This window comes from Rattus norvegicus, chromosome 1, assembly GCF_021556685.1.
Source record: "Rattus norvegicus strain SHRSP/BbbUtx chromosome 1, alternate assembly SHRSP_T2T, whole genome shotgun sequence".
In the NCBI taxonomy this organism is placed as follows: domain Eukaryota; kingdom Metazoa; phylum Chordata; class Mammalia; order Rodentia; family Muridae; genus Rattus; species Rattus norvegicus.
Window position 1 is genome coordinate 180,524,924 of NC_141534.1, and position 144,179 is coordinate 180,669,102.

General features: G+C 40.1%; 1 protein-coding gene and 2 pseudogenes across 9 annotated transcripts; 1 reads left to right on the plus strand and 2 right to left on the minus strand.

Moving 5' to 3' along the window:
- Nucleotides 1-16,259: 16,259 nt before the first annotated feature.
- Eno1-ps9 (enolase 1, pseudogene 9) lies at nt 16,260-17,786 on the minus strand (annotated as a pseudogene).
- Nucleotides 17,787-49,318: 31,532 nt separating this feature from the next.
- Far1 (fatty acyl CoA reductase 1) lies at nt 49,319-110,694 on the plus strand. 9 transcript variants are annotated; one of them, XR_015685649.1, is made up of 13 exons: nt 49,319-49,415; nt 61,794-61,839; nt 76,472-76,665; nt 78,926-79,101; nt 86,474-86,653; nt 87,789-87,966; nt 88,871-88,915; nt 89,032-89,150; nt 89,717-89,784; nt 91,171-92,168; nt 99,505-99,634; nt 105,030-105,157; nt 107,248-107,526. XR_015685649.1 is itself a non-coding variant. In NM_001439736.1 (13 exon segments), coding segments are annotated over 11 exon segments (1,548 nt in total). In that variant the 5' UTR covers nt 49,346-49,506; nt 61,794-61,839; nt 76,472-76,476; the 3' UTR covers nt 107,411-110,694.
- Nucleotides 65,200-65,516, minus strand: LOC120099910 (cytochrome c, somatic-like; annotated as a pseudogene).
- Nucleotides 110,695-144,179: the final 33,485 nt, after the last annotated feature.

The following is a 144,179-nucleotide window of genomic DNA, read 5'->3' on the forward strand; positions in this document are numbered from 1 at the left end:
GAGAGCATCTTATCCCCAGAAAATGCTTTTCCTTATAATGTGAAAATTAGGTTCTCATTATTTCAAACACCCAGAGCCTTGGGTTGAGACCATTAGGAAAGACAGAGTGGGGGAAAAAAACAACAGCAACAACAAACAAAACAAAACAAAACAAAACAACAACAACAACCTAGGGCTCCAGTTACACTACATCTAGTCATAATCTGAAAGACTGTTTCCTACTATAGAGATATTTGCTTATCTGTGAGTATTGCTAATCAATTCACAATAGCTAAAAACTGGGATGAGCCCAGATGTCTATAAACTGATGAATAGGTAAGAATGTGGTACATTCAAAATGGAATTTCATTTATCTGTAAAGAAAAATGATTATGGGGCTGGAGAGATGGCTCAGAGTTTAAGAGTACTATCTACTCTTCCAGAGGTCCTGAGTTCAATTCCCAGCAACCACATGATGGCTCACAACCATCTGTAATGAGATCTGGTGCCTCTTCTGGCCTGTAGGTATATATGCAGGTGGAACACTGTATACAAAATAAATAAATCTTAAAAAAGAAATAAAGAAAAATGATTATGAAACTCCCAGGGAAATATGTGGAACTGGGCTGGTGATACAACTTTTGCAGCCAAGACTGATGACCTAAATTTCGCCTATGGAACCAAAATAGTAAGAGAATTAGCACCTGAAAGTTGACCTCTGACTTACTCACACCAAATAAATAAATAAATAAAATGGAGGGAAAATAACAGAATGGTTAGAACTGAAAAATGCTGTATTAAATGAGGCAACCCAGATTCATAATCAAATGTACATGCTCTCCTCTTATATGTGGATTTTAGCTTTTAGTTATTATATTTGTAGAGACCAGGAAGCTAGAAAGAGACCATGGGATAGGAGAAGGGAAGAGGACTAAAGGAGGAAAGGGAATAGTAGAACATGTGACATAGTAGTAGAAATATGTCAGAAGACAGTGGAGAGCAGAGGGTGGAGGTGTTAACCATAACTAAGGACGTATGCCAAGCCTTCTGGAAACCCACTACTTTGTAAGCTAATTAATTAATGAGGAATTCATGCCTGGTTGACTCTCATGGCTGGGAGGTCTTAGCGCCTAGGCTGAATAGTTGCTTTACTAAAGGAGCACGTTGTTGAACTGCCGTCTAAGTATTTATGTTTATACTCATAGATTAGCACTGCTCTCAGTCTTAGTCAGGGAGTTTTCTTTTTGCCGTGGACAGCAGTCAGTGCAGAGACTCGTATCAGGTCAATGTGCTGAGAATGAGAGACTGAGGACTCACCCTACGTGGGACATTTCTATATCCCTCCCCAGTTCCCAAGACTTAGAGGGCATCATGGGAGCTGAGGTGGGAAGACTGTGAGAGCTGGAGGATGGGCAGGGATGCTCTCACACTGTGTTCTAGGCTTGACATGGTGGCTGTACCTGTGAGCTCTCAGCCATTGGCGCTGTCCACATAAGGCCTGCACACGACTGAGCTGTCAAAATTCCAGCCCCCAGCTGAGGAACTATTGGCAATTAATGAGTACTGTGAGAAAAGAGTCTTTTTTCTTTAAGAGTATGGTCACTATTAGGTTGTTCATGATCCAGTAAATAACATCATGTCCTCACACATGCTAGCAACCATGATTAAATTCAATGAGTTATAGTAAAAAGAAAAAGAGAGAGAGAGAGAGAGAGAGAGAGAGAGAGAGAGAGAGAGAGAGAGAATGAAAGTAAAGCAAGAGTGGGGAGTGATGGGAAGAAGGAAGCCCAAGGATTGGGAAAGGCTAAGAGGAAACTGAGTAGTGGTAGATATGACCAATGTCATCATGTGCGTGTATGGCCTTGCCAAATGATGAACACATTTTTTTTTTTAAACCAAGGTTGAAATATCGGAGCAGTAAAAATCCAAATCACGTGGGATTTTGATTGGGGAAAAGTGAAGTAAAGCCATGGGAAAGTGGAGAGATAGTGGTTTACATGATAGAAATGATTGGAGAGAAAATGATGCAACGCAGTGGCTGCCTAGGGGTTACATGCAGAGCAGACTCCTGAGGGTTGTGATTTGGGTATCTAAGGCAAAGGTCGCCATGACTGATGGACACAGCCAAGTTCTCTATAATGAAGATATGTGGTTCTGTGGCCATTCATGAGCTGGAGGTCTGGAGCTTGTCCCTGTGGCAGATGCAATTTATCTGGGAGCCAATAAGCTCCAGATAAAGAAAGATAAGGAACTGGGAAGAGTGACCGATAACAGACTTATCACTGACCTTAGCGCACTATTCAATTTGACACAGGAAAAATTAAATAAGAATGTTTCATTACTGGTACCTGATAATCGAAAACTGCATTGTCAATGCACTTGAGAGGACCTGGACAGTTAAACTTTTCACTAGAACAGCATGGATTGCACATATGCAAAAGTTAATTTAATTAACCAAGAAGGAGAGGTTGCTTTCTGTCCCTTAAGATTCCCACAGAACAGTGTCTGAAACAAGATCTTGGAGGCAGAAGATTATCCTCGGAAACAGTAGAGGTTGGAGGGAAACTAGCTGGTAATGAATATACTGTTAAGCTAGATGGTCGAATATAGGTAATCTCTCTTGAGACACTCTAAAGAACTATGTGAAGTGAGCCTGGTCCTGAGGACAGGACGGTGAGACATTTCCCCGGTGTTTCTGACTGCTTGTGAGATTTTCCCTAGATACTTCCAGGCTACTCTGTACAAGATGAGTTAGAGTGGGGGGAATTTTAACATGGGAGCTGTTAGACTGGGTGGCAGCATGTGCCCAGAGCACAGACAGCACAGAGAGCATAGGCTGCAGAAACTGCTCCCAGGAAGTAAAATGATTTAGAAAAGATTCACCACCACCCATGACCATGACTCCAGGGACAATTCAGGTCACACTGGAACTGTTAGGTATTATGTTTCCAGTCACCTTTGCTCCTGCGTTTAGACATGACATCAGTTCCCCCTTCTTAGCAGCAAACCTCAGCCTTGCTCTCAGTCCCATCAGTCAGTTCTGGGCTCTCTAGCTTGTTGGGTTCAATAGAAAGGTGTCCCAGGCTCCTTGATGACAGAGGAGGCCACTGGAAATCATTCTAGACTGTGGATTTCTTTGTTTTGACCAGTCATCGATTTTTGATCACTTTATATATTCTGTTATTTTACTGACATCTTTCATATTCTTAAGAAGAAATGATTATTTAGCTCCTTTGCCTGTATTTTAATGAGTTATTTGTCCTTTTAAGATTGAATGGAAAGAATCCTTCATTCATTACAAAGTCTAGTCTCTTATCCAACATAAGTGGCAATTTCAAATTCCTGAGGTTTTTTTGTTTTTGTTTTTGTTTTTTGTTTTTTTTGTTTGTTTGTTTTTTTGCACATGGCATCACAGCACCACTTGTTGAAAAGACTACTTTTTTTTTCAACCAATTTGACTTGGTAAAAATATATCGAGAGTTAGAGATGGCTCAGCAGTTAAGCGCTGAGGACAAAGATTTGGTTTCCACATCGGTAACCTCAGTTCCTGAGGATCTAATGCTATCTACTCAACTCTGAGGGCAACAGGCACTTGTGTAGTGCACATACATATATACAGGGAAAATACACATATGAAACAAGTAAGTCCAAAAATACTTCTAAGAAAATATATTGACTGTAAAATATGGGGGTTTACTTTTGAACTCAGATCTACTGTCCCGACCCATGCCTTCATATATTGCCCCTTTATGCCACTATCATAAAATCTTTCTCACCACAGTGTTTTTAAAACAAGGGTGGGGGTGTGCTATAGCTTAGTGATAAAGAGCTTCTCTAGCGTGTTCAAGGCCCCGGGTTCAATACCCAGCACTCAAAAGTTGGCAAGCTTGAGTTCTAAAGATCTATTCTCCTTTCAGTGGTGATTTTGGATTGGCTGTTTTGGATCCCCTGAATTCCCATAGTTGAATTTGGAGTTTAACTTTTCTTCATAGTGGATTACTTGTAACATTCTCCAGGAAGTCATGGAGCACATCATCTGGACATGAATGTTCAGATCATACACTTGGGTTTTTTGTTTTGTTTGTACTATTCTATAAGACAGGGTTTAACTGTGTAGCATTGGCTGTCCTGGAACTCACATTATCAACCAGACTGGCCTGGAACTCGGAGATTAGCCTTGCCTCTGTCTCCTGAGTGATGGGACTAAATACGTGTGGCAACACACACAGTCCATACACTTGTTTATAGGTACTCGTAATGTGTGTTGTTGCAACACTATGACATTGATACTCAGAGTGTGACACATGAAAGCCTCAAGGAAAATTTCTATTTTCTGAAACTTACATATTTCAGATAATATTCAATAAAATATGTTCTTTAAAAAAAAAAAAAACCTGTGGTCCAGGGGTGGTGGCGCCATAGCTTGTGTGTGGAGATAAGAGGACAGTCTGTGGGCGTCAGTCCCTGCCTTTTCACCTTGTTTAAGACTGAGTCTTCACAGCTCTGAAGATCACCCTTTTCTACTTCCATTTCCTGTAGGTGGCCCTGGATTATAGATGTTTAAGATACTGTATCTGACATTTGCGTGGGTTCTGAGAACTCAAATTCAAGTCATCAGGCTTGAGTGGGAAGTACTCTTATCTACTGGGCCATCTCACCAGTCAGAATTGACGGCCTTTCTCAACTCCTGTGATAGTGAAGTCCCAATGAGGAGCTCTCACTCCTCCCCACCCCCATAAGAATGCCCATGTGTCCATCTAATATACCTCTTTCAAAGTATAAAACAGATTCTGGGCTCTCCTTGTCCATTCAGCTCTTCTTCATTGTGCAAGGTTTTAAGTATCCGTACTAATCACTTTAATCTAACCCAGATAAAGTATTTCTTCACTGTTGAAAGGTAAGCTCCCTTGCACACTACTCACCTTGTTTTTGCCAGGGACATTTGAGTTACCACATCCAGTGATCCATTTTTCCTTTGCCACATTTTAACTCTGTGCTTCCTCAGGCAGAGCAGTCTACTGCCTACACTGAGAACTCCTCAGTCTTTGGAGCTTCTCTGGGATTCTGTGATCTGCACCTGGCTTGGGATGTGTTTAGTACTGGCCTCTCTCCTCCACTCTCCCATTGCATGCTCTGGGATATCTTAATCCTTGCTTCTGGGTTTCACAACCTATAAATACCTTCTCCAGGTCTTTTATCTTAATTGTCCTATTGTGACCTATATTAACTTTAATCCAATTAATCAGAACTGTTGCCATACTCCAAACTAGTAAAAATATGCCCTCCTGTAAACTTTTTAGAGTTACTTGGTACATGTAGACAGAGCATCAGGCCACTTGGAATTTATTTTATGTGCAATTAGAGATCAAAATACATACACGTATTATATATTGACATTTAATTGACCACCGTAAAATCTTTTCATACCTGCATCTTCGTCCTATTCCTTTATCCTATTTTGTCTAGTTCAAAATGGTATGAATTACTGTAGCTTCATAAGACGCTATGCTACCCTTCAGAATAAGAGTATTTTATATGTATAATGTGTGATTTCATACTTTTAGTATAAATTTAAATCATCTAGTCAGTTCCTTCAAGGACACATATATATGCTGGCATATTAATTACAACTGAATTAATGGTATTTAGGAGAAAAATGGTATTTTAAATGCTTTGTATGGCAATCTGCACATAATTAGGGGTTTTATTTGTTTTTGAGGTATTGGAGATTCGACCTAGGATCTTGTACATGCAGGACAAACGCTCTGCCACTGAGCTGCATCCCCAGCCCTGAATAATTGACCTTAATTAACCGCTCTCAGTGTTCTGTGGTTTGTGACAGAGTGCGGTGGTGCCTCTTTTGCTAAATTTAAATATAGCATGGCTCTAATTTTAAAAAAACATGATATAAAAATTTCATTTTCTGCTTGTTTATTACTGGTTTATACAAATGTCTCTAGATTGGGTTTTCTAATAGTCTGCTTTAGAGGATTGCCCACATGGTGACGGCGGACAGCAACCTGCAATAGTCTTCCATGGAAAGTCGTTGCTGTTAAGACACACTTAGATTTACAGGTGACTTGAGACATTCTCCCTCTTTCCATATTATGTAAATATTTGTGCAGGATTAGTATAATTTCTTCCTTAAATACTTAAAAAACTTCACTACTGAATTCACTTAGGAAGGTTTTTAATTATAGGTTCAATTTCTTTAATAGATACACCACTTTTCAGATTTCTAGACCTGTTAAATGTTTTTTCTATGAACTTGTCATGCTTACCTTAATATAAAAAGTATTGGCAAATCTGGTACTCTCAAGCTTTAGGAGGCTAAATGATGAAGAGCTTGAGCTTGGGTCTACAAAAGCAAGCGCTTTCGTCTTGAGGATTCTCTGCACTATAATTTGTTTTGTTCTTTGCGTGTTTATTTTATTAATTTCTCTTCTTTCTGACTGAATTTAACTCATTTTTTATGTGAGTGTGATGGCTGCTTAGTTCAGAATATACAACTTTTCTCTTTCTTGCAAAAGTTGTGTCCAAGACCACCCATTATCCCTCTAACATAACATTTTCACTATTTATTAACTAAAATTATTTCAAAATATTCAAATATGCATGAAGAAATTAAGACTAGCCATGGAGATATTGTTCAATGATTATTTTCTTAGTGTGATCGAAGTCGCAATTTTGAAACATCTCTATAGTTACAGTATAAAGACAAAAGTAACTGTGTTTCATTTTGAGTAAGGGTCCTACTGTGGAGACCTCCATCTCAGAACTATGGAGTTGCCTTGGACTTCTGAGTATTAGGATTAAAGGCATGTGCCTCCACTCAGCCCAACAAAAGCAATTATGCCATCAGAGGACATATGGGTACAACAATTAACAAGACTGTGAGGCTGAAGAACGGAGCCAGAGCTTGGAGGAAGGGGCATTTGGGATTGGTGTTACATCCAACATTCCTCAGGGAAGCTTCTCACTGCAGTGGGCAGGCATGAGCACAGGAACGTGACTGGCCACCGTGATGAGAGGAAGTGATACTGGAGTGTTTGGCCCTAACTGGGACAACCTTATAACCTCCTCCAAGGCTTGGAGAAATCATGGGAAAGAAAGCAGAGAGAATGTATGTGCCAGAGGTTAGGGAAGTGTACACACAGCAAAAAGATGTCTTCTGGACATGATGATAGACTTTCTGTGCCATAAAAGCACTAGCCAGCTTTCTGTCACTGTGACAAACCGCCCAACAGGAACAACATAAACAAGAATGGCTTTATTCTGGCATGATTTCAGAGGCTTGTGTCCATAGGTATTTGCTTTGGTGGCTTGTCAGCCTATGGTGAGACGGCATGTCACAGCAGATGTGTGTGGAGGGCAAGCCAGGAAGCAAAGAGAGGGGCATGCCCTACTCGCTCCACCCAGACCCTGCCTCCTCAAGTTGCTAATACCTCCAAACAGCTCATTAACTTACTAACCCATCACTAGATTAATCCACATTGTCCATCTTTCAAGGGCCTTGCCTTAGAACAGGACTGCATGAGGGATAAAGCCTCATGAGCCTCCTAGGGACATTTAAAATCAAAACCATAGCCCAGACATGGAAGATAAATAAAGCAGTTTTAAAGAGTCACTCTAAGGGCTGGAGAGATGTCTCAGTGGTTGAGAGCACTGACTGCTCTTTCAGGGGTCTTGAGTTCAAATCCCCGTCAACCACATGATGTCTCACAAGCATCTGTAGTGAGATCTGATGCTCTCTTCTGGTGTGTCTGGAGACAGCTACAGTGTACTTAAATAAATAAGTCTTTAAAGTAATAAATAAGAGTCACTATAAATAACACTACCATGGGCAATAACAGAATGTAACAGGTGACGTGATCTGCTATGGAAATATAAGCTTCAATAACAAGATTTCCACTCTTACTATTTGAACCAAGGTCTCCTGAGATATAGTCTTATATTGTCAATGAGAACTAAAGGAGTTATAGAAGTTACCAGAGACATAATAATCCATGAATGTATAAAGTCAAAGTGATTAAAAACAAAACAAAAAAAAAACAAAAGAGCAACTGTGAAGGAGCCAAGGTGAGAAGGTACACCAAGGACATATAATGGTAGTCTCAGCAACTATTACAGTGTCTGCGGAACTGCTGACATAGTCCCCTCAAAACAAACAACAAAACAAAAGAAACCAGAAACCAAACAGAACAAACAAACAAACAAACAAACAAACAAAAAAGCAACCGTTCTCTTAGAGAATATAGAGAAAGCAGTCACGTCAGGATCATCTACCCCCAGCCTCTCACATGCCCCATCCTCAGATGCCAGTTATGTTATGTGACGCCATTCCTGGGGCAGGAAAGTAACAGCAGACCAAAGTATAGATACCACAGAACCCAACTTGGAGAACCAACATATTAGGATTACTACAGGAATATGGTCTCTTACAGGAGCAGAAATAACTCTCCTTGTATGAGAGTATCTGTCAGCAGTCCTTGCTGCTTCAGGAGACATGGACCTAGTAAGTATGGTCAGTTTGGGGGACTTCATAAAGCCTTTGTGTCGTTAACTTCTATGCCTAGGGAGCTTCCCTGCAGGATGAACTGTGTCATCTCTCCCTAGAGTATTTATATCCCTTCAGAACACCCTATGCCTTAAGCCACTTCCCTCCAAGAGAGATGGTTCTGTCTTAGAGGAAACTGTGACCGGCATCATCCCCTCCCTTTGAATACCACACTATTGAAACAATGAATGCTCAAGAAATTTGAATTTCTCCAGGAATCTCACACTGTGGGAATGGAAAGGTCCAGTGTCAACCAGCAGGGCAAACACCTCTGCAAGGAAAAAAAAAAAAAAGGTCACACACAGTTCTGACAATTACCAGATCAACTTTCAAGGGAGACTGGAACCAAGAAAATGATGATGGGTAGGGGGCTCACTTTGACAGGCACTGCTTAGAAATCCATGCCTTTCCCCTTCTATGTTAAGCCTCATGCCAGGACCCCAGTGATGACTTGGGGGTGACATCACTCTCTGTTTCTCCTCCCAATGTTTCACCTTGAAGAAAATCTGCATTTGCTGATTTCCACTTTTAACTTGTTTGTTTAATTGGCCTATTGGGTGACAGAGAGAACTTTATTGGGGTGCCAGAATCCACTGTCTGGCCACGGTTACCTGGTTCCACCAGGGTCTTAAAAGTAGTGGGTCCAGCAATTGTACACGAGAATCTAAACCCATGAGGCAAAATATGCCCCCCCTTACATCTTAATTACCTTTAATGCTTCATTAGGTGATTGAAAGCTTACAGATTTACTATGCCACAGGAGAATGTATTAGACTCAACTCTAATAGATAATGCTGGATCCTTTTCCAAAATAGTTATACCAAGTATGTTCTGCCCCCAAGCAATGGCATACTGTAGCTGAAGGATTTTAATTTGATATTTTCGATGATCATGCTTGTTATTTGATTTCTAAACTATGTAACTTTCCTAGGAAAGAAGCTTAAGTTGTTTGGAGACAGTGTGGGGTTAAGAATGCAGATGCTACGATTTAATAGCAGTGTGTGAGTCTTGCCTAAATTATTCAACTTCTCCTTAGCTCAGTTTCCTTACAGAATTATTTTATGATTACGTGAGCTCACATAAAAAGCACTGTAATTACCCTGGTATATGGGTAATGCTTTGCCTAATCGTATCTAGTAAAGCACGGCTGTGGTCAAGGCCATGATCATCATTTTATGAGACTGTGTAATGGTAGGTGAGGGTGCTGAGACTAGTGCAGGATTGCTGCTGACATGGATATTATGCTTAACTTACCTTGGAGGAGCTCAGGAAAACCTGAGCTTACAGATGCTGAGAATTCTGACTGCCTGTAGGTGGAGTGAGGAAGCCGGATGCTTTCTTTTCTTTTGTTGTGTGTGTGTGTGTGTGTGTGTGTGTGTGTGTGTGTGTGTGTGTGTGTGTGTTGTACTGTGTAGCTTTCTGGCCCCTCCCTGCCCCATGTGAGGGGTATGTATATGTCTGTCTGTGTCTGTGTTTGTCTGTCTGTGTCTCTCTCTCTCTGTCTCTCTGTATGTCTTTGTTTCTCTCTCTCTCTCTATCTGTGTGTGTGTGCCTGTGTGTGTGTGTGTATGTGTGGTGTGTGTGTGGTGTGTCTGTGTAGCTTTCTGCCTCCACCCTGTGTGAGGGGTATGTGTATGACTGTCTGTGTCTGTCTGTCTCTGTCTCTGTCTCTCCCCCTGTGTGTGTGTGTGTGTGTGTGTGTGTGTGTGTGTGTGTGTGTGTGTTTTGGTACACATGTATGTCATGCACACATATTCAGAGGCTATAGGTTAACCTCAGACGCCATTCCTCAGGAAACTGCTCACTTTGTTTTGAGACAGGGTGTCTCATTGGTCTGGAACTCCCTGACTTGGTGAGGTCACCTGGCTAACAAGCTTCAGGGATCCTTATGTTCTGTATCCTGGGTTTGCAACCATGAGGCACAAGACATGGCTTTTATTACCTGGGTTCTGGGAACTGAACTCAGGTTCTCATGCTTGTGCAGCTGTCACTATATGGACTAAGCTATCTTCCCCCACTCTTTAAATGAAGTGAAAGTCTAAATGGTGTGCTTATCCATTTAGAGAGCTGAGAAATAAATTTCTTTAATCAAGATGCAGAAAGGATCCACTTGGCCTCTAGTCGACCCAAGAAGATAAAGAGACTAGCAGATTAATAAAGAGCTAACAGTTTTTGATTGATTGGTGTATGCTAAATGGTATCTTAAAATTTTAACATTTGTTTTTTTTTCTTCAGTTCTGCATATGAAGGGCATTCTCAGTCCCTTCTACTGAAATGTGAACAAATTCTCCCAAGTTCCTTACCCATTTTGGCATGAAGTTTCAACCAAGTCCAACTCATTTGGAATCTTTATCTTAATTATTCCTTGATAGTATCTCTCTTGCTCCCTTCCCATACAAACCACCGCCAATACTCATTGCTGGTCTTCCAGAGTGTTTGCTCTACTTTGTACACATGTATACTGGCAAACACACACTTGCTTGCAGGGCCGGGGAGATAGGGATTTTGGATCCCTGGGAGCTGGAATTCAGGTGGTTGTGAGCTGCCTAATATGGGTGCTGGGAACTTTACTGAGGTCCTGAGGAAGAGTAGTACATGCTCTTAACCACTGAGCAGCCCCTCCTGTCCCCATTCTTGGTATTCTTAAGCTCTTTCACATCTGCAAATCTGAGTTAAGTTGTCACTTTGCTAACGTGACTTGTCCTTTTCTGATCAGTTCGGAGGTTTGGTCTCCTTTCACATCTGTGTGGGCTATTTATAGGACTTGTCTGAGTTATTTGTTTACACCATTCTTGTTAATGGCCTTTTTGGCTGTAAATGGGTTTTATATACTGATGAAATCAGTTTATAAATTGTCGTGCATGTGTTTAAATGATCTCACAGTGTGGCTCCAGCTGGCCTCGTGCTTCCATTGCTCTGTGGTGTGTGTGTGTGTGTGTGTGTGTGTGTGTGTGTGTGTGTGTGTGTGTGTGTTTAAATGATCTCACAGTGTGGCTCCAGCTGGCCTCGTGCTTCCATTGCTCTGTGGTGTGTGTGTGTGTGTGTGTGTGTGTGTGTGTGTGTGTGTGTGTGTGTGTTTAAACGATCTCACAGTGTGGCTCCGGCTGGCCTCGTGCTTCCATTGCTCTGTGGTGTGTGTGTGTGTGTCAGTGTGTGGCTCCGGCTGGCCTCGTGCTTCCATTGCTCTGTGGTGTGTGTGTGTGTGTGTGTGTGTGTGTGTGTTTAAATGATCTCACAGTGTGGCTCCAGCTGGCCTCGTGCTTCCATTGCTCTGTGGTGTGTGTGTGTGTGTGTGTGTGTGTGTGTGTGTGTGTGTTTAAATGATCTCACAGTGTGGCTCCGGCTGGCCTCGTGCTTTCTGTCTCCTGCTCAGCTTCCTGAGCACGGGGTGGCAGGCACCTCATACCCTCCAGATTTCATCTTATTTTTTTCCCTTAGGTAAAATGCATATTGCACAACAAGTCACTGTTAACTATTTTAAAGTGTACAATTCACAGATTTTAGTAATTTCATAGTGAAACAATTAGTTTACTCCGGAACATCTTCACCACCCAAATATGGAACCCTGTATTCATTAGGCATCCTTTCCCCGCCCTCCCAGCCATCCCAGTCCCAGGTCACCACTGAGCTGTTGATGTATCTATGCATTTGCCTGCGCAAGGAATTTCAGACAAGCCGTTGGCTCTGCTTCTTTGAGTTTTTTTTTTTAAAGCTCATGCATGTATATTTAAAGGTATTAATGAAATGTGTATACTTTTTCCTATTAGTTTGTTTTTATGTCTGTTTAATTTTCAGCACCTAAGAACATTCAGGAATGTTTTCTCTCTGTGAGTGTGTTAAAGTCACTGGTAGTCTGATGTTCAGAAACTGTGAACTGAAAAAGGCCAAAATTGAGGAAGTAAACTAATAATAGAAAAAGAGACATGGAAATGATTCTTGAGTTTCAGCTACTTCTTGATATATATATATGTGTGTGTGTGTGTGTGTGTGTATGATCAATTGTGCGTCTGATCATATGTGTGCACATGTGTGCACCTCTATGTATGGCTATGTGCATCTATGAGTCCAAAGGATGGAATCAGATGTCCTGGAGATAGAGTTGCAGGCTTTGTGAACAGGCTCGTGTGGCTACTAGGAATGGTATTTGACTCTTCTACAAGAGCAATATGTACTCCTTAAAAAAATTTCAATGAATTTTATGTGTATAGGTGCTGTGCCTGCATGTTTATGCTCATATGTGCCTGGTTCCCAAGGAGACCAGAAGAGTTCATCAGATCCCCTGAGACTGGAGTTATGGCCAGTCGTGAGTTGGGAATAGAACCAATGTCCATTGGAAAAGCAGCTAACACTCCTAACCACTGAGCCATCTTTCCTGGCCCTCAGTACTCACTCTTAACTGCTGAGACATCTCTTTGGCCTCTAGAGCTGCTTCTGATTCTGCATGAGCTGGGTACTAAGACGTGGGAGACGTTCGATATCAGTAGGCTAAACTACTACGGACATATTGTGGCTTTGGGTCCTTTTCTGAGTTTTCACAGGCATTCCCATATAAATGAGATTCTTCTATTTGGTTTCTGTAAGTATCTGTATTCCAGTTATTCCCTGTTACTTGGATGACTTGGGTTTTGCACCATCCCCCTCCCCCAGCAACCCCTGCCACCACCACCACCACCCCAAAAAAAAGAAGAAGAAGAAAGAAAAAGCTGAATAAAATTGCCAAGGAGAAAAGCACTGTTTGTTTACTTACTTTGATGTGTTTTAAAGTAACCATTAACAAGTACCCCCCTTAAATATGTTTCTTGAATGGTATTTGGTTTTACTGTATGATTTTTAATTTTATTTTTTGGTTCTTTTTTTCAGAGCTGGGGACCGAACCCAGGGCCTTGCGCTTCCTAGGCAAGCACTCTACCACTGAGCTAAATCCCCAACCCCATGATTTTTAATTTTAAAACCAAGACAGCATTGCTACATAATCTTGTCTAGTCTGGTCTTGAATGCACCAGACGGGCCTTGAACTCCTGCTGCCTCAGCCTTCCAACGCTGTAGCACAGTCATGCACCACCACACTTGGATTTATTGGCTATTGACTTTTCTGTCAGCTTTCTCTTGGGGCACTCTCCCTGAGAGAAGGGAGAGCTCATAATACACCTATTTACTTTCTCAGTTAATGTTTTAGCTTGGTGTGGCTCAGAGGAACAGTTCAACCAAGGGCAATATATGGGCCCTCAGATGTAATTCACATACTATAAAGTTTACCTTTTAAAGAGGTGGCCATGACTACATTTAGAAGTGTACAACCACCGATTGTTGTGAAGCATTGTGCTCCGAGCAGACAAGATTGAAGACAACCTTCCTCTGAGAGGTTGTGATTTGCAAGAGACCCCCAAGTTCAGGAAGAATGCTAACATTCTCTCATAGAAGGAGAGGGTAGAGAGGGTCACTGGACTCTTACCTCAGACTCCAGCCACTCCTTCCTGCAGATCCCGGTCGTTTGTATGTAATTCTGCCCTAATTTCCCTTGGTGTAGCCTCACAGCCTGTGCCCTGGTGATCTTGGGAGGTGCCTGGGCACACAGACTGTGAACAGTTAGTGAAAGGTGGAACTCCACCTCTGAATCCATGGGCAAGTCATCCATGCTACGATGACACTTTGCAGCCGTGCAGGCCGCTTTAGGGCCACCCAGGCTTCTGTAAGTAACCTCTCATCTGTGCCATGAAAGTAAATCCCATACTTTCATTGTTCCTCCAAGTTGGACTTTGATGGAACTATACCAACATGCTCATGGTGGCTCACAGTTGGCTATAATGCCAATTCTAGGGGATCTAAAGCTTCCCTGGGCACCAGGCATGTACATTGTGCACAGATGTGTATGCAGTAAAACAGTCATACATATAAAATAATTTAAAAATGTATTTGCTTCAACAGAATTTTATTCTTTTCACATTTGTTTTTGGTCTCCTTCAGCTCATGCTATTTCATGTGCATTTGGTTACTGCCTTCCAGTTTCTGCAGAAGAGCAGCTGGTATTCTGATGGGAAGTGCAGTCAGCACATTGGAGATGCAGGCCAATTTGAGGAGTGACGCCCGCCATCTTAGGACCATTCCGTCTCGCAGTCTGTAAACAATCTTATTTGTCTCCATCTTTACTTTCCATCGGAGTTTTGCTTTTTTTCAAGACAGGGTCTTCCTATGTAGCTCTGGCTGTCCTGGAACTCACTAGGTGGCCAGGCTCACCTCAAACTCACAGAGACTCCTCGCCTCTGCCTCCCAAGTGCTAGAAGTAAAGGTGTGTGCCACTGTGGCTGGATCCATTAAACTTTTTCTTCAGTTATATGTGATTCCTTGAACATAAATTACACACTGGTAACATCTGACACCACACTACCTCAGCTGTAACCCATGATACCGAAAGGAGGCATTAGATCCATGTTTAGCTAATGTTTTGGTAGGGCCCTGATAGCACATGAGTTCTTCACTGTGCTTGCTTCTTTATGAGTCTGGGGGGAGACTATTTAAAATAAATTGATACTTGAATTAAGATCTATGGAGTCAAAAAAGGAACGAGATTAAAATACACACATGCACACAATGGATAGAACTGGAGGATATAATACTGCCTAAATAAGCCACTCGGGTAAGTGCACGCACATGCTATGACATCCCTTGTATGTGGACGATGAAGAATCAGTAACATGGAACATACAAGTAGAGCAGTAGTTCTCAGATGCTGAGGAGGAAATAACGTTCTGCAAAGGCTTGTAACTGGGTACAGTATGAATGGCTGAGAGAAGAAACGTGCCAGTCACTCCGATTGATCATTATACAAGGTACTCATGTGTACAAAGTTCATATCAAGCCCCATAAATATGTATAATCATATAAGAATGAAGAACTTCTAAAAGTCATCTTTTATTCAATCCTCTCTTTCAAAGAGAAGTCATTCAATCAAAAGAAAATGGAATTAAGATATTTGGGGGGGAACCTCCTGTTACAAATCTTAGACTATAAAATTTCATTCAGCGATGACAAAGAGGCGTGTGTGTGTGTGTGTGTGTGTGTGTGTGTGTGTGTGTGTGATGTAATAAAAATATGCTGTACTTTAACATCGGTAATGGATGTAAAATTCTTTACCAAAAGTGTCTTGGAAATGATGCATTTAAAGGCCAAATTTGACATGAATTATACCTCAATAAGGCTGTTTAAAAAATGAAAGAAAAAGTATATGAAAGAATTCTTAGGAAAATCATTGCCAGTAAATCTTCCTTGAAATAAGTTTTGACAGTATATATTCATGCAGTGGAAAAGCGATCTAGACAAGAAATGTGGTACCACCTAAGGAAACGAGCTATGTACAAGTGGACAAATGTGGGTTACTTTTTCTAATTTATGTAAAATACTCGAATAAGGCAGCAGTGATTACAGTCTATTGTTTGTAGCCTGTTCATACTTTTTCTGGGGGGTGGGGCTTCTAGGGCTTTTAGTTTTGCTTGTAAACCGCTTGGGGGGGCTCTTAACGGTGGGCACCCTAGAGATCACACTGGAATTCTGAGGGCTCCAGACACTGGCTGGGAAGTCAGGTGACAGAAACAATGATTCAGACAAATCACGTGATTACAAAGCTGGGGTCTCTAGCAAGGGTCCATGTGGTCAGGGGGGGACATCTAAGGAAGCAGTGACATGGGAGGGACAAGCACTGGGCTGGCCTTGAGCTGCCTGGATGATATCAGAGACAGAGGATCTGGTAGCTCCAGGGATCTCCAATCCATGCCTTACTTGGCAAAGGTTTGCTGAAGAACCTGCCAGCAAACTTGGCTTTGCTGCCCAGCTCTTTCTCGACTCTAAGGATCTGATTGTACTTGGCCAGGCACTCAGATCGGCAGGGGGCACCAGTCTTGATCAGCCCAGTGCAAAGCCACACCACCAGGTCAGTCATGAAAGCGTCCTTAGTCTCCCCAGATCAATGGGACACCATGACACCCTAGCCATTGGACTAGGCCAGCTTACACCCCTGCAAAGACTCGGTCACAGGGCCAATCTGGTTCACTTTGACAGGAGCAGTTGCAGGACTTCTCACCTGCAGCCTTGGCAATCCGTTTATAGTTGATTGTTGTGAGGTCATCCCCCACCACCTGGATGCCTGCACTAGCTGTGAACTTCTGCCAAGCATCCCAGTCATCCTGGTCAAAGGGGTCTTCAATGGACACCACTGGGTAGTCCTTGATGAAGGACTTGTACAGGTCAGCCAGCTGGTCTGGTGAGATGTACCAGCTGGAGTCATCCGGAGACTTGAAGTCCAGGTCATCCTTGCCAGCTCTGTAGAACTCGGAGGCAGCCACATCCATGCCGATGACAACCTGATCAGTGTAGCCAGCCTTTGCAATTGCAGTATTGAGCAGCTCCAGGGCTTCTTTGTTCTCCAGGATGTTAGGTGCTAATCCACCCTCACCACCCACATTGGTGGCGTCTTTCCTATACTTCTCCTTGATGACATTCTTCAGGTTGTGGTAAGCCTCTGTTCCAATGCACATGACTTACCGGAAACAGGATGTCCCCACAGGCAGGATCATGAACTCTTGCATGGCTAGCTTGTTGCCAGCATGTGGACTGCCATTGATCACATTGAAAGCTGAGACCAGCAGGATGACTTCAGGATTGAAGGCCAAGTCAGCAATGTAAAGGTACAGGGGCACCACCCCCTTTTCCATGGCACCAGCTTTACAGACAGCCAGGGACACTACCAGGATGGCATTTGCACCAAATTTAGATTTATTCTCGGTGCCATCCATCTCGATCATCAGCTAGTCAATTTTCTCTTGCTTCACAGCATTCAGTTTCTTGCTAACCAGAGCAGGTGCAATAGTGTTATTGATGTGCTTAACAGCCTTTGAGACATCCTTACCCAAGAAGCAGGTCTTATCATTGTCTCAGAGTTCTAGGGCTTCGTAGATGCAAGTGGAGGCATTGCTGGGCACCACAGCTCGAAAGAGACCTTTTGCGGTGTAGAGATCTACTGACAGTGGGATTCCCACGGGGGTCAAAGATCTCTCTGGCATAGATCCTGAGAATAGAGATGGTGAACTTCTCACAGTCGGATCGCTGCGAAAGAAGGAAAGAGGGTTCTGTAGACACCTAAGAGAGCATTAAGGACGGGCGTGAGCGTGACTCTGTACCGGAGCACCGCCTGTTGGCACTTGAAATAAGTGTCAAGAGCATCCAATAGGATGGGAGCGATTAGAAATGCTATCTTCATTAAATGGTAGTATCACACAAAGGAGGATGGTGCCACTTGGTGGATGTAGAATCTCTGAGAATATTTTGTAAAGATGTCAAAGAAAACAATAGATGGCTATAAGGAATGAAATAAAAACAACTTATAAAAATAGATTACTGAACTGAGAACGGGACTCCCATTGAAGGAATCAGAGAAAGAACTTGAAGAGCTTGAAGGAGCCCGAGACCCCTTATGAACAACAATGCCAAGCAACCAGAGCTTCCAGGGACTAAGCCACTACCTAAAGACTATACATGGACTGACCCTGGACTCTGACCTCATAGGTAGCAATGAATATCCTAGTAAGAGCACCAGTGGAAGGGGAAGCTCTGGGTCCTGCTAAGACTGAACCCCCAGTGAACTAGATTGTTGGGGGGAGGGCGGCAATGGGGGGAGGATGGGGAAGGGAACACCCATGAAGAAGGGGAGGAGGAGGGATTATGGGGATGTTTGCCCGGAAACCGGGAAAGGGAATAACACTCGAAATGTAAATAAGAAATACTCAAGTTAATAAAAAAAAAAAAGAAAAAGAAATCATAATTTCACACAAAAAAAATAGATTACGGGGAAGTCAGGTCACAAGGATGCTTGGCAAGTAGATGTCTGTTTTTCAGTTTTTCTCTCCTCCTCCTCCTCCTCTTCCTCCTCCTTCTCCTCTTCCTCCTCCTTCTCCTCCTCTTCTTCTTCCTCTTCTTCCTCCTCCTTCTTTTATATGTAAAACTTACAGTTTATTCTTAAGGGGGAAAGCTGCTCATTCAGTTTCTTTTTTTTCCAACGTAATATTTTTATTAATTCTTTGGAGATTTCACACCATTCCCCACCCTTTGACTTCCCCTCAAACAGAAGAAAGTTCAGTTTGTGTTATCTATGTACTCATTGGAACATGGACCAACTCTCAGTGTCCTGCTCCTTAAATAGAGCTGAGTCCTTTCCCTCTCTCACTCCTGCTGGAAGCCATCACTGTGGAGAGCAACCCTTCAGCACCCTATCACAGTTTTTAAGAGTTCTCTTCCATTGTTTCCTGCTTAGGCTGTTGCTGTTTTGAGGAAGGGGGAGGTTGGGGTGGAGGTAAGGGTTGTCACACAAGGCTTCCATGGCTCTTTATTAGCTGTGTATCTGTAGTCATCAATATCACTGACAAAGTAGCTTATTTGGCCTTCAGGGCCCATGGCACGTGGGTCATGGTCTTCCACATGGTTTCTGGTCTCTGCGCAGACCAGGAACACTTCCTGGTTGTAGTAGGGCCATAGGACCAAATAAGGCCCTCTCTGCAGCTAGGATCACTGACTTCATGGCTTCAGGCTGCCACACAGATCTCCAACATCCACTCAGCTTTTGGTGGCAACAGGGACAATGGACATCATCACAGACTGGCACAGCAAGACCACTAACCCAGACATGACCCTCTGCTGTAGCATGGACCCAGACATCACCAGGGCCTTAGGTGGCAGCAGGCTACTCAGATGCATTTAGAATTGTTCAATCCTGTACAGACCTCAGTGTCAGGTTGTCAGGAGTTCCCAACCCCCAGCCAGCTGCCTAGAAGAAAATTTAGAACAATCTTCTTACAACCCTCGATAGGCAGCCCTCAGTGCTTCAATTCAGTCCCTTGTGTAATCAGAGGAGAATTGGACAGAGGCCCTGGGCCAGCCTCAGCCCTGGTCTCACCATTCTCACAGGTGCCTCTGGGACATAGCTGATATTACCTCCGAAGGACTCAGCTGTGGCCTGCGGTACAGGGGACCAACCGAGCAGAAGGTGCCCAGGTGCCTCCTCACTCAGCACGGTACTGTTGAGGATGCCAGCTACAGGAGTCTGGCCGTCTGGGTGCTGGATGCGTGTCATGGAGGTTTGAGGTGTGATGTATAATGACAGATCATTACAGTTTTGTTTGTTTTTGTTGTTTGTTTTATTTTGTTTTTAACTCATCAACTGAGAAGGTTACAAGGATTTCTGGTTTCTGTTTCTTTTCTTTTCTTTTTTTTTTTTTTTAATGGGACTAATGGTGTCTCAAAGAATTGCTTTTGTAGTTACAGAGTGTACTAAGAAAGACCGCATTTGTATGTTTTGTTTGTTGGGTTTCTGTTTTACTTTGTAACTTTATAAAAGTGTACAGGCCATAGGTCAGTAGAACATCAAAACTCTGACCACAAAAATCATAGTCATGCTGGACTGCATTGTTTAAAGGGTCATGCGCCTTTTGTTTTCTTGTTAGATTGTTAACATAGTAGGGAAGAAAATGAAATTCCATGTAGATGTTTTCTGAAGGTCAGTATTTGTTGTCCAGATTTTAGATTCTTGAATAAATGTTGCTTTTCTCTTGTACTTCCTATCACGATACTCTTAGTTTTGTCCAGAGTTCCTTGACACCACTGGTTGCACCTGCAGAATTAGGGCTTCCACACTGCTTCTGAGATGCTCAACTTGCTTACCAGGTTCCACTCTTCTATTTTGCTGATGTTTCCTAACCTTTCTTGTTACTTTACACAGGTGTCCCGTTGTCTTTAGATTGTTGAAAATCGTCTTCGAGGCATCCCTGGACAGCCTCTGGAGCCCAAGGAAGGGAGCAGATGTCCTCTGAGCAGGAAGGTTCCACCACTCACTGGCACCCTCCTTTCACTGCATCCTGCCTTTGCCAGGTAAGCTGCATCTATGATGGGGATGACCTGAGTCTCCTGAACTCCGGAAGGGGGGAGGACACAGCACCATGAAGCTGGGAAATCCTCTCCATTGACCTTTAAAAAATAAAGTCTTTCTAAATATTTTTAATCTGGGCATTATTACAAACACAGTTCTCATTGTTTCATTTTTCAGACCATCCGTTACTGGTATATAGAAATATAATTGATACTTGTGTACTTAGCTAGTATCTAACAACCTCGGCAAATTAATTCATCCATTTTAGTGTTTTGTTTTTTTTTTAAAGAGTTGCTTGGGGTGTTCCACAAAAAAAGATTATATTTTTAACAGAGCTAGTTATATTTGTTCTTGTTAATCCACATCTCACTTATATGTGTGTTTCTTGCTTATTTGTCGGGACTATACTTCCAGGATAATGTTGTGTGTAAGCTGCAGAAACCAGGTATTTATCTTTGTTTGGCATTTAAAGGGACGTCTAAAGTCTTTCAGTAAGTATGATATTCACTGTAGTTTTTCTTATAGGTGCCCTTTATTAAACTCAGAGAATTTCCTTAAATTCCTAGTTATTGAGTGTTTTTTTTATCAGAAACGCCAAAATGATCATAATTTCCTAACTTTCCTACCTTGATAATTTATTGCATTGCTTCATCTTAGTATGTGAGATCAACCTTGTGTTTATGTAACAAATCCCACCTGTTCATGGAGTTTACTTCTCGTCTGAACTGCTGTATTAAATGTTCAATGACATCCAGTTAAGATTCAGTTGAGAATGTCTGTGGCTCTGCTTATGCTGAGTGTTGGTTTGGTGCTTTCACTCTTGTGATCCCCTCATCTAGTTTTGATATCAGGTTAGAGTCAGCTTCCTAGAACAAGTTAAGAAGTCTTTCTTCTCCTTGTATCTTTTCAAACATTTGGAAAGAACTTTAGAATTAATTACTAAAGCTGTGAAGATAGGAGATTCAACTTTTTGTTGATAGTTCCAATTGTCTAGAAATCACAAGTGTGTATATGAAAGTGTTGTAAGCTATGGTGTCCAAGCCTAATCTTAGTATTCAGGAGGCTGGGGCACAGCACTTTAAGTTCAAAGTTTGCTTAGGCCACATTTGTCTCAAAAAACATATATAAAGGTAAAAAAAATTATATCCAAAGTTCTTATGGGAAAAGACACTACATACTTAAGAGACACAAATCAAGTGAAGAGGCCAGGGAGATAGTTTTTTGAGGGTAAAAGTGCCCGGTATGTAAGTGTAAGAACCTGAGTTTAGATGCCCAGCACGCATAGAAGAAGTGGAGAATACCTGTGCATATCTGTGACCCCAGACAGTAGAAATGTTGGAGCTCGCTAACTGTCTTAGTTAGGGTTTTATTGCTGTGAACAGACATCACGACCAAGGCAACTTTTATAAAGGACAACATTTAATTAGGGCTGGCTTACAGATTCAGAGGTTCAATCCATTAAGGTGGGAGCATGGCAGCATCCAGGCAGGCATGGTATAGGAGGAGCTGAGAGTTCTACATCTTGTTTTGAAGGCAACCAGAAGACTGGCTTCCAGGGAGCTAGGATGAGGATCTTAAAACCCATGCTCACATCCTGCAACAAGGCCACATCTACTCCAATGAGGACACAACTTCTAATAGTGTCACTCTCTGGGCCAAGCGTATTCAAACCATCACACAAACCTAGTTGAAAACAGTGAGCTTCATGTTCAGTGAGAGATGGATCTTGCCTCAAAGAGACAATAAGAGCAATAGAGGAAGATACCTGACATCTTTCTCTGGCCATTCTACCCCCCACCTCTCTCTCTCTCTCTCTCTCTCTCTCTCTCTCTCTCTCTCTCTCACACACACACACACACACACACACACACACACACACACACACAATACACTCATATACATATGTACATGAGAATGTAACTTTTATTCACCTGATACAGTTGTCATCTCAGAGATTTACTGTTGAATAAGCTCACCCTTTCTAGTTCTTTCTGAACTCTGACTGGCTGGTTTAACTCAACTGTTCAATTCAATTCTGGCTCAAACTCCTATCTGATTGATTTTATCTGGCTTCTCTCAGCTTCTCACTGAATTTTTCTGCTTGGCCTTAAACTGACTCTGGTAATCTGCTCTAATCTTCTGGCTCCTTCTTATTCTCTGGCTTCAACCGCTTCAACTTCACTTTACTCACTGTCGTGACTCCCACTGACTCACTCTTTCCCTGTGGTGGTCTTAAATAGCTTCTCTTTCCTGTGCTGCTTATGTGAGCATTGAGCGTATCCTGTCTCTGACTCATTCTGTCAAATCTTTCTCTGATTCATTCCTTTGTCACTTTCAAACATAGTTTCTTTCTTCTACAAACCCACTTTACCTATATTGTTTGGATTAAAGGTATGTGCTAAGGGTGTAACTGTATTCCAAACAGAAGGAGTAAAGCCGTGTCTATATTCTAGCTGGATCACACAGAGATAAAAGGTCTCTGGATGTGATTGCTTGCCAGACAGCCACGAAGAATATTTTTCCATCCTCTAAATTTACTGTAATTTGGTCTCATCTCCATTCAATCAAGTTTTTTTTTTCTGGATTAAGACTGACCCTTTACGGCCCAGATCTGTGTGACCTTAAATGGCCACAGGTAGCTATGAAAATCCTATAAGGAATGGATTATTACAGGACAATTTGTCTTATCTAGGTGGGCAGTTTATATTATTATGAATTGGTTGTGAGTTTATTGTGCAGACATTTTATGGAGTTTGAATTTACTGATATAAATCTGATTGTTAAATTACAAAAAAAAATACTGATATCACTTTTCTGATTCAAATAAAATGTACTATTGAAAAATGCTAAATATGAAATATTAAATCAAAATAAAAAGATTGGCCTTTAATCTTTAGATCTAACTCCTTTTAATGCATTTCTTCTCCTTTATTTTTTTAAGTTTGTTCTTTTGAAATAATAGCTGATCTTGTGTTGCATGTTTGTCCTAGCTTCTAATGGTTTTAACTCTATTCTTTTCTGGTCTCTATACTGTTGCAAATCTCATTTCAAAGCTGGGATAACTCAGTCAGCAACTCTAGTGCTTACCTAGAATGCACGATACCCTGTGAGTTAGTTACTTTTTTCTATTGCTATAATGAACACCATGAAGAAGGCAACTTATAGAAGGAAGGGCTTATTTGGGCTTATGATTCCAGAATCGTAAGAGTCAATCATGGCAGGAAGTGGCAAACATGGCAGCAGGCATTATGGCTGGAGTAGCAAGCTGAGAGCTGACATCCTGAACATCAAGCAAGAAGCAGAGAGACAACTGGGAATGTGTCAGTCTTGAAACTCTCAAAGGCCATCTTCCCTCACTAAGGCCACACTTTTAATGACACTGCATTGTCATCCCTCCCCCCCCCCCCCAGAGTATAATTCTTGTATGAACATTACCACCTGGGGACCAAGTATTCAAATGCCCCATACAAAGGGGACATTCTCATTCAAATCACCACACCCTGGGTTCTGTTCCATCACGGACCATGCTTGTAAGTAACCTCCTACATTCAGAAGGCTGAGATGAGCAAAGGATAACCACAAACCACATGTTTAAGGTCAGTCTGGGCTATGTAGCGAGTTCTAGGCTAGCCTCTGCTACAGTGTGAGACCCTTTCTTAAATAATCAACCCACCCACCCCCCCCAAACAAAAGGAAAGAAGGAAGGAAGGGAAAAGATAGATGGAACAAGGAAGGAAGAAGGGAAAGAAGAGAGGAAGGGAGGGGGAAGGAAACTCAGTTGTGCTGTCCTAGTCTTGTTTCACAGTATTTATTAGAAAATAGTTGGCAGTATTTTGGTCCTCCAATTGCTTTTCTTAACTCTGCATTCTCTTTCCCCCTATCTACTGATATTGTTTTACCCAATATCTGAGACCTTGCTTTGTTAAATTACTACAACTCAATTTTCCTTATGTAAAAAGCGTCTATGTGTATTTTCTTCAGTTCTTTAATATTGACTGTGCATAGTATTTTATAGACTCAACTGGGTTTATTTTAAATGCACCAAAATTCCCTAAACTTGTATCACTGGGGCATAGCATGGGGAGAAAAAAAAACGTTTAATACATTTTAAAATAAACATAAGTAAAATAAAAGTTTTCTTGTTTAAATCGTGAGGACAGTCTCAGAAGATTAGTTATCAGATATAGTTAGTTTCAAGGCTGACTGAGCAGCTTACCTCCATCGTCCAGAACCCATCTCTTCTCACAGTCCTCCTCTTTCATACTTTAGATTGAAGAAGAATCAAGAACCAGAGCAACTGAGCCAAGATGCTGTAGTGTCTGCTGGCTCTGCATCAGTCTAACTAGAGGACCACATGCCCTGCTTCATGCAGGTACTTTAAGAAGATTCCAAAGAAACACAGTTTTGAGGGTAATGGTATTCCAGTACATTTAAAGGACAATACCCTCTGTCTCCCAGCTCCAGTGTGCTTCCTATGTTGGTACAGCAGCTAGCTAGAGTTCTGTTGCCCCAAGAAGCAACACTGACTTCATTCAACTCAGTGATTATTTCCTCCCATTTCACTGGGATCCCAATGAACCAGTAATCTGATAAATAACTGAACTCTTCCTTGGGGATCAATAGCATTGACTTGTCCTAGCTGCTGCCAATAAAGCTGGCTTCACCATTGATAAAGGAAGTCAAGTTCGTACTGCAGCACCCATGACAGCAAGGAAGCGACCAGGAGAACCTTGTCCCTTTTCAGCCTTCAATTTTGAAGAAGGAAATATCTTCAGAATATTTCTTCTTACAGCTGCGTACTCCAGTGTTTATACATCAACTTTAGTGCGGTCAGAGCTGGATTTTAAATCACTGACAAAGAAAATCTAAGCTGGCATGATTCTTTGATGATGGGAATTTCATTTGAGAGCAACTTCGCCTCACAAGGGGAATTCTATAGCATCTGGCAATGCCTTCGGTTATTAAACTTGTGAGCAGCTAAGGCATTTACTGGCATCTATTGGGATCATTTCCTAGTGCTCCAAAGGCAATGTGGCCCTACTGATGCCATTGTAGAGCTGACCTCTAGAACCATTAAAACGTGTGTATTGTTTTAGGTCACTAAGCTGTTAACCTGTGACAGCAGAAACAGAACATCCAGGCATGCACGAACACAGAGTCCGAGGCGTCAGAAGAGAACAAGTCACCGAAGGATGCTTACCCAACTTGAATAATGCAAGGATGTGTGGAACGGGAACCAGATTCAGAGGTCAGACCTAGCCAGACATCACTATGACCCAAACACCTGCTTCAGTTCCATTGATACTGACTCTCTGGTGCAACAGCATTAAATGGTGACACTGTCAGGAAATGTTGGGGCCATGGAGCTGCACCACCAATGTACACGTGGGGACCAAAGCTTCAGAAAGGACCGGTTGGGTAAGTCAGTCCTTTTAGTCTTCCTTCCAGGTGTCCTATGTGAGGTCATAGTAACAAGGTGCCAAATGTGTCAAACAAATACAGTACCATCTCCATCTCATGCTTCCTAGCTCACAGAGCAGGGGGAAATAAAGTTACATTATTATAAATCCTCCCATCTCAGATACATTATTATAAATCCTCCCATCTCAGATACATTATTATAAATCCTCCCATCTCAGATACTTTGTTGTAGAAGTATGACGAGGCTAAGATCAGCTCAGAGAAATAGGAGATAATACCAATTTTCATACTAAGATAGGAACCAGACTTTTAAAAATAGATGTACTTATTTTATGCATTTTGATTTTTTGTCTGCATGTAGGTCTGTGCATGACTGGAGTCCAGTCTGTGCCCGTGGAGGCCAGATTTGGTACTGGATCCCTGAAACTAGAGTTATAAACATTTGTGAGCTGTCATATGGGTGCCAAGAATTGAACCCCCACCCTCTGCAAGAGTAGCCAGTGCTCTTACTGCTCAGCCATCTCTCCAGCCCCAGGAACCTATGCACGTTTGTCATGCATGTGTTACATTTGGATACGCACATTAGTCAGGGTTCATTGAAGGAAACACAATGGACAGACTGTGTGTGCAGGCTAACAGGCTGGAAATGTGGGCAAGCTTTCTAAGGTGTATTGGTAACGCTAATTAATTCCGAAACTCCAATCTTCTCTTCAAGTCTGCAGGTGAACAGAAAAGATCCTTCACCATTCTGAAGGGCAACTTGCCTCACTAAAAGTTACTGAGGTAAATAATGGTCACAAATGGGCGCTGCTGCTCATTTAAGTTGTCACACCGTTATGGCGAACACTTAGCTCATTATAATAGCTGAATTGATTATGAACAAACTTTAGGATATATTTATCAACCCATCTTGCTGGTGTTTAGGGCTTACAGTCTGTTGAGTCCTGAAGGGAACAGAACTGCTTTCTTCTCTCCAGGCGAGGTTGGAGGAGCCATCAGATATTTTCCAATTACACACTTTAGGTGGAAGTTTTGTGTGTATTTGTTTTCTAAGGAGGAGCCTGGTTTTCACGACATTCTCAGGAGAGTCCAGAAGGGTTTGAGATAGACCTGAAAAGGTCAAGGAGCTACTGTAGATCTGAGATGCTCAAGCTTCCTTGTGCTGCCACCCTTTAATACAGTTCCTGGATGTTGAGGTGACCGCCAACCAGGAGGTATTTTTAATTGTTACTTCATAACTCTAACTTTGCCACTGCTATGAATTGCAATATAAATATCTGTGTTTTCTGATGGTTTAATGTGACTCCTGTGAGAAGGTCATTTGACCCCCCAAAGGGGTCCTTGACCCACACAGGCCAAGACCCATCAGTTCTCAAACTGATGCTACAGATGAACCCATAAATGGAGGCAGCCCTATTTGATATTGAAGATCAGGTTACCACGTCCTCCAATAAGAGCACTTTTATGCTCTACTTCAAGAGCTATTCAACACACACACACACACACACATACACACACTCGCGCGCGTGCACATGCGCGCGCAGGCACAGTTCTCACCAATTGTAAATAATATTCTCAACAGATTTTATTTTATATCTTAACCTAATATTGATTAATGGAATTTAGTCAATAAAACTGCGCTGTGGTGTATTTTACAATGAGATTTTTCCCCCCAGAGGCAACTAGTTGAGACTGAGCAAGTGTCATGGTTTTAACTTCTGAGTTAATTGGAATAGAGTGAGTTTAAGAAAAAGAACCAACATTTCAGTCCCTGTACTTTGTGTGTTTGTGTGCATGTGGTGGGGGGAGGGGTGGGTATTCAGTTGATTCATGGCAGTGACCAGCATTGAGATGCTTTCCAGCTTTCTAGAAATTAGAAAACAAACCACACAGAGCACATGAGTGGCCAGGTAAGTGTGTCTTAGGATAAAGAGCTGTGCAGTTTTAATTTTTTAATGTGTGTGTGTGTACTCACATGGCATTGCCCATGTGTGGGTCAGAGGGCAGTTTGTGGGAGTCACTTCTCTCTTCCCACTATGTGGATCCTGGTGATCAGATTCATGTCACCATCAGCCTAACAGCAAGTGCCTTTACCCTCTGAGTCATCGAAGTCACAACAGCTGTGCTGTTCCAGTGACTGGATTAATTAAAGGCCCATAGGAAACGATATTAAAAACAATTCAGACTCTAAGGGGAATTCAGACGGGAATTTCTAGGACAATGGAACTATTCTGCATGGTAGAACTATGCTACTAAAGACATGTGACTTAGATATTTGTCAAAATTCAGATGTGTACACTATCAGAAATGGTGAACGTTTCTGCATGCAGGTTTTAAGGAAACAAGCTAGAATGCCCAGGGATCCCAGGATGCACCTCAGATAGCAACACATGAATCCATTCATCATGGATTTATGAAATCCCCTCCAAAGAGAAGCTGGGATGGGGAAGGAGACATCTCAGTAACTGTGGAGAGACATTTTAATTGATCCTTTTGGAAGACACTAAAAATGAACACCATTATGGAAACCATTCTTCACATGGGGTGGCAAATCTGAACTTGGGGCCATGTTTCTGTCAGAGTGAGACGTTCTAGACGCATTGCTGGGGAATGCTAGAGTAACCCCGTGGGGAACATTGGAGCCATGCATACACATGCACGCATGTATTTGCTACCTCTTTGCACTGACTGAACAGGTCCATCAAAGTGTGTTCAGCACTCAAACCTCACTTACTGAATACATTTCTGCAATGAGAAGCCACAGGAACTGGCTCAGAAGTTCTCTCAATGACCAACTTTAGAATACCTCTAGTGCCAGAATATTTAAGGATAATATTGCTTTAAATAAAGTAATAAATATACATTGTATAAAATGTTGGTTACACAAAGGATAAAATGAATATATAGGTATTGCTTTTGTTTGTTTGTTTGTTTTTCCTCTCAGTACTTTAATGCTGTGAACAGCAGACTGTGGCAGAGGCAACTACAAGAAGTACATCCATGGTTCCTGCACGGCACCCTGTATTACAGCAAGCCCAGCTTATATTCCACTGTCAAGCATGGCTCGCCCATCAGTTCACTCTGTGATGGATCATTAAGAATATCCTCAAAGGCAAATGCCAGCAGCAAACCACTGGACTGAGAACGGGACCCCCATTGAAGGAATCAGAGAAAGGAGTGGAAGAGCTTGAAGGGGCTCGAGACCCCATATGAACAACAATGCCAACCAACCAGAGCTTCCAGGGACTAAGCCACTACCCAAAGACTATACATGGACTGACCATGGGCTCCAACCTCATAGGTAGCAATGAATAGCCTAGAAAGAGCACCAGTGGAAGGGGAAGCCCTTGGTCCTGCTAAGACTGAACCCCCAGTGAACGTGATTGCTGGGGGCAGGGCGGTAATGGGGGGGGAGGATGGGGAGGGGAACACCCATAAAGAAGAGGGAGGGGGGTTAGGGGGAATGTTGGCTCGGAAACCGGGAAAGGGAATAACATTCAAAATGTAAATAAGAAATACTCAAGTTAATAAAAAAAATAAAGAAAAAGAAAAAAAGAATATCCTCAAAATCAATGGTCTCATCATTGCCCCTCAAAATATCCAGTGAGAGGTTTGAGCTTAGAAGAAACGGAAGACGCTGAAGCTGCCGCACTGCCTTGAACTCCATCTGTAACTTCAGGGGAGCAAACACACCCTGGATGTTCCTCAGGGTGGAAAAGTTCATCTTGTCCTGGTTGAGCTGGAATTTTTTTTTCTGATAATTCAAGAGGGTGACTGGGCAAAAGTTCATTTTTCACACAAGAAAACCCTTTCTGGAGAAGAGCAAGACTCTCGAAAGACCCATTGGCTGAGAGCTCTGTAACTGTAATACTGTCCTTCAACTGCCACCCAAGGCCTCTGGCTTTCATCTTGGAAACAGCTCTGCGAAATCCTCTGAACTCACTATGGTCTGGCAGCCAAGCCTAAATAGATATGTTAAGGCCTACGTAATTGTAACCCATGTAGCCTGCTATTTTGTGTTGTTACTAATGTTACAAGGGAATTTTCTCATATATTATTGCTGCTGATGCTAAGAAAGTTTTTCATGCCCAAGTTGACTGCATATTCTGTTACATTCTCTGCTCATGGAAACCAATCACAGCAGAAGTCAGTTAGAAATGCTTTCTATAGTTAGCCAAAATAAGCTTGGACCCGAACTGACCACCCAGCTTGCCGTTCTGTGTCTGAGCTTTTATGCTATTTGCCTTTATAAGCTGCCCCTGGGATGGACCCCAAAAGTTATGGAAGGAAATGGACCAGGAATTCCTTACAGAACATATAAAGTCATATTTGTAGATAATCCCTGCTCTAGGAAATAGAGCTTACTTTCTTTCCTCTCTGAGCCTGGGCTGGCCTTAGCAACTTGCTTGCAAATAACAGAATATGAGGAAGAAAAAATGATGTCAATGTCACAGTGGAAAAGCCAGGCAAGCACCACCTTAACCAGGAGGTAAGGTCAACACCATCATGGCCAAGTCATATGGACAGTGTGTGTGCTCTAACAGCTGCAATGGACAAAAATGCACTCAGCCTTCGTGATTGCCCAAAAAGCTCATAGCAATTGTATAATTATGAGAAAAATACTGGAAAGAGACAAACTGAGATGTAGTCTACCTATGACTAAGACAGCCCAGACTATCAAAATCATAAAAGCAAGCTTAGAAACTGTCAAAGTTGGGAGAAGATTATGAAAACATAGTGATTTAAACACACATGGGATCCTACACTAGCTTCTTGGTCAGAGAAAGGCTGTTAGTGGGAAAACAGACTAAATCTAGATAATGCTCGCAATTAGTTGCATTGAACTAATACTATTTTCTTATTATTTGTGCATTCACAACACATGTAGAGGCTGGAGTATGACCTCAGATGTCATCCTAGGTGCAGTGACCTAGAGCTTGCTAAGTAGGCTAGGCTGGCTAGGTTGTAACCCCAGAGATAAGCTGTTCCACCCCACCAGCCCCGGGATTACAAGCTTGTGACATCTGGCACTTTTTATGTGGGTTCCTGTGATCAAATCTAAGTCCTCAGCTGAGTTACTTTCCCATCCCTAATTTCTTTGTTTTGACAACTGTCAGTTGTCACAATGGTAATTGTGTAACATGTTAATTTATAGGATAGTGGGTAAAAAGTATAGAACAAGTTACTACATTTGCAACTTTACTGTTGGTCTAAACTTATTACAAAAGTAATTTTAAAAACTTAAACATGTTCAGAAATGCAATTTCAGGCAGTGTCGCGTAAGAAAAATATTTTTCTATGGGTCATGGGTACCTCCATAAGCCTCCCTATCAAGTAACTGAAAAATGCCTGTAGTCTAATTTTCCCCCTCAGAAGTAATTCCTAGTTTACCCAGCAACCTTTGGAATTCAGCTTTGAAGGTATGGTTTTGGGATTAGGAAGTCCTTGAAGGGGTCTCATGAGTTACTCTCTAAGTGTAAATCAAATCAGCTGGTATTTGGACCAATTGTAGCAATCTCAAGTTTAGAGATTTAACATCTTTCAGTGAGAACTGGGTTATCCTAGGACCCAAAGTCAACCCTCTAGGCCAAGGCCCAAATGAAATCTGCATCTCCTAGCCGCATTCCTTTACCTGTCTTCTCCACTGTTGCTCTAGTCCATTGGTCTTCTCGGCCTCCGGCAACACCATGCTCACTGGAGACAGTGAAGCCGACTTCTGATATCTTGGCACCATATTACGTTTTAAAAATAATTTTTACCTATTTTCACCCTTTTAAAAGGACACTCCCTTTGATGTTTTCATTAAGTAAAAGCCATGGCACATTCTCAAGATCATAAGCACAGCACTGACTCCAGAAGCTCAGCTTGACCAGTTCGTCAACACATTGACAGAAGTCTCTATCCCATATGACTAATTGCTCTTCAAGCTCCATTTGTTTGCCTGACCTTTCCCTTATCAGTTGGTAGTTTAAAGCCCAGTGGAACCCGAATTGCTACTTTTCATATGTGAAACAAGAAGTATCTATTGTGTTTGTATTTCAACTCTTGGGTACTTCCGTTATCTAACTTTATTTTTATTTTGACTTTCTGTTGAGCTTCAATTTCCTTTGGCCAACATGACTCTAACCTGGTGGTCGATTTCTTTCAGTAACTAACAATTGTCATTGGGAAGTTTACCACACAAAAGTACAAGTCCTCTGCTGACAGTTACAGTGTACAGTCAGAATCAAGGTTAAGGCTGATAAATGTATTCTTTCTTCCCTTCAAAGCCTTTTGGTGGTTACTGTAGTAACTATATATAGCAACCATAGCAACTTTCACTTTAAAGAGATGGACTGCCAAAGAAATAGGATGTTTATTCACAAAGACAAGCTTACACTAATGGATATCTGATCTTTTTCTATTTCTCTTCTGGGACTAGGTAGAGAATGGAGAGTTCCTTCCTTTTACACTGTACCTCTCCTCAGAATGCTCTCTGGAAGCTGCTATCTCTGTCGGGGCCTCAGTTCAGTTTCCCAAACCATTTTGGTCGTTTTCTGGTTTTGCTCAAGATAAGAGAGGTGAAGGAGAAACTAAGCCAGAGAGGCTGGAGATATGATATGGCTCAGCCATTAAGAACATTGATGCTTTTGCCAAAGAGTTGGGTGCGGTTTCCAGTATCTCCACAGCAGCCCCCACACATCTCTAACTGTTGTTCCCGGTCATCTGATCCTTCTTCTGGCTTCTGCAGGCACTAGGCATGCACATGCTGCGTGCGTGCGTGCATGTGTGTGTGTGTGTGTGCATGTGTGTGTGTAAGTAAACACTCAAGTGCATTCAAGAATTTTTTTTTAAATTAAAGAAAGCCCAATGGGAAAGCAAAGGACCATACTGCTGATGTCGCAGCACAGTGCCCTTTACTACACCCACTTTGTGCCTCTTAACCTCTGCATTAAAGCTATGGTCCAAAAGGATGGCTGAAGCTAGGGATTAGCTCGGTTGGTACAGTGCTTTCCTGTCTTGTTTGAGACCCTAGTTGTATCCTCAGCAACTCCGGAAACTAGGTGTTATGTTGTATACCTATAATCCTAGCACTTGGGAGAGATTACCAAAGGACAAAGATCGAGTTCATGGTCATCCACATCTACATAGTGAGGTTGAGGTCAAACTATGACACATGAAAGGTAACAATAATAAAAGAGAAAAATAAATAAAAGGAAGGGAGGGGAGAGAAGAAAAGGGGGAAAATCAGATACAGGCATTTTTCAGTTACCCCATAATGAGGCTCAGGGAAGTACCCATGATGCACCTTTCCTTTCAGTTGAGATTATAAGAAAGAAAAAAAAAAAAGACAAGGGAAGAAAATTCACTCTAAGATTTCTGACCTAAATCCAGCAATTCCAGGCTATCACCTTTTCTCTGTGGCCCTTTCTGCTATGTTCTTTGTCTCACTCACTTCATGTCTTGTGGTTCAGCCTCTGGCCATACTCCATTGCTCCATGCCCATCCTGTTTTCTCTTGCACTAATGCTGTGGCTTGATTCTGGCTGAGTCACACTGTCATTAGGAAAGAAACAAAATGGTACTTGCAAGAGAATGGCAATAAGGAGAGACATGTTTTAATCCCTCAAGCTATAATTCTGTCATTTATCTTGATAACACTGAGATAGGCATGCACTGCTTTCTCTTGACGCATCTTTTCTGTTTTTGTTTTCTTAGACAGGGTCTCACTGTATAGACCAGGATGGCCTTGAATTCACAGAGATCTGTGTGCCTCTGCCTCCCCAAGTACTGGGACTGATGGCATGAGATACCATGCTTGAATTTGATTTATGTTTTATTTGTAAATTATCTACAAGCTTCTTAATCATTTTATCTCTTTAACTTATTCCAGAAAGAAGATGCTTAATAGGCAAATTTCAAGGAGAAGATAAACCTAAATATTTAAATTTTGGAGTTGGCAGAATTTATTTGAGATATGTATTGAATGGCATTGCCAGTGCTATAATTTAATTCTTGTCTCTTTCTTTTCTCTATGCTCACTTCCCACACTTGTACTGCGTATTGAACCCAGGGACTTCTGTTTGCTAGGCAAACATTCTATCACTGAACTACAGCCCCATCATTCCTATATTTTGAATACTGAACACCTGTCAAAGGTCTATGTGTTAAGAGACTTGATCCAGGGCAAGCAGACTAGCTCTGTGGATAAAATTATGTGACTGTGAAATACTGAAATACTGACAACTTTAATTTGATCCTTGGAACCCACAGTAGAATAGATCCAACTCCTAAAAGTTGTCCTTTGACTTACACATGTGCCTATAGCATGCATGAGTTCAAACACACACACACACACACACACACACACACACACACACACACACACGCACGCACACTTATTCTCTAGCCTGTAGTGATTCTGGGAGGTGGGATACCTTGTAAGAGTTGAGGCTTAGTAGAAGGAAGGACACTGGGGACATCGACTTGAAAGGGGATATTGGGACAATGGATCCTCCGCTTGCCTTTTGTTTTCCTGTCATCACGATGTGAAACGCATGGCCTCCTCTTCCATCTATCCAAACCATTATGTACCGCCTCACCACAACGTGATCATGAACTGAAACTTCCACAGTCATTAGCTAAAATAAGCCCTTTCTCACTTAAATAACTTTTATGTGTGATACTGGGGAACAAACTCAGGGCCTCACATACGCTGAGCAAGTGTTGTACACTGAGCTATAGCCCGGCTACCTTTTTTAAAAGTTAACATTTTAGGTATTTTGTATAACTGCTGTCAATTAAAGCTCAATTTCATTTCTACTTAAAGATAATTTTTTTAATAAAAATCGAAAAATCAGAAACTTCCACAGCTTTCTTGCCATCCATGGAGGACCTGCAGTAATAGAATCTTTCTGTAGCAGAGCTTGGAGATACAGAAGTTCAATGGCTGAACTCTGTCAGTGCATGTCTTCAGTTTTGCAGCAGCCTGCCAAGTTGCACTGCAGAGTAGCATTGAGTGCCTTTGCAAAAAGCAGCATGCTACCGTGCAGACAGTTTATGAAAGAGTTCCTGTTTCGTCACCCTTCCTGAACCATTGTGTTACTTGAATTTGCTGGGGACTTCTCCCCTCAGAGCCAGGTCCTTACTTTAACTGGTAGATGAGAAACCCTAACACGCCTCACAGTACAGAGCTTTGATCCCTTTCACCAATTGACCAATAATTAGGTATGTGTTTAACTGCTTTTATTTTCTGAACCCTAGTTGATGGGTTAACCACACAAAGCTCTCTGTCACTGAGACCCTATTTAGCTCTGATCTACTAGTACAGAACCTTAGATATAATAGAAGGAAACCTGAAGTAAATATTTGCTGGGTGATCAGAAGGAAGCTGGCAATGTGTGGTTATACCACCCAGCAGAAATACAACCTAGTGTGCCTCTTAGTTCCTTCTCCCTCTCCCTCTCCCTCTCTGTCCCTCTGCCCTCTCCTCCCCTCCCTGTCCCTCTGCCCTCTCCTCCTCCTCCCTGTCTCTCTCCTCTTTCTTCCACATTTAACCAGATCTCATTAGTTCTCACTGTTTTATCTTTAACACTCCTGGCCTCCTGGCATTCCCATTACCACCGTTACCAAGTCAATCATGGGACCATCTAAATCTCTGCCTTGGTCTCCCACCTCCTACTCCACGTCTTTTCTTTCAGCCCAACATCCACGAGGCCACTAAAGTTATCTTTCTGGAGCTTAAGTAAGTCCTTTCTACTTAAAACATAGCAATAGTGTGTGACCCACACACGTGGTTTTTCAGCTGATTTTTTCCAAATCTACCTCTTAATCTCACCAACATTCCTGTCCTGCCTCACCCTGAGGGGACCAGCTATTCATCAACTTAAACGTTCTGACTACTCCTTCCATTTTATGCCACAGTCTCCTGCCTAGAAAACACTCTTCTGACCACAGTATCCCTCCCCAGCCCTGAGAGTCAGGTCAAATGCTAGTCCTTTCCTGAAACCTTCCTTGAACCCCTTACACTGCTCCTCCTCCATGCTCCCACTGGGTTTCCTATGGACTCTTCCTATGGATAGTTTACTGTATTTGTCTCCTGCCACTGACCAAGCTGTTCAATGGAGATACAAAGCAAGCCATTTGCAATTTCAAATTTTCTAATGGCTACGTTAAAAAAAAAAAGGACGAAAATAATTTAACATTTAATTAACTCAATACTGTGAATTGAATATAAAGCTAATATAACTTTTAATGTGATAAGTTTTTTGTAAGACTTCCCCCCCCCCCCCCCCCGTCTATATTTAAAGAAATACAGAATTATCTGAACCAGCCTTAGGGGAAGTGCTTAGTAACACTCATATGTGAGCGCTAGTGTGAGCTTCAGGAGAAATCAATCATATCTTGATTACATTAGTATTTCCCAGGTGCTGGCATTGCAACACATCTGAGTTCTGGTTAAATGACTGTATAAACAATGATTTTTTAAAAAAAAAAAAAGCCCAGTTAGCTAGCATTGATTGATGACTACTATGGGAAAAGCACTGTGATGAGAGGAATAGAAGTGTTTACTCCTTTCCCTCTCGGCATGTGATTGGCTGATATTCAATGGTTACTAAATAGCTGTTAGGGAATGGTGCAAAGCAAGTCACTTAGATTCCCATAGTACCAATTTGTTTATTTGTGAAATGAGGCAGTGGATGGGCAAAGTAACTTTAAGACCAGTTTGGAGACAGTATGGCTGTAAGTAAATGTAGTTCCCTTAAAGCAGCCACCAGGACACAGGTGAAGAAGGAGCCTCGGAAGCGGGTGCCATGTGGTCTTGGGGAATTTGGTTAAAATGCTCTATATTCTGGGTCCTTGTCAGTAAATGGAATTAGTAAAACCTACCTCATTGTAAGGCTTAAAAAATAGCACCTACTAACTACCTGACACGCAAAAAGGACAGCAGACATTATCATTGGAGTTTAGGAGGTGTTTTAACCCCATTATTTCCTCTATAACAATACACAGACACCTTAGACTGCCAGGTGCCAGAAATTACTCGTCAGCGATGTAAGATTCTACATTCCACAGTACCCCTATGAGGAGGAGCCATTAAAGCCTTCTTCGTTTTAGTTTCAAGAAGCAGAGGCAGTGGGTAAACAACTTTTTTGCTCCAGATCACACAGGCAGTAGGAAGGAGAGACACTATTGTATACAGGAGTCAAATATTCACACCAGGACCCATTCTCAGTATGCCTCATTTCCTCATGCCGGCCACTGCCAATTCCATTATCCTCTGGAACCGATCTGCACACTGAACGCAGATTACAAGCGCGTCAAATGCGTTTTATTTCCTCAAACACCAGCCATACCTTTGTCTGGCTTTGTACACTATTTTTTTTTTTTATCCACAGAGGTGTGGTTGACATCTTGAAGTTTTTCCTGCTTGGGGCCTTTATTTGCAAATATGCCCAAGAGAGAACCTTTCCTCACAGGCTCAAAGGTGCGCCTGTGAAGTCTTAGCCACTCAGGTCTGTTCTCAGAAGGAACCAATGCTTAAAGAACAGGAAACAGGCAGGTCAGAACTTGTGGTTTATCCCTTGGAAGCACTGTGGTTTTAGAGTAAAAATGACAAATTGGTGACTCTCATCTTCAGGCATCCCAGGCAGCTCCACTCTAATGCAGACACAAAGGGAGCAAGTCCCTAAGAAAGAAGGAAAAGAAAAAGAAAAAAAGGAAAAGAAAAAGAGATAAATTCCCAGGCCTCAGGATTTTACTGTTCTATTGCTGCTGGGCCAATAAGAGATCCACAAACCATCACAAACACACACACACACACACACACACACACACACACACACACGAACACACATACACACACGTACACACACACACATAAGGCTCGGGTGACCAGATGTGCAAAGAAACTGGCCAACAGGATGACTTCTTCATTTTATAATGATGATTGGAAAATTGGGAACAGATAGCATCTAAAGAAATATTACAAGCCCTGTGCTTAGCCAGGTGTGGCAACAGATGCCCATTGATCTCAGCACTTGAGAGGCTGAAGCAGAGGGATTGTAAGTCTAACCTGGGCTATGCTACATAGTGAGACCCAGTCTAAAAATACCAACCTAGAAACAAAACAACACCCCCCCCTGTTGTGTGTTTTGTTTTTTTGTTTCTCTTTCCGAGGCTTGTGAACTAGATAACACCAGCACACTTTATCCAGTGAGGTTTAATACAGGGATTCTCAAACGCGTGGCTGTTTTTCACCAAAGGTAATTTTTATATGGCCCTGGGAACACAGGTTTATAAAATGGGCATATAAATTAAGCATATGTTGATAATAAGTCATGCACTTATTTTGAAACAATTCTTTGGTATTGAGATGTAATTTACCAGTTGTTACACACAAAAGCAAACTTACATTCTAATGATACTAACGAGATGGACACATTGGTTTATTTTTACATAAAGAATTAAAGCTTAAGGCAGGCAGTGGTGGCACATGCCTTTAATCCCAGCATTGGGGAGGCAGAGGCAGATGAATCTCTGAGTTTGAGGCCAGCCTGGTTTACAGAGCAAGTTCCAGGACAGCTTGGACTACACAGAGAAACTTTGCCTCCAAAACCCAAAATGAATGAATGAAAGAAAGAAAGAATGAATCAGAGCTTGGATCTTCGATACTGCAGCACGAAGAGCCTCTTTAGCACTGGTCAGCAGGGATTGGTATCCCTATAACTGTCAATGCTGCGAATACCACTATACATAAATGTGTTGTACAGAACAGTAGGTATCTGCTTAGGGCTATGCCTGGAGTTCTTGGAAATCCTTTCTTAATCCCAAGCCAACATTCATTTTATGATTCTTCATGAAATTCAAACAACCTAAACAAAAATTTTAAAATCAAACATTTTAACAGAAACCAAAGATATAACAATTTAATACATGGCAAAGAATAATGGTATGAAAATATCAAACCTTTATCAGTTAAACTAGTAGGTTGCTATAAGAGCAGAAGTTCTGTGTGTATTTAGTAAAAAGGGCAATTTCTAACAATCGTCTTGAATGGGAACTGGTATTTCAGGCAAGGTTCACTGTCCTTGTGGGTTGTGATGGCATATGCAGTGCAAAGTGTGTGTGTGCGCGTGTGTGTGCCCATGCGTGCGTGCGTACGTGCATGGGTGTGTTTAAACCAGGGCTTCAGTGAAGCTGTGAGAAATAACACGAGTGAGCAGAGTGGTTTCATGACAGGGTTGATTTTGAAGCACTTTCTGGTTGTTTCACATTCAGAAATGTTCTACTTTTGTCCACATTTCAGCCTCCCCACCCACTCACAAAAAGCCCACCTCTGGGTCAGAACTAACATCCAGTGGCTAATAGATAAAAAAAAAATTGGAGCTTATAAACATTTGAGGTTTCTACGAACCTCAAAGCTAAGAATGTCACCTTGGACCTGCTGAGCTTTCCCCCATCTTGCTGTACCTACCTCTCTGATGGACTCGCCACTGTGTTTTAAACTTGCTTTGATAGATGATTTTCTTCTGTAAAACTATAAAACTTCATGAAACTGCTTCCATGTTGGAACATGAAATCTGGGGTAATGTAAATCTGAGTTTCTGGGCCATGGCCACTCAAAATGCCTCCAAGATAAATTATCTCTTGTTCCCTCTAAGATGACAGTTGTGTTATTTTTATGTACTATAATGACTCTCAGTTTAAGGACCTGGGAGCTAGAGGAGACAGCTGAGAACCAGAGTCAATGGTCAGAACACAAAGAAGGTTTTCAAAAGCCAGGAACACAGCAGCTCCACGTTTGCTCCACCTAGGTTAAGCCTGCAGATGAAAACCAAAGTTCTTTTACAAGCTGCAGAAACACCCAAGGCAGATAATAGGAAAAGAGGAAATGAGACCAAGGAGACTTGTGTATACTTGCTTTAACTGGCAATTGGTAGACCAGTGGAAACCTTAGAAAACTGTCAGCATGTCTTTGTTGTTTAGTGTTTTCACTAATTACCTTTACTATCATTTTTAAAGAAAAGGGCGGGGATGTAGTTGAGTGGTTGAGTATTTGCCTAGCATGTTGAAAAGCCCTGGGTTTGATCCTCAGCAACACACACACACACACACACACACACACACACACACACTCACACACACACACACACATACTCACACACACTCACACTAAAGTAGTCCAATACTGGTTGTCATGATTGGATACTGGACAAGTAAGGACGTATTAAATGAACTGCAGAGAATAACTGCTATAAATAGAATTTAGTTCACCTTAGTAAAGTTGTCTGAAACTGCAAGCGAAGAGCTTTGGTGTGTTTTAGACAGCTGTAATGGCACATTACTGTAACATCAGTTTTGTCAAATGGACTGTTTTTTTTTTTTCTTCTCCACGATGAATAACAGCTGCTTTTGAGTTGGCATGGAAACTGCCGCTAAAGCATGATACAAATAATTATGAATCGTAAGACTTTTATGAGGGATATGCATAAGAATGTAATGAACACACACACACACACACACACAAGCACACACACACTGGTTTAATCTATCTTTCTTGGTAAAGGCACATGGAGCATAGTAACACAATTATGCTAGTTACCATAAATAAGTTTGAACGTCAATCTCACTTCTGCCACCTAACAGCTGTGCAACTTTGGGCATGCTTTTTGTTTCATGGAGTTTAAGAAATTCAAATGAAAGTTTTCATAGAGCTGCTGGGAAGGACTGAGTAAAGATCTCATTTGAACTATGTGTTGTGAGACATTGAAAAAAATAGAATGAGCTAGAAAGTGATACATGCCACATTGGATCAGGGATAGTGTCTGACAAAACTGGTTTTCCTCTCTCTCTTCCTCCTTCCCTTCCTCCCTCCCTCTCTCTCTCTCTCTCCCTCTCTCCCTTCCCCCTGCCTCTCCCTCTTCCTCTTCCTACCCCTCCTCTTCCTCAGTGTTTGGAATACGAGGTCTCTTTTTTGTGAGCACACATTGGTGTCTCTGTGTGTGTCAGGAGTGGTGGTGCGTAAGTGGACATCAGGTGTCTTCCTTGATTACACTCCATTTTATTTAGTGAGGGAAATTGTCTTTGCTGAAGCTGAAGTTTTCAGATTCTGGCTAGTGCATCTTTCTAGCTTGCTCTAGGAATCCCTTGCTTCTCCCTCACCAGTGCCTGCAGATTCAGCTCTACCCAGTCAAGGTGCTGGGTCCACTCTCCCGAGTGCTGCACCTGCACCTTTAAGGGAACAGGCCAGCCCTGTCACTCTCTTACCCTAGGGCTGCTCACCTGTGCCTCTGCCTTCAGGGCCAGCTCCACTGTGTTGCTCAAGCAAGGTGCATGGCCTACTCTCCTGAATACTACAGGGCTAGCTCTCTTGACTACTGAAGATGATGAGAAGGGAGGGGGAATGGCATCGCCTCCACACCCATGTGACCTCACTGCAGATGAGTGGTAATGACAGTTCTTCCATGCTTTGGCCCTTGGGACTGTCTCACCTGTGCAGCTCCTATAGGGCCAGCTCTACTTTGCTGTCTGGACAAGGTGCAGGGCCCATCCTCCAGCCGCTCACTAGGGATAGGGCCGATCCCCCAACTGCCACAGGTGGTAAGGGGCTGGGGTGGAGGAGGACATCACCTCCATACCTATGCCATGGCAAGGAAGATGAGTGTTTTTGTTGTTCTTGTGGTTTTGGTCTTTTTTTTTAAACAAGGGTTCCAGGGAATCAAACTCCAAATTTCACACTTTATCTAGATTTCACTTTATCCACTGAGATATAGAGCCCCCCTTTTTTTCTAAAGAAGTTATGGAATTCTCAAGGATTCATAAGAAGCAGCAACTATATTTATTTATATGTAGAGTGTTTTTTCTCTGTGTATTTTCTTAGTAAATGTGTTGAACCTGTATGTAGGATATAAAATGTAATATCACATTTTTGGCTTGGTGTAATTTACCTTCATTTACATGCTGGTTCTGTGTACAGCCGTTTCACATTTGAATGTCGCAGTGCAGCTGAGTCCCAAGTAGCACCATTATTTTCAGGGATATTATTTAGTATAGATGAACAAGGATGTTGTTCCCTGCCACCTCTTATATTTGTATGTCTGTGCTATAGATGAATGTGTAGGGGTGCACACTGGGGTGCAGGTAAGCACATTCATGTGCATATTGCTGTGCATATGTGTGTGGAGGCCCAAGGCAGATGCTGTTCCATTCAACCCCAGAGCTCACTGATAGGGATGGTCAAGCTAGCTAGCTTGCTCTGTGGATCCCTTTTTCCACTGTCTGGGGTCACAATTACAAGTCAACTGACAAAAATACCCAGTATCTATGTGACTTCCCAAAGTCTAGTTACCTTACCTGCTAAGTGTCCCCAGCACTTAATGTTGTTTTTGTTTGTTTGTTTGTTTGTGGTATGTATGTGTGTCTTGGTGTGTGAGTGTGAAGGTACACGTGTGTGCATGCAGTATAGAGGCCAGAGGTCAATGCCATTGTCTCCCTCAGTTGCTCCTCTACTTGACTTCTTGACCTAGAACTCATGGGGTAGCCTAGGCTTTGCAAGGCGGTGAGCTCTCTGGATCCACCTGTCCCCACAGTCCCTCCTTAAGGGCTGCAGATGCTCCCCACTGTGCCTGGCTTCTTATGTGAGTGCTGGGGCTCTGAGAGCAGGTCCTCATAATTGTGCAGCAGGCACTTTGCCAATTCAGTCATCTCCCAGCCCAATTATATACATATTCCTGGTGTTTGTTGTTAACAAGATTTCCATTACAGCAACAAACACCAGAGATAACCAGCTTAAAGTGAAGGAACGTTTGTTTTGGCACAGTGGTTTGGAGGTTTCAGGCCACAGACACATTCTTTTTGGATACATTTCTTCTGCCTGTGCCAAGACAGCATACCGTGGCAGGGAGCATATGGTGAAGCAAGGTTCTGATCTCATGATGGATAGGAAGCAGAGGTAAAGACAGCAGCGCCACAATCCCCTCTGAAAGCACACACACACACACACACACACACACACACACACACACACACACACACACAGGTTCCACCTCTTAAAGGTTGTGCCATTTTCAAAGGCACCAAGCTGAGGGCCAAATCTTTCAAACACAAACCCTTTGAGGGACAACCCAGAATCAAACTACTACAGTTTTCTTTCCTTTTCTAGGGCAAACATTTCCACTGTCTTCTGTGAAAGTTATTAATTACTCTTGCGTTTTTGTTTTGTTTTGTTTTGGAACAGGGTTTCTCTATGTAGCTCTGGCTATCCTAGAACTCACTCTGTAGACCAGGCTGACTTCCAATTCAGACACCTGCCTCTGCCTCTCAAGTGCTGGGGTTCAAGGCATGTGCCGCCACCTCCTGGGGATCGGTCAGTTTTAGAATTAGCAGATTTCACTTGAGGTTAGAGTGATGCTGCATTATGAGGGGTTCCAGTCATACAACATATTCCAGCTATGGCCACACGCTATCCTTGGATTTGAATCTTTTAAATGTTACTCCAGAAACCTCTTTGCTCATTGACCGGCAAGTCTCTTCTGTATCACACATGTTAGATACGTGTGTGTATGTGTGTGTGTGTGGGGGGGGGGGTTGGGGATTTAGCTCAGTGGTAGAGCGCTTGCCTAGGAAGCGCAAGGCCCTGGGTTCAGTCCCCAGCTCCGAAAAAAAGAAAGATTTATTTTTATCTTTTATATCTATGAGAGTTTTCTTGGTAGTATGTGCATGCAGCACATATGTGCCTGGTGTCTGAGGAACACAGGAGAGTATGTTGGAATCCCTGGATATGGAGTTACAGATGTCTGTGTGCAACTGTTGGGTGTTGCCAATGGAATCCAGGTCCTCTGCAAAGAATAGTTGGTGCTCCTAACCACTCTCATTCTAGCCCCAAAAGATATTGTTAAACCATGATGTAATCATAAAGGAACTATCTAAGTAATTCCATTGTTTTCCTCGGAACTAAGTATGGACTTTTGTAATTATGTACAGATATTCCTTAAAGATATTTTTGTCTTAAATCTTTTTGTGAACAATGTGTTTTCTGGAAATAGTGTCTGGATGTATGCATATAGTACACTGCCAAGCCTGAGTGGTGGTTAGCTTGGTTCCATGTCCTTTGAGAAGATACTTCCAAATGCCCTATGCTGGGTTTTATAAACTGTGTATTCCTTCAGTCTGTGGAATATTGGAATTATCTCTTACTTCCATGTTCTGTGGGAAAGACTGCCACATTGACTTTATGTGTCCTGTTGAGTGCTAAGCGCTTTAAACAAAGGCAATTAAATACATTACTAAATGAATAAACATCAATGTTATCAGTAGAGAGGGTTCTCTCTCTCTCTCTCTCTCTCTCTCTCTCTCTGTGTGTGTGTGTGTGTGTGTGTGTAGACAGGTTTTTGCTATGTTGCTCTCTCTGGCTGCCCTCTAACTGAATTCCTAAGCTCAGGTGCTCCTCCTCCCTTGGCCTGTTCAGTAACTGGGACTGCTGGCAATGCGACTGAGGGCCAGAACACTTGCCTACCATGTCCCAGACCTGCTTCTAACACTCGTATACATCAAACCTGAAGGTAAGCTGCTATTAGCCTAATGACTAATGAGTTCAGGAATGACTGTCTGTGCGTGGGACTGGACTGTGGACCCCTCCAGGGCAAATGCCATGGTATTCAAGTTCTTTTTCCTGATTAGGGACTTAGGTCTGCCATATAGCAGGCGGCTCATTAAGACCTTGGAGTTTCTGACTGGGTACTGCACTGTGAGTGCTTTTATGCTACCAACCAGGCTGGGCACTAAAACAAGCCCCGGACCCCCTGAAAAAAATTTTCCCGACAACATCCAGCTGTGGCTAGTAGGTGCTTACTGAGCTTGGGACTTTCCTCAAAATTACAGAAATCCCTTTTTCTTAGGTATCATTTTCTTCAATGGCATAGCTACTAATGTTGTTATTAAATTTGGGTTCATAGCCCATGCCCCAAGCCAGGTTGGGCTATCTTCATTAATTAGCAATTAAATAGTCAAATAAATGGTAGTAAGCAGGATAAGCTGATTTATTCGATATGGTTACATTGGTAAGAGGGACAAAGGGATCCAGTGAGTCCTGAAGTCTGTCTTTGGTGTCTTGAATTGAGATTAAACAGAAGTTTAAACACAGGGCCAAGGATGTGCACATTTAAGGAAATCACCAAGGCGGCATCTAACGTCGATTTTTTTTTTAAAGGAGCAACTAATACAAATAATATCATCCTTCCATGTTGTAGGAGACCTTGCTGACATCTTTTCTTGAGTCCCCTAGCTACTGACTCCTAAAACCAAATGACATCTGTATGAAGTGAATAATGATGGGCCTTGGGAATCCTCCCACTCTCTGTTAAAAGTATGGTCTAATGCTGACCTCTAAGTGTCTTACAGACTTAAAGTGGCATTTGAAAAATCGTTCTCTAGACAGTAGGGCTAATTGAAACCTGCATGTATATTTGTTTACTCTGATAAAATAAGAATATTTTGCTATTGTATATATGAGATATAATTGTATATAATCTGTTTGTAATAACTAGCACTGCTTACTAATTTTGTAAGAGATTTAAACATTTGATTGTCAAGGCCTATAGACTTACTCTACTAAACTAGAGATTTTTAAATTTTGCTTTAGAAATAGATTCTACAGGATGTGGAGAACGAGGAACACTCCTCCATTGTTGGTGGGACTGCAGACTGGTACAACCATTCTGGAAATCGGTATGGATGTTTCTCAGAAAATTGGACATTGCACTACCTGAGGACCCAGCTATACCTCTCTTGGGCATATACCCAAAAGATTCCCCAACATATAACAAAGACACATGCTCCACTATGTTCATAGCAGCCTTATTTATAATAGCCAGAAGCTGGAAAGAACCCAGATGCCCTTCAACAGAGGAATGGATACAGAAAATGTGGTACATCTACACAATGGAATATTACTCAGCTATCAAAAACAATGACTCTATGAAATTCATAGGCAAATGGATGGAACTGGAAAATATCATCCTGAGTGAGGTAACCCAATCACAGAAAAACACACATGGTATGCACTCATTGATAAGTAGATATTAGCCCAAATGCTCGAATTATTCTAGATGCACAGAACACATGAAACTCAAGAAGGATGACCAAAATGTGAATGCTTCATTCCTTCTTTAAAAGGGGAACAAGAATACCCTTGGGAGGGAAAAGGGAGGCAAAGTATAGAACAATGCTGAAGGAACGCCCATTCAGAGCCTGCCCCACATGTGGCCCATACATATACAGCCACCCAATTAGATAAGATGGATGAAGCAAAGAAGTGCAGGCTGACAGGAACCGGATGTAGATCTCTCCTGAGAGACACAGCCAGAATATGGCAAATACATAGGTGAAAGCCAGCAGCAGACCACTGAACTGAGAACGGGACCCCCGTTGAAGGAATCAGAGAAAGGACTGAAAGAGTTTGAGGGGCTTGAGACCCCATATGAACAACAATGCCTACCAACCAGAGCTTCCAGGGACTAAGCCACTACTCAAAGACTATACATGGACTGACCCTGGTTTCCAACTGTATAGGTAGCAATGAATATCCTAGTAAGAGCACCAGTGGAAGGGGATGCCCTTGGTCCTGCCAAGACTGAATCCCCAGTGAACGGGATTGTTGGGGGGAGGGCTGTAATTGGGGGAGGATGGGAGGGGAACACCCATATAGAAGGGGAGGGGGAGGGGTGGTGGGGATGTTGGCCTGGAAACCCGGAAAGGGAATAACAATTGAAATGTAAATAAGAAATACCCAGTTTAATAAAGATGGAGAAAAAAAAAGTAGATTCTACATGTTTCTGTTCTGTGGTTACTTGTTCCTGGTTTCATGTGATACTTCTTAAGTTATGCAAGCCCTTTAAAGATTGACAGGTATTAGAGGTATTAGATACTTATAAATCTATATGCAATTACTTCATTTTCTAAACAGATTTACTCTTGTGTTTTTACAAACTCTTAGAACTGTTTTCTGTTGTGGCAATTTTGTTTTTGTAAAGCCTTACAACTAAGCAGTCTGTTAGAGTTCTACAGAGGTACAGCTTCTGACAGAGGACTGTGAACAAGATTTGTAGGATGAAGTACAGTATTGTGAGTGCTTTTATACCACCAACAGGGATGGACAAGAAAACAAGGCCCCAGCCCCACCCCCACCCCAACCAGGGAAATCACCTGGCACTTCGAAGTCTACCCTGAAGCTATTCTAAAGAGATACTTGTGCTTCTCTGTCAGACTACAGAAACAATGGACCTTGAAGAAAAGGGACTTTCCACAGAAATCTCATGCTGGGGGAAAAAAGAGGCCAGCCAGAGAGGGAACTGTCTTCTAGAAAGAGATTTCACAGCATTTTAACAATGTACCAGACCAGGTTATAGGACAAGACTAAAACCTAGACAATGATTGAGTGAGATAACACATTGGCTGTGAGTGCATAGATATGGATGTCCTCGGCAGGATACTGAAGACAGACTGGGTGTGCTGGGGGGTGCAGTTCACTTGATCACCTTGTCCCTCCTCCCAGTGTGACCATGTTGAACAAATCTCCTTATTCTGCTCTCTATTATTAACGACTTTTAATTGGCTTGAGGACAAGTGGCCCAACCTGGCTTGGAGTACCTGACCAAGTTTCAATAGTAGCATGTTGCCTATGATGTTCTGGTAAATGCTACCCCCCACATCTTCCAACACACTCATGCAAGCAACCATAATTAAACTCTGCTGGTTAAAAAAAAGTCTAAGTAGCAGGAGGCTTTGTTGGAAAGAGGGTTTCAACAGAAGAATGAGATAACTAATGGGGGTGTATCTGTTAGAATGCGTCAGACATACATATGAGATTGTCAAATTAAAAGTAAACAGTTTACAAAAAGGACAATCCCTTATACCCGAGGTAGTTTGTAGTTCTTAAGTATTATTTTTAATTATGTATATGCGTGTGTCTGCACATGGGTACGGGCATGTGAGTGCAGATGTCCACGGAGCCCAGATGGGGGTATTATTGGCAGGTGGTTGTGAACTGCCAACTGTAAGTTACTGGGGACTGAACTCGAATTTTCTGAAAGATCAGTACCTGCTTTTAACCACTGAGTCTTCTCCCTAGCCTGGGTTTGTAGTTTTTGAATGACAGCTAAAGCCTGGTGCTGATCATGACCAGGATCTTGTTTTTTCAAAAGTTGTTAATATCGTACACGAAGCACACAGCCCCACAAGTCTTCATACACCTAGGTAACCACCACCACATCAAGGGAAAAACAGGTTCCCAGCTCGCACATTGTAATGAGCATAGTTTTTTTAAAAATGCCTTTTAGGCATATAAAAATAGCATAGTCAGGATCCCCACTACACCCAAGGCTACACTTGATAACCAGAACTCAGTGACATCACTCACTCAAGATAACAAGACAGTCCTAGAACTCCATGATGCCCAGTGAACAGTATATAAGCAGAGACAAAGAGCTCTCTCTGCCTGCACATCTGGAGAGATGCCACCTTGATCTGCTCTGCAGCTGGAGAATCTCATCCAGGATGCTGACCCTGGAATTGGAGATTTCTGTTAGAGACTGGACCTGACCTTCAGCTAAGATACACCGCATAAGGTGCGCAGCCTTGGGGAAATAGGCTTAGGACAGCAGTTAGGAATTTAGAGTGTTAACATTGTGTGATGACCCAAAGCATAACGAAATAAAACTTGTTATATTAACTATGCGTATATACCTTCTTGCTCGCGACACACATCAAGTTCTGGTGCACCCTATTCCTTAGCTAGCACACAAGCACACACCCCACCTTTCAGCGCTGAAACTTCTCTCACTTTCCTACATCTCGCACGGGATTGTCTTAGACCAGGCTGACAGTCTCTTGGGGAGAATGAACCCCGGTTCTAATCCTCCCTAAGGGGCTTTCAGAAAGTCCATACAGCACTGGCTCTGCATTCAGAGGAACCAAGCTGGCCGTTCTCAGGGAGGATCCTCACACTCAGCTATAGCCGAGAGCGCCAGGGTGCACGTTGGTAGTACCCAAGCACGCTGCGATGGCTGCCACTAGTCCCGCACCTTTTGCATGGGCTGGGCTCCCGCGCCAGGGTAGTCGGGCGTGGCCCAGGGCGCGACCCTCCGGGAAGCGGACGGCCGGGGGCGGCGCTGCGGAGCCGGGATGTGCGGCGCGCGCCCATTGGCTGCGCTTTCCCCCACCACACTGCCCAGCCGCCCACTTCCCGGCCTCTCTCCGCTCCCCCATTGGCCGTCCCGCTCGTGGGTTTTGGGGGTGGGAGGTTGAAGAAGAGTGGAGGGTGAGCGGTTCTCCCGGGAAGAGTGTGAGCGAGAGCCAATCAGAAGCAGACGTGGAAAAGAGGCGCCACGCCAACCAGTCAGACCCCGAGGCGCGGTCCGGACCCGTGACGCAATAGCGGTCCCAGCCAATAGGCGAACCGCTGTCTGTCCGCTCTTCAGCAGCCGGTCGGGGGCGGTGAAAAGCGAGTGAGGAGAGCGCGACGGCGGCGTAGCCATCGCTGAGAGGAGAGCGAGGCCCGAGCTTCCGCATCGAGGTAAGCAGCACGGGCTCTGTCGTAGGCTCGGCCACGGCCCCTCCGCGCCCGGCCACCGTTTTGCGGGAGTCCTGGGCCGGGCTGCGCTGAGGTGGGGCCTGCGAACCGCCCCGCCCCCGCCCCGCCGCGGCCGCCTGGAGGCGGGGGCGCCGCCTCTGTCGGGACTGTCCCTGCGCGGCGTGGCCGGGCCGCCGCCCTCCCGACGGCCGGGGCTGAGGCGAGGGAGCATAGAGGCCCCTGGCCTGCATCCCGGGGAGGCAGGGGCGCCGCCTGCGGGGGTTGCGGGGAGGCCGCGCAGAGGCGGCCACGGTGGGGCCCGGAGTTAACGGAGGAGGGTGGCGGCCTGGAATTGAGAGACTTCGGGTCTGAGGAGGACGAAAGTGATGGGAAAGGGTGATGCTCTGGAGAGGGCGTCCAGTGTGGAGGCCCCTAGTCCGGAGTGGGATTGGCCCCCGTGAAGTAGGCTTTGATGGCGTTGCGGAGAAATCAGCTGAGAGATGGAGAACTGGTTTGGGGTTTGAAGGTTAAGGTCTGGACCAATGGGGACAGGGCATGTGGAGTGTGAGAAGGTACACACAGAAACCGGAAGGTGTCCAAGGAGTGAGAGATTTTAGATTAGGGGTGGATGGAGGCTGTCTGACTAGAAGGCGTTATTTGGTTTCTTGGAAAGTACACAAGGAACAGTCAAGGTGGATTTCTGTGTGCATGCTCAAGGGTGGGGATCTTTTGTGAATAGTGGAGTGAGTTGAGGGAACAGAGTTGAGAAAGAGTCTCTCAGGATGACAGCTCAGAACACTCAGCTACCGAGGCTGATCGTTAGCTTGCCATCTCACCTTTATTCTGTTCCGTGGATGAGCCATCTGATTGTTTTGCCACAACTCACACAAACTTAGCTTTCAGAAGTAATGGGTATTAAGTACTACTTTCTTTTGATTGGGAACTTGCTTAATTTTCAGAAGCGCTAAGGGCAACGTTTAAAGAGTCTCTCAGTTATTTGGTTGGGTATGGGTAATGTGGCATGAAAATGGTGCAAGGTGTCCCACAGAAACAAAAGTGAGGATGCTGTATGACTAGGTGTGCAGTGCTGAGTGAGCAGTCTTTTTAATGTAGTGAAATTTGTACTATGTTTGTTGGGCAGTTGCTTTCAATTTTGAGACTAGTGTGTAGTTGAATAAACAAGACTATTTCCACTTAAAGACATTAGTATATGTATGTTGCGGTTACTGTTTTCCTCTTTGAAGCTTTTATTTGTAGGGTGCAGGCAGAATTAGGAGGCAGAGAAGAGGGAACCACATTTTCAGTGGATTTAAATGGAAGAGATAGTTTATGCTTGAAGACAGGACAAAAGGCCTGTGAAGAGTTACAGTGTGAAGGGCAGAATTCAAGAGAGCAGTTGTATATAGATGTTTCCTTGTTCACCAGATCAGCATAGAATTTTAGCTAATGGATCATTTTTTAGGACATAGAAGGTATTTGTGGGTAACACATTACTGTAATCACATTTTGCCTTTAGTATAATCTAGTGCCCAAGTGCTGAGTTACCTGTAAGCAGAGAGACAGTTCAAGTGAAGGCAGGAGTTGGTGTGTAGTTTATTACTAGACACAGGAATGATTACAGTAGTTTGGATGAAGCATAAGCAGACTGTGGACCAAAAAAACGAAAATACAAAACAAAACAAAACCCTGTCAAATGTAAATAGTTTCTAAGTCCAATTACAGATGTTTGAATGAGTGATTAGTTATGTAGTCATCAGCCAAATCTCTTCTTGCAGCTTGGTAGGTTCCCTGTAATGGCTAGAAGGAAACAGAACAGTTGGACTGATGATAGGGCGTATATGCTACCAATTTTTTTTTTTTTTGATAGTTAGAAATTTATTGGTTGCTACTTTGTGCCAGAAACTGTTTTGAGCTTTCCAGGTATCATTATTTGATTGTATTTTGTAGGTGAGGGAGAGGTTCAGACAGATTTAACTTGCTTAAGGTCACACCAGCTATTACACAGCAAGTCAGAATTGGCAGAAGTAGATAGTAAACATTAATTGAGCATTTGCTTGATGGCAGGCACTGGTAGATGCTGGAGATTGATGAATTACCAGAAAATCCAAAGGTCAAACCCGAGCCTCTTATAGAAAAGACTTCTTATAAAAGAAGTAGAGTTGGGGGAGGAGAGAGGAGGGGGTGCTGGTGCTGGTGCTGGTGCTGGTGCTGGTGCTGGTGCTGGTGCTGGTGCTGGTGCTGGTGCTGGTGCTGGTGCTGGTGCTGGTGCTGGTGCTGGTGCTGGTGCTGGTGCTGGTGCTGGTGCTGGTGGTTTAATCCCAGCACTCAGGAGCCAGAGAGAGGTAAGCTCTATGAGTTCTATCTACAAAGTGAGAGTCCAGGACAATCAGGGTTGTTACACAGAGAAATAATGTCTTAAAAAGAAAAAATCAGTAAAGAAGGATGACGATTGCTCGGAAAGATTTTGTAGTACCGAAAAGTATGCTGTTTAGAGAAGCCTAGAGCTGACTGTTTTGAAAGAAATACCTAGAGACTGAGAAGAAGATGGTTAAAAAGAAGCCACTGAGTTAAAAAAAGGAAAAATGAAATGTGAATGTAGTGTCAAGATCGCCTAAAGTGAATTATGGTATGGGTCAGCAATCATGCTTGCTGTGGTCACAGATATGGTCACATTCAGGGGGAAAAAAATCATAGCAGGGCCCATTGTAATGTTTAGTCTTTGACTAAGAAGATTTCATTGTTTAAAATGCTTGTACTAAAAAAAAATCTAGATTAAAACAAGCATTATTGTTTTTATCATTAAGGGATAACATCCGTTCAACAGAAATGGGACAGTTGGGACTACATAGGTCTAAGCTTGGGGTGAGAACAGAGATGGACTTACTTGACATCTGCTCCTTGTGAGCTATTTTGGAAGGCGTGTTCTTATGTTAAATGACAGAGTTATTGTGAATTGAAATGATACATCCTAAAAGATGGCATTTGCTTAATTTGAAGGTTAGGTTCTTAGTCTGAATGATTAGGTTATTAAAGCACTTGAATCATAGAGGTAGCATCCTGACTTTTCTGAACATTTATCTTCTTAGAGTTTAAGGAAAGAACTTAGGTTAAAAGAAAGCCATGAACCACTCATAGAATTGGGTCATTTTTAACTGTTTCTTTTGGTCTTACATCCTTACTTTTTCCCATACACAAGTTTCTTTAGTTCCTTTGTTGGGTTTGATATGGATCTAAGAGTATCAGTTCAGTAAACAGTATAAAAATGCTGCATTTATGTTTAACTGATCGTTTAAACATTTAAAAGTTCATCACTGGGACTGTTGAGATGGTTCACTCAGTAAAGTGTTTGCTGTACAAGCATGAAGATCTTACCTTAGTTTGGATTTCCAGCACCTATTGGGCATCACATGGCTGAAATCAGTATTGGGGAAGTAGAGACAAGGGGGATCCTTCAGGCTTCCAGGCTTGTTAGTCTACTCTAATCAAGACTCAAAAATAGTGGAGAAGCAATTGGGGAAAATATCTGATGTCAACCTCTAGCTTCCACATGTAGAAAACACACATATAATATACACACAGGGCACATATACCCACCCCACACACTTCACTCTTGTAGTCCCAATTCAAAGAGAAACATATCAATAAAATAGCTCTTTGTTTAGCAAGTAATTATTCCCAAGCAAATTAGGAGGATTTGTCCAAGGGTCAGTGCAGATTGAGTCCAATCTCATAAATGAATAGGGAGAATATTATAAATCCCTTTGGTTTTAACCTTCATTTGGCATGTAGAAATTGTGGAATGGGTGTATGTGTGATTTCTGTTTCATCTAGGCACTGTGTTACGTTTCTTAAATAGTCACAATTTTTGTTTTCTTGTGTGCGTGCTGCATTTTACAAATGAGGAGAATGAGGTCAGAGAACTTAGGTTAGAGAGCTAAGTGACAGAACTAGGACATAGCTCTAACTTTGGCAGGGCATGGTGTCATGTGCTTGTAATCCCAGCACTGGGAGGCAGAGGCAGGAGGATTCTGAGTTAGAAGCCTGCCTGGGCTGCATAGCAAGATCCTGTATGAGAGAAAAATAAACAAAACCCCAAACCCATGTTTTGTTTCTAGAATTCACACAGATAAGGGCTTATTTATTAATATTAATATTTGTAATTGAAAGAAGTGTCATATAGCCTCCAGTACTTAATAGCTATTTAATACCTTAAAAAATAGTTCTCAGCCTCCTCCCCAACTTTCTTTGAAACATAATCTAACATGTTATCCTGGCTGGCTTGGAATTCTCTAGGTAGACCAGGCTATTGAACTCACAATGGTAGTCTGCTTTTGCTTTCTGAGTGCTGAGGCTCAAGTATATGCCACCATGCAGTATATGCCACCATGCTAAAGTCCTGCTACAGATGTTTGTGCCCTGTGATCCTATGTCTAAATATTAGCAGTGAGTTTATTTCATACAGGCTCTATTATGTTACATTTTCCCGTTACAGAGATATGTGTTTCTACATTTCAGTATTTTTGAAAAGAAGATAAATTTGATAGTGTATCTTTAAAATGTTAGAAGTGAATACAGTATCTTAAAATCAAATATACCTGAGAATTGAGGAAGTATGGAAGATGCTTGTAGTTTTTATGTGTAATGCTTTTAGAATTTATTGTCTTCATTTTTTCCTAGCCTCCCCCTTTCATCTATCATTCATTTACTTTTCTTTAATTATTGCTCATTCTCTTGAGTTAATACGGTGTAGAAAATGTGTCAATGTAGAATATTCACATCAAACTTTGGATCAGCACGTTTGTGTTTTAATTTTGCCCTTGTTAGCAATTTCACATTTAACTGTAGGCAAGTCACTTCCCCTCTCTGGGCTTTAGTTTCTTCATCTGTCACGTGGCAGAGAGAACTTTAAAAACGATGATTGCTTTTTACCTCCTTTTTCCTTATTATCTCCCTTTCTTTGGAAACTTCTGTCATTTTTGTCATGGATTTCTAAGGATATGGTTGTGTTCCTAATTATTGTAATAGATGAGTACCTTTTTTTAACCTTACATTTACTGAGACAGGTTATCTTAGATAGCAGATACTCATTAAATTGTTAGTAAAGAAATAGATGGATGTCATTTCTTATCTGAGCTAATAAAAACATGTTGGTAAAGTATATATGTATATATGTGTGTATATATACATATATATATACATATATATATTAAAGTTGTTGAAAATCTAGCATTGAAACTTAGAGGTGGAAAAGTACTTAACATATCTAAGGCCTAGGGTTCAGTCCCCAGGACCACAAAAACAACAATAAAATGCCAGGTCTCAGCCCTTGGGAGGCAGAGGCAGGTGGATCTCTGTAAGTTCAAGGTCAGCCTAGTCTACATAGTGAGACTCTTGTTTGGGGCAGTATGTGGCAGTGTGTGTGTGTGTGTGTGTGTGTGTGTGTGTGTGTGTGTGTGTGTGTGTGAAAGAGAGAGAGAGAGAGAGAGAGAGAGAGAGAGAGAGAGGCAGAAGTTTCATTAAAAAGTACCCTTGCCTGAATAAATGTGTTTAGCGAAACTAAATCAGCTCTATCTTAACAAATGTACAAAGGAGAAAATTCATGGACCTGACTTTAAGAATCCTTCTATTATCCACTAGCTTTAAAAGTTATGAATTTTTTGTCTGTATTGCTTCATAGCTTGTACCTCCATCCACTTTCCCCACAATTTTGAAGCAAATTAAAGAAATAAAAAAAAATACTGCCATACAGCTTAGCAATAGACATGTTAATCGAAGTGGAATGGAAATTTTTTTCATATAATGTATATTGAAGCTCTGCTTTCTACAGTATTGTGCAGGAGAAATCAGATATAGTAAGGTGCCTTGGGGCAGGTAGCGTGCTAGGAGGGAGCCTAAATACGTGTACTAGAAACGGTGTAGTAATGCTGAACTGTGCACTACAAACAGGTAGTGAATTCAACTATTTTGAAATTAAGTAAATTTAGATAGGTTGTGAGAGAAGGAATAGTAGGTGGTGTGGTAAAGAAACTTACACATATTTATGCATACAGATAAAAAAATCTAATTTTGGCTTTACAGAATAAATTATATCTTTTATTGGGTAGCTTTTATTTATATTTCAAATGTTATTCCCTTTCCCAGTTTCCTGTCCATAAGCCCCCTATCTCCGCCCCTCCCCTTCTTCTTTAAGGGTGTTCCCCTCCCCAACCAGCCCCCTTCCCGCCTCCCCAAATAATTATATTTTAATATGTGTCTCTTTATCTTTTAGACCCAAATAAGAAATTATGGGCATAGTAAAGATCTTATATCAGTTCTTGGAAAAAGCAATATGTTGTCCTGAAATGTTGCACAATGTTTTGTGAATGTATCATTGTCCCTGGTGGATTATTGAGCACATTCCATTAAAAAGTGCCAGTATCTTATAAATATTATATATCAGCATGTAATAATCGATGTACTTTGGCTAAAGTAATAGTGAGTATGTGCCACCAGCTTTTAGGTATAAATCACTTGGAGCCTTTAAATTATGGCTCTTTTGTGTACATACACGTGTGTTAACTTCTTCAGAAACTTAGAATTTTGAAATACATTGTTTATTGCATTTCATGGAAATCTTAGAAATGTGGGTATAAACATTCATGAGATACCTTTGAGCTGAGGGAATTTATACCATGGCTTTGTATGAAGTATTCTAAGACTAACTTATTTCCTAGAATGCAGGCGTTCTTAAGGTTTATGAACCGCTCTGAGCATCTTCATAAAGATTTATTTTGTCTCTTTAGAAGAAAACACTACATTTAATTTTTGATATAACTTTAGTTATACCAAACTTTCTTAAAATGTTCAGAACAACGTAAGCTGTAGCTCAGTGGTTCCCCAACTTTCCTTTGAAAGCGTAGTAAAAAAAAATTCTTTGAGGTCTGTGGATCCTGTCTTGATATCCCATACCCCTTTGTGCGGTGCTAGAGATTGAAACCAGGCCTTTGCTTATACTAGCTAAGTGCTCTGTCTACCCCTGAACTATATAGTCTTAGCTAATAATTCATTCTTTAATGTTAGACAGAAAACATATTCTGAAAACTCAGCTCTGTTCTTATTTTATATGTTATGATTACCTTTAACAAGTAAGTGATTTAATATAGAAATTGTAAATTATGAAGCTTATGCAAAGAACTACCTTAAAAGTAGACCAGTTGGATTCTCAATTGGATTCTTCGAGAAAAGTAAACCATAGCCAGGTTTTTGTTTAAGTGTTGTTTTGAGGTTTGGTCTTCTTACGTAAGCTGTACTGACTGACTAACAACCAACTTTCTGCCTTAGCTTCCAGAGTGCTGGGGATACAGATACATGCCACCATTTTTAGCCATAAGTCGTTCAGTAGTATAGAAGGAATAGGCACATGTGTAGTGTTTTTGTATACATGATGTAGGGCAGTGTCTGCTTGAATGAACAGAATGGAATATAGTAGAATACATAAATACCTTTTATTTTTCTTGAAGCAGAAGAAAATTCTTTAACTTACTCTTAAACAACAAGGTCTGTGGAGGAGGAAAAAACTTGGTTTTTTTTTTTTTTTTTTGAGGCTTACATCTGGGTTGAGGGTAGTACAGGGTTTGTGGCCAATGGGATTGATCGTGAAACTCTGAGGCCCATAATCACTCATCATTCCCTTAGAATGAAGAATGGTTTTTAATATGTTTCTTAAAAACATGTGTAGGTCATAATAATATTAAGTCGTTACCATAAGCAGAATCTGCAGGAGAGAGGAAGCAGGTTTAGCTGATAATGGGACATTTGATAAATTGATTGATAGATTGAAAAAAGTAGGTGAATTGCTTTAAAGTGATAACCTTGGTGACCTTTTGGAGTTAATAATTCCCTAAGTATCAGATGTAAGATTAGGAAACAATTATTCTAATGGATAGTAGTGAGAAATACAGACATTATAAGCTAGAGGATGATAAGTGAGCTGGCTTCTCGGTGAATTGAACAAGGAACCAGAGATGTTAATTAACTTGCCCAAACAAGGTTGTGGTGGTCCCAGTAGTGTAACAACTGATTACTCTGATTTGGCTAGAGCCAGGAAGATGACTTAAAAATCAATGTTTCTTGTGCAAGATATGACCGGAGTTTGATCCAGAGATTATGTAAAAAGCTAGGTAGGATGATTCTCATCTGTAATCCCAGTATTTCTAAAGCAACAGGAGGCAGACACAGGCAGATCTTTCAGGGGCAGTACATCTTTGTGAGAACTAACTCTAGAAAGTTCTCCCCTGACCTCATGGGCCATGGGATTCATGCACCACATTCATACATAGAGACTTTTTTTAATTTGCCTATCTTTCATTATGGGTTTTAGATATAGAGACCAATGTGTTTTAGCAGTAGAGATTTTGGCTCTGTGACTGATAATTTGACCATGAAAGTCTTGAGTTTATATATTCTCAAATATTTATTTTTGCTGCATTCTTAGTATTGTTAACTGTTACAAGGCTTATTTTAGGATAGGGTGCCAGGTATCAATTTAGTTTTACAACAGAAAACATACTGGAAATCCAGAAAATCACTAGACATTACTACCCTTCTGACTTTTACATCCCCTGTCCTTCGTGATATGTCTTAAAAGATGCTGATTTTTGAGAAGACATTATAGGATTTAGTCCTTTAAAGACATCCTTGAAAATAGCCCTTCTCACTCAAAGCTAGAGACCAGAAGGATTGTTGGCATCCAAGTGCAGATGGCCCTGATTCTGAATTCTTTATCACTTTTGCTTGCTGTGGCCAGAGAGAAGTCTCCCTCCCACCCCCATTCATGTCCCCTAAATGAGAATGCCTTTGAAACTTTTTAAACTTTAAATATTCTAGTGGAATAGTAACTGTTACTAAGATACCAGTGTGTTTTGGGTGAATTTTCATTAGGAATATGGGTAGTTCCTAATTGAATTACTTGGTTAGTTAGAAAGCCAATGATGAAATTGTAGTTTAATAATAACTATAACTAAATTAGCAGTGAATCTAAACTAGTAGTGATTGTTTTGTTTTTTGTTTTTCCTCAGCTAAAAATCAAGACAAATAATTGAAAACCATGACTAGGAATAGACAGCAAAATTTAACTGGCAATGGTGTCTCTTGAAAATTACTATCATAGTTTCTGAGTATCAGATGAGGTAGCGTTACTAGTTGAAGTAACCAGACTTAGTACTTGAATACAGATAGAGATCTTTCTTTCATGTATTTTGATAATTTTTTTTTTTTTTTGCAATTCTTGGTAACTAGTTTAACATCTCTATTCATGTATAGCGTCAGGCATCAAAGGACAATTCTCCTTTTTTAAGTGATTTATATTCAGAGGTTTGTCCCATTTTTAAACAAGTTATACTTAGATGGCTGATCTGGTGATCACAAGCGAGCATTGTTTTCCTAGGTGTGTTGAGAAATTTGTGAAGGAACTGACTTGAAGTTCACTCAGTTTCTTTCTTTACTTCTGGATATCTTGTAGTCTTTGATATGTTAATGTACTTTGACTAATCTGATTGGATATAGTTTACAGTTTCCCAACCTCATTTCACAACAAAGCGTTCCTGTTTCTAGATTTAACCTTAAAAACAGATTCAGAAACCTTATGAAGAAGTAATACAAGAGTAGAGATAAAGTGTAGTGTACCTCTGAGGCAGGGAGTCAGAACACTTAGTTTCCTGCTTTAAGGATTACATACAAGTCATTCAATGTGATTTAATCATAGTGAGTCATAACTGTGCTTGCAGTTATGGGTACGTTTGCAGAATACTTAATTTTGTCACCTGTTTTGAAAGTTTAACTTTGTAAATAGAGTTTAACAAACTTTAGACTGTGCAAGATACATGATTATTAATTTGATTCCATTTGGGGTCATATAATCTACATGTAATGTTTTAGGATTAAAGTGTACATTTTTTAAACACTAATTTAAGCTCAGTATTTTAATGAATATTAATCATGAAATACATTGTGTACAGTATCAATCTTAATGACTTTTAAACAAAAGAGTAAATTAGTTTCCTTTGCAGAATTGACAAGGTTTGAAAATTATATCTTTGGTAACACGAAGTAGTAATTTTTGTATTACTTTGTGTATTAAACACTTTTTTATTACTCTGAAGCTAAAAATATTAAGATAAAAATTTCTTAATATGGAAACATTTTTATTAAGATAAGGAATAAAATAAGCCCAGTCATTTGTCTATAAAGTAGTTTATCTAAAATAAAATCACATATGACTAACATAATGGAAAAGTTTGTTTGAAGGATTCTTTCCCTGAAATGGAATTGAATATGTTTTTCCAAGTAGTAAGAGTGATTCCCTTTCCCCCACCTACTAAACACATTGTTGGGGTTGTTTGTATTATCTTTTGTCATTTCTTTTTACTTACTATTTTTTTATCATGCTATATATGAACAGGAACATAGTTCGTTTTCTATGGGTTTGATAGTATCACCAGTGTAGACATTAAGCTTATAAACTGGAACAAAAGAAAATGATATTTTGTAAGAATATAATTTTAGTGTCATGAAATTGGTACTTCCTCTCTGATGCAGTATAAGTTGCTTATTCTTGAGACAGGGTCTCCACATCTAAAATTTCAGGATAATAAGATCCTAGAAGCATTCTAGATCTTGTGAAAGTGCTGTGCTTATAGAAGGACATCAGTGTACAAAATGGTCCTGTAATAGCCTAAGAACTAATGTAATACACCATTGAAATTCCTCACTACCAACTGCCTTAGACATTAGGGACATAGAACACAGATATTGCTATATCAGTGTCTGTATAGGCAAACAGAGTGGCTATTATGCCTACTTCAATGGATGCTTACAACAGAGTTGGACACTAGCATCTTTTATTGAAAAAAAGAAATGTTATCCAAGATGCTAGAGCTATTCTTTTGTCTGTGGAAAACTGCCTGATAAGCCTTAATTTTTGAGAAGAAGAAAAAGAACTCACTGTTCTCTGCTGTGTGACCATAGTTTGTACATTTTGAGTTTGCATTTTGGTTGTTTATTTGTTGTCTGTATTATACTTTCTCAATGAAAAGACTGTATACATAAAGATTACATTCACAATGTACGTGTGTTCAAAACATGTTGTGTATAATAAATATATACAATGTTCTTGTTAATAAGTGTATTAGTTTACCTTTCGTAGTTACCATAATAGAGTACAAAAGACGCTAACTAGGTCTTTGTCTTCCAATGTGCCTTCAGAACTCTGTGTGTGTGTGTGTGTGTGTGTGTGTGCGCGTGTGTGTGTGTAAAAGTTTGAAAGTATGAGGTCCATGGGAACACAGTTTTAAAGTTTTGCTAGTTTAAAAAATAATGTGGGAAGGGAACCTGGGGAGAGAGATGATGGCTTAGTAGATGAAGTGCATGTCATCAAGGACCTGAGTTTGATTTTCAGAACCCACAAAAAGCCAGCTGTGGTTTATCTGTTTTCCCAGCACTGAGAAAGTGAGGATGGAGGTGGAGGGTGGGCTTATCCTTGGGTTTTACTGGGCTTACACAGCCTAGCCTACTACTCAGTGAGCTCTAGGCGAATGTGAGACTCTGGTAAAACAAAGTGGGTGGTTCCTTAGGAATGGCACTGAGGTTGAACTCTGGCCTCCACATATGTGGGATCAAATACACACACACACACCAATTATTTGCTGTACTCATTTGGTAAATAAAAATTACAAGAAGTTATTGTAATAAGGTTTCTATACTAGTCCCTATTGTACCCTGTATAAATGAAGATGGAGTCATTCATGTAAAAGTTGTGTATTATCAAGTTGAAGTTCTCAGCTGTTTTTCGACTTCCTGGAATATTAGGATTATAGCAAGAGCAGTGAAACAGCCCATTTTTCATTTGTTATAATAATAAAGTTTCCTCTTTCTTAATCTAAAAAAGATAATTAAAAAAAATCTAATATTAGCCAATCAGTTATTTTTCTGTTCTAAACCTGTCTCTTACTTTACAAGGAAGCTGAGTATAATTGTGGTCTACCTTTTGTTTCTTTTTTCTTTAGCCTTTTTGTCTATTTGTTTTGGTATAGAAACCAGCCTTTTTATAATACATGGTGTATGCTTATAATTCTAGCATTTAGAAGACAGATGCTCTTGAATGCAAGGCCTGCCTGGCTTACATAGCAAGACTCTGTTTCAATGCAATAAATAAGTAAATAAACCAAAAAATCCTAAAAATTTTATTTGTCTTATGAAGTGAAGTATAGTGTGATTATAGAATAGAAAATGAAGTCAGTTAGGGTTTATTTAACTGCATGTTGCAAGGGGCTAAGGCCAATCTCCATCACTGAAAAGCAAAGACAGATTGTTAAACTAAATTGTTTTTATTTTTTCCTTTGACAGATTTGGTGACTGAGGAAGGGACCCAGAGACTCCTTGAACAACTAAGGCAAGGACTTATGGCACAACTCTTGGCTCTGCGTGCTTTCTGTTTCATCTAGGCACTGTGTTATGTTTCTTTTCTTTTTCTTTTTCTTTTTTTTTTTTAGTTCTTTTTTTCGGAGCTGGGGACCGAACCCAGGGCCTTGTGCTTCCTAGGCAAGCGCTCTACCACTGAGCTAAATCCCCAACCCCGTGTTACGTTTCTTAAATAATCACAATTACTTTTTGTTTTCTTGTGTGTGTGCTGCATTTTACAAATGAGGAGAATGAGGTCAGAGAACTTAGGTTAGAGAGCTAAGTGACAGAACTAGGACATAGCTCTTACTTTGGCAGGGCATGGTGTCATGTGCTTGTAATCCCAGCACTGGGGAGGCAGAGGCAGGAGGGTTCTGAGTTCTGTTGAGAGTCCCTATCTGTCTTATGAAGCCCCCCAAGGGTTTCCAAAAAATCCCTCTGGGCCATACTCTGTTCTTTTTGCATTGAGCCTAGTATTGTTTTTGGTTTGGGGGTACCATGCTTAGTTTGCTTTGTGATTGCTCATCTTGGACATGTCCCCACAAAGATGAGTTTGTGACTACATTATGCTTGTATGTAGACTGTGCATACTGCATGCATGCTTACTCACTCACCTGCCGACCTAGTGCATCTCTATCCCTCAGCTGTAGTTACAGGTAGCGTTCAGTGAAGGCAGTACTAAGAGGGATGAGACACTTGTCCTCAGAATTTAATTTATCTTCATCTCTTTTTCTTGGACATTGAACTGCAAAAAACATTAGCCAAGTTGGGTGAGGGGATCTTTAGCCACAGCCATAACTTGAGGCACCATTCTAGCCATTAGAATGCTTGCTATCCTGAGCTAGTGTTTATGTCTTGAGTTTGGGCTGTCCTTAGGTCACTTGTGAATAAAAAGTTATGCTCTAGTGACTTCTGTCAGAAAAGGTGAGAAATCTTCTGCCTGCACATTCACATTCTGATTGTGAGCACATTGCCAGTCTGTAAGCAGTCTAACTAGCCTGAGGTTACTGTGCTGTAAAGGAGCCCAGGCTACCTTGTTGGAAGAGGCAATGACACTTAAGATCAAGAACCAGGGCAACAACAACCATTTGCAGTTGTTTCGTGGAATTTTTTCTAAATTCCTGACTTGCAGAAATTGTGAGAGAATTAAGTGGTTGTCATAAATTACATTTGTTAAATAGTGCCATAACACCAGAATACTACCTTTTCTGCATCTGCTGCTGTTTACTGAGATTTAGTGACATGCAGATGTATAATCCATAAGCACATGTACCCAGAGGATGTATTCTGTGTTCCCAGCTTTCTTGTGATCTTTCATCGTTGGTATGTAAAACACTGTCTCTGCTATTCTTTCCTGTGCTTGTTTGAAAGCTGTTCCAACTGTAAGTATTTAGAGTGTGTTTCTGTAGCTGCAGCTGTTTTCCTGTGTGTTGGGAAGAATGTATATTTATCTTGACATGAAGCTTAGGCATCATCTTTAGAAGGCCATTTGCCTAGGGCCTTGATTATAGTCACTATGATATTTGGCCTTCTATCGATTTCTTAGGGTGATGGGTACAAGTCTTCATACAGTTGGTTCCTTATTTTCAATGGAAATTTATTGTCTCGTAGTTCTGGAGACTGGAAGTGTGAAATAAGTGTGGGGAGAGCCATGCCTGGCTTGATGCTCTATAACTCCAGTCATGACCTTGTTAGATGGTGTTCTTCCTGTGTTAGTAGTAGTGTGTTTCTAGACTATTTTTGAACTGTGGTGCTTTTCTCATTCATGCTTCATTTTCCTAAATACTTGTTAGATAGTAGAAATTATTGTTTAGAACAGGTCTTGGCAAACCATGGTCTGCAAATGTTGGCTTTTTGTAAGTTTTACTGAAACATAGTCCTGCCATTTTGTTTATTCTCTATTGCCGCTTAGTCCATGTTACATTACTGTAATGAAATATCTGAGACTGAATAATGTATAAAGAAGATTTATTTAGCTTAGAGTTGAAGGCTCAAGGGGCTGCATGTGGTCATTTCTTCCTTGTTCACAAAGTCCCAAGATTATTATATGATAAGAGACAGGGAATGTATGTGTATCTGTATCCTTTGTCCTCTGCCCCAAAGTCATCAGTATTCATTCAGGGCAGGGGGCTCCACTTGATGACCTCATTACCTCTCAAAGACTACCTCTAAACACAATAGCTGGATTAGATTTCTACTCCCTTAATAATTCACAGTAGAGATTAAACTGCAGCGTGAGTTTTGGTGGAATGAGAAACAATTTCAAACATAAGCCACTTTATGCTATAATAAAAGTTGCAAAGTTGTTTCTGAGCAATGGGTCACACAACTGAAAATAATTTACTCTTTAGCCCTTTATGGAAACCTTTGCTGATCCATGGTTTAGAATATTTTGGATTTCTTCCTCTTAGGGGATATTTGAAACTATTTTTCATTTAGTTTTTTTTTTAAAATAAGATTTATTTTGTTTTTAAGTGAGAGAGAGAGAGAGAGAGAGAGAGAGAGAGAGAGAGAGAGAGAAAGTGTGTGTGTGTGTGTGTGTGTGTGTGTGTGTGTGTGTGTGTGTGTTGGGGGGAGAAAGTGAGTGAGAAAATGTGAATGAACAGAAATACTTTCTTCTTTGTCCATCTGTTCACCCAGCTGTGTGCACTGTGGGCCTTGACTAATGTGTTTGTATATTAAATGCATAGAGGGGCCAGTTTTAGAAGAAAAGTAAATAGAGCCAACCTTGAGGTATAGCTTTAGGAGATGGAAGTGGGTAGAAAGCAGGACTAAATAGTTAGACTTTTAGACTAAATAGTTTTGAGACTTTCATATTCACCTTAGTTTCTCTAAATTTGTAGAAGGGAAAAATACGGAAAAGCTAATTCCCCGTACCTCCACTTTATAGTTACAGATACCTTTCTTCAGAAGCAGCCAGCATTACCAAATTTTTTGTTCTTGAAGAAAAATCCATAAGAACATGTATACATTTAAGAAATTCCTTTCCAGAAAAGTGGTATCAATGAATTGCATTTTTAGTGTTTTAAAGTAGTATTTGGGGAGAGGCAGGAGAGATGGCTCAGCAGTTAAGAGTATTGGGTTGCTTTTCAGTGGACTTAGGTTTGATTCTCAGCACCCACGAGATCATCTGTAACTCCAGTTCCTGGAGATCCAGCACTCTGTTCTGACCTGCATAGGCATTGCATGCAAGCTGTCCACTGATACACATGTAGTCAAAATACACAAATATTAAACAGTTTTTAAAAGATTATTACATGGGTTTTTTTATCTGAATTTGGTGTATGAATTAAATTATGATATACATTAAAAGCCATGAGACATTTGTTTTGTAATAAATAAGGCAGTGGAATTACTCATTTGTAGCTATTTTAAGTTAAGCTATTAGGTCTGCCCTTTTCCCTTCTTCTTAATTCCAGTGAAGATCATTTTTGTTTCAGGGATGTACTTTCTGGGAATCTCCAAATACTCCATCAGGGTATCCTCTCCCCAGGTGATGCCTTTGTTCTTGTTGGCATCTGTGTAAGAGGCCCCAGCAGCCTGGCCTGTCTTCCGCCCAAACAGACCATGGAGCTTTGGTCCAGTCTCATGCTTGCCTCCCTTTTCCACAGTGTGGCATTGGGCACACTTCTGAACAGAAGTCTTCTTGCCTTTTACAACATCACCCATTTTAAATTCACTCCGAGCTGGTAAACACCACAAACGTTCAGACTCTTAGATATCCTGCATTCTGATTATTAAATGTTTTAATTTCTTATTTTAATATTTTTAAAAATATTAAATATTTTTTATAAATTTTGTTAGAATTTCATACATGAATATAGTTTTATTTTGATCATATTTATGCAAGCTGCTTTTCCTTGTAACTGTTCTCAGATCCACCTCCAGCCAACCTCCTTCCAAATTCATGTCCTCTTTTTTTTTTCCTTAACCCACTAATTACAGTTTGTGGTATTCATATATTCAGTGGGTGTGAAGCGATCCACAGGAGTGTGGATCTACTAGGATCCACACCATTAAAGAAAGCTGACTCTTCCTCCCCCAGAAGCCAACAGCTGTCAGTAACTCCTCAGCTAGGGGTAGGAGTCTTTTCCATGCTTTAATGCTGAGTGACTTGTTCTTTGCAGGTAACCACAGCTGTGAGTTCATATGTGCAGCAGTCCTGTTGTGACACTGTTTTGGTCTGGTCCTCCCAGAACTCTGGCTTTTCAAGACTTATTATCCCTTTTCACACCCTCACAATATTGCCTAGCTCTTGCACTACTCTCTCCCCAGAACCTAACACTGAAGTAATGGTCTCTACTGAAAATACTAGTTAGTCCCTAATATTCTAGACAAAACCAAACCAAAACAAACATACTCTGAACCTTGTGGGGAAGGGATATGATATTGATGTCATCTTGGGTTATTTAATCATGAATGCTGCTTTATACCAATATATTCAATGCCAAGCCACTTTATTCTTTGTTTAAATAACAGAATATAGCACCAGAGGAGCATTCTAAGTTTTAACCGCTCTTCTGTAAAAGTGGACATTAGGGTTTTGCACTTTGCTGTGGTAGGTACAGCATTTTCTCACTTGTGGAAAGAAGAACTGGGGGATATTTTTTTAGAAATAGTTTTAAGATCAAGAGGTAATGAGCATTTTCAACTTTTATAAACATTGCCAAATTAAATCCCTCGTTATGATTCTGTTCTTTTGTATACTTTATTAAAAAAAAAAAAGAACAAAACCTTATTAGTTATTGGAAATCTGGTAGATAAAAGTGCATCTTGCTTTACCAGTTAGGTTAGAGCAGTTTGAAACACTGCTTCATGCCACTGTGGATATATGATATCAGTGAGTATGTTTGTACAAGAGGAATGTGAATGAAAGAAGAAATATTCTGATACTTCAGTTTCTTTTCGTTAAAACTAATCTACTATGGGGCTGGTGAGATGGCTCAGAGGTAAAGACTACTGGCTGCTCTTCCAGAGGTCCTGAGTTCAATTCCCAGCACTCACTCACATGATGGAATCTGATGTCCTCTTCTAGCATGCAGATGTACATGCAGACAGAATACTCATACATTAAGAAAACAGATAAGAAAACTTACTGAAAAACAACAAGCACATACACAAAACAGCAATAGCAACAAAACCCAAATCATTATAAATTATTAAAAAGCCTTGCTACTCAGGGACACAGGACCTCTATCAGCTGGTAGTAGATATGGGTCAAATCAGAGAGAGGCCCCATGATCACATAGCAGCTTTCAGGAAGCATAGGCTAATTGAATTAGAATCAACATTTTAACAGGCTCCGGCTGATATCTGTGCACTTCAATGTTTGGGAAGTACCTGTGGTTCTCAAGGAACACATATGAATGATATATCTAAAGAAGGGTAGACCTGGAGGGGTATCCTGAACTTGGTTATAAATTGGACTAGTAAAGATATTTGAGGTATTGGGGTGTGTAGAGAAAGTCGCTTTACCACTTACGTGTTTGATTTAGGGTTTTTTTTGTTTTTGTTTTTGTCTGGAATATTAGGGACTAACTAGCATTTTCAGTAGAGACCATTGCTTTAGTGTTAGGTTCAAGGGCGAGAGTAGTATAAGAGCCAGGCATATTGTGAATATGTCAGTGTTTGAGTTAGGATTTAAGGGGCAGTGATAAATCAGAATGCATTCTCAGAATGGGAACACAAACTTATTAGTATCTTTGTCTAGGCCAGAGTCCTTAAGCTTTTTCTGATAAAGACCAGGTAGAATATTTTAGGCTTTGGGATTGTGTAACTCTTAGTTATAGTGAAAGGTAGGTAGGTTGAAATTCCAGCTTGTTTATGGTTATTACAATAAAATGTTATATGGAAACCAGGGGTTGGGAGAGATTTGGCCTTAGGGTGGTGGTTTGTTGCTCTGTCTGGTGTCTTTGGAGAATTGGGAATGAACTAGAGTGTTGCAGGTAGGTGAACACCTTAACAGTTGATATACTACATAAGAGAGTTTAGGTTCCAGGTTTTGAGCTCCTTATGAGTTGAGGCTTTGTAAAGCTGTGCTTGTCTTTCTTGCTAGCATAGTGCCTAAGTAGCACCCAGACTTCAGACTGAAGTTCTTGAGCTCTAGGGCTACACAGATTGTATGCTTGTGGTTAGTATATTTTAAATACCGTTACTTTTAAGGAGGCCTAGATCAGTGGTTCTCACCTTTAATATAGTTCTTCATGTTGTGGTGACCCCAATCATAAAATTATTTTTGTTGCTACTTTATAACTGTAATTTTGCTACTGTTAATGAATTGTAATATAAATATCTGATATACAGGATATTTGATGTGCGACTGTTTTGAAAGGGTTGTTTGACCCCAAGTAATGCTGCTTACATTAGAAACCAGTTAAATGTACAGGGCTTTATGTAGTACTACTTAGAAGTGATGATGCGGCTTAGGAATGATAAAGGAAATGCTATATAAAAACTTCTGAAGGTCTAAGCAGATGTTTACAAGTACAGCTTTATCGGTGAGTGATCATAAAGCAAGCTCACTCATGTAGTCAGTCTGTGCCAAGGAAATGGAAAGAATTAGATCCCCCATAAAGCCTACATTGTGCCCCGTCTTTCTCCCTGGATATCTTGGTGCGCGCGCGCGCGCGCGCGCGTGTGTGTATGTGTGTGTGTGTGTGTGTGTGTGTGTGTGTGTGTGTGTGTAAATCAGTCTGGTAGTTCCTCAGAAAATTGGATGTAATACTACGAGAAGACCCAACTATACCTCTCCTGGGCATATACCCAAAAGATGCTCCAATATATAACAAGGACACATGCTCCACTATGTTCACAGTATTTATAATAGCCCAAAGCTGGAAAGAACCCAGATATCCTTCAACAGAGGAATGGATACAGAAAATGTGGTATATTTACATAATGGAGTACTATTCAGCTATTAAAAACAATGACTTCATGAAATTCTTAGGCAAATGGATGGAACTAGAAAATAATCATCCTGAGTGAGGTAACTCAGTCAGTCACAAAAGAACACATATGGTATGTACTCACTGATAAATGGATATTAGCCCAAAAACTCAGAATATTCAAGATACCATTCAAGACCATATGAAGCTGAAGAAGAAGGATGACCAAAATGTGAATGCTTCAGTCCTTTTTAGAAGGGGGACCAAAATACTCATGGGAAGAAATACAGGGACAAAGAGTAGAGCAGAGACTGAAGGAAAGGCCATTTAGAGACTGCCTCACCTTATGGGATGGATATAAGCAGCTACCAAACCCAGTCACTATTGTTGATGTTAAGAAGTGCTTGCTGACAGAGCATGATATGGATGTCTCCTGAGAGGCTCTGCCAGAGCCTTACTAATACAGATGAGGATGTTTGCAGTTAACCATTGGACTGAGCTCAGGGACCCCAATGGAGGAGTTAGAGAAAGGACTGAAGGAGCTGAAGGGTTTTGCAACCCCACAGTAAGAACAATGATATCAACCAACTAGATCCCCCAGAGCTCCCAGGGACTAAACCACCAACCAAAGAGTATACATGGAGGGACCCACGGCACCAGCCGCATATGTAGGAGAGGATGGCATTGTCTGGCATCAATAGGAGGAGAAGCCCTTGGTCCTGTGAAGGCTCGTTCCCCCAGTGTAGGGTAATGCCAGGGTGGTGAGGTGGGAATGGGTGGGTGGGAGGGGAGCATCCTCAGAGAAGCATGGGGAGGGGGGGTGAGTGAGGAGGCAGCCGGGAAAGGAAATAACATTTGAAATGTAAATACATAAAATATCCAATAAAGAACACAGAAAAAGAATCCCACAGACTATATTTTTTTTATCTGTATTTTTTGACTAATATTTGAGAGCTCTTTTTAACTGCATTGCTATATAACATATGTTGCTGTAATTACATTTTACTACCAATGGGTATTTGAGATTTTTAAAAGATAATACTGTTTATTGCCCATGTATGTTTGAAACTGTTCCTAAGTACTGCTGAGAAGCTTTTTATTCTATTAGTAATAGTATGGTTCATCTCCATTTCTATGTTTAAAAGTTTCAGACTAGCGCCTGGGTAAAGGGGCTACGTGCATGGCCAGGTAGTGGTGGCGCATGCTTTTTTTTTTTTGGTTCTTTTTTTCGGAGCTGGGGACCGAACCCAGGGCCTTGCGCTTCCTAGGTAAGCGCTCTACCACTGAGCTAAATCCCCAGCCCCGGTGGCGCATGCTTTTAATCCCAGAATTCTAGAGGCAGAAGCAGGTGAATTTCTGAGTTTGAGGCCAGCCTTGTGTACAGAGAGAGTTTCAGGACAGCCAGGGCTACACATAGAAACCCTGTCAGAAAATAAAAGGTTGTGTGTAAGGGCCTACAAGTATGAATTGTCTGAGAGTAGCGCCTGAGCCTGTAAGAGTGTTTAGGGACTTGTTAATTTTTGTCAGCCAGCAAGTGAGTAGTACTGGTTTATTTCTTTGAACCTTCATATACTTGATAATAAGCCTGGTTTTGTTAAAATCGTTCATTTATTTAACAATTGTTATTAATCGTATATCATTAATTGTATTTGACCAATAAGTAGAAAACTTTGTCTTTTAAATAATCTTACTACCGAGGCTTAGCAATTACACTATAAAATTAATGATTCTTTGAAAAATTGCTTGTTCCTTAGTTCAAATGTATCTGGTATGAGTGCTGAATTTTGCCTGTATCACCAAATGGCTTAATTTTCTTGGATTTTTTAAACATATTTTTCAGTTATTTTGCCAGTAATTTCTATTCATTGCATTCTGTGAACTTTGATGAACAGAATCCAGACCATGCCAGTTGCCATGAATGAGCTATAACAGTTATACAAACTGTGGCTTGTGTCTTTCCACAGCATCAGAAATATATTAAATGTGAAATTTGCAAGCTTTTAAATTTTATCAGCTTACCTTCACCAGTATTCCTGGTTTCATTTGAAATTGTGACTCTTATAGTCATTAAATTATTTGCTAACAATGCAACGCTAAAATTAAAATTGTATATTACACTTAGAATAATATTTAGATTATAGAATGTTGTAAATAGTTAAAGAATATAAGGGAGCTAAACAATCATAAGATTAAATGCAGGTGGCCAGTATTAGGTTCACAAACTGATTGATAGAAAGGTGAAAGGTATGGATAGTGTCAAAGTGGACAGTGTTAATTATAGGAGGACTGTACTGAGCTGAGCACAAAAACAGGAGTTTGTTGCCTGGTGATCTTGGCAGAGGCTGGAGGGAAACAGAATTAGTCCTTGAGAAAGTGATGGTTTAGTGCTGCGTGCTGCAGTCTCTGCATCTTGTTTTTGCTTTCATTCATTTCTGTCCTACATTTGCTGACTGATTACATGTATTGTTTTTCATTGCCTTGCTCTGTGTGCCTTGGTAAATTTAATGTGCCAAGTTACTCCTGATATATGGTGGTGGTTGTTTATTTGTATAAATAAGGTACTGGGTTATTCGCCTTTACATTGGTACTAATGCAGAAGCTTGGGACAAGGTGCAATCAAGAAGCTGTGGCTGTACAGTTTATTCATAGCCATAGCTTGCTGGTTTTTAAAAACATTTAAGTCCAATTCATTTTCAAAATTCAGTGATCTGCATGGGGCTTCCTTGATTATATATAAAAATGTGAATTGAACAAGACCTCAGAGCTTCTTGTACCTTAATCTGTTTCCTCTACTGACCTGTTTTATTTTGTTACTAGTGTTTCTGTGCATGAGTTTACCTGGGTAAGGTCTTTTAGTAGGTCATCTTTAGTGGAACAGGAAATAAATCTACCAATGTTAGTTATATGCTTACTTCTTAACCAAGTATGATATATTTTTATTAAGATTGATTATGATAATAATTAAATCCAGCTGGTGATTTTTCCAAGTCCAGTTGTAAGTTTGACAAGAGGTTTCTTTGTATTTTCCTGCCTGTGGTTGGCTACCTTTGAAATTGTCCCACAGAGAGATCTTTGGAAAGTGAAATTGCCTGAACTAGTTAACAGATTTTTACACTGTTGCATTTTGGCCTGTTAGCTTTGTATGTGGACCGATCTGAAGTTTTAAAGGATTCACTTTATTTCACATCCATTTCTTTATAGAGCAGGTTGTCATCTAGTACATACACTCACTCAGTAAATGGCAGGATCCCCTTTTTAAAAAGAATGTTTTTCCTTCTGTAGTTGAAGTGTACACTTAGAGCCGAATGGACTCTTTAAGGTAATCTACTCCAGCCAGCCCTTGCAAGTCCTTTGAACTTCTTTTCTGCTGCTGTGCGCTCAGTTATGCCTATGATTGATGTGTTTTATCTCACTGAAAGGTTTGTAGAAATTTTGTTAAAATTTTTGTAACTGTGGAATTTAGTTAAAAGATACTGGTTTAGAATTGACTCTGCCCATGCATGTGTGCTGGGAAATAGTATCTGAAAGTATCACTCAGTCCAGGACCCCAGCCTGTGAGATAGTGCTACCCATATTGAAGGTGGTTCTTGGTTTCCTTGTTTAAAGCTCTCTGGAAATACCCACAGTCTCACTTGGAGGAGTGTCTCATTAATGCATTGTTTTTGTTTGATCTAATCAAGTTGAAAATTGAAATTAACCATTGCAATATTGTATTGGAAGCTTTAATTTTGTTAAATTTTTTGTTTCATTTTGTTTTGTTTCATCATAGGATAAGGGGATGTCTGTTTCTTGGCAATAAAAATATGCTCTTCAAAGATTATTTATTTATTTATTTACTTACTATATATAAGTACACTGTCACTGCCTGCAGACACACCAGAAGATGATATCAGATCTCATTACAGATGGTTGTGAGCCACCATGTCGTTGCTGGGATTTGAACTTAGGACCTCTGGAAGAGCAGTCAGTGCTCTTAACCACTGAGCCATCTCTCCAGCCCAACTTTTCTTTTCTTTTCTTTTCTTTTTTAAATGATAAAGGGGTTGGGGATTTAACTCAGTGGTAGAGCACTTACCTAGCAAGCGTAAGGCCCTGGGTTCGGTCCCCAGTTCTGAAAAAAAGAAAAAGAAAAAAAATGATAAATTTTCATGCTTTTATTCATAGACTTAAAAATGAAGAGAACCTTAATTTTAATTACTTAAGTTTACAAAACTCGTAATTTGATTACCCTTCCATTAATACTAGGACATTTGTTAGGTGAATGCAGTTAGAAGTAGTGTATTTTGTGTGCAAGTTCTATCTTAGTCATTCTCTAATTCTTCACGTGGTCACTTTAGGTTTTGTTTGCCTATAACGCTATATGCTTTTACAAATAAAACAGGTTCTGATTAGTAATAGCTTTAACTTAAGTGACAGAATCTGGGTTTAATTTTTAGTTAAGAATATATCTTCAGTAGCTCTGTGGTATGTTTCTCTTAACGAGATTTTAAATGAAAATATTCTTTGTTAAAACAGCTATTGAAGGGTTGGGGATTTAGCTCAGTGGTAGAGCGCTTGCCTACCAAGCGCAAGGCCCTGGGTTCGGTCCCCAGCTCCAAAAAAAAAAAAAAAAAAAAAAAAAAAAAAAAGAAAAAGAAAACAGCTATTGGAAAACAGTTTTGTCAGGTAAACCTGAGTGAATTCCTTGAAAGCGGTGGTAATATTTGGTTCATAGCATTTTGACTTTTAACTTCTTTTTGCCAAACTTTTGAATCAGAGAATACAGTGTCACTTGGAGAAACTTCTAGTTGCTGAGAGTTTCCCCCTCTCCTGGAGGGAATGATAAGTTTTTTTTTTGTTTTTTGTTTTTTTGTTTTTTTGCTGTTGTTAGGAGTTCAATATCTAGTTACTTGTCCATTGATGTCAGGAGCTTGCTAAACTCATTCACTAATTCTTTCTAAGCTATTTCTTGGATTTTCTACCTTTATCTGGCTTGCTGATTTCCAAACATGGTATATTGTTCCTTTTTGTAGTACTTATTTTATAGATGTAATATTTTAAAATCTTTAATGAATTTGTTTTGATAACTTTATATGTGTAATCCCTTATATCCTTTCTGTGATCCTTATCTCCTTTGTAACCCCGTTAGTCCTCTACTATAATCCCTCACCCCATTTTCTTTCTCTCTCTCTCTTTTTTTAAAGATCCATATTGTTTAGCTTGGATTATCTGTGACCATGAGTTTGGGACTGTTCATCAGCACAACTGAAGACAGTACTGCTCCTTCCCCTGAATCCATTAGTACCCAGTAATAGGGCGGGAAGGAGTATGTGACTGTTAATAGGCTGTCTTGTTTAGACTTATGGCAGGTAACCATAGCTGTTATGACATGATGGTTATATTGGCTATGCTATGCCCAGAAGACAACATTTCAGCAGTTTTCTTCCTGTCTTCCTTCTTTCTTTTTGTCCCTTTTCCTTGAAGTTTTCTGAGTCTTAGAAGGAGTATAAATGTCCTGTTGAGGGTCACACACTTGACCAACACTTAACTCTTAGCAATTGAGCAGCTACTGATACCGGCATTCACTGCTGTATGTTACAAAAAGAAGTGTCTCTGAATCTTAGAATAGCATTTGTCTGGTATAAATGTAGATATTTGGAAAACAGCTTGGTGCCATGGTGATTTACCTGAACAACAATAGTAAGTTTCAAGGCAGCTGTAGCCATGGGGTTTGAGATTAAGTTACAGAACCAAAATGAATTCTCTATTGTGGTGTAGACCTCAAATAAAGCAGTTGGTCACTCCCATAACAGTTATGCACCATTGCATGGGTGAGCACATCCTGCCTGGTGGGCTGATAGTGCACATTTTAGGGTTCACGGCCAAATAAGACAGTTGATACCTTTACTCCTCCAACAGACTGCATAGTACCTTCAGGTACAACGAAAGCGTACTAGCAGGGAAGAAGCTTCCAACTTGGTTCCAGCTATGCCTGGTAACCAGTATGTGAGGTATCTTCAGCAACAGGATCTTATTAAAGTAGTTCTTCTGGTGGGCAGTTTCCAAGAGTGGTAAGAGCCTGTATTGTTTGTGAGGCCTCCTTGCCCCTAAAGCTTAGCTTATTTCAGTTTTGTCTCAAGCACTATCTGGATACCCTTCTCAAACACAAACAAATATTAAGGCTGGGACAGTATTTATAAAGGAAATCAGACGGGTGGTTTGGCCGTTTTGTATGCATGCCTTTTGAGAACCTTGATGACTTCATACTCTAATCCAGCTTCTTGATCCTGAGTTTGGTGTTTTCTTCTGGGTTTCAGTTGAGGAGAGGATAAATACAGCTCTGACCTCCTTACAGTATTTTTCTTTTACCATTGTCTCTGTCAGTTCATTCTCATCTGTTCATCTAGAGGTTATTCTGTTTTATTCCTACCTACTTTTATCTATAGTTTTTTGTTTCTATATTTAAAAAAATGTTTTTAATAGAAATAAAAATAGACAGAGCTTGTTGAGTCCATTTTTTGCTGCTTTTATGTATAAGGTTTCAAGGCTGACCAGTCTGCAGTAAGGGACCAATAAGGGAAAGGATAATTCTCCTTCCAGCATTTAGGAGTTGCCTGTAGTTCTTTGCCTAAGGGTGAGATGTTGCTAAATTTCCCCCTTGCACATTAATTTGCCCATTGATAACTACTATTGTTTCGAACTTGTTTATGTAGCCATTTCCAGGAGAGACTATTTTATGGCTGACTTCCTGATATTCTGGCTTTTTAAATCTTTTCCTTCCCCTTAAGCGATGTTCCCTGATGCAAGAGCTATGATGTAGATGTATATGTTGGGGCTGGGCTCGCCATGATTTGTTGATCTCTGCCTTGCGAAGTTGTTTTCTGTGATGCTCTCTATTTGCTGTAAAGAGAAACCTTTACAAAGGAGTGGTTGCTACATTTGTCTATGGAAGATGGCTCACACCTTCAGAACACTTTTAAGTTAGGAGAATCTGAGACAAAACACATGCATCTGTTAGACTTTTCAGCTTCAGTGAGACTGAAATACTATTGAAGCTTTTTCTCTTCTCTGGTTGTACTGCCTGCCCTCAGGCATGTGTTACTATTTTATTCTATGCATATGGGTTTCTAAATAGCATAGAGCTTGGATTTCAATATAGTGTAGTCTCATATAGCAGCATACTTCATAGATCTGCTTGTACTCACCCCATTCATACACTCCCCATTTTCTTGTGCATTTTTTTTTACAACTTTTTTTCCCTCACTCTCATGAATGTGTAGAAGAAAGAATTTGATGTTGCCTTCTCCTGTTTCAGTGCTAGATGACTGGTTATGTGATACCTGGCAGGGTTAGTCAAGCTGAGTGAGTCAGCTGACATCCATTCAGTGTTATAAATTTCTTTGGGAACAGAGTACCATCATTTAGTTGTATTCAGGGTTTAACAGAGGTTGAATGAATATTTGAGTTCTTATTGTAAGGAAGTTTTAGAGATCTTTTTGCTATAACTGTACTAAAGAAATTTGAGGCCCGAAAAGGTGAGTGGCTTGACTGAGAATATCCAAGAAAGAACAAGCTCTTGAGGGAGCTGCAGTCCTTTCTCGCTTCTACTGTAGTATAATAAACCAAAGGTTAGATTCTTCTATTGTAAATATTCAGTTTTGATTTTTGCCAGTCTTTTAAGATATTTATGTGGAAAATGGGAGACTTTTAGTAAGATTGAACATACATTTGTAAACTAATGTTGTCATGTTTCTCTTCCAGTCACAATGGTCTCAATCCCAGAATACTATGAAGGCAAAAACATCCTCCTCACAGGAGCCACTGGTTTCTTAGGGAAGGTGCTTCTGGAAAAGTTGCTGAGATCTTGTCCTAAGGTGAATTCAGTCTATGTTTTGGTGAGGCAAAAAGCTGGACAGACACCCCAAGAGCGAGTGGAAGAAATCCTCAGTGGCAAGGTAAGTATGTGGAAGCTGATCATTTGGAAGGGGGATGAAAGTATGTGCTTGAGTGTGAATTCTGTGAAGTAGTATTAGCTTAGTGTATTGCTTCACTATTCAAAAATAAATCTGGGGAAAAATTGTTAAGTTCCTGCAGTATGGCAGTGAACTAGAGTCAGGAAAAGAAAAAAGCTTTCTTTTATGATAGACCAAATTTTCAAATAAGGTTTAAACTACTCTTTGTTTTGTTTTGTTTTTTGTTTGTTTGTTTGTTTGTTTTTGTTTAGGATTTCACTGTGTAGCCGTGACTGTCTTGGAACTCACTTAGTATTAGTAGCTCACCATGATTTTGAAACAAATAAAGAGCACAGATAGAATATATATTATTGGGGGTGGGAGAGCCATTACTTATTTAACTGTGCTTAGGACATTTTCACCCTTCAGCACAGTTAACATTTTAGCCTGGATAGTATTTTGTTATAAAGTGCTGGTGTGGCCTATATACATTAGGACCCAGTTCTGACAAGTATTTCACACATCACCAAATGTTTCCTGATGACCAAAATTACCTCAGGTTGAGAACCATTGATTTATAGGAATGCCTCAAGGAAAAGAAACTTGATTGGATGGTGGAGATTCAATTAAAATAGTTGATCATGGTTTGTGGATATAAATAAATAGCTCAGAGGTCGAGTGCTTAACAAGAATGTGTGAAGAGGCCCAGAGTTCCATCCTCAGTATCTTCTCAGCAAGTAAAACAGCTGATCATGAAGTATGTTTTGGAACACTGAAAAGGTATCAGTAAACTTAAAGTAGGAGTAGGGAGTATTCGTGGATTTAAATACATGGAGATAATGTTGAAAAGGAGATAATGACTGGTAAAGAGAAGATTTAACCATTGAAGCAGCATGAGCATGAGCTACCTAGAATGAAGATTTAAAAAGAACTTGTGGCCCTCTCTTAGGTTCCTCTTGCCCTGCTTGCCCCTTAAATATTGATATTCTTAAGATACCTGCCATAAGCCTTGATTCGATTGTTAGGTCCAGAGAAGTAGTTGTGCAGCATCCTCTGTTTTTGTGAGTCAAATGGTTGTTGTTTAAGTTAGATTTGTAAGTAGTTTTGTAGAGTTTGGATTTGGGTTCTTCACTGCTGTTGCTGTCTGGATGATCTCTTTCATTCTCAGGGCTTTTATCCTTCAGTTATTAACTGTATATGGTCAACAAAATCTATGGTTCTGTTTCTCCCTCTCTGAACTCCAGATCCCAAACTAAACCTTTATTAGACCTGTCTTCTGGTGTATAATGTAGGTGATGTGTTGTCACCACTCCGGTGACTGACTTTGCATCTTCAAAATTATTTATTTCCAGTGTTTCTAATTCTAATATATTTACTCACTTAATAGATGCTGAGATTGTATCTTGTCAGGCACTAGGGTGTGTATCCTGTGCAGAGTAGCTATAGTTCTTTCCTCCAGAGTTAGCATTTATCCATCCCCCACACAAAAAAGTTAATAGCTAAGTCTTGTTGCTATTACTTTCTAAAGTGTATGTTACTTTCTTAAATGTGTGTTGTTGTTGTTGTTGTTTTTTTTCATCTTATGCAGTAGCACTATTCTGCTTTGAAATTTTAGGATCTTCTCTTTCTTACTTTTGTCCTTATCGCTCACCCATGTGCCTTCAAGTCCTGTTGATCCTTCAGGTTTCTAGTTTAATGTCATTTCCTCCAAGAACTCCCTGTAACTCTCTTTTTTTTTTTTTTTTTTTTTTTTGGTTCTTTTTTTCGGAGCTGGGGACCGAACCCAGGGCCTTGCACTTCCTAGGCAAGCGCTCTACCGCTGAGCTAAATCCCCAACCCCTCTCCCTGTAACTCTTAATTCCCAGAGATACCACATCCTTTCAGGCCCCTGTGAGCACTGCATTCAGGTGTATAGACATACACACAAGTAACTAAACATTAATATATATTTTAAAAGAGTTGGGCAATTAGTTGTGAGAGTTGGAGTGTGAGACTATTATTGTCCAGATGCCTGTTATTTCTTAAGCCTATTTTGAAGCCTGAGGCTGGCCTACTTAGCTAGAGCATGGTGTTCTTGAAGTACTTCTTGAACTCGCTGAGTCTTAAGTCTGTAAGATGAGCAAGCAGTCTTCTATGTCCCATGAAATCTAAAATGTTGAAATAGCTGTCTTTGGTAGGGAAAGGGTTTACAGTAGGCTTTATTAAATAGGATATTGGAAAGTAAAAAACACTACCAGAGAATAAATATCTTCCCATTTGATAGCTTTTTGACAGGTTGAGAGATGAAAATCCAGATTTTAGACAGAAAATTATAGCAATCAACAGTGAACTCACCCAACCTAAACTGGCTCTCAGTGAAGAAGATAAGGAGATCATTATAGATTCTACCAATGTCATATTTCACTGTGCAGCTACTGTAAGATTTAATGAAAATTTAAGGTAAGTACAGATACTAACATTTGAATTTCATGCTTTATAGATGTAATGTTAACTCCTTTTTATTGAAGTTGTTTTGAGTGATATAAAACTGTCATGTTAATAGTGACTTTTGATGAACAGAATTCTTTTTTGTTATCATTTTTTTTTGAAATGAAACATAGAAGGTAGCTAGTCTATGAGAGATAGCTGGTATATGCCACTTAGAAAACCTTGCTATGACTTTATGAAATAGGATATAGGCAAGCAGTAAACTAGAAGGAAATAGAGTGTGCTTGGGTAAGAGGTAAGAGGTAGGAATAGTTTACTCAGTAGCTGTTTTGGTCACCTTTTCATGAACTATCAGAATCTTTTATGCTTCCATTCTACATACACCATGTATTCCAGAACTGTAATCAAAATTAGGTTCAAGTTTTGCATATTAAGAAATACCTTGTATGTTATAGTCACTTTGTTTATATTTGAAAAACTCTGCTTTGGTGGCATGTTAAGGGACAAGGTAATGTCAAAAATAAAGTTTAATTTAAAACCTAATTCAAACTTCAGGATACATCCAGTTTCTAGGGAAAACAAATTCCAAGTGATAAATATTTTAAAAATAATCGGAATGGCTGCGGAGATGACTTAGCAGTGAAGAATACTGTCTGTTCTTCCAGAGGACCAGGGGTGATATCCAGCACCACATGATGGCTCATAGCCATCTGTAACTCATTCCAGGGGATTGAAGGCTCTCTTCTGGCCCCTGTGGACACCAGCACATACATGGTTCATAAACACATATGCAAGTAAAACACCCATACACATAAAAACTAAAAATAAATTTTTTTAGAAAGTAAATGAATATACATTTCAAATAATGGCATTTAATTCATAGGACTGTTATTTTTGATGGTGTGTCTAAATACACGATTTAAGTTAATCTCATTATATAGTCTTATACTAGTTTAAATGATAATGTATTAGTTTTTAGGTTTTAGAATATTTGTGATGCTCTCCTCTTCAAAATGCTTAAAAGGCTAAGCTCTAATTGTAAATGGCTTTGGCAGTAATCCCTATATTTTTTTTTACATAAAAGTGTAACTTTTGGGGTTGGGGATTTAGCTCAGTGGTAGAGCGCTAAGGCCCTGGGTTCAGTCCCCAGCTCTGGGAAAAAAAAAAAGTGTAACTTTTAATAACGATTACACTGTATGAGAGCACAATGCCAACAAGCATTTTGGTATTTGAAGATGCTATCGCTTTCTCTACAGCTCCGGAGTTGTGCTTTACAGCCTTGAAAGCATTGCTCATTTGTCGGTTTCTGTCCTTACCCAGCCTATCCTAGGCAAATCCATTTTATTCCTGTGGTAGCTGAGGCAACAAAGGGAAGAAGCCTTGGAGTTACATACCTTTAACTGAAGAGTTTGGACAAGTTATTAATCTTGAATAAGCACTTCTTGGGAGATCTTTTCTTTTCTTTGCAAAGTTTAAATGGTGTTATTTTACCTATCCACTAGAATGTCTGAGTATGTAAGCCATTGCCTTACTCACTTTCTTGAAAGTCTTTCTGCGAGCCAGTAGGTGAGACACTTGGAGGCTGTTGTGAGTTTAGAATCCAGAAGTGACAAAATAATGTCATAATAAATGTAGTGTAATCTCACTTTATTAGGTATGTATGCATCATGTGTGTTAGACATGCATATCTTTCTATATTGATGATAATTGTTTTAGCTTTATCTGTATTTTATTATTTCTACCATGAACATATATTATTCTTCAAATAAAGATAGACACAAGTAACTTTGCAGATATTTTTAAAGTAACACTTACATCCCACCGTAATGGAATTCGTGCCTTTATCAGTAAGAAAATTCCATCTTATAATTAATTTTTGAAAATTTCATATATGTGTACTATATTTATATTGTTTACTCTTTGCTCTCCTCCCTCCAGCTACCCTATATTATTACTCCTTCCTATTCTCAAATTCATAGCCTCTTTTCCTTTTTATATATACATATGCATACATATATATGTGTGAATAATACATAAATACAACTTGCCAAGTCCATTTAGTGTTGTCCATATGTATATGCTTTTAGGCCTGACTAGTTTGTCCAGGGAAAGACTAATTTTCTCTGTCAGCTGTCATGATAGGACTCTGTAAGATCTCCCCACTCCCATGTTGGCATATTGCCTGGCGTTGACATTGTTCAGGTTTTGTTTAGGTTACCATGTTACTTAATATTTCATAGGTACAGCTTTCTTATCATATATAGAAGATATAATCTTATAGCAGATTTCCTGGTCCTCTGTCTCTTAGAACTTTTCTGCCCCTCTTCTGCAGTGTTCTCTGAGCTGTCGATGTAGGAGTTGATTGTAGATGGATCCAGCTGGGACTAAGCACCAAAAAAATTTTTTTTTAAATTTTGAGATTTTCCCTTGCATATAGATCTAGCCTTTTCATTTAAAATAATATTTTCAACATTATGAGTATAGTCTCTGATTTTTATTTTAATTAGACAAACCTTAATCTGCCTATACCTCCAAATGTTGGGATTACAGTCATATGCAACTATGCTTGTCTATTGCTGACTTTTAGTGAGTTCTTTATTTTTTCTTAGAATCCATTACTATAAAATGGCAAGTTTAACATATTTTCCCTTCATAGTTCATACTTCATTTTTTTTATAATCAAAAGAAAGTGTTTACATAGCACCTTAAACCTAGTGTGTTTTCAGGGGCTGATGCATAAGAGATACTGTAGTTCTTGTCCACTTAAGGAGGAAATTAAGTGCTTTTATTAACAGGAAACATTAATTAGGGTAAAACACATCAAAATAATCTTAACATTTTTTGATGACTCCTTTATTTTATGTACATTGATGTTTTGCTTGCATGTATGTCCATATGAGGGCGTTGTATTCAGCACCTCTAAACCATCTCTCCAGCCTCCAAAATAACCCTTACAGGAAGGACCACAGTTGATTTCTTTTGTGTGCTCCTTGGATTATTATAATTACTTACACTAGAGAGACATGTTAGAAAGTCTAGGTGATTTATTGTTTTTCTCTTCTATGTCAAGACATGAATGTTCACTGTCCTAGCCCTAATCACTATATCATAATTATTTCTGTGAAACAGATTTAATGGATGTTTACATTTAAATATTGATAGAATATTAGACTTGGGCTAGATATTCAGAAATACTAGAAATAGTCCATAATAGCCATTTAGGGAAAACCCACTTATAACTGTCACCATCTGCTAAACCACAGATATCACATGGTATAAAACTTTACTACTGAAGGGATGCAGGAGGAGGAGACTCACCATAATCTGGTGCCTTGGAGAGGAACCAAGATAAGTTTATATATGGACTTTTCACAAAGCCCTGGGATATGTGCTAACTATGTTGAAACTGAACTAAATGCAGGCAGCACTTGACAGCATATGTTGAGAGGTGAGGAGACAAAGCTCATTAATTTTTAGACATTTCTCAAATATTATATGAGGAGAAATTGACAGGAGTAAAAGGTGAGAAAGAGGGGAATAAGTAGTTACTTAAGTAGTTGATCATGAGGTCTTGTATTCTAGGCAGGGCAATATCCTGCCTAGTTGCATGGAGAGGAATATTAAGAGATAAGAGGCCATCATGAGATCAGAAGCAGTCAGAGAGAGAGAGAGAAGAATAAATAAGTGGCTTAGGGAAAATATATGAGATATCAGGAATGGAACAGTCCCGAGGCTCTAGGGGAATGGAAGTAGGTCTTCTGAAAGGAGTGTGAGTACCAATTAAGATATAGGAGCGATGGAGTCTTGAGTGTATTATTTTCAGACTGTAAGAATATAATATGACTAGGAAAGGTCATAAAATGCTGGGAAAGGCTTGTGGTGGATCCTGGTGCTTGTTTGGGCATTTTGTAATGATGACTTTTTTCTAGTTCTGTCTCTGGCTCAGACTCAGGTTGTAAGCTTTTTAGAAGTGCTCCTGTAGGGAAATTTGCCTTTTTCCACCTCTAAAAAGAAAAGAAAACTAACTGGAAAACATTTTTTAAAATGTAGGTTTCTCGATTGTACTTTCTCCAACAGTTTGGAGAGCCCTCCCTCCTGTTTAGCAGAAACATTGGCTATTCTGAAGAGCTGCTGCACTTACATTGCTCCTCTAGAGCCATTGCTTCGGACAGTTACAGATGCCTACTAAGTTTGATTTCACAGACCCCTAAACATCTGTCTCTATCAAGTTTATTTTCTAAAACTAACTCTTAGTGATAAGAACTCATTGAGGCAATAGTTTGTGGGGAGTGAGAAGAGTGGAAAAGAGATGTGTCACAATGGCCTGGGAAATTACTTAGAATGGAGTTTCTTGATCCTCATTTCAATCATTAAAAAGGTACCTTCATTTGTAGTAACTCCCAAGTATATCTTAACCTTAGTATAAGCTCTGGAGTAAAGTTTACAAAAACATCAAATACATTTTGAATAACTAGGGATATCTATAGGAGACAAATAGGAAATCTTATTAGCCTTAGAAATGAGTATTTTTGCTTATTTTTTTTTTCTTTCTGAAGTGATTTTTATGTCTACATTAGGGAAATGCCACACTAAACTAGCCTATTTGCTTTCTAGCAAGCCTATCTTAAGATGAATTTACAATTTCATAAAGCAAAACATAATTTTATTTCTGTTTACTTTCTGGTCTGGTATGTAAAGATCTCAGCCTGAAGTTAAAGAAAATAGAAAGGAAGGTTTCCATTGAGTAAGGTTAACTAGCCCGGAAGATACTAAAGTAACTTACGTTATTTTATTCTGACTTCAGGCTTCGGCGCTCAGGTACAGAGTGGAGGGACTCAAGGCATAGGAGTGTCTTTTGAGTTATTCCTCATTTTCTGTGGCCTAGAAACTCTGTCACCATTCTTAGGACAATGTAACAGAATATCCCTTATGTCCTTTCTCTAAAACATTACTCTTCTTATCCTCACTTTTTGTAAATGAGAAAGAAACTAGTTCATTCTCTAATGCCCTGGTGGATAGTATCCTTTCTGTGAAAGATTTCTTGCTAGATTTCCACTTGAACATATTTTTTTTCCTTAGTTGAGATTTGAAGTGATTTTAAAACCCCACCCTCGTTTCATTAAGAATGTTTTGTTTTCTTCTAATTTTTCTCAATAGGATCTAAGGTGCAATTGAAAGAAAAAATGAATTCTAAAATCATTTGCTTATTTATTTTTCTTTTATGAGGTACTCCTTGTTTCTGGTGACCCAGAACTTCTTGTCCTGACCTCAGGAGCTTGTAATAAAATATTCTCAGTTTCTCAGTATACCTCTTCCTAAACAATAACCTCCTTGTTCCTATTATTTTCAGACAGATAGATATCAAAGTATTGCTATACAGTCAGGTAGACTGAATTGTTTGTAACATATTTCTTAAATACTTGACAATATGAGCCATTTTTTGCAAAGTACTCAAAGCCATTTTTATAAATGTATTTCACACTTGGTGTGATGCTACATGTTTGTAATCCCAGCATTCAAGAGGTGGAGATAGAAAGATCATAAAATTGAGGTCATCCCAGGCAATGTAGGTAGTTCCAGGCCAGCCCTGGGCCACATGACTCTTGTCTTAAAAGGACATCCCCACCAAGTTCTTAAATCTATGTTTGAATATAACTGTTTACTGCTTTGAAGAGACATCATGAGCAAGGCAACTCTTATAAGGACAACATTTAATTGGGGCTGGCTTACAGGTTCAGAGGTTCAGTCCAATATCATCAAGGAAGGAACATGGCAGCATCCAGGCAGGCATGGTGCAGGAGGAGCTAGAGTTTTACTTTTTGTTCTGAAGGCAAACAGAAGACTGACTTTCAGGAAGCTAGGAGGGTCTCAAAGGCCATACCTACTTAACAAGGCCACACTTCCTAATAGTGCTACTCCCTAGGTCAAGCACATACAAGCCACAGTATCATTTTTATATAATCATGAATATTAATTTAACGTTTCTTCCCCCACTCCTTTCTCTTTTCTCTAAGACAGGGTTTCTCTGTGTAAGCTTGGCTGTTCTGGAACTCACTCTGTAGGTGAGGCTGGCCTTCAACTCAAAGAGATCCTCCTATCTCTGCTTCCCCAGTGCTGGTACTTAAGGTGTCACACCACTCGCTGCCTGGCAATTTTCAAGTTTCTAATATTTTTTATACTTATACTTTTAGTGACTATGTGATATTTTGTCATGTCGATACATAATGTTATATAATTTTCACTTGGTATAAAAACTTTATTTCTTGTTTGAAAAATTAGGCTTAGGGTGAGTTTTTGCTCTGAAAATTAGGTTACCAGATTAATAAATGTATAATTTTTGTAATTACTGATATTTTATTCTAGTTTCTTTTAGATTAGTTATATTAATTTGTAGTTATAACAAAACTACTCTGCCAGTTTTACCACTCAGTATTCCAACCTGTCATACTCCCTCTACCTTTGTATATGTGCAGGTGTGTGTATGCGTGTGTGAAAGCCGTAGGACAACTGAGAATTTCTTAGATGCTCAGTTCCTCCCCACAATACCTCCTCTCTTTTTGAGGTGGGATATCTTAGGCTCAGCCATTAAAGGTTATGCTAGGCTCACAACTGAAAAGGTAAGAGATAGGCTGTCTCACTGGCTTAGGACTCCCTCTATATGTTTATCATGTACATTACATGTGCAATGGCTAAACTGAACTAGTTAATATGTGTGTGATGTCACATAACTTTTCTTGTACTGAGAACATTTTAAAAATCAATGATTTCCAGTAGTCTGGTGTATTGTTATTAAGTCTAAGAATTACTATGTTGTACAATAGATGACTTGATGGACCATTAAAAATGCTAGGGACAATTTTATAGAAAAGAATTTTCTGCCATCTTGTCTTAATACTCACTGGCTGCCTGTTTTGAGATGTCGACAAGAATAACAAATACTAAATGCATACAAGTTACTCTTTTCATTTAGTCTTTCCAAATTCTCATAGGAGATTTTGTTACTTGTTCCCATTTATAGATGAGGAAGCTGAGGGTTGAGTACTTGTACAACTTAGCAATTTAACGGAGACCATTCTAGGATCCAAGCCCAATCTGATTTCATAGCTTTGTTCATAATCTTGTTTTACATCACAGTGTATGCTTCGTTTGTCAGACCCTCGTTGGAGTTTATTTTATATTCAGAAAATTTACACATAATTGGTATAGTGAATATTCTTCATACTAAAATAAAATATACCAACTCAGAGCTAAAGGAGAAATTGCAAACTACCCAAAACCATGCTTTTTTCCTCTGTACTTCTTTAATACAATTTGGATTTGGTTTGTAAATAGATTAAAGAAAAAAAGTCCTGTTTCTAAGTATCATTGTCTCTTTCTCTTGCAGAGATGCTGTTCAGTTAAATGTGATTGCTACACGACAGCTCATTCTCCTTGCACAGCAAATGAAGAATCTGGAAGTGTTCATGCATGTCTCAACAGCGTACGCCTACTGCAATCGAAAGCATATTGACGAAGTAGTTTATCCACCCCCTGTAGATCCCAAGAAGCTGATTGATTCCTTAGAGTATGTTTGAATTTATACACATTGCTTTTAATTCTAAGACTCTGGGTCCAAATATATACCCCCTCACGCTCCCCAACCTCTGTGCTATAAACACACATGTGCATGTATGTATTTATCTCTGCATATCCTCTGCCATATTGTACAGGGTTATGTTTGTTGGAGAGGTCAGTATAGAGTTTTCCCTTTGGGTCAGCTAATGATTAGAGAAAGGGCTCTGAACAATTTATCCATGTGTTAGAAACTTTGTATTTTAGGTAGTCAACTTTAGCTCCTGTGGATCAGAGACCAATGGCTGTGTAATCACAAGGTTCTAATTTACTAAAGTACTCCTCCCCTGCAATGGACAATACCTATAGAAAAGCCTTTCAGTTTAAGAGAATCATAGGAATTATAATCCTTCAGTTACAGTTACCATCTTTCTAAGGACCGGGATCATATCAGCAATTGTTAATGTGAACCACATTTGTATGTGGTAGGTGTAGAGGATTATGAAATGCAGAACACAACCGTCTCTTGCTATTTAGTCTGTACTTTTTTTCTTTTTTGGACTACAATTATAGATCTTTACATAATTTTTTTGTTTTCTGTGGTGTTTTTTCTTACAATTTTTGTTTTTCCTTGGTTCTATCTTTTCTCACAGATAATTCCACTTACTTTTGATTCTCACCATACCTTGATTTCTTCAGAATTAAGCACACATGACCTATTTGATATAGGAGTTGCAAATTGTGAATCTGTGATTGATATTTAAAGACACTACCTTTTTTCCTCAGTTACTTTGAAAGCTGGGTGTGGTGGCACAGGTCTTTAATCCCAGCACTCAGGAAGCAAAGGCAGGTGAATCTGAGTTCAAGATGAGCCTGGTGTACAAGCAAGGTCCAGGACAGCCAGGGAGGGGTACACAGAGGTACTTAAAAACAGTAGCACGCGCGCGCACGCGCGCACACACACACACACACACACACACACACACACACACAGAGAGAGAGAGAGAGAGAAAAGAAAACAGTTATATTGTGAAACTGTTTAAATCAGAGCAACACATAGGTTTGTACAAAGTTCAATTAAGTAGGTTTTTAATCTATGGTAAAATATTTGGAATTTTTGTATATGTAATTTTTTTTTTGTTTGCCAGATGGATGGATGATGGCCTAGTAAATGATATTACACCAAAATTGATAGGCGACAGACCTAATACATACATATACACCAAGGCGTTGGCAGAATATGTTGTGCAGCAAGAAGGAGCAAAGCTAAATGTTGCAATTGTAAGGCCGTCGATTGTTGGTGCCAGTTGGAAAGAACCTTTTCCAGTAAGCTCTTTACCATTGTTAAGCACTTGGGATTTAGAGTTTTAAGTTATAACTGTGTAGAGAGTTGGGATGTAATTTAAGAGTATGTGCTAACGTGCTGAATGTGTTTTACCATGGAGAGCGAATGAGCATAGAAAGAGGTAATATTATGCAGACTTATATTTCTAAGGCACATCTTGAGTGTATGGAATGTAGATGACCAGTTTTACGTTTTAATTGAAAAATCAGAAGTTCTGACATTGTATTCAAAAGCAAGTCCTGCAAGAAGTATATTTTTCCATGTGTAGATTACAAAGCTAAGAAAGGTATAAGAGATTTCTTTTGTAACTGGCTACTGAAAAGGAAAAAAAAAAAGATGTTGAAATACTTTTAAATCCTCCAGATAAGAGAAGGCAGAAAAAAAAACAAACAAACAAACCAGTAAGTAAGCTGATAAAAAACCAAAAACAAAAAACCTCTGAGGTCTGTATAATTAGCCGTAAGTGATAGCCTCTCCTTTGTTGTTTTGATAGTTATCCTGTTTTCTTCTGATTTACTCACTAAATTTGAGGAATATGCATCATTTTTCCTTAAGATGCTGCATTAATAAATAGTATAAAGTCAGTGGTCAACAGGGTTAATTTAGGAAAAATTATGGCAAACTGTATACTATTTTCCCTTTGCAGGGACTTAGAGCTCAGTAATCCTTTAAAAATACATTCATTTAGTCATTTATGACTCCAGAGGAAAATTTTTTAGATATTCTTGGGGACTAAGAACAATATTCTGCATGAAATGAAGATCTTTCTTAGGCTTTGGGAGAAAACTACAATGTGTACATTTGGAGTTAGCACTTTTAAATAATAAATCTACTTCGATGTTAATTTTAATCTCTTCTTTTTTTTCCTTTAATTTTTTGCATTAGGGATGGATTGATAACTTTAATGGACCAAGTGGTCTCTTCATTGCGGTAAATAAACTTTATGATTTACTACTGTTATAAAATTTCCTGTATCTTTATACATATGTGCATGTATACATGTTTTGGCTATGTATTTTAAGGTGTTGTTTTTAATTTCAACAAAGGCAGGGAAAGGAATTCTTCGAACAATGCGTGCCTCCAACAATGCCCTTGCAGATCTCGTTCCTGTAGATGTAGTTGTCAACACGAGCCTTGCTGCAGCCTGGTATTCCGGAGTTAATAGGTATAGTTAATAGTTATTAACTGTAGGAACTGAGTGGGAAAGGAGCTTCTGATCTTAATTCCCTAATCCTGGTTATGCCATATTGGTAAATAAAGTGCCTTTAGGATGTAGGAAATAACAGTGCTCATTCTAAGAGCTTTTACAGTGGATCCATCAGTGATAATGAAGAAATAATGTTCAGTGTCATGTATTTACAAAATTTATAGGTTTGTTAGGAATTAAAAATGGGGGTTGGGAGGGATCCTCATGAAGGATGATTTAAGCCAAAGTCAAACTTAAATCTTAAAGTATAAACTCAAGTTGAAATTCCTAAGAAAAGTTCAGTATCACCCATGGCACGCTAGAGCAATCGTAATGAACCTGTGAGCGTCCTTTTAGATAGTAATAGTAGCATTTATAGTTAAAGCCTAAACATTTAAAAAATAATTCCTTGAGGGTACTTTTTGTATAACAAAGAAAAGGTACCCATTATCATCATGTCTTCTAACTTTGAGAGTACATAAGACTTAGCTTAGACATTTTTGACTTCCTATTATGTTTCTTTGTTTTCATCTTTGTCTTTGCAGACCAAGAAACATCATGGTGTATAATTGCACAACAGGCAGCACTAATCCTTTCCACTGGGGGGAAGTTGGTATGATTTTATCTATTTTTTTAATGTAAAACATTAAGTGTTCACTGCCTTTTTAATGTTAGAGTACCCATAGGTATTAGCGCCCCTGAGTTACAAAGGTATCCCTGTTACATTGCTGTTTGAGAGTAACTACCAGTCCTGCCTTGTGGTCCATCCTTAATGTTTCCCAGTATAAGAACAGCCTGATGTATGTGTCCACTCACCTAGTCAGGCCCGAGCTGTCCTCTTGTTGTCTGCAGCACCCTCATAGACTACCTGTAGTTTAGGGCAGTTTTTTTTCTTCTTCCCCTAACTATGAGCACATTCAGGTCTGATATTGCCAGTCTATAGTTAATATTATTTACACCTGTAAGAGTCTGTGTATCAGTTGGTCCCTGAGTTACAATTGAAGGAGTTAGGAATTAGGAGACATTTGGCCACAGTACATTCTTCTAAAGTCAAAGATCCATAGCAGGTAGTGCATTTGTTTACTAGCTCTAAAACAGGGCTAGTGTAACTTGAACCATACTCATTTTAAATTATTAAGTGAGTCAAATATAAATGGTATTGCTTTTTGCAATAGATCATTTATTTGTAGTTGAAATTTTTCTATCCTTACAGAATAATTTGTTTTTAAAGTAGATTGGTGCTAGGAATCAACCTGCCCCTTCCTTACCCACCCACAAGGCCTTGTGTATGTATGCTAGCTAGGCACATACTGTACTGCTACATTTCTAGCCCTTGTTCTGCCTTGTCTTTTTTTTTTTTTTTTTTTTTTTGAAATAAATAAAGTCTCACTAAGTACCTCAGACTGGCCTGGAACTTACAGTATAGCCCAGGCTGGATTCAAACCATCTACCCTGCCTCAGCTTCCCAAGTGCTGGAACTACAAGCATACACCATCACACCTAGTGCTGGAACTACAAGCATACACCATCACACCTAGTGCTGGAACTACAAACATACACCATCACACCTAGCTACTTTATGTAATCTTATGTGACATGGTCCTAGGGTTTTCTGTGGCATTTGTATTTAAATTTAATGATTGACTGTTAAAATGAATAAGAAAAAAACCTCTAGAGTAATTTCACAGTATTTTAAGTCATGGTCCTTCAATGATATTGAAGCATCTTAAGTGAGTGAGGTTTTTGTAGACATTGTTGTGTTGTACAGTTTTGTGAAAAATCAAATTCAACATTATTCTTTGGTAAATGCCTAAGTATACATTTCCATTAAAGTATTAAAATAGAAGATACCAAGTTTGATTGTGTTGATGTTGAATAACGTAAATAAGTTATGGCAGAGGTTAATTTTGGGTTGTTTTAAGCTTGTATGGTATATGTTGATTTAAGTAACTAAATCATTCATAAACAAAGAATGATGATTTTCCTTTTCTTTTTTAAGTAAGTACAGTATTAAGAATCTGGAAAGAGGAACAGAAAGAAAGAAGCTATCGTGAGAGGTGACATATAGAGAGTGACATTATAAACTGACCTAGGTAAAACATTAAGATTTTCAGAGTGAATTTTAGTAAAAATTCATTCATTTAATTAAAATACTGGAAGTATTTTAGCTCCTTGGAAGCAGCAGTTTAATACAATCTTCCCTTAGCCATGGAGAGTAGAAAAGCTTGGTTTTTAAATGAATGAACTCTGGTTCTTTGTTAAAATATTTTGCATTGTACAAACATGATTTCTTTTTCAAAACTTCATTACATGGTTATTATCAAAGCTGTTACACAACTTTTCTTCCTCAGAATACCATGTAATTTCCACTTTCAAGAGGAATCCTCTCGAACAGGCCTTCAGACGGCCCAATGTAAATCTAACCTCCAATCACCTTTTATATCATTACTGGATTGCTGTTAGCCATAAGGCCCCAGCATTCCTGTATGATATCTACCTCAGGATGACTGGAAGAAGCCCAAGGTAATGGTGACTAGCTCTGTCTTTTCTGTTCCTCTGACTGTTAAACAACCCATGCTTAACACTGGAATGCGCATTAACTCTATCTGTTCGTGCCTATGATAAGACTTGAGGGCCTTTTGTGACTGAGAAGACTCTTGAATAAGACATGGTCAGAAAAGCAAAGGTAGCGTTGTAAGTCACTTATTTATTCTAAAATTTGGGTGATAAATTGCTGTCATATGTTGAGTTCTAGGTCTAACTTTAGGTGCTTTTCTAAATAACAAATAATATTCAAAATGCTTTAACACTTATTTTTCCTACAGGAGATTATCTAAATCATTCCTTCAAGACGAATCCTTTAAACCAAGTATTCAGGCACCCCTATGTTAAGTTCTATTCCAACAACCTAATGCTTCATTATTGGAAGGGTGTCAAACATACAGTACCTGCATTATTGCTCGATCTTGCACTCAGGTTGACAGGTCAGAAACCGTGGTAAGAAGAATAGCAGTAATACATTGTGTATTGGTAAGGTGGCGGAAGCTTGCTAGAAAGACACCATGTCGCTAGCATGAGCTTACTTTTAGAATTACTAACCTAATTAAGTGCAATCACAATCAAGATGCCAGGACATTTCCTAGAAGTTGGAGATGTTTGGAGGCCAAGAATGGACCTCATCTTATTGGGTCATCGATTCTCCAAAATCCCATCATACTAGGAAATATCCCACTTCAGGATTGTCATTGTTATTATAAGCTGAAGTTGAGTCTCTCCCCTCTATCTAGGGGTGAGTTTTTACAGGGGATTTACAGTAAAATATTTTGCTTTAAAGTAGATGGTTTAGTTTTATATGAAAAATATAGGATGCTTCTAGAACATTACTTGAAATATCTAAGCTACCTATTCAGCTTATAATATGGTAATTACAGTTTTTGACTAATGTTCTAGTTTTTAAAAGTTTAAACACAGAAAACTTGCTCTTTTCATATAGTTGTAATATCCTTCCTTTCTTTTCTTTTTCTCCTTGAAACCCTACAAAGTTCTCCTACTGTTTTTAACCACAAAATGTTTATTTTTAAAACTGTATTAGTATCTTTGATTGGCAAGTTCAGGATCTGAGTATTTATGTTCAAAGATGATGATTCCAGGACCTCCATCAGCTGCTGAAAAAATAAAAGTTAGGTATTTGCCAGTTGTAGTATCTCAGGATTGGAGTAACCCCAGAAATTTTGTGTATATTGAATAGCTTAGAATGTTTCTAACTATATATTCACTATTGAAATAAGGGGGAGTATTTAATAGAACAACTTACAGAACAAACATTTCAGGTTTTCTAGAATGATTTGCAAAAATAGTTTTGCTATATTGGCATTTTTTATGGCTAAAAATCAGATAAGTTAATGATTTGCTAATGCATATTTATATTAGTAAAGTTGTTATAATTAGGGCAGAAAAGACAATATTGGTTCTAATACATAAAATAGATTTAATACCTTATAGTACCTTACAGAGAAAATGGATTAATTTCTATTAATTAAAAGTTAATTCATTTTTATTAATTCTTTGAGAATTTTTGCACATTAATTAATATATTTTGATCATATTCACCCAAGATCTTTCTGTACCCACCTTTATATTGCTTTTGGGGGGGAAGGAAGGGGTGTTAGGACTTTTTTGAGACAGGGTTTCCCTGTGTAACAGTCCTGACTGTCCTGGAAATCGCTTTTTAGACCAGGCTGGCGTTGAACTCAGGTTTGCTTGCCTCTGCTTCCCAAGAGCTAGGATTAAAGGCATGTGCCACTGCCACCTGGTTTATATTATTTAAATAACCCATTGAGTACAATTTATGTTGTCTTACTTTTACTATAGATGTGGGGCAGTCCACTGGAATATGTTGGATCTACCCAGGGCCACATGCATGAAGAAAACTGATTCTCCCTTCACTGACAGCTGTCAACTATCAATTGACCTGCTTAGCTAGGGGTGGGAACACATGAAACTCTCCCTCTTCTTTTTAGATGTTAACTGGCTTTATCTTGTTCAGTTCTAGTGAAGGCAGCCATGGCTGGGAGCTCAGTAAACTTAAAAATATTTATAATAAAAAGAACAAAAAAGAAAACCCTAGTTACTAAGAGTATAGAAATGATATTGCTATATAGCAAGTCATCTGAGATTTAGTGATTAAAACAGTCATTTCATTCTTTCTCTTTTACTAATCTTGGGATCAGGAGTTTGCAGAGGAATTGGCATGTATGGTTTTAGTTTAAGACTTTTCATGTGAGCAAATGGAGCTGAAAGAGCTGAAGTCTGAAGGGAGGATGGGGTATTTGATCAGCCAGAGGCCAGGTATTATCACTGCCTTATGAGGATCGCTTTTTGTAGGATCTTTTAAGGCCTAGTGGTTGCCTTTCAGAATTAACTTTTGCACAGCAGCTAAAGTTGTTGAGCAAGCAACATGGAAGCTAGAAAATACTGCATTATCACTTTTGCCTTGTTTGTTCTTTGAGACAGGATCTCATTAGCCCAGGCTGGCCTCAGATTGAGAGCCAGAATCATAACCAAATGCCACCATGTCTGACTCACCTTGCCTCTTATTTTTCTCTTCTCCTCTCCCCTCCTCCCCTCCCCTCCCCTCCCCTCCCCTCCCCTTCCTCCCTCCCTCCCTCCCTCCCTCCCTCCCTCCCTCCCTCTCTCCCTTGTCACAAGCAAATCCTTTTAGGTGTAAGGAAAGTGAGTGTTCTGGAGAGCAGTCAGATATCCTGGAAATGAGCAAGTGAGAAGGATGGCTTTCAGCCATTTTTGGAAAGTATAATCTGTAACAGTTAACCTTCTGGCCCACAGAGGTTATGTTCTTCTGCCTGAACAATGAAGTTAATTTTTTCTTCTACAAACCCCTATGGTATCAGCTGGATGTCAGGGTTTTACCACATAAACCTGATCCAGTCAAAGATATAGTTATTGTAGATGATACTCCTCATATGAAAACCTATGAAACCAAGTTAGCAGCTGTGAAAGCAAGTTACAGCTCCCCATATATTCTACATATGTTGAGAGAAGCATAAGATAATGGCTTCAGACAGTGTCTTTAAAACAAGAAAAATGGAAGGTACACAGCAAATACTGTTCTATAAACAGTTTTCAATTGAAGTCCAGGTTTATGTTGACAGCTGGACTCTTTCCTACTCTCTGAACTTTCTCGAACCTTCTCCCCCGACCCCTCATTAAAAAAGGACCCATGTAAGACTGAAGAGACTACTAATTCTGCTTCCTGCCCATAAAAAGTTAGAGTCCAGGAAAGGGGTCAGTACACTTTTTGTAAACATTTAGACTTTGTAAGCACATAGTTCTGTTGCTGCCTCTCTGCTTTGGTGTTAAAGAAGGAAAGCAATCAGACAGTTTATAAATAATGAACATGATTGCTTCAATAAAACTTTATTCACAAGACAGTAATAGAGTGGACTGGGTATGTGTCCTCTTACTTGCTGACTTATGTTACAGAGACATTTTTATTGGTATACGTTCCCTTTTTATATAAATTCATGTGGCTTTAAAAAGTGTCCACTGTGTCTACTCTAAAGATAATCAGATAGACTAGAGCCCATTCACACATCTCTTTGAGACAAGCCTTTGGGTCTCATTAGGAGGCTGTGGAGCAGTGCCTATAGATGTTAAATCTTTTCTCCTTAAAACCTGTCATCCAAACAGTAGAGAATGTGATAATGTCTTTACAATCTGGAGAAGTTTGTTTGTTTGTTTTGTTTATTTGTTTTTCTCTGTCTGAAAGATATAGTTTTTTTTTTTTTAATTCTTTTTTTCGGAGCTGGGGACCGAACCCAGGGCCTTGCGGTTGCTAGGCAAGCACTCTACCACTGAGCTAAATCCCCAACCCCTGAAAGATGTAGTCTTAATCTTACATCTCTACCCTGAATTTGATTTATGTTCAGAAACTGCTCTTTTCCCTTTTCTTTTTATTTATCAAATAATTGATGTGATATAAGCTAGAATTTCTGGACTGCAGGTATAAAATTGTACTCTTCGAACGTTTAACCTGACACTACTCATAGACTTGGTAATAGTCTGACAGCAGGTTACCATCTGTCCTGTCCTGTCCTGTCCAGGCTATGGCTGCTTTTCACTGTCCTAAGGGGTGACCTGCTGTATTGTTTTTCATACATTCTTAGCAAACTGGTTAACTTTTAAGTGAAAGGGTGGTATCACTGGAGTGGTCCATTCAGCTTTCAGTGTAAGACTAAGGAATTTCTAGCTTTCCCACACATATGTTTATCTTGGCCTATGTGTGCAGCAAGCAGTCTGTGCAGTGAAATATGTATGCTGCATGCTTTTCAGCTCCCAAGGCTATACAGCTGTTTCCTTTACCTAGACTGTCCTGCCATCTAAGCCTACAGGGCAGGACTTACACATTAGCCATACTAATATACGTGTGCACAAGTGAGAGAGATCTGCTGCAGTAAGAAGTTACTTTTTAAAGAATTCCTGAGTAGCCTTTTACATTTTCTCCAAATTTCATTCAGACAGTTCACTTTCTAAGTTCAGCTTTGTTTTCATTCAAGAAATCTTGGCTAGATTAAACTTTAAGAATATAGGGTCTAACTTTTATTATCTTCCATGTTATATAGCTTCAAGTTCTGTAAAGTTACCTCTGATTTTCTTTTCATGGCCCTTTCAGATTTCAGTAAATGAACTCAAAGGTCATAATAGAATCTTCTACTTAATTCTAAAATGCCACAAACTTTAGTTTGTTTGTTTGTTTTTTAAATTATTATTGCCAGTTCTCCCCAGTATTATGATGTATTTTTCTGCTGCAGGACAAGTCACTACAATCATAATGCCTTAAAACAAGTTATTTTTTTAAATGTGTTAAAATTTCTGTGAGTAAGGAATTCTAGAAAGATTGGTCTAAGTGGCTTTGGCTAAAGGTCTTTAAGCTTGGTTAGATGGATTAAGACATGAACACTAGAGAGAGTTGTTGAGGGAGAGGAAGGGTACAAAGTAGCTAAGCAGCTTTCTCTCTTCATGTAGAATTAATCTCTACATGTGTAGTCTGCACATGGTCTGGTTTGAGCTTCCTTGCAGAATGACAACCTCAGGGGTCATTGGACAGCATGCAAGGTGACCGAAGTCTTCCGGGTGAGTGTGACAGTGAGCAAGGAAGACTACTCTTAGTACCTCCTTACCTGGCCTGTGTGTGGGGTCACCACCTCATTCCGATGCCTAACAGGTATCCCCTTGTGCTGGGACATTAGTCTAGGCAGCAGTGACCCTACAGGATGGTGATGTATCAGAGCAGGGATAACCCCAGACCTCGGCAGGAATATAGCACAAAAGCAACAAAGAGGAGGGTATGGTGCTGCACACTGTAATTTGGGCACTCAGGAAGCTGAAGCAGAAGGATTTACATGAGTTTGAGGCCAGTCTGGACAGCAAGGTTCCAGGTCAGCATAGAATAATTAAAACCCTGTCTCAAAAAACAAAACAAAACAAAACAAAAAAACTAAAATTAAGTAAATAAAAGCATCAAGAGATATAAAAGTTTACTTAGGCTATATACACATGTTAACTAATGTCTCAGTTTATTCTTTGGATGTTCACTTAGTCAAGTAAATGTTACAACTTATCTAACCTTAATATAATTCCTCATTCAACATTAAATTAATGTAATTCACGGCATCCAGTTTATTCATTTACATGATTTTGAGTGTAAGCTAAATAAAAATCTGACTTGCTGTATACTTTGAAATATCTATTTCATAATATATGGACTCTTACTTTAGAGAGACCAGAGTACATATCTAGAATCATCAAGTTATTCTTCAGTTAACATTACATCATTGTTACAAACAGCATCTTTTGATAAGTTGCTTCACGTTGTCGTTGTTTAGTTTAGCATTTCTGAACATCCGTACAATTCTCAGCCTGAGGGCATTTGACGGTATTTGGAGATCATCATCATAATGGGGAAGGGTGTGCTTCCCTTCAACCCCCAGTGTGCTAAGGCCATGGATGGTGCCAAGTATCTTAGAACATAGATGTTTTTAGATAATTATTAAGATCTGGCCTTGCTGTTAACTGTGATTATACTTTAGAAGTTATCGTAGTAAAGAATAAATACATCCTCAGCAGGTACAAGACAGTGCAGTCATAAGCATTTGCTCTGTGGTGTGTTGAACCAGAGCGAAGGTGCAGTTTTAAGTGTACTTTGGTTTCCTGTTAATATTGTCTGCAAGTTTCTCACGTGTATGAATTTTCAAATCTTCCATCCCTTTCCCTCTCTTCTTTTGGAGACAGGGTTGAATTGTAAACCAGGCTATCTCCACATTCATGGCAGTTCTCTGGCCTCACCCTCTCAAGTGTGGGATTATAAGCATGCATGAGTTCCCATGCCTGGGTCCTCGCATTTTTTTTAATAAGTATTTTTGAGTGAATCAAGGCTTGATTTTAGGACAACTACATCACTTGAATGAGTCTACACATGAAAATAGGCAAAACCTGACATTTAAGGAATCAGGGAGAAAAATGTTTCAGTAGACTACTCATTGGAAAAATTATGTGAACTGTGTATGTTTGGGATGAAACTAATGTATATTATACTACCTGTGAGTCTATATTGATTGTTACAGATTTGTTACATCTGTAAAGAAAATTTTATAGAAAAGTCTTGTTTATTAAAGCAACTTTCCCTAATCTATATGGTTTATTTCTAAATAATAGCTTTGGGTATTAGATAATTCTTTTCAGGTTTAATGGAGAATTTGTTTTGGAATTCTTTAGTGAATGAAATAGTTTTTCTGCACATTGTCTGTCTTGCCTCATTTTCTTTAAAAATTTTGGTTTTGGAGTTTCTTTATAAATGTATTGAATGTTTTACCACAGTTTCTTGGTTAATGATGATGCTTTTATTTTCTTCATTATTTTTTGTATTCTAATTTTCTCCCATGTCCCCTATTGTAAAGCCCTTAATTTGGGGTCTTTCTAAACTTCATATACTTTAAGCTAATTCTTGTGGGAATGTAAATGGAATTCTTATATTTCTTGATTATTTTTCTGGTGTTTTGGTGTATATTTGATTCAGAAAGCTCTTAATTACTACTTGGATTAGCGCTTTGATATCAATGACTTGTGGCAAGTGATAATAAATAAAATGTCAGATAAGATTAAGGTTCCTTCCCTTAAAAAGAAACAAAGTAGTATTTTACTAATTTGTTTCTCTAAGGAAGAACATAGGTGAGGCCTGAGGAGAAGAATATTTCTGAAAGTCCTCAGCATTAGTCATTGATTTCATAGCACATCCAGATAATCAGGAGTGGTGCCAATCACAGTTGGAGAGAAAGTTCTTGTATTTTTCTAATAGAGTTGACTAAAAAGCAAAAGAATATTTCTGTATATCTATGTGCTTCAGTGATGCTGAAGCACTGAGATGATAACATAGCTGTAGAAATCCATGTTGTGGATTCTCACTAAGTACAGGGTAGCAAAAAAGCAAAGGGAGACTAAATGGAATCCTTCATGTAGTGTGATATATAGAAAATTTGAATTTAAACTTTAGTGTTGGATATCATTTGAGAATTCTGTGTCAGCAGAACTTTGTGAGGGCAGTATAAAATTTTAAATTCCCTTTGCTGCTGCTTCTAATTTGTTTTTCCATTTTGGAACTATAAATTATTCTCCCATGATGCAGAAATATTCTGATTCTATGCTGGTTTGGTACACTTACTGAATTACAGTTGGGAGTATATTGTTGGGACCTCTGTGGTAATGGGATTTTACCCATTCTATATACTATATGAATCTCTTGATTTTTCTTGAAACACAGGATGATGAAAACAATCACTCGTCTTCACAAAGCCATGGTATTCCTTGAATATTTTACAAGTAACTCTTGGGTTTGGAATACTGATAATGTCAATATGTTAATGAACCAGCTAAACCCTGAAGATAAAAAGGCAAGTATTTTCTGTTCTTTTTTTTTTTTTTTTTTTTTTCCGGAGCTGGGGACCGAACCCAGGGCCTTGCGCTTCCTAGGCAAGCGCTCTACCACTGAGCTAAATCCCCAACCCCAGGCAAGTATTTTCTATTTTGGAGTTAGAAAATATGACTAGTAGGCACCCTGAAACCTAGGCATTTCTAATAACCATCACATAGGAAAGTCATAGATCTCATTGTATTTCCCAGTGTTTAAATCTTAATTTTTATAAGGAGATAAAATTGGCTTTGTCTTAAAATTGCTACAAAATATTTGAGAATAACAAAGGCTTTTCAGATTAAGTTGTTATTCCTTCCTGTATGGTTGGGTTCAAAGAGAACTTTAACATCTTTATGGGTTTTATGTAAAGAATATCTTGTTTTCTCTAAATTTGGGGAAGGGGTCTAGGGGGAGATGGACTACAATTTCTTTTTTTATATTTCATGCTTTTTGTCATTTCGTTTTGCTTGTTTGAAAGTTAAACTGTGTTCCTTCTGAAGTTAACTCAGATTTTGTTTTGTTTTGTTTTGTTTTGTTGAGATACTGTCTTGATATAGCTAAGGCTGTCCTGGAACTCACTATGTAGACTAGGCTGGCTTCAAATTCTCAAAGATCCATCTGTCTCTGCCTCCTGAGTGCTGAATCACAGGCTTGTGCTACTATGACCCAGCTACTTCATATATTTTAGCATATGTATCTGTCTTAAACATTCAGTTACTTTCTTTTAGGGATATAGAAGTACTAGGGACTGAACCTAGAGCCTCATTCTCTTATATTTTTGGTTGTGAGCCTAGCCTTTAACAGCGGAGCCATCTCTCCAGCCCTAGAGCCTCATTCTCAATAGTTTCTTCCTTATGGTAATTGTGGTTTTGTTATTATAATACCTCAAGCCCTCCAGTCATGTGTGGGTACATCTAACTGTAGTTCTCCAGTTTAAGCCCCACCATTATTAGGAGACATTTGCTTGTCTATTTCCATTCGTGGAGCTTCTCTTTATTATCATTTTCTTTCTGTCTGACATGTATTTAGAATACCAGGGTATGGCTAAGTTAGGAGACTGATCATAGTGAACTTTGAGCTTTTGTTGTCTGTCAGCCTTTAGTTGACCTTAGCGTTTTTTGGTTTTGTTTTGTCCTTAACACTAGTGTAGCATATTGAAGATTGTTCTGTGTTCTGTCTTTTTTGTTGCAGGTGAAAAGTCAGTTCTCTGCTTTGCTGTGTCTAGGTTTCCACACTTGGTGTTCTGAAACTCTCTTTGGACTTTGTGAACCTGTAGATGGGTGTTTCTCAGCAGTTTGAGAGTGTCTTAAGCATTTGTTTCTTCTAATGTTGCTACTCCTCTACCGTCTCACAGAATTGTTATATGGTAGACCATGCTGCCCTTAGGTCTATATCTGCAATTAAATATTTTGCTTTTGGACTAAAGTGTAAATAATTTAACTTCTTCAACAGCAAGTTAGCTGGGTTGAAACATGCCATTGAGTTTGTATGCTTTCATTTTCAGAAGGTTCAACTTAGGGGTTGGGGATTTAGCTCAGCCCTGGGTTCGGTCCTCAGTTCTGAAAAAAAGAAAAAAGGCTTAAAAAAAAAAGTTCAACTTAATCTTAGATATTTCTTCATAATTTCTGTAAATTCTTTCTCTCATAGTTCACGTTTAAATGATAGACAGTATCATATTCTGCTGCTTGAGCCCAGTCTAAATCAGGGGTGCCTTGTTCCCAAGTTGTTGTTTTGCTAATCATTATTTGTTTTTCTTCAATTCTTATTCTTTGAGGATTCCTTTGAATTTCAGGGACATAGATTAAAATTGAAGCTTTATGTAAGAATTTGCTATCAAGGAGGCTGCCATAGGACAGGGCCTCTAAAACATGTGCTGAGGATTTTACCTTTGTGGAGGTGAATGATGCAGTCTATGTAGATCAGAAGACTGGGTCAGGGTTAGTTTTCCAGAAAGACTTTGTTTTTCATCCTGCATTAATTTTTGTAAGTATTTGATTTAACCTGATCTATCAAAAATACTTTGAATATATCAAAACTTTAAAGTAATTTAGACCATTTTGGTTACCTTTCCTATTTTGCATTTGAACCTCAGTGCACCTTTTGCATCCTAGCGTATCAATGTGGATTAAGCCATAGTCAGTACATGTGGCTGGTGAATTCCATACTGAAAGTTGAGAGCCAACCCATTTCACTAGCTTGGTAAATAAGAGGTTTCAATCTAGATGTTTTATTTGATTTTTTTTTTACCCTTGCTCTGAAGGTATAGCTCTTTTATTTTACTTAGTTTGTATGTGTGTCTCTGTGTGTATGTGTGTTTGTATCTTGATATCAGCATCTGTTTCCTTCTACAATGCTTATGTAGAAATAGTGGTGTCAGTATTCACTGAATCATTGAATACTGAGACTGAAAAGATGAGCAATTTACAGAAAATGATTTGTAACTATTTAAAAACATTTGTAAGAATGAATGGAAGTCAAAAGTAGACTGAATTTTAAATGTTATTTACCAGATTTTTAAATATGCAGGCTTTGACAGCATACTCTAGTGAGGCCTTGGCCAGCTTCATTTATTACTAGTGGTAATGTCTGTCTTCAACTTTATGTTCAGTTGGTCTGCATTCTTATCTTTTAGTCATTTCTCTTGTAAACAACACAGTTGTTCTTGTTTTTACAGCCTGATAGTTGTTGACCCTTTCTGGAGAGTGTAGCCTGTATATAACCTGTGATTTTGGAGTTAGATGTTTGTTCTAAGACAGACCCTTGTATATGGTGAGTGAGCGAGCAACATCCCAAGCTCAGTTCTAGGGTTAGGTTTAGCGCTTCAGTTTGCTGCACCTATTTTAATTGTCCTTTTCTGCCCTCTTTTTGTCCAGCTTTTAGTTTCTTGGATACAGTCAAAGTAAGACACAAGCTGGCCTTGAGCTTAAACTTCCCGCCTTCTCCAGGCTGAGGTTGTAAGCGTTCTCTGTACACCTGGCCCTTGAGGTTGTTTGTTGTTTTTCACAATTTTAATTCCCCATTTCCTTTAGTTGTATCAAAATGCATTATTTCTCAGTTGTTTTAGTAGCTTACTTTAGAAAACACAGGTATTAGGTGGTAGTATTCAAGACAGGATTTCCCTGGAACTCTCTGTAAACCAGGTTGACCTCGAACTCCCAGAGATCCACCTGCCTCTGTCTCTCAGTGCTGGGATTAAAGGCATAAGCTCACACCACCAGTTTACAGTATCTTTCCTTAAGCCTAACATAAATGGATACTCTGACCTTTTTTGGATTGTGAAAAACCAATGCCTCTATTTTGCTGTTTACAGGTCATTTGTTATTAAGAGTTTCTTAGTCTGTTTTATGCTGGTAAAGGAGAATAGCAAATGGGTAATTTTCATTGGATAGAAGTTAGTTCACAGTTTCTAACTGCTAAGCAGGGACTGACATCTGATAAATGCCTCCTCCTGTGTCATCTCATGGTAAAAGTGCAAGAGAGACTAGGGGATTGTACTCACAACCTTATGTCTTTTAATTGGCATTCATTCATTCATGAGGGTAGACTTCTTATGACATAATCAGTTCCTATTAGTCCCCCTCATTTTCTTCTACCTTCAGACATCCACAGAGACTTCTGTGGACAGTCTGGAACCTGGAGTCATTCTATTTCAGCCCTAAAGAATAGCGTGATTCTTCATTGTGGATGATACCAGTCACTCCAGTTCTTACTCTCCTGGAAATATCTTTATTTCATCTTAATTTTTCAAATATCTTTACATTGGTGTGGATTCTTACATCTGTTACATTAGTTATATCTGTTGAACACTTGGAAAACGTGGTCTTTTGGCTTCTATTGTATCTATTGAAAATAGTTAATGGTCTGGTAGTTGTTTTGTAGGTAATCTATCTGGACTTCTTCCCAGATGCATGGGTGTATACATGGTGGGTATGGTTTTTAAATTAGTGTTTGGTATTTCATCATTTTTGCAGAAAACATGCTCTTAGGTACTGCTTCTGCTTCTTTTTTCTCTTGTGGAACTCCAGTCAATTGTGTACATGCATATATAACTTCTTATAATGGTTCTTTTGTGAAGTCAGGTCTGCATCCTTGTTGGTGCCATGATACTTTCATTTTAGTATAATATTTTCCCCTCTAGAACTTGTTATTTTTGGATGATGGCTTATAGTGAATAATTTCCTTGTCATTTCACAAAAATACCCAACTGCCTGTTTGCTCAAGAGTACTGAACAACTATAACTCTCTTATTTCTCCATAGAGTAGCATTTCTATAATTTCTGCTTTTCAAGATATATCTATACTTTTTATCAAGTTACACAATAACTGTTACTAAAATCCTAAGCCAGAATTTATTCTAGGTTTCGCTTTTTATTGTTTCTTCTGAGAGAGAGAGAGAGAGAGAGAGAGACAGAGACAGAGACAGAGACAGACAGACAGAGAGACAGACAGAGAGACAGAGAGAAACAGAGACAGACTGTGTGTTGGTGTGCTGCTTGGTTGAGACAGGGCCTCATTGTGTAGCACATTGTCTTAGTCACTGTGAAGAGACACCATGGCCAAGGCAACTCTTTTTTAAAAAGCATTTAATCAAGGTCTTGCTTACATTCCCAGAGTCCATTGTCATCGCGCAGAAGCTCTGAAATAGTTGCTGATTCTTAGGCAGAGAGGTAGAGAGCCTAGGCCTGGTATGACTTTTTGAACCTCAAAGGCCACCCCAGGGACTCTTCATCTAACAAAGCCACACTTTCTAATCCTTTCAAAGAGTTACACTCCCTGGTGACTAAGCATTCAAATAGATGAGCCTGTGTGGCTGATTCTTATTCAAACACCACATAGAGACTGACTTCAACCTGGTGACCCCTGCGTACTGTGCGTTCCTATAATAGTGTTTACCACCGTGCTCTGCTTGGTTTCTCTTAATGTAAAAATTTTTCTCTAGGAAAATTAACCTTTATCCTATAGAAAATATATAAGAAGGGGAGGTTGCAGAGGGAAAGTAACTTGAAATGTATATCAGTTCATATGTAAGTAGTGAGGAAGAACATAGATATGTTGACATTAGAAAAAGTAATACTGAACGTGATTGTTGGGGGGAGGGTGGCAATGGGGGGAGGATGGGGAGGGGAACACCCATAAAGAAGGGGAGGGGTGGGGGAGGGGTTAGGGGGGATGTTGGCCCGTAAACCGGGAAAGGGAATTAACACTCGAAATGTAAATAAGAAATACTCAAGTCAATAAAAAATATATATATATAAAAAAGAAAAAATAATACTACATTGAAGTTTAATCTTTCATTTGGGATTATAGTTCAGAAAAATAATTTTTGGCAAATTCTAAAGAATATTAAGAAAGTAATAATTTTTTTCTTACCATAGACCTTTAATATTGATGTACGACAGTTACATTGGGCAGAATATATAGAGAACTACTGCATGGGGACTAAAAAATATGTATTGAATGAAGAGATGTCGGGCCTCCCTGCAGCTAGAAAGCATCTGAACAAGTAAGTGTGGCATAGGCTTGATGAACATTTTCCCTCCTTATGAAATATTACACAGCTTGCTTTGGAGAAGTAATATTCAGAATAAAAATAATGTATTATATTTAAGAAAATGCTTATCCTTGGGTTTGTAACAATGTGGTCTCTATCTAATTTAAGATTATTAAAAGACTGGAGGGGTGACTTAGTGGTTAAGAGCACTGTTCTAAGGGACCGGAGTTTGATTCCCAGTTTGCATGGTGGATCACAACTACCTGTAACTCTAGTTCTAGAGGATCTCACAGCATCTTAATTTTTCAAATATCTTTACATTGGTGTGGATTCTTACAATTGTTACATTAGTTATATCTGTCGAACACTTGGAAAACGTGGTCTTTTGGCTTCTACTGTATCTATTGAAAATAGTTAATGGTCTGGTCGTTGTTTTGTAGGTAATCTATCTGGACTTCTTCCCAGATGCATGTGTTCTGGCTTCTCCAGGCACCAAAACCACATGTGGTGTACAGACACACATGCAGGCAAAAGCCCATATACATTAAATAAATAAAGATTATTAAAACTTTATTTTTATTAAATATTTATTATTTTTATTTATTATTTATTTTTATTAAATATTAAGTATATTTTATTAAAACTATATCTATTAATGTATGTTTATTGCTGGCTATGAACTTTGGGTAGAACTTAGTTTTTGAAATTCACTATTTGGGGTTGGGGATTTAGCTCAGTGGTAGAGCGCTTGCCTAGGAAGCCCAAGGCCCTCGGTTCGGTCCCCAGCTCCGAAAAAAAAGAACCAAAAAAAAAAAAAAAAAAGAAAAGAAATTCACTATTTGTTTCTAATAAAGCTCTATTGAAAAAGTAAAAGTATTAGCAGAAAATGAAAATATTTTTGAACCAGAAGTTACTTATGTAGTCTTTTTTTAACATACAGCACAGAATGATGATTCCTTAGTGTCTTAGTAGAAGTAGTACTTGCTGATTTAAATCAGAATAAACTCAGAAAACGGAGTAAGATGAGCTGTAGTAAGTCATTCAAAGACTGTAGTACTATTGAGGGTTATCTCATTGTAATAGTTCTTATGACTTCTAATATCTATACTATTCACTTGCTGAGGCCACAGCACTATGGAGCTAGTAAAATGCCAGGTTTATTGTTGAGGAAACTGAGGTTTGCAAGACTGCATTTTACTAACTGGAAAGGAAACTTGAATATAAATGTTTTGACTGCTTATTTAAAGCCATAGTGTCTACTTCTGCACCTTCATTTCTCTACCACAGTCCTTCCTGTCTTGGACTGCAATATTAAGTTCCTGGAATTCATAATGTACCTTAACCTGAAGGGTTAAAGTTTTTTCAGACAAACATAAAAATTGTTTAGAAATATGCACATTGTAACATGCTTGCTGATCTTTGAGAGCAGAAAGGTCTTTTAAAATAGAGCTAATGCTGTATTATTCTTAGATGAGGATTTTTCAGTTGGCTCTTGAGTTGGGGACTATTAGATACCAGCAGCTCTTTTAGATTAGATAGAAGCTCCAGAAATTCAAGACATATGAGTGACTGTTTTACTTCATTTGTTTACTTGCTTGCTCACTCTCTTCCTTCTTTCCTCCTTTTCTTCCTCTCCAGATTTCCCCCATTCTTCTTTATTTCTGATAGGATCTCATTCTGTAACCTAGTCTGACCTCAGACTTGGGATCTTCCTGTCTAGATTTAGCCTCCCAAATACTAGGATCACAGGAATGAGGCGACCATGCTTGGCTTAGCCTGTAGTTTGTTGATGTCTACCATAAAATGGATACACAGGATGCTCAGTGAAATTGTTGCTTACTAAGTCTATAGTTCAGGTACACTGATAATACACTTGTACTCCTTGTTGCTAGAGTAATGCATTGATGTGCTACTGTCCAGTTACAGGCAGGTATGTTTACATTGTGCTAACTTGAACTTAATAACTTTAATTTCGTTTTTAAATGTTGAAAGTTAAAAAATGATGTAGAATTTTGATTAAATTTATAGCTATTAATTTGCTCCTATCCAAAAATAATTTTAGTCTAGAAAATATTTAGTATATCTTTTGATTTGCTTTTCAGGTTGCGGAATATCCGTTATGGTTTCAATACAATCCTTGTGATACTTATCTGGCGCATTTTTATTGCAAGATCACAAATGGCAAGAAACATCTGGTACTTTGTGGTTAGTCTGTGTTACAAATTTCTGTCATACTTCCGAGCATCCAGCACTATGAGATACTGAAGACCAAGAATTTAGCATTAGAACATCTATGCATATGATGATCTAAATGCATAAAATGTAAAATGTACTTAAGTCATCTCACCTTTCGTTAAGACATTAAACCATCTTAAATTGGAGCGTGGAGTAAATTATGGTCCATTTTATGTAACATTTTAATGTTTATGCTCAAAACCTAGTGAACACACTGTGGTATGCCAGCTCAGATCTGCAATAGTCACTTAAACTATGATTCAACATTTTAATCCTTGGAATGCAAAGGATAGGAAGAGGGAAGAAGTGGGGCTATGGGAATATTGACCAGTATAACTGTGCAGTTCTGGAACATACTAATTAAAATATGCCTTAACATGCAGTCCTAATATTCAGTGCAATGGAAAATTGCAGACAGAAGGCCTAGATAAATTAGTTAAGTATTTGATTTGATTCTTCAATGTTGATTTCTTTTTTTTTTTTTTTTGAAATCCTTTAAGAGGTGGGGTTTAGTTTTGCTAAAGACCACAGCCATGTATTTTTTTTTCTTATAAGTTACAGGTGTTATCCTATTCAAAGACTTGTTCTAATTTTCTTTCTGAATAAATGTGTGTTGTATATCATTTTCCTATAAGTAATTAGTCGCTCTTATTATCAGAAGGCCAAATATTATTCTAAAGACACTAATAGATCTGAATGGATTTAAGATTCTGTATCAATGTATATACTCTGTGCATTTGAAGCAAAGTGAAAACATGCACAGTAAAACTGTGTTCATATCAAACGAATTGGAAACCATTTTTTCTAGTCCACATTTCGATCAAATGGAACTCTGGTGAGATGTGTTTTCATTTTGAAGAGGATTTCTTGAGACTTGATTAAAGGTGGGATTGGGGAAGGATTCATTATACTTACTCTCCCTTAAAAATTTTCTCATAGGACTTGCCCCATATGAACATGCATTATTATGAAGGAACGTAGTTGCAGCTTTTAACATTAAGAAAATGCCCTCACGTGTTTACCAACACGTACTAATTTTGACCTTGAAAGCTGAATTCCTTTAAAAATGAATAATGCATAAGTATGTGTGTAAAATTAAATAAAAAGATTTTACCATGTAAAGTAGCAAACTGTTCAATGAGTTTCAAGTCATCATTTCTTTGCATGTTGTTTTAGCTTTAGAAAGACATGCGTTATAGAAACAAGTAATAGCAAGAAACTGATGTATATTTATTAATACATTATAATTCCCTTTAAATCTTACTAGTTTGTTACTATTTTATCATATTTTAATGGCTTGTTCAGCATAACACAGTTATAATTAAGCTGATCAAGTTGTACTACATTTTAAATCATCAGCAGTGTATCTTGAAAGTGCTTAAAAGGTTAGTAAATAGTACAAGAAATAAAATGTAACTTTACATTTTAATTTTTTGTCAATTAAAATATAATGTAGAAGAAGTTTATTTTACTATTGTGGAAAACAAAATGTAAAGGAAACCACCTTTTTCCATACTGGTGTATAATCTTGAAAAGAAAAAAAAAATGCTTCTGTGTTGAAGCCAAACTTTGTGTAGTAAAACTTTTAAACATTATTTTAAAAGAAATATGTATGTAAATATCTGTGTATTCTTTGGAATGACCCTGAAGTCTCTGGTCTAGGACCATGCCTGTGTAAGGTGTGAGAGACCATGATGGTGTGTGAAAATGGAATAAATGATGCCTTTGATTTAAGGTGGCCCATATAATATACATTGAGTACTCCATGTCTCCAAATGTATTTCCATGATGTAATGAAGACACACTAACCTTTTTATGCTTTTTATACATCTGCCAAAATATACTGCGAATCTGATAAATTGTCTTTGGGTCTCTGAAAAGAATCAAGTGCAATGTGGGCAGGCCTGTAAAGTGAACTGGATGTGTGTCTTCTGTGTTACTGATCTGTGATCTAGTTTAATGAACTGCTAACTCAGGCTGTGCTGAGGTCAAATTAATTGTATGTGTTTAGAATTCTGTTGTCAAAGGGAAGGTAATGAATAAATGATGCTCATCCTGGAATTTGTATTTGAAATTAGTATGGGGTCAAATGTGAGATTGTTGATCTTTATCAGCTAGACTTCGGATTCATATTTAAAGAGTCATGTTTAAAGAGTCTGGAGATGTATTCTGTTTATAATTTGCTAGACAATGTTTTTAGTTCTCATTATATTTTCCATATAGAGTATTCAATAGGACAAGTCTATAAAATTATTTCATTCACCTCATTTATCAAAACTGTATTCTGAACCATTTAGGGTTTTCCCCTTATCTTTCCTTCTCTGAACTCTGGCATACATATTTGTACACTGTTATGTCATTGTAACTATTTAATTGCCTTGGCAATGCTTAATGTATCTTAACACTTAGTTCAGAAAAGCATGACCAGGTCATATGTTGTTTGACTTAAGGATGACATAGAATAAGTTTCTCCAGTCTGCCAGATAAAGCTCAGTAGTGGGAGGGGACTCAGACCTCTCCCCTTTGTGTTTGTCTGTAGAAACTGATAAGAAAACTTTTGTGGGGTTTTTGTTTGTTTGTTTGTTTAAGTGTAAACTGATAATCTTTTATAAGAAGTAAATAGAAACATTATTGGGTGCCTTTGTTTGTAAACCAAAAAGTAATAAATGAATCCCTATATTTCTATTATAGCATCTATTGTATTTTTACATTGTAGAAACCGTCCGTGAGTTAAAATGGCTACAATGACAGGAAGTAGTCCTTGAATCTTTTTTTTCTTAGGTGTCCTCATCTATTCTCACCATCTTTTTATTTATGTCTTGAGTTGTTCACACAGCACTTTAGGGGGAAGCATATAGGCAGAATGAACATTTATTTTAAAGTATTTTTATATAGTAATTAATAATGAGGCAGATTTCTGTTTTGTTTTTTAATGTAAATAGAGCCCGGAGACCACCAGTGTGTTCCTAAGATGAATGGCATTGTGTTAGTTTATAGGTTCTTCGCCAGTAATTGATCTGACTTCATTTAAAGGGTTATTCATTCTCATAGAGATTCAGTGAAGCACTTGGGGGAGTGTGGCAGGATGGGGTTGGAGTGTAATTGGCTTTGTAAGCATTCCTTTCTAGGCTGACTTCCAGCTCTACCTTGAAACCGTTTGCACTGACTTGCTCTGCTTTAAGAAAAACATTCTAACTTTGCATGAGAAGCTTAGAGAAAAGGATATGTGCTGCGTAACTTATTACAAAAATGAGTTCATCAGTCTGTTTATATATGAAATATTTTCTTAATAAAGAAAATTTGAGCAACATTAAGTTTGACGTACTCCTTTTGAAATTGATGAGTCTAAAATGCATTTACTCGGGAAGGCTGCAAGTGGTCTAAGGAGTTTAATACCTTTTCCATTGGTGTGAGCTGAGGAAGAAAGCTCTCTTCATTCTGTGTGTATTCGTGCTGGGCTGGAAATCATGGACTGTTTGTCAAATTCATTAAAGTATAGAAACATTCCTTTGAAATATTCTCAATATCTTACGATAAATATGCTAATGACTTTGACATGGTAAAATTTTGTATGAATAAACCCTTTAGAAAAGGAAACATGCATGTATACAGACAAATGAGGATAGTTTTATTTGAAATTGTTGTCCAGGGAGATGATGTATTTTGTTTTGTCAGTATTTAGTTTGATATTTAGTACTCAGTTTCTTGCTTTATGTCACATCTTTCTCAGGTTATCTTTTCTTTCAACTTGGTTCTCTGCGTCATGAGGCAAGTTCAGCCTGCACCCTGGATGTTGTGAAGACACCAGCTAACACTTGTTGAGTGCTTCCTGTTTGTTAGGCACAGCTATAAGCACTTCCATGTGTTGTTCTGGTTTTGCTTTACTCTTGTCCTGGTTTTAGAAGTGCGATAACCAGGGCATATGACATAGTACTATCTTGCAGAGCCAGGACTTCTGGCTTTGAAGCCTACAGTCTTGTCCAATAACTATAGCTGATCCTCCATATCCATGTCTGTGAATTTAAGCAGCCATGACTGGAAAATAGTTTTTTAATTACTTACAAACTTTTGTTCTATAAACAATATAGTATAGTTTTAGTCTTATGTCCTTAATTACCTGGGTGTATTTCTCAGGTTATTTTGTTGTGTCAACCAATATGTACTTAAACCTAGATGGTTTTTCTGTTCTATACTTAGGGCGTGTAGTATATACTGTTCCACATGTGGACTGTCATTTGAAATGTTCTGTGCTGTATGACTATTTACATAGTGTTTATATTATTAGGTATAAGTATTTCAGAAGTATTTTTTTGTGTGTATATACAGGTCAGTGTGCACACACTAGACAACTTCGGTAAAGGACTTAGGCATCCAAAGATTTTGGATTTGAAACCGATTACTGTTCAGAAAAGTTCCTTGTCAGGGTTCATTTTTCACTTTTAAAACTCAGCATTCATTCCTTCAACAAATACTGAATTCCTATTATGCTTAGGAATTGTTTTATATCACAAATGTCTAAATGATAAGCTTTAAAGTAATCCATTCTTTGAATGTTACACACATTTGATAAAAGCAAGTTAATATACACCAAGAATAAGGACAAAATACAGTTGAGAGGAGGGAGTGCTTACTAGTTTAAGTAAATCGCATACAAGCATAAGATATTTGGGTTGTGATTTGAAAACCTAGCAGGAGGAGGGTGTGAAGAGATTTCTAGGCTTTAGGAAGTGTGTCTGCAAAGACAAGAATGTGGTGAACCACAAGATTTTGGGGGAGGAGGGTGCTAAAAGACAAGGTAGTCAGGGAAACTTGAAGCTGAGAAGGGAGGAGAAAATTAGGGTCTTTGAACTCATTGTTGTGAACTGCCTATCAAAAATTCAAAATACCACAAGATTTTCCTGGACTGCACATACCTATTAAATATGAATAGATTTAAATAAAACTGTCCAAGAGAGAAAAGCATTGATTTAATGTCACTATATTTTTGAGAGTATAAACCACATCTGTGTTTAAATAAACTTTTGCTTTCAGTTTTCTCTGATTTTTACTCTTCGGGTAGCAGGTATCTCGTAGGAACCCAGAAATGCACATTTGAGTCAGGAGCCCTGGGTTCAGCAGTCTGTTTTTAAGATGCTCCCCGTGTAATGCTGATGTTCACCAAAGCTGTTGAGAATTATTGGTTGAGTCAGTCCTGGTGAGGTACAGTGTTCTAGGTAGCCCACTGGGGTTTTGAGAGAAGGTCAAGAAAAATAAAGATGATGGAATATGGACATACATAAAGGTCTAAAATGGCCTGAACTGAAATGAGGCCAAAATACTAGATGCTACTGCCTGTGGGGAGATGGGGTAAGCTAGCTTTTGTTCTACCCTTTCTTATTATGTTCTTTGTTCAACCATGAGCATGAGTTGTTTTTAAACCAAAACAAAATTTTCTGTTTTAAGTTCCAGTTAAGTGCATAACATAATGGGGAGAAACAAACAAACAAAAACCAGTAAAGGTTAAAATGTGGTTTTGCTCCATTAAAGGGCCAGGGTCTGTTCATTTTATAGAGTGTTGGCTTGAGGAAGAATGTCTGGCTCACAGACGAGAATGATTTACAGCAGCTTGTCTGGGTCTTCTGTTTTAGTTTTTCCCAAGTATTCTCGTACTTAACCAGGTTGTGACTCAGCCTGTCTGTGGTTATCTTGTCAGCTAGTAGTCCCTGCCTACAGCTAGTCACAGACAGCTAGTCACAGCTAGCTTTGTTTTCCAATGATAACGCCATGCTGGCATTCTCATTTATAAATCCCTAGACCTTGAATTTATAGAATGGACTAGCCCAGAGGTGGGTGTGGGCTGAGAAGGGATTTCTGGTCCTTAAAGCTGAGTTCTAGAGTCCTGTGTCATGGTAGCCTCTTACCACCAGAGCATGACACAGTCAGTTGAAAATATTGATAATATTAGTTCTAGTTGAGGAAATTGATTTTTTTCTTACCATCTAAGAAAAACAACAATTTCTTACATACCCCCTTAATGGAAAATACCTGTTCATGTTTCCTCTATTCCATCTGTGAGCTATCTTAGCAGGTAGACTTTACTTTGTAAGATAGCTGTCTTAGAAGATACTACTAATTTTAACTTAATTGGTGAAATAAGGGTATGTATGAGGTTTTGCAAGAGACTAATTCAAGTTCATCTTAATAACCTTTGTTGTTTTTTTTTAATCTAGACAAGTTAATAATACAAGTGGCCCAAATTAGAAACTCTACAGTTGTAGTTCCATTCTTTGTTGTAATAAAACACTCTGACCAAAGCAATTTAGGGGAGAAAAGGATATATCTGGCTTGTACTTTCCAGTCATAATCCATCACTGAGGGAAGTCAAGGCAGGATTTTGAAGCAGAAACCATGGAGGAACACTGTACTTTACTCATAGGCTCATTCTTAGCCAGCTTTGTTATATAGCCTGTTTAGGGAATGGTGCTGCCCATAGTGGGCTGGGTTTGCCTACATCAATGAACAATCAAGGCACATTCCTATAGACCAACTAGATATAAGCAATTAATTCCTCAACCCAAGCTTACACTTAGAGAAGATTCCAGGTTGTGTCAAGTGACAAACTTAACAGTTGACAGGCTCCATTGAATAAACACTGATAGGCTATTTATTATTCACTAATTTAGAAGCTCTCTTCTCTTACATCATAAAAGCATGGACTTTTTATTTTGTCCTTTTTGGTGGTGGTGTTCTTGTGACATTTCGCCAAAGAAATTTAGTTGTATAGATTAAGGACCCATCTGATTCTTGCTTGACTCAATAATGCCAAGCTGTTTGGGAAGGCACACTGACAGCACAGTAGGGTAGTCTGCCCTCAGCATTGACCTGCCCTCACGTATGTCTTCTCTACATTACCAGAATGCATCTCTAGGCCTGGGCCAGTTGTACTATAAAACACTATTCATCTGCTTAGATGTCCACCCAACATCACACCTCAGTTTTCTCTTCCCCTTATTGTAGGATTATTTGAATCCTACTATGTTAGGGATTACCTCTTAACCTTGAATGTCAGAGACATTCCCTATAAGCAACTTATATCCATATTGGTTATTTTAAGTCTTGTCAGTTCTAGGTCATCATAGAACACATAAGATGGTTTCATGCACCACTATTTGTTTCTGGGATACTTGTGTGGCACTGAGATATGTTAGCATGGTTTCATAAAGGCATCTTTAAAACCACCCCTTAAAAAGAAAAATGGAGAAGTTTCTTGGGCTAGAAAAGAAATCAGTACTCTTTTCTCAACAACAAGCACAAGGGAGAAATGTGGCCGAGGAGGCTTTTGAAAGCTCCACAAGCCCAGGCATGAGTATACCTAACTGCGTCTCTGAGGGCTGTGTGTTGTCTATCAGCCCTGGTCCCATTGCTGCTCTGCTGCTTGCTACATATTTCTTGGTTAAACCTCCCTCTATCTGGTTTGTGTTCCCAGCTCTCACTTGACTAAGCATCAGACTTCCATTTCCCCATCCATTGGGTAACAGACAAGATAAAGAACAGATTTAAGGTTTGGGACATCGTCACAAGGTTAGATCGGGGTTGACCATTTCTAGCTTGTTGACTTGATTCTACTTGTCAGCCAGTGGGTTCTTTTCTTTTTATTAGGTAACTGAGCAAGTAAGAGTTGTAATCAGAGAAAAGATTTTTTTCACATATGCTTATTTAATTCCTTTTAAGTTGGTTTCTCTGACCCTATACTCTTCACCGCATTTCTAAGGTTCTTGAACAATTGGGTCACAGAAACTCCCAAGTTAAAATGCCTTTCCTCCCTGAGTAAGGCAGCCTGTACACCACACCATTTTTCCTTGCTAATCCTGCAAACCAAAGCCCCACAGCTGACCAGTGACCAAAATAACCAGGATAACACTCCAAACCTGGATGCTCTCCAGACACGCCCTATAGCTTTTAGTTAGTGCTAGAGAGGTTCAGGAGCCTGAATGCTTTACTCTTCTGGTGATTCTGATGGTGAGCCATTTTACCTTTGCATGCCCTGATCTCATCAGCAAGAGCATGCTTTAAAGAAGGCCTCAGCCCGACCTAGGGAACTGTCGTTAGTATTTCTAAAAAGGCTGTGCCTGGGGAGACCAAGAAAGGCTCACATCTTTTTGAAGAGTTGCCTTTAGTACTCCCACAGTGGGGAGAGATCCATCATTTATTTCCCAAATGCAGACCACAGCAATGTGCAAAATTACCATTGTTTAGCATTTCCCAGGAAATCTCATTGACCCTATTCAGTAAAGAGTGTGCAGTTGTTTGTAAATGAACATGGTGCTGTTGTGTTTCTTGGTGACTAAAGAGCAGAAGTTCCCAGTCACTTCTTTTAAAAAAAAAAAAAGCAAACCCTGTTTTGCATGGACAGAAGCCAACAGACATCTGTACAGAATACAGAAAGTGTTCATAACTTTTCCCTCAGAATCACCTGATTTTTCCTGAACTTGTTATAACCTAATTTATATTCTCTACTGTATACCATGGTTTTCCATTTCTAGTGTTTTCTTTCACAATTCCTCACTTTTAAGGAATACACACTTTTAACATTTTGAGAAAAAAAATTAAAATTCAGTTCTCTTCTAATGTTCATAGCAGTTTGGTTCACTTTTCTGCAACCAACAGCCCTTGCCTGGGAGAGAGTTCTTTCAAAACAACCCCACCCAAGACAGTGTTTCCACTGGCCTCACCCTCACCCAAAGGCAGAGGGATTAACCCATTTCAAAACCAGCTTTCCCCATGAATTCTATTAGGCACACCTTGAGACAACACACCCTGTGTTCTAGTTCCTGTTGTTTGTAGCCTAACCATTGTTTGACAAATAAGTAGGTCTTTCCTTTCTTAAGGGGGACAAGAGTTTGTAGCTGGTGACCTGGGTTCCATTTGTGTGCCAAGAATGTTTTGGAGAATTTCCCTCCTCATGCTTGCCTTTAAAAGACAGAAAGCTAAAATGTGAAATTTCCCCCCTGAGTGTGCACTTGACTCTTCTAACAGAACTTTACATGCCATTAGCCTGATCATCTTGATGCTGAAAGCATGGTACAAACTGTGCCCTGTAATTAGTAAGAACTTCAGACTCGAAAAGCTAACTCGGAGCTAGTCAAAAGGGAGGGGAAGTTATCTTACCCACACAATAAGGAGAGAAAATGTGTTTATTTGGAAGAAGGAAGAGGGAGAAGAGGAAAACATTTCCAATTTGAACTGCACTGCTTTCTCAGAACCCGAGATGTTCCATTTACAACTTTCAAAACTGCTAGATCCCGGCCTTGTTCTGCATTTGGCTCTGGCTACTCTGTGCTCTCCACACAGTGTTTTCATTTATTTTAAAGAATGGGCATAAGTTTGTAGGCTTTCTGTTGTTTCTTCAACAAGTCCAGCATTAATCCATGGTGGTCTGATAAGATCCAGGGGGTTATTTCAGGTTCTTTTTGTCTGTCGAGACTTGCTTTGTGACTAAGTATATGGTCAGTTTTGGAAAATGTTCCATGAGGTGCTGAGAAGGTATATTCCTTTGTGTTTTGGTGAAAAGTAGATGTGTTAGGTCCATTTGAATCATAACGACTGTTAGTTCATTAGTTCTCTTTTTATTTTTTGTCTGCATGGCCTATCCATTGGTAAGAGAAGGGTTGAAGTCTCCCATTGTTAATATGGGGGTTTGATGTGTGATTTAAGCATTAGTAATATTTCTTCAACTTTGTATTTTGAGCATAGATAGTCAGAATTGAAACCTCATCTTGGTGGATTTTTTTTTCCTTTGATAGGTATTAAGTGTCCTTCCCCATCTTTTTTGATTAATTTTAGTTGAAAGTCTGTTAGATATTAGAAGGGCTACACCAGTTCACTTCTTGGATCCATTTGCTTAAAACCTTTTTCCAGCCCTTTACTCCGATGTACTCTGATGTAATATCTGTCTTTGTTGCTGAGGTTTCTTAATTGCAGCATTATGATGGAAACTGTTTTCACATCCATTCCATTATTCTGTGTCTTTTTATTGTAGAATTGAGTCCATTGATGTTGAGAGATATTAATGACTAATGATTATTAATTCCTGATATTTATGTGTGTTTTTTCTTTCAGTTTTGATGGTGTGAAGTTATTTATTTCCTGTGTTTTCTTGGGTGTACTTAACATCCGTGGGTTAGAGTTTTCTTTCTAGTATCTTCTGTAGGGCTGGATTTGTGGATAGATACTGTTTAAGTTTGGTTTTATCATGAAATACCTTGTTTTCTCCAACTACGATCATTGGCAGTTTTGCTGGGTATAGTAGACTGAGCTGGCATCTGTGATCTCTTAGAGTCTAGTTTAGGCCTTTCTGGATTTTAGAGTCTCTGTTGAGAAGTCAGTTGTAATTCTAATAGGTCAGCCTTCTATGTTACTTGGCCCTTTTCCCTTGCAACTTTTTTTTTTTGTTTGTTTGTTTCTTTTTTTGGAGCTGGGGACCGAACCCAGGGCCTTGCGCTTCCTAGGCAAGCGCTCTACCACTGAGCTAAATCCCCAACCCCCCCTTGCAACTTTTAATATTCTTTATTTGTTCTGTGCATTTAATGTTTTGATTACTATTTGTTAAGTAGTTTTCTGATCCAAACTATTTGGTGTTCTGTAAGCTTGGTGTATATTTATAGGCATCTCTTTCTTTAGGTTAGGGACATTTTCTTCTGTGATTCTGTCAAAAATATTTTCTGGTCCTTTGAGGGGGAATCTTCTTTTGTTCTCCTGGATGTTTTGTGTCAGAAATTCTTTAGATTTAACAGTTTCTTTGACTGATGTATCAATGTCATCTATTGTATATTCTGGGCTTAAAATTCTCTATCCATTTCTTGTATTCTCTTGCTGATGCTTAAGTGTGTAGTTCTGTTTGCTTACCTAGATTTTCCATCCCCAGGATTCCCTCAGTTTGTGTTTTCTCTATTGCCTCTACTTCCATTTTCAGGTCCTGACTAGTTTTATTTATTTCCTTTACCTGTTTGTATTTTCCTGGATTTCTTTAAAGGATTTATTAATTTCCTTTTAAAGGCTTGCCTGTATTATCTTCATAAGATTGGATTGGTCAGTTTCATGTGCTTGAGCTGTGTTGGAATGTGCAGTACGTGCTGTAGTAGGACAGCTGGGCTCTGGTGACATCATATGCTCTGACTCTTATTGATTGTGTTTTTACTCTGGATTTAGCCATCTGGGTTTGGGGTTATTATAGGTTTAGGTGCTGATTTCTGAGTTTATCTTTTTTAGATTTCCTCCCCACTACTCCCAGTTTCTGTGTTTTTTCTCTGGTTTTCTGGCCTGAGTGGTTCTGGTGACTGATGAGTCTTCAGAAGACAAATAGGGTGTCTTCACTGGGGCTTTTGTGGTCTGGGTGACCTCTAGGGTTTGGGGTGCCAATGCTACCTCTGGGGTTCCTAGAAATGACATGAACTCCAAGAAAGCAGAAGTCTTCTGCCGAAGTTTTGGGGCAGAATATGGAGCCTAGTGGGTGGGTGCTCCTTAAGACTGTTGGGTATGCTTTAAAGGGGAGTTGGTCGGCAGAGCAAGTAGTACTTACCTGGGCTCTTTGGTGCTTCTGTGGCCTTCCGGAAAGCAACTGGAGTTATGGGCCAGAATTTGGAACCCAAGGGATGGGGTGCAGTTTGTTGAGTTTGCTTTAAGTGGAGTTGGTGGGCAGAGTACGGTGCTTTATCTGGGGTTCCTGGTGCTGGTGTGCCCCTCCTCCCCCAGAAAGCAGCTGGGGCCCAGGAGATAGGGTATAGTTTGGGGCTGTTGGGTGTGCTTTAGGAGGCGACTACCCCATTCTCAGTCCCCTCCACCCCCTTCCCTGAGTGTTTCCTAAGAGTTAAATCCTGATTTGTCCCAGTCTCTTTAGTTAGCTCTGCTGTTTGAGTACTCTTTTATGTTGGTGACTGCAGAGTTCTCCACTCTACGCTCTCCCCTGGGCTCTGGCAACACCTCACCCATAAGCACCCATTCCTCCCTCACCCATAAGCACCCATTCCTCCCTCATGATCTTGAGTTTATATCCTTGGATGGGACACCTCTGAGCTTGGGCTCCGTGTTTTTTTAGGTCTGCTTGCACCTCATAAATATGAACCTTAAAGACTTTCAAAGAAGGACTTGTCACTTTTGTACTCTTCCTTCTGCTGTGATATCTTGGTCAGAGGTCTCTGTATATTGTTAGCCAAGACAGTTTAGGGGTAGTCTCCACCCTGAAACTGAAGTTGCCTCCATCTTCCTGCTCCTCATCCTCACCCTACTTCATTACCATAACCAGCTGAGGTTGGACCTGCTCACCCTGTCACTGAAACTGTATCCCTAGTGGATCTGCCTCCTCTTCTCTGCTACTTCCCAAATTCATTCTGACTGGAGACCTTTCCAAAGCACCCAATTGGTCATTTTCCCAATTAAGCATCATAATTAACAATCCACCCCACCCCAATCATCTTAGAGTAATGTACTATTTGACTCCAACATACTCTATAAACCACCTTCATCCCTGACCTCCATAGTCTCTCTCACTGGGCATTTATACTCCAGCTATGCTGAGCTGATGCCTCTGCATGTGTTAGTGCTGTTCCTTCAGGCTGGCATGTTCTCTTTGTGAATTCTCTTAACTGTCCCTTTATATTAGGCTCAATTCTGCCCTCTCTCCAAACAGCATCAGATTTACATGCAACTGATCACTTTGGTCACCATTGCATTGTAGTTTCTTAAGCAAAAGAATGTTCTAGCTATGGCCTGAATGCATCAGATTTTGGACTTGGAACCCTCTTGGAATCCATTACAGGAGCTAATGTGCATAAAGGTGTTTCTGAGGGAAGTAATAAGAGTTTGGAAGAGTGAGAAAAAGAAGATAGGAGAAAATGACGTTATAGGTGTTTGTTCTGGACAAGCAGGTCACAATCACAGGTGTTGTGAAAATGGGTTTGATATCCCTCTTTGGGGTTTGCAGGTGACCAAGTCCAGAGCAGATGTGAGGAGAAGCCATTATATTATCTTTGCATGGACCACAATGTCACTGTACCAACCTGAGACCTAGAGGCTGGGAAAGTGTCCCCCGAACCCAGTAGTGCCATGAAATATAATTTCAGATTCTGACCTGCATACTGGCACTGGAAAAGGAGTTGGGAATGGGGCTTGTGTCCACAAAAGCAGGATGGTTTTGTCTAGAGTACTTTGGAATCTGTCAGCAGGCACATTTGTCATTTCTGGCTATGCGTGGATCCTCTATGCAGCCATGAGCACAGAAGTCATTGGCCAGGTAAGAAGACCAAAGTGATGCAGAGAGTGAGGACCAAGTATGGGTTAAAAATACAATAGGGGTTGGTTCATAATCATCGTTACATACATATTCCTTGGTAACTAAGTATTTGAGAGCCATAGTACAGGGAATTAAAAGGCTCTGAGGGATTTGATGAGTAGGCCCCACGGGTGTTACAAACTGGGGAACCTGGGTTTTATTTTGTGTCTCCACAACTACTCTCCAAGGTTTGAAGACTGAGACCCTTCATATTTATGTTTTACCACATGGCTGTGAACAGCATCTGCATACTATAGATTAAAAAAAAAAAAAGGATAGGTAGATGGGTGAAAAGATGCCATGCCTGGAATCAAGGTGGTGAAAGGGGTGGACACAGCAACCCTACACAAACCAGTCCTACAGCCTTTGGTCTCGCAGTTCTTTATGCAGGATTATAGCCCTCCAATACTAAGAGACCCAGTTCTCATCCGGGAAGCTGCTAAGAAAAACAACCACTGTTGAATTTGCCCTGTGCCAGCTGACTGTGAGCTGCTCCTTTGTGGAAGCTCATGTGGGAGGAGTTGCCCTGGGGAAGCACAGTGCCTAAGTGTCATCCCCCCCCCCCCCATGGGCAGAGCCACTCTGCCTTTGAAAAAGCCTGTTACCAGTTCACTTCTGTGTAGCCAAAGTATAAGCCCCGAGCAGTCAAGCAGCAGAGACCAGTTTGTTTTTCCTAGAAGGGAACGACATCCTATCAACTCTGTTCTCTGACTACTTCCATAGGCTGCAGTCCCCAACACCAGCTTTCAGGGAACCCATCACAGTCTTCTGTACATCAGAGCCTGCGGTGGGAGCTGGATTAGGGTGACTATTTTCATCATCTGGTGGTGACCTAGGCTTGAGTCTTTTTCCTCACTTCAGGAGACCAAGATTCTCCTATGTGCCAGTCAGCTTTGTTTACCACTGTGACCAAATGCTATCGATGTAAGTGGCTACTTACAAGGAGGAATGTTTATTTAGCTCATGGCTTCAGAGAATTTAGTCTGTGGTTTGTTGGTTTTGTTGACTTGGGACTAATGGCAACACACTTCATCATAGTGAAGGTGTATTGTAATAAGTGAAAGTGTTCATCTTATGGTGTCTGGAAAGGGCTAGAATCTCAATAGCCCTTCAAGGGTACACCACCTAATTAGGCTCTACTTCTTAAATGCTCTGTTGTCTTTCAGGAAGACCAGAGGCTGACAGCCAAAGCCCATCCTTTCAACATACTGGGCTTTGGAGCACACTAGACAAACCTTATAGCATGCCATGCCAAAGACAGGTTAAGAAAGGACAAAAGTCTTACAATCAGACAACTCTGCAGTCAAGGGCTGGCTTCGCAACTCACTTCTCTGAACCTGTTTGCTCTCTATGTAAGTTGTCATGAGGATGAAGTGTGATCATGTGTGTAAAGAAGCTAGGACACCGCCTGACTCAAAGTTAATAAATGCCAGCTCTTAGAGTAATTGGCAAGCCTAGCCCAGCAGGTTCTCGGATACTCCTGGAATGAAGACCCTGGCATAGGCTCAGATATTCAGACAATCCAGTGGTACCAACTTCACTGGATGTTAAGAGATGAGCAACACAGCAAGAGCTTGCTTTCTCTGAAGTGATGGTGTGAGTTTGTAGTTAATCCAACTGAGCTAATACTTAACTATCTTCATTTATCTTAGTCAGGAAGCTTAAAGGGGAGAGCCTGTGGGGCCAGGCTATGGGGAAATCTAGGAACCTGTCTGCTAGAGCCCTGGAAATAAAACTAAGCAGGGTGTTACATCCACAAGCCTCCTTCCAGAATTCCTCAGAGAATGCCTGTTGGATTTCTCTACAGACGAGAAGGAATCCGGTAGCCTGAATCACCTGCAGGAGCACCCAAGTTCTACAGTCTCATGGCTTCCTGCTCTACTTGGTTTAGTTTGCCTTCTGTGTTGTCAGGGTTCTCTAAAGGAAGAGGATTGGTGGAATGCACATAACATTAAAAAGGGATTTGTTACATTACATAATGTGGTCCTGGGAGTCCCAACAATGACCTCCTCACACTGGGGAGGCTGGGAATCTTGTACTAGTTCTATGAAGCTGGATGTCTCAGCATTCCTAATCTGGTGCTGAAGTCCTAGAAGATTCCTGGAGCTACTGGTCTGTGTTGGAAGCCCAAAGCTGTTGCTAATATTGGCAAAAGAATGTTGTAGCAACAGGATAGATAAATTTGCCAGATGGAGTGAGGGCAGCAAGCAAAAAGGGAAGTTTCCTCCTTCTGTGACTTTTTATCTGGCTGCACACAGAAGGTGCCATCCACACTTACTTGACCAAGACAAGTCGCTCACAAGAGTGCCAGGGGGCTGGCTTGCATTTTAGTTCACTTCAGATTCAGTCAGGCTACCAACCAAGACGCTATCCCACCTTCCCACCTCCATCCACTCTTTCGTGTCTGTACATTGGTTTCTCGGCAGGCATACCCGGGCAGGACGTGTCTCCACTGTGCAAGCCTGTCTTTCCACACCCACCTCTTGCTGTTCCTTCACCAATGACAGCACCCTTTCACTGGTGTCCCCGGTGTCCTTTTGCACTTGCTCTTCCTGGAATGCTCTTTGCCTTCTCCACCAAGAGAAGACTTCCTTCATGAAAACCCAGCTCAGATGTCACATGTCAGATGTCACAGAAGCTCTTCCCATTTCCCCTGCAGGCCTCTCAAGATGCCCACAGCTGCCACCCTTCCCTCTGACATAGCAGAGAGTTCCTCTCCTAGATTGGGGGTAGGGGAGTGTGTGTTTGCTTGTTTGTTTCTTTTTGAGGAAGAGCAGACTCCTTTCTTCCAGTTCTCAAAAGATAAAATTACAACACATTTCATCTAAATATCAATGACTTTTCCTCAAGGTTGGTGAATCAGGGCTATAAAAATGAACAAAAGCTCTCACCTTTGTTAGACAGCAGCTGACAAAGTTAGAACAGTGGGCTTTGCAGGATGAGACAAAGTAACTGAAGAGGGGAAGTAGGCTGAGGGTTTAGTGTAAAGTTACATCTCTGAGGAAAGAGTGAAAACAGAATGAACTTCCTTTTATTGACTTACATGGACTGGAATCTGTCTCTGGAAAGCTAGTATGTTTTAGGGCTGATTTACTTATATTTCTGGTTGTGAGCCCAGCCTCCAACAACTAAGCCATCTCTCCAGCCCTGATCTTCACATTTACATTTTCTGTTTATGTGTTATTTAGCTCTAATGACTCCATTTTGATTTGGTCTGATCTGTTGGGGCCTGACCAAGAGTTCAGTTCCAAACTGTGACCTCCTGTAGTTGTTGCTTAACACACCAATGCTCCTGAAGAGCTGTTGTGTGGCGTAGAAGCTTTCTGTGTTCTTCACAGTGCCTGGCATCAAACTTGAGATGTGAGAGGCTTTTAACTCAAGGAGTCCTCATGAGGCAAGGGAGGTCCCTCAGGGACATTGCACATTTTCCAGTGCAAGGCAGGCTGTGCTGCTGGGACCCACGCAGAACTTAAGTACAGCCACCTTTCCTGACTGCAGTGCAGTGCAGCACTTTACTGCCACCTAGTGTCAGACTCTGTGTTAGGTTTTGATGTGATTAAATGTAAGAAATGGCTGCTGGGCCTAGGGCCAGGCCATCAGAGTAGTTCTGTTAACCAGTTGCAACATTGCATGCCAAAATGTGAGCGTTGTCTTTATGAATATTAATACCAGGACAACCACTATTTATATAGCGATTTACAGTTTAAGGAGACTTCACTCAAACCATGTTGCAACCTGTGAGGTCAGCAGAATAGCAATGGATTTTATTTACATAGGGTTTAACGGAGATGAGTAATATCAGTAGCATCGCCTGCTACTACTTCTGCTGCTGCTGCTGCTGCTGCTGCTGCTGCTGCTGCTGCTGCTGCTGCTGCTGCTACTACTACTACTACTACTACTACTACTACTACTACTACTACAAAACCAAACAAAGAAATCCAACCCAAGTCCAAAAACTAAAAGCAAAACAAACAGAAAACCCCTCTTCTCTCATTTCTTCCCCCTCATACTGCCCTGTGTTTAGAATGTGCCAGACAGGGGACTGTGAGATCTACAAATACCATGTAGCAGGCCCTTGAACTGGACTTGTCATATGTTGGAGTTTTAGTTCAGGTAAGTCTTTTTTTTTTTAAAGAAATGAAAATATTTAATGAGATTTAAGGAATAAAGTTAAAAGTAACACAAAATAATGAAGCTTAATGAACTGAAACGAAGAACTGATGCTGAAAGGAGATAATGAAAATCGACTAAAGAACGAGATGGGCAATGCTGTAGCCACAAAACATATTTTGGGGTGTAGGGTAAACAGCTCTTGTAGATGAAAACCCATAACTTTTCTTCCAAAGTCCATCCTAAGCTCAAGAATTGTTACAATAGGTAGGTAAGGACACAATAAAGAGTTTAAACGTGTCTGCAAAAGCTTATGGAAGCTAAAACTCACCGACCTGCTGCTGGATCATTTATCAGGAGAGTGAAGACCAGTTTCTAGTGCTGGCCAGGCTCCCCCGTGGGAAACTGGGGCTTTACTGCATTTGATGCTGTTTCTGTTTAAGCCCCATCTTTGCAGCAGCTTTCTTTTTAAAGCTCATTGTCTTATTAAAATAGTGGAATAACTGCCCTGCTGGGTGCTGAGCAGCCAAGCTGGTGAACCTGGGAGGCCGTGAGGAGTGGGGATGGAGAAGAGGCAACTCTTGTAGACTCTTGGTGGGAATGTAAACCACTCTGGCCTCTATGGAGGAAAAGATGGATGATCCTAAAAAAATAAAAAAAAATTAAAAATAAAAAAAAACCAACAATAATAACAACAACAACAAAAACCCTTTCATGGGTTCCAGCCTTACCAGTCCTTGGTATTTACCTCAAAACTTCAAGTTCAAGTCAACATGCTCTAAAGAAACTTGCACATCAGTGTTCCTTGCAGTCTGGTCCACAGTGGACTCCTGGTGGCAGCTGCATGGTTTTCTTGGGTGCCTTCTTAGTTTTGTCTCAAGAGTTCAGTCAGGTTCCCTGTGATGCCATTATCTATTGACAGGGTGTGGTAGGATCATTGCTTCCCTGCATTGAGGTCCCTCGATTTTACCAGGTTTCCTTTAGATATGTAGGGATTCCTGTGCATCAGGGCACTCCAGGTACAGGAGTAAAACAAGCTTAAGCCAGACAGGAAATGGTTTAGATGACAGGTTCTGTCCAGCACTTCCTGACTGTGATTCCACAGGACTTAAAATTGATCCATGACCAGTCAGGTATCAATCATATGCAAATAGCTTCTGAGATTGTGGGTTTATAACCCAGCTCTCTGCAATGTAATGGTTGGGAGAAGCCAAGAAGTTGGAGTATAATGTTAAGGTCTAGGTAAAATGTTAAGGCCTAGGCAACTGTCACCTGTTTAGAGTTCCATTTTGTTCTGTTACTAATTTTTTTTCCTCCATCTTCATTAAATTGGATATTTATTATTTACATTTCAATTGTTATTACCTTTCCCAGTTTCCAGGCAAACATCTCCCCTCCCCTTCTGTATGGGTGTTCCCCTCCCCATCCTCCCTCCCCGCAACAGTCCTGTTCACTGGGGGTTCAGTCTTGGCAGGACCCAGGGCTTCCCCTTCCACTGGTGCTCTTACTAGGATATTCATTGCTACCTATGGGGTCAGAGTCCAGGGTCAGTCCATGTATAGTCTTTAGGTAGTGGCTTAGTCCCTGGAAGCTCTGGTTGCTTGGCATTGTTGTTCATATGGGGTCTCGAGACCCTTCAAGCTCTTCCAGTCTTTTCTCTGATTCCTTCAGCGGGGGTCCCGTTCTCAGTTCAGTGGTTTGCTGCTGGCATTCGCCTATCTGTATTTGCCATAATCTGGCTGTGTCTCTCAGAAGAGATCTACATCCGGTTCCTGTCTGCCTGCACTTCTTTGCTTCATCCATCTTGTCTAATTGGGTGGCTGTATATGTATGGGCCACATGTGGGGCAGGCTCTGAATGGGCGTTCCTTCTGCCTCTGTTTTAATCTTTGCCTCCCTATTCCCTGCCAAGGGTATTCTTGTTCCCCTTTTAAAGAAGGAGTGAAGCATTCGCATTTTGGTCATCCTTCTTGAGTCGCATGTTCATACATTTAAAAGCAGTGCTGTCTAGTAGAGATCTAATACAAGCTGTTTATATGGTTTAACTTTTTCTAATAGCCAGATTTTTTTAAAAAGGAAAGAAATGGGATCAATTGCAATGAACCGTATGTATTGTTAACCCAACATGTTACACATAGTCCTGCAGCTAGTCATTATAAAGATAATAATGAGATGTTTTATACTGGTTTATTTTTACTAAGTTTATAAAAGATGGTAATGGTTACACACTCAGGGCTATTGCAATTTAGATGGCAACTCTTCAAGTTTTCATTGGCCATCTGTGGCGTGTGGTTGTTGTGTCTGATGGTGCTACTCCAATGGAGAGAGGGTGGCCTTGCATCTAGACTGGCCTCACTGTCTAGAAGTCTGCAGTCAGATTGGGAGCCTCAGCCCCTGTTCAGCCGTTTGTATGAGGTAGTGGGGCTTGAGGATAGCGTGTGAGAGGAATTCCTTTGAGATAGATCTGAGCAGCTTGTGGTTTCCTGAGGAAGGTAGTGGCTTTCATCTCAAGTAAGAGAGCACCAGAGGTTTTCATAGTGCAGACATGGGTACCCGACTTCACATCTGAGAAGATGTGGACGAGACCAGGTGCAGGTGATCATGTCAGGAGAAAGGAACCCAGAAGGAGCAAACTTGGTTATGCTAAAGGCAGAGTAAGGGACATATTCTTGGGATATTGGCAATCTCGAAGAATCCAACCCAGAATTCATGAACAGGGCTAATGGAGTCATATGATTAGCTGGTCAGAGGTTGCTTCAGCAACAGAAGAAGATGGTGTGGTATGAGATTCCCAGGGAAGATGGTTTCTGAGAAGGTTCCAACAGAACTCCATGATAGCTAGAACCAGTGCTCTGTACCTGCTTCCTGGAGCTGAATTCTAGGAACTAATATCTGTGAAAGCCTTGCCTGTTTTCACAAGCCTCCTGTTGCTCTCTCTGTTTGACTTGGGAGAAGACCCCAAATGGCAATTTCTGTGAGAAGGCAGTGACCTTCCCTTCCTTTTGACACATCTGCAGCAGCTGACATTTTACCAAGGACTGAGACAACAAGAACTGATATCTGGAGATGGGTGCAGGGCTGTATCACCTCCACAGGGCCTCATTGCATTTTGAAACAATAATTGTTGTCAGTGCTGTGACAGATATGGGGTAGGGGCAGTTGAAAGAAGGGCAGATTCGTCAGGACTCACTGTTGCATAGGGTTGTGTCAAATGACAGCTACATCCATTTTTTTCAGCCTTAAGAAGGGCAGGACATCATGGTGGTAGGAACATGTGGAAGAGGAAGCTGCTCATGTCAGGGAAGCCAGGAAGGAGAGAGAGAAATGGAAGGAGCCAGGATGAGACACTCCTCAGAGGTTATCTCATCTTCTACTATGTCCTCCCTCCTACTGTCTCCTGATGCAGTACCAAGTTGTGAACTTGGCAGTGGATTAATGCTTATTATGTCTACTCACTTGTCTAAGATTGGATCCACCATTTGGAGACCAAGCCTATAACACATAAGCATTGGAGGGAAATTGCACAACTAATGATACTGTTTTACCTCACTAACATTATTGAGGACCCAACAACAGTGGCTGCTATTGTCAGGATGCTAGTGATTTGCACTAAAGCCTATGAAAATCATTGATGTTGGTAGATCCATAATATAGACAGGTTAATTGAATATCCCTACTAGAAGCAGAGGAAATCCTGCTCAAATTGGGAAAAGTAAAACACGGCAATAGAGTGGCTCAGATAAGGAAGAAACATGGATGTCATCAACATGCTTCAGGAACAGGTCAGCTCAGAAACCCATGCAATGTTATTGAGAACATTTATTTTTTCTTTGTCTTTAGATGTTTTCTGATATCTATGAAACATTCTGTTTTCATGAGAACCTCAAATTTTCTTCTTATAAATAATGCTGAACCGGGGATGGTGACTGTCATTGGTTCAGACTTGTACCTTCCCAGCACTGTAATCCAAAGGTAAAAATAGCATCAATGGCTGGGTCCATTGGGGTTGATCCTGGGTCTTTATTTGACCTAGGGAGTTAAGCAGGATGCACATGATGCTATTGAGCACATCCAACACCCAAGGATCTGTGGCGGAGTCTTGGAAATCATGATGGTGTTATTGCCGGAAGAGAGAAGGAGCCTGCCGAAGAGAGAAAACTACTCTACCATCATGCACTGTGTGGTAACTGCAGAAGGCAGCAAGAACACAGGCAAGGGCACGATCGATAGCACTTTCTTAATTTACCAAATTAGAGTCTCTCTCTCTCTCTCTCTCTCTCTCTCTCTCTCTCTCTCTCTCTCTCTCTCTCTCCCTCCCTCCCTCCCTCCCTCCCTCCCTCCGTGTGTGTGTGTGTGTGTGTGTGTGTGTGTGTGTGTGTGTCTAGCAAGCAAGCAAGCAGTTGGGCACAGTGTGACTCAGTAGCCAGTGTTGGTTCAAATTTCAGTCTCTCCCTGAGTTGCCTATTTCAGATGTATTTAAACGCAACACAATTTGGTGAAAACTATTCTTGTGGTGATTGACTCAATCCTGTGTGCACAACTAAGCATACCTAAGTCTCTCTGAGGAACAAAGTAAGTTAAATACCAATTTGACACCTTCCATAAAGATGGGTCTTATAGAGTGACTGAGAAAAACAGTTTAAAAGGAGGATCTGGTCCAAGAAAGTCTTCAACCACACACATTTTCCAAAGTTCACCAGTCTAGTCTGCCCCAGCCTTCTGGGTGGAAAACTGGTTTTGCATTCCTTCCCTTGAAGGAACAACCCTGTGTTCTTAACAGTCCACCTCCCCCTAGTGCATGTCTGTGAGCACAGAGACCTCAGTGCCCCTTACTATTACATAATAACAAAAACAAGCATGAGAATCCAAATCTGTGCTTTCCTCAAGTCAGCCTGTTGTAAAAGTTTCCACTGATGGATCCCATCAATGACATGTGCTTTGTTTAACCAGCTATGAATCTATCTACTGTTTGTTTCTTTGGCTTTTTCTCATAAAATGATTTCTCTCTCTATTCTACTTCCCCAAAGAACCTCACGACGTAGCCCTACCTGGCCTGGAATTTGCTGTCCATGCTAGGCTGGCCATGACCTCACCGAGGCCTGCCTTCCTCTGGCTCCAGAGTGCTGTGATTAGAGGTATGTGCCTTCATGCCTGTCCCTCAAGCAATCCCTCTGGGCTCTCATTAGTTCCGTACTCATGGGAGCTGGAGAGAAGACTCAACAGTTAAGAGCATCTGTGGCTCTGACAGGGGATCTGGATCCAGTTCTCAGCAACGACTTGATGGTTCACAACTGTAACTCCAGTTCCAGGGGAACATATGCCTTCTTCTGGCCTCCATAGGAACTAGGTATATCCATTGTGCACTTAAATACAAATAGGTAAAATATTTGTGCATATAAAATAAAATAATCTTTAAAAATACTGCACTTAGGGCTTAAAAACATCTTGAGTCTTTCATTTCCCCTGGGGTCTTCAACTGGCTGTCTTCAATTTGTCCCCTAGATTTAGCGTCCCCACCCTCTGTGTGTCCCTGGAGATTGACAGTTCCTACCACAGCAATGGTTCTTTCACTCTGTAGTTGAATTTCCAGTTGCCTTTGGCTAAGAGGACAAGCAATTGGAAGAAGACAGACTAGCTGGTTGATGTGCTTATCCTCTGGGCTCTCCTGGTACAAGGTCACTTGAGTTTTACACCCACACCTAGCAGCCTCACTGTCACTAATCCAGCATACTGTCCCACTGACCCTCTGCGGTTTCCTTCCTCCCTGCTCAGCTTTGTGCTTAGATCCATTGCAAAAGTCTCCTTGGAAGGTAACCTGACTGAACACACCACCTGTCACCGGCCAAGAGCCCAACATAAAACATGTCCACAAAGTGAGCAAAAATTAGTTAACTGTGACTGTCACTGGGGAACACATCAATTTCTTCCCATGGCTGCCTTCTTTTTCAGGGGCTCAGGGGCCATTCTTTTTACCTCATTTCCTCTGTGCTCCTGTAATCTCACGGCCCTTAGTTTATGAGCATCTTTTGTTATAAATCCCACGGATCTCCTCAGCATTTGCTGGGCTTCGTTCTTCAGGATTCTCTAAAGTGCCCTAGAGGTTAGACCATTCACCCTTTAAGGACTTTCAGGCAAAATAGACCAAATTATGCTGTGATAGGGAACATGTGCCAACATGTTTTGCTCTGGGTGGTGTGGGGCACCGGATTTCTCTGTGTAGCCCAGGCTGGTCTTGATGTCAGAATCCTACCTCTGCCTCTGGAATGGTGAGGTTACCATTATGCACTCCTTTACTTATTACTCATCCTCACCACAGATCCATCATGGCTTGGCAAGAGATTCAAATCACCGTGAGGGACCCAAATGGCAGACCTGCCTCGGCTGAAATGATGTCAACCAGAGTACTAGAGGGAAAGAGAGATCTGAAAGATCCTTCATGGGCAGTTAGATGCTTGGTCCCCAGATGGCACCACTGGTCCTGTGGTCCCTTCACATCTCATGTGGCCAGGAAGGACATTTTCAGGGTGCCTAGGAGGGGTCAGTCCCTTTGGGCAGTATTGTTGTTTCCTGTGCATGCCTTAATGTCCTACTTGCCTTATAAGGTCTCTTGAGGCAGAGACTTTTTGCTCTGTTCCTCTCTGCATTTAGGGGGTGCCTTGTTCAGCTACAGGTTACTTTTTTTCATTTATTTTTAAAAAGTTATTTTATTATATTATTATTATCATTATTACTATTAGTGGTGGTAGTAGTAGTAGTAGTTGTAGTAGTAGTAGTGGTAGTAGTAGTAGTAGTAGTAGTAATAGTTGAAGTAGTATTCGTAGTATTGAGCTAGAGTTACAGGAAGTTGTGAACCGCCTTATGTGAGTGCTAAGCAGGGAACTCCAGTCCTCTGCAAACAGTATATACTGGGCCGTCTCCAGCTTCAGTTACAGTTGTAGAAATGAATAGTGTAGGGAAGCAGGAGAGCATCCTGTGTGATGGTCATCGGAGCCAGAAGTTGCTAAGGTACCAGTGACTGTGTTAAATTTTAGTGTCCATTGCAAATACCAGTTTTTTTCCCCCACAGTAGAATCTCCAGCAAGAGGCAAAAAGATTAACCCAGAAGGAAATATGCCTCTTCCAGATGCACTATTGTTTATTCTGAAATAGCTAAGCAGTTTGTGTTGGAATCACCACAATCAGCTTTTCCTTTGTGGCGAGGCAGCAGCGAACATGTGTTTGCTTTATGCATCGTGTAATATGAAGGTAAGAGGGGGCTGTGTGCAAAGATAATGTGAGGGAGAAATCTTACTAACACAAAAGCAATGGATCCAGACCAGGAGTGGGATGTGGGGCTCATATAGCCCACAGCCACTATTCGCTGCTGATCTCCTCCTCTCTTTCCTCTTTTTCAGTCTCCCTGTATACTCGTGGCTTGCCTTAGGCTCACAGAAATCTTATTGCTTTAGCCTCCTTAGTGCTGGGATTACAGGTGGGTGGCACCACTCTCCTCTTGCCTGGCAACCTTTTGACTCAATTATATACCCTCAAATCTACCCCTTCCCCAACTTTGCTAACCTGAGAGTGTAAGATACAAATGAGGTAACCCAGAGTCTCCTCTCTGGGAGCTGAGAGTACCATCTGTTCACAAGGAGCAGCAGGCACTCTCAAAGTCACCCCATCCCTTCTGCACACCTGCTCTCAGATGTGAGCCTGTCCGTACTTTCCATTCCTCCATGTTGGCTAGCGCCTGCAGCACCCCACCTCGGCTAATAACGCCATGTGTTGTAGTTCACTTTACCACACACAGCTGTGTGGCCTGTGTAGGAAACTCCCAGCTCTCACTGAGGCTCAGTATGGTATACAGATTCTTTAGCTCGATGACTCACCTGGCTCCCGCAATAGCACACAGGACTGCACTGGCGGAGTCCTCAGCTTCTGACACCTTCCCAAACCTCTTCCACCCTTACCCCTCTCAAACTCAAACTCTATTCCGGGCTTCCACTTCAACCATATTCTCCCCTTACTCCCTACCCAATTGGAATGGCTCAAAGGTAGCTCTCAAATGAGTCAGGGCTTGGCGAGCCTTTCCTTTTCCAGCTTTGGTCTTGGTGGTGCTTTGAATGAGAATATTTCCCACAGGCTCTGACATTTGAATTCTTGCACCCCAGTCAGTGGTACCATCTGGAAAGGGTTAGGGGGGTTGATCTTACTGGAGGAAATAGGTTACTGAGAGGTGGGCTTTGAGGTTTCAACGCCTCAGGCCATTCCCGGTTTGCTCTCTCTGTTTTGTTCTTGAGGTTGGAGAGGTGAGCTGTCAGGGTCTGTATCTGCCACCTGTCACCACGGTTCCTGTCATGATGAACTCCTATCCCTCTAGAGCCATATGTCCCCAAACTCGTTCTTCTATGAGCTGTGTTGGTCTTGGTGTTTCATTACAGCTATAGAAAGATAACTGGTACAGTCTGCCTCTCCTTTTATTGCCCTATCAGGGGCCCAAGCACTCCGTCCATACTTCACGTCCTCCCAGGATTCTTCACTACAGCAAATGGATGTTTGAGAACATGTGCAGATGTCACTAGTAGTCCCAGGTCCTGCCAAACCAATACCATTTGCTTTCAATGTCCTACTTAACACTGTAAACGAACTAAGTAGAGTTGATACCGAGAGGGCACTAGTGTTGTCCATGGTCAAACAAGCAGCTGATGGTAGATCCAGGCTCGAAATCTTTACCTGCCTTTGCCCTTTCTGCTTATAGCATGCACCTCTGTTGCAAGGAACAACTGGCCCCTTTGAGATAAGTGTTAGGTACAGACAGACACTGGCTGTTTCAAATCAAGATCTTTTATTCTCCTCTCTCCTCACATCTGTCCCTCCATGTGTCTTCCTTATCTCTGTAAATGCTTCTATCCCCTGCTCAGCTGCCTCATGCCAGAAATGTAAATCATTTCCACCCTCAGCCCTCAGGAGGGCCTCTCTGTTCTACTTAGCACAACTAGCTCAGGTCCGTCCAAGCCCTCTTCAACACCATTCTCCCACCCACGTGTAAACCAAGGTCATGACTCTCCTGGTCTACTGTTAGTGCCTCTGACTGTCTCCATACTTCTAAGCTTAGGACGTTCCCCTTAGTTCTCCATAAACAAACCTGCTATTTTTGTGTTACATATACCATGCCATCCTCCCCCATGTATCTTGATCAAACTGCAGAATATTTATGAGCCTGCCTCTCCCAATCCAGTCTGGGCTTGATGATGTCCTTTGCTGGACTGTGCAGGCTCCAGTTAGCTGGACATCCCCATTGAGGAACTGGACTGGAAACTGCAGATACTCAGTTGTGAGGAGAAAATGTTTCTGGACTATGTAAAGGATAAGACAACAAGTGGAAGCTTGCAGAGTGACTGTTTTTTTGTTTGTTTGTTTGTTTGGTTGGTTGGTTGGTTGGTTGGTTTTTTTTTTTTTCTTCAAAAGATTAGGTAAAAAGAGCCAAGTCTTGCCTTGGGAAAAAGAAGTAGTGACAGACAGGAAACCTGTCAATCACTATGAATCCCTCCTCCCAGCCTATGCCCCTACCCCATGCTATTACTTTCAGAATTCGGGGGTGGAGCTGGGGTGGGGTAGTGGTGGTGGTGGTGGTGGTGGTGGTGGTGGTGGTGGTGGTGGTGGTGGAAGTGTGGGATGCCTTCAGGAATTCAGGGGACAGGGAATTCTGTCTAAGGATGGGTTGGCTGGGACTGACTAGTGATTGTTACTGAGGTGGGACAATAGTGAAACAGCCTGGTCACTTCTGCTGGCCTTGACTCACTATGGTGTCAGGCATATGGTAGTTATACATATATTTACTCAATGAGTGAATTGTATGGTCGGTTTTTTTTTTTGCATTGTATTTTGTATATATATATATATAATATTACGTATTTATACACATATGCAAATAAGCTTACATAATGCTTAAGTATGTATATTTCTAAGGTTCCTTTTTAATTAGAAGGAATTATGTGTATGGGTGGAGGCCAGAAGAGGGCATTGGATCACCTGGGTCATCTGGAACCAGAGTTATAGATGGCTGTGAGTTGCCACGTGGGTGCTGGGAATCAAACCTGGATTCTCTGGAAGAGCGACCAGTGCTCTAAACCACAGAGCCATTTCCTAGACCCCTGAGGGTTTTTTCCCTTTAAGATTTATTTTTGTCTGTGTGTCTGTTTGGGGGTACATCCATGTGAGTTCGGTTGCCTGTGGAAGGCAGAAGAGCATCAGATTCTCCCAGAGCTGCTGTTACAGGTACTTGAAAACCACAACAGGGTTCTGGGATCGGACTCAGTCCTCTGCAAGAGCAGTATGTGCTTTGCTGAGTCATCTCTCCAGCCCTTAAGTACACATATTTAAAACATGTGCAACCCATGTATACATACGTATGCATATTTACATGTATGTATTGCTCTGCAGAAAGTTGATTCACTGTTAAAGAGATAATCAGCGATTTGTGTTAAACCACCGGAAGGTAGATTTATTCACAACCTACTAGATAGCTGGAAGGGCCTGTATGATGAGCTTCGCAATGAGGGAAGGAAAGCTGGTCCAGTTCTGAAGCAGTGTGTGTGTGTGTGTGTGTGGTAGGGTGGGCGATGAATGTTAAAATATCACCATCCTGAGGCCTAGGGATTCCTGCTGAACCAATCTGACGGCATTCTGGCTGGAGCCTCGCCGTGTGAGCAGACATCACCAAGGGCTGGTAGAGGATGAGGAACTTGGTCTGTGAGAACAGCGCTCAGATGCTTATCAGAACATGGGGTTCTGGGGGTCAGGTCTGAATAAGCTGAATTAACAAGAGTGCATTCCACAGGCAGTTTGCATGTGGCCTAGGAGGAGCGTGAAGCTTGACTGAAGTTTGGCCAAGCGAAAGTTCTTTGTCATCACACTCAGTGAGTCACTCGAATGCTAGTGAGTAAGGAGAGAAAGACGTTTTAAAGCTGGCAGACCTGTGAAGCAGCTGGAAGACGTTCTCCCTCCTTTCCTCTGGCCTGGTCAGGAGGGGATTCGAATCAGTGACACACACACTCCCTACCTCCTCTGTGTGTGTGTGTGTGTGTGTGTGTGTGTGTGTGTGTGTGTGTGTGTGTGTATGTGTGTGTGTGTGTACCCGTGTGTGGTGAGTAAAATAAAAATAACATTTATTTGATTTACTTTTTTAAACAAGATAACTATATTTTTATTTTAAAAAGGGTGTGGGAGGAAATTTTTCTATTTAGCAAAAGAGGATGGGATTAAATTGTTGAGAACCACCACTCTTCTAAAGAAATCAGCAGGTGCCAGGAGGAAAGGCCTACCTTACACATATTGTTATTAAGAGGCTTTCTCCCCAGGGACAGTGTTGGCCAGGAGGCAAATTCTTTCTTTTTCTTTTTTATTTTATTTTTCTTTTAACTTGAGTATTTCTTATTTACATTTCAAGTGTTATTCCCTTTCCCGGTTTACAGGCCAACATCCCCCTCCCCTTCCTTATGGGTGTTCCCCTCCCCATCCTACCCCCGTTGCCACCCTCCCCCCAAAAATCACGTTCACTGGGGGTTCAGTCTTAGCAGGACCCAGGGCTTCCCCTTCCACTGGTGCTCTTACTAGGATATTCAATGCTACCTATGAGGTCAGAGTCCAGGGTCAGTCCATGTATAGCTTTAGGTAGTGGCTTAGTCCCTGGAAGCTCTGGTAGCTTGGAATTGCTATACATATGGGGTCTCGAGCCCCTTCAAGCTCTTCAGTTCTTTCTCTGATTCCTTCAACCGGGGTCCTGTTCTCAGTTCAGTGGTTTGCTGCTGGCATTCGCCTCTGTATTTGCTGTATTCTGGCTGTGTCTCTCAGGAGAGATCTAAATCCGGCTCCTGTCTGCCTGCACTTCTTTGCTTCATCCCTCTTGTCTAGTTGGGTGGCTGTATATGTATGGACCACATGTCAGGCAGGCTCTGAATGGGTGTTCCTTCTGTCTCTGTTTTAATCTTTGCCTCTCTATTCCCTACCAAGGGTATTCTTGTTCCCCTTTTAAAGAAGGAGTGAAGCATTCACATTTTGATCATCTGTCTTGAGTTTCATTTGTTCTAGGCATCTAGGGTAATTCAAGCATTTGGGCTAATAGCCACTTATCAATGAGTGCATACCATGTGTGTTTCTCTGTGATTGGGTTACCTCACTCAGGATGATATTTTCCAGTTCCAACCATTTGCCTACGAATTTCATAAACTCGTTGTTTTTGATAGCTGAGTAATATTCCATTGTGTAGATGTACCACATTTTCTGTATCCATTCCTCTGTTGAAGGGCATCTGGGTTCTTTCCAGTTTCTGGCTATTATGAATAAGGCTGCGATGAACATAGTGGAGCACGTGTCTTTTTTATATGTTGGGGCATCTTTTGGGTATATGCCCAAGAGAGGTATAGCTGGATCCTCAGGCAGTTCAATGTCCAATTTTCTGAGGAACCTCCAGACTGATTTCCAGAATGGTTGTACCAGTCTGCAATCCCATCAACAATGGAGAAGTGTTCCTCTTTCTCCACATCCTCGCCAGCATGTGCTGTCACCTGAGTTTTTGATCTTAGCCATTCTCACTGGTGTGAGGTGAAATCTCAGGGTTGTTTTGATTTGCATTTCCCTTATGACTAAAGATGTTGAACATTTCTTTAGGTGTTTCTCAGCCATTCGGCATTCCTCAGCTGTGAATTCTTTGTTTAGCTCTGAACCCCATTTTTTAATAGGGTTATTTGTCTCCCTGCGGTCTAACTTCTTGAGTTCTTTGTATATTTTGGATATAAGGCCTCTATCTGTTGTAGGATTGGTAAAGATCTTTTCCCAATCTGTTGGTTGCTGTTTTGTCCTAACCACAGTGTCCTTTGCCTTACAGAAGCTTTGCAGTTTTATGAGATCCCATTTGTCGATTCTTGATCTTAGAGCATAAGCCATTGGTGTTTTGTTCAGGAAATTTTTTCCAGTGCCCATGTGTTCCAGATGCTTCCCTAGTTTTTCTTCTATTAGTTTGAGTGTATCTGGTTTGATGTGGAGGTCCTTGATCCACTTGGACTTAAGCTTTGTACAGGGTGATAAGCATGGATCGATCTGCATTCTTCTACATGTTGACCTCCAGTTGAACCAGCACCATTTGCTGAAAATGCTATCTTTTTTCCATTGGATGGTTTTGGCTCCTTTGTCAAAAACCAAGTGCCCATAGGTGTGTGGGTTCATTTCTGGGTCTTCAATTCTGTTCCATTGGTCTATCTGTCTGTCTCTGTACCAATACCATGCAGTTTTTATCACTATTGCTCTGTAATACTGCTTGAGTTCAGGGATAGTGATTCCCCCTGAAGTCCTTTTATTGTTCAGGATAGTTTTAGCTATCCTGGGTTTTTTGTTATTCCAGATGAATTTGCAAATTATTCTGTCTAACTCTTTGAAGAAATGGATTGGTATTTTGATGGGGATTGCATTGAATCTGTAGATCGCTTTTGGTAAAATGGCCATTTTTACTATATTAATCCTGCCAATCCATGAGCATGGGAGATCTTTCCATCTTCTGAGGTCTTCTTCAATTTCTTTCTTCAGAGTCTTGAAGTTCTTATTGTACAGATCTTTTTACTTGCTTGGTTAAAGTCACACCGAGGTACTTTTTATTATTTGGGTCTATTATGAAGGGTGTCGTTTCCCTAATTTCTTTCTCGGCTTGTTTCTCTTTTGTGTAGAGGAAGGCTACTGATTTATTTGAGTTAATTTTATACCCAGCCACTTTGCTGAAGTTGTCTATCAGCTTTAGTAGTTCTCTGGTGGAACTTTTGGTATCACTTAAATATACTATCTATCATCTGCAAAAAGTGATATTTTGACTTCTTCTTTTCCGATCTGTATCCCCTTGACCTCCTTTTGTCTAGTCCCTGATTTTAGTGGGATTGCTTCAAGTTTCTCTCCATTTAGTTTAATGTTAGCAACTGGTTTGCTGTATATGGCTTTTACTATGTTTAAGTATGGGCCTTGAATTCCTATTCTTTCCAGGACTTTTATCATGAAGGGGTGTTGAATTTTGTCAAATGCTTTCTCAGCATCTAAGGAAATGATCATGTGATTTTATTCTTTCAGTTTGTTTATATAATGGATCACGTTGATGGTTTTCCGTATATTAAACTATCCCTGCATGCCTGGGATGAAGCCTACTTGATCATGGTGGATGATTGTTTTGATGTGCTCTTGGATTCGGTTTTCCAGAATTTTATTGAGTATTTTTGCATCGATATTCATAAGGAAATTGGTCTGAAGTTCTCTTTCTTTGTTGTGTCTTTGTGTGGTTTAGGTATAAGAGTAATTGTGGCTTCGTAGAAGGTATTCGGTAGTGATCCATCTGTTTCAATTTTGTGGAATAGTTTGGATAATATTGGTACGAGGTCTTCTATGAAGGTCTGATAGAATTCTGCACTAAACCCGTCTGGACCTGAGCTCTTTTTGGTTGGGAGACCTTTAATGACTGCTTCTATTTCCTTAGGAGTTATGGGGTTGTTTAACTGGTTTATCTGTCCCTGATTTAACTTCGGTACCTGGTATCTGTCTAGGAAATTGTCCATTTCCTGCAGATTTTCAAGTTTTGTTGAATATAGGCTTTTATAGTAAGATCTGATGATTTTTTGAATTTCCTCTGAATCTGTAGTTATGTCTCCCTTTTCATTTCTGATTTTGTTAATTTGGATACACTCTCTGTGTCCTCTCATCAGTCTGGCTAAGGATTTATCTATCTTGTTGATTTTCTCAAAGAACCAACTTTTGGTTCTGTTGATTCTTTCTATGGTCCTTTTTGTTTCTACTTGGTTGATTTCAGCTCTGAGTTTGATTATTCCCTGCCTTCTACTCCTCCTGGGTGTATTTGCTTCTTTTTGTTCTAGAGCTTTTAGGTGTGCTGTCAAGCTGGTGACATATGCTCTTTCCTGTTTCTTTCTGCAGGCACTCAGAGCTATGAGTTTTCCTCTTAGCACAGCTTTCATTGTGTCCCATAAGTTTGGGTATGTTGTACCTTCATTTTCATTAAATTCTAAAAAGTCTTTAATTTCTTTCTTTATTTCTTCCTTGACCAGGTTATCATTGAGTAGAGCATTGTTCAATTTCCACGTATATGTGGGCATTCTTCCCTTATTGTTATTGAAGACCAGCTTTAGGCCGTGGTGGTCTGATAGCATGCATGGGATTATTTCTATCTTTCTGTACCTGTTGAGGCCCGTTTTTTGACCAATTATATGGTCAATTTTGGAGAAAGTACCATGAGGAGCTGAGAAGAAGGTATATCCTTTTGCTTTAGGATAAAATGTTCTATAACTATCTGTTAAGTCCATTTGGCTCATGACTTCTCTTAGTCTTTCTACGTCTCTGTTTAATTTCTGTTTCCATGATCTGTCCATTGATGAGAGTGGGGTGTTGAAATCTCCTACTATTATTGTGTGAGGTGCAATGTGTGTTTTGAGCTTTAGTAAGGTTTCTTTTACGTATGTAGGTGCCCTTGTATTTGGGGCACAGATATTTAGGATTGAGAGTTCATCTTGGTGGATTTTTCCTTTGATGAATATGAAGTGTCCTTCCTTATCTTTTTTGATGACTTTTAGTTGAAAATTGATTTTATTTGATATTAGAATGGCTACTCCAGCTTGCTTCTTCTGACCATTTGCTTGGAAAGTTGTTTTCCAGCCTTTCACTCTGAGGTAGTGTCTGTCTTTGTCTCTGAGGTGTGTTTCCTGTAGGCAGCAGAATGCAGGGTCCTCGTTGCGTATCCAGTTTGTTAATCTATGTCTTTTTATTGGGGAGTTGAGGCCATTGATGTTGAGAGATATTAAGGATAGTGATTATTGCTTCCTGTTATATTCATATTTGGATATGAGGTTATGTTTGTGTGCTTTTCTTCTCTTTGTTTTGTTGCCAAGACGATTAGTTTCTTGCTTCTTCTAGGGTGTAGCTTGCCTCCTTATGTTGGGCTTTACCATTTATTATCCTTTGTAGTGCTGGATTTGTAGAAAGATATTGTGTAAATTTGGTTTTGTCATGGAATATCTTGGTTTCTCCATCTACGTTAATTGAGAGTTTTGCAGGATACAGTAACCTGGGCTGGCAGTTGTGTTCTCTTCGGGTCTGTATGACATCTGTTCAGGATCTTTTGGCTTTCATAGTCTGGTGTGATTCTGATAGGTCTGCCTTTATATGTTACTTGACCTTTTTCCCTTACTGCTTTTAAATTCTTTCTTAATTTTGTGCATTTGGTGTTTTCACTGTTATGTGACGGGAGGAGTTTCTTTTCTGGTCCAATCTATTTGGAGTTCTGTAGGCTTCTTGTATGCTTATGGGTATCTCTTTCTTTAGATTAGGGAAGTTTTCTTCTACGATTTTGTTGAAGATATTTACTGGTCCTCTGAGCTGGGAGTCTTCACTCTCTTCTATACCTATTATCCTTAGGTTTGATCTCCTCATTCAGTCCTGGATTTCCTGTATGTTTTGGACCAGTAGCTTTTTCTGCTTTACATTGTCTTTGACAGTTGAGTCGATGATTTCTATGGAATCTTCTGCTCCAGAGATTCTCTCTTCTATCTCTTGTATTCTGTTGGTGAAGCTTGTATCTACGTCTCCTTGTCTCTTCTTTTGGTTTTCTATATCCAGGGTTGTTTCCATGTGTTCTTTCTTGATTGCTTCTATTTCCATTTTTTAATTCCTTCAACTGTTTGTGTTTTCCTGGAATTCTTTCAGGGATTTTTGTGATTCCTCTCTGTAGGCTTCTACTTGTTTATTAATGTTTTCCTGTGTTTCTCTAAGGGAGTTCTTCACGTCTTTCTTGAAGTTCTCCAGCATCATGATCATATATGATTTTGAAACTAGATCTTACTTTTCTGGTGTTTGGATATTCAGTGTCTGCTTTGGTGGGAGAATTGGGCTCTGATAATGCCATGTAGTCTTGGTTTCTGTTGCTTGGATTCCTGCGTTTGCCTCTCACCATCAGATTATCTCTAGTGTTACTTTGTTCTTCTATTTCTGACCGTGGCTAGACTGTCCTATAAGCCTGTGTGTCAGGGGTGCTGTAGACCTGTTTTCCTGTTTTCTTTCAGCCAGTTATGGGAACAGAGTGTTCTGCTTTCGGGCGTGTAGTTTTTCCTATCTACAGGTCTTCAGCTGTTCCTTTGGGCCTGTGTCCTGAGTTCACTCGGCAGGTCGCTTGGAGTAGGAAGGTTTGTCTTACCTGTGGTCCCGAGACTCAAGTTTGCTCGTGGGGTGTTGCTTATGAGCTCTCCGTGGGGGCAGCAACCAGGAAGATCTGTGCCGCCCTTTCCAGGAGCTTCTGTGCACCAGGGTTCCAGATGGCGTTTGGTGTTTTCCTCTGGAATCAGTAATGTGTGCAGAGTGCAATCTCTTCTGGTTTCCCAGGCATGTCTGCCTCTCTGAAGGTTTAGCTCTCCCTCCCATGGGATTTGGGTGCAGAGAACTGTTTATCTGGTTGGTCCCTTCAGGTTCAGGTGGTGTCTGAAACGCAGCGGACCTGCTGCTCCTGGGCCCTCCTCTACCCAAATTCTTTCTTAAATGAGTGGAAGTAGTATCTCCTTGGTGTAGAGCAGGGTCCACCGAGGTACCAGCACAGTGTAAAGAGGCAGCTTTACAGAAGAAAGCTGGGGTGGGTCCCTGCTGAGGTGACAAAGAGCACAGGTAGGAAGGTGGTAAGGGAAACAGGATCCCTGTAATACAGCACCCAGAAACCACAGCAAAGGGACAGAGAAGAAAAGCAGGAAGTTTCTTTGAGAAAACAATCTACCGTGGTAATTTTAGTGTTTGGAGGATCCTACCCTGAAACAGATCTGTACCTACCTGTATTTGCCAGGATTGGAAAGGACGTGGATGGATCACTGTATATGCCCGTGTGTGTTTGTGTGAATGTGAGCATGACTGTGGGCAAGTCTACATGCATGAGTGTACACATTCATGTGTGTGTGTGTGTGTGTGTGTGTGTATCTATATTTCTATATCTATATCATCTATATATCATCTATATCTATATCTATATACATATGTGCATGCGTGTGTGTGCATAAGCTACATGTGTCTGCATATGTGTGATTATGACAATATGAGTACCTGAGTGTTCCAGTGGGGGTATGTGTGTATGTGTTACGTGTATGTGTCATGCATCTATTTGTGTACCTTTGTGTGTGTGTTCATGTGCACAGGTTCAAGCCTTCCTGTTTGTAGATCATTTAAGAGCCCTGGAGCTAACACACAGTATGTCAGTGTGGCTCCTGTGGGCTTTCCCGCGTACTATGTTTTGTATCTGAAATGTCTATCAAAAGCCGACAAGCCTCTAGTTCAGCAGAGCTCAGAGTGGGGCTTTGAGAGGTGACTGGCTTGTGAGGACTCTGACCTTCTCATTCTGTGACAATGTAATAGATTCTTAATTTAATGGACTGTTAGAAGGTTTGGAAACTTCGGAAGGTGGGGTCTAGTTGGAGAAGGTTACTAGAACATTCCTTGAAGGGTATATTTTTCTGTCTGCTTCTCTCCTCCCTCCTTCCCTTCCTTTCTCTCCTGCCTCTCTCTTCTCTCTTTCTCTTTCTTCCTCTCCTGGTTTTTCTTCTTGCTTCCAGGTCACCGTAGGTGGTCAGCTTTGCTCCGTCATGTGGTACCTGTCATAATGCTGTGTCTCCCTTCAGGCTGAGAAGCAGCAAAGTCTATTGACCGTCGGTGAAACCTCAGAGACAGTGAGCCAAAAATAATCTTTCCTTTTAAAATATTTTTTACTTTTATTTTATGTGTATGAGTATTTTGTCTGCATGCTTACATTCAGACCATTGTGTACAGTGCCCGAGGAAACCAGATGGGAGTGGTAGATGCCCTGGAACTGGAGTTACAGGTGTTTTTGAGCTGCCACATAAGTGCTAGGAATTGAACCTGGGTCCTCTGGAAGAGTAGCCAGTGCTCTGAACTGCCAAGTCATCTCTCCAGTTCCCTTGTCTTTCCTTTTACAGCTGATTTTCTCAGGTAATTTTGTTGCAGTGATGGGAAGCTAACTGGTTAGTGAGGAGTCTGGGCAGGTAACTGGTTAGTGAGGAGTCTGGGCAGTGTACTCCATGTATGTTATAAGATGCCCAAATGGCTGGGAGTGCTGCTGTTCATTGGTAAAGGTTTGCCTCCCATGCATGAAGCCCTGGGTTTGAGTGTCATTGCAGCAAACAGCAAACAACTCTGAGCACAAAGACTTTGTGCAGACTCTTGAGTTCATTTCTGGCTCCTAGGTTCCAGTGACCTTATTCTGTTTGGAACGTCTAATAGTTTTTGTGCTCCATATGTGTCCCTGTCTTACCTCAGTATTTGCCTTCTAATCCAGTTTCAGGGAAGAAGCATGTGACTGGCTAGTTAGAATACTACA

Bases quoted from the DNA above. Each gene is read 5' to 3' on its own strand.
- Far1 (XM_087658135.1), top strand. From the start codon at position 76,477: ATGGTCTCAATCCCAGAATACTATGAAGGCAAAAACATCCTCCTCACA. The intron at 87,967-88,870 runs GTAAGCTCTTTA...TTTTTGCATTAG, and splicing joins GTTGGAAAGAACCTTTTCCA to GGATGGATTGATAACTTTAA. The intron at 105,158-107,247 runs GTAAGTGTGGCA...TTTGCTTTTCAG, and splicing joins GCTAGAAAGCATCTGAACAA to GTTGCGGAATATCCGTTATG.